Below are 144,179 nucleotides of genomic sequence, written 5' to 3'. Positions count from 1 at the left end.
ACCATTTGTTAATTTCCTTCAAGAAGTCAACATTGATTCGGTTATCTTCTCCTCTAATTCTCTTAATCCTTTAAAAAAACATTATATATAAATTCATTAATACTTTTTTTAAACTATAATAAATACATATAATATCAATTGAAAATACTTGGTTGTAAATTCTTGTGTAATTTCGTCTACCGGCTCCACATATTGTTTCACCATTTTTGGTTGCATCATAATAGGATTCACTTTTGTGCGAAAGTCGTACCAATCTTCACCTTGACTAATAATTTATTAAATTATTTATTTATATAAACATATTTTATATAACTATACCTTGTAAGTAGACCTCTTGCGTTTTTAAATAAATTTTGTTGGTACGTATAACGAAAATGCGTTAAACTAGGTAATATATCTCTTTCCGGCATTACACCTTCAATTTTGTATACCTATTAAATATTAATATAAACACAATAGAGAATCATACATAAATGATTTAATATAAATATACCATTTCAATATCTTCCGGATTATACAATTGAATGGCAGGATCTTGACCAAGTATTTTCTCTACTCTGACTATATCTCCGTATCTCTCATTCATGCTTTGAAAGAAGTTTATAATGTTGTCTTGAATTCCATTAAATTCACCTTTAAAATAAATAAATTATTATTTAGTTGAAATTTATGAGCATGTAAATATATGCAAAATTGTTTCTCACCAATATAGGGTAAGAATCTCCAAGTATTTCCAATCAACGGGAGTGCTTTGGGTCCGGGTATTTGGTTATATGGCTTAGCTTTATCCCATGATACCCTATCCAACTGAACTCTTGATTCATTTTTTGCATTAGCTGCAGGACAAGTACCATTTTCAGATATTGTATGTTGTTGGACAACTGAAGTTGTCTTCAAATATCTATTAAATTATAAATTGAATATACAATATTAAATTAAAATGACCAACACATTTATAAATTACAACAAAGCAGCGCTCTGGCATTCATTTTATCATAATGAATAAAAGTTTAACGTAGTGGTGCGTGTATGTAGCTCCAGCAAGGACTAGAAAGTTCCTAGAATTTTTTTTATTATATCTTGACCAATTTATAAAATGTTATGAAAAATGTGGTGTAAATTTTCATGAAGGTTTAAAACTCTTCCATATTCGTTAATTGATATTTATTTATATATTATATTTACATTACTAAATGTTTGTACACTCTTTTATAATAATGATTGTGTTTAAATAAACTTATCCCAGTGTTGCAATTTGGAACTTGTCGAAAAACTCGTATAAAACCAATAAAAATGTTAAAAAAAGAAAATATTTCGTTGTGTCATACAACATTATGATTTATTGAAATTTTCATAAATTTTAAGAAAAGAAATGCGGATAAATACGATTTTAGTTTTATATCTGACCTTTTATATAACATTGCTTTATCTTTTTGATGTATTATCAAGTCAAGATATAACAATCTTAAAACTGTTTTATTTCTTGCTAATATTTGTTTGAACAAAATGTATCGATATAATAAAATTCAGAACTAAATTAATAAATTTTAATAATTATTCCTGTCTTTTTACTCACGCCATGGTTACAAGTATTTATATATATATATATATATATATATATATATATATATATATATATATATATATATATATATATATATATATATATATATTTATATAAAAGTCACACAAACTACTTTAAAATATCATTGGAATATAAACATACCTGAGACTTGTTTTCAATATCACATGATGATGTGATGTTGGGATAATTGGTCTCTTGTATAACAGCCTCGACATTTTTTATACGACTGATGAAGACCAATTCAACGAATCAAATTATCTCATCATGACTTTGCACTATGGTGCGATAATGTGTATATCTCACTGTCAACGATTAACTAAATTATACATTATTATTACACCTGATAATCGATTGCACATATGCCACGGCTATTCGGTGCTGCAAGTATCTAAACACTAAACAAATCTAGAAAACATGTTCATCTATTAATGGAATAATTCGGAGTTTGAGCTATCAAGGTCATCATATATGTATATACACATACATATGTATATAAATGCGTCAGATACGTTTATAGTTTTTTTCTGATGTACAACTCGAAAACGAACCATTATCGTGTATCGAAATTTCCCACATAACCAAAACAAATATAATTAATCAATGAGTAATGATAAGTAGAACCGTTCAAAGGTTCAATACTCAGTTTATAAAACAAATCTAATTTACCATGATGAATTTGATGTTTACAACAATTATCACTATTTCCTCGTTGATAACGATTTTTTATCCCTGAAGGTGTTTATATACAAAAGAGAGTGTTGTCACCATATAAAATACTTATTTTAATATCACAAATATAAGAAACGTCATGTTTATCTACTTGTTTGCGTTTTTAACCTTAAAAATAGTTTATTATAATTTAATATCTTTATATTCTTCTAAATCATACTTTTAAAAAAATTACCAAATTAAAGAAATTCAACTCCAGTTTATAAATATTATCGTAGTATTTTAAATATTTTATCGCTACGCAGCCACTTATTTTACAAAAATAACCAAATCGAATGTTTTGTTATAATTTAAAAATAGAATCCGTTAAATCTATAAATTATAAAATAAAATGTAGCAAAAACGTAATATTTAGAAATATTACTTATGCGACGGGATGGTGACGGGTGGCAATTAGACGCAGATTGAGCCGCTGCAGTAATGTTTTAAAAAAGATTTATGAAGTTTACATGGTTATTTGTAAATATACGGGACCCGAACTCGAGACGCTCGCGAACGGGGCGAGGGTTGCCAGGCGAGAGAATAACCGTCACGTCAGTGCTACTTAAATGCCGCCAAGTTTTGGCCATAACAAATCTAGGCTCCCACGTTACTTTTTCCACTTTCTATGAATGTAAAATTTAAGTATTATATAAATGTAAAATTTTCATTTATATTTTTTTTCGGCGGTAGTCCTTCTCAATCAATATACAATTCGAACTGTATAAATATTAAAATACCAGCTATTAATTTACCATGCATTAAAAAATGCTCCAACTTAAGATTTCGAACTTTAAAAAAAAAAAAAAAATTTAAAGCCGATTCTTTCAATGTAATTTTTAATGACTTTTTCCTGCATTTTGGGCGGTATCTCGGCTATAACTTGGCGGATTTTGGGTGCTCCAACGAGTAGACACGACTCTTAAGGCTCGGCCACACAGAAATCGGTCTGACGCTGCGGGAAGCGATATCTAACCGATGCGGTCAGGCGGTCTGGTTGAGTGATGCGATGTTGCATCAGCTTTCGCGGGTTACCGAACTCTGCCAGATTGTTGCGGTGACAAGCGATCCGGTAGTACAAAGTTACAGATTTTTCTAATGACCGCCTAAAAATGAGTGACGAAACTGAATTATTCATACGAATAAACTTCTTTCTTGATGTGATCCAGTTCGATACATAATTGATGGTATTCACCCAATTGTTTTCTTTTCTTATTGATTTCATGCACCCAACGTCGTCTTTTTTTCTTTCTGTATTGCAAAGCTAGCAAGAGAAGGAGTTGTTCTTTATCTGAACTCATACTCAATAGCAATATGAAACACAAATTATTTTGAAAATGCGCTACTATTTCTCTCAGACGCAGCAAGCCTAAGACTGGAACGCTCACACAAGGTATCGCGTCCTATATGACGTCCCCATATCGCTGATCGCCGCGACAGACCGCTTTCTGTGTGTGCGAGCCTTTAGCGTAACCTAATAAAAAATCAAACGGCGTTAAATTACATAATCTTGGTCGACAGTTGACGTCACCGAATCGTGAAATAATGCGACCTGCAAACTTTTCACGCAAAACATCCATCGTTGCACCCGATGTGTGGCAAGTTACGCCTTCTTGTCGAAACCACGTATCTTTCGCGTCAATATCTTCGATTTTGCGCGCCTATAGCCTTCGGTGCGCCTATAGCGTTCACCGTTAACGGTTATAGTCGACCTCTATCGTTTTCAAAAAATTAAAACACAATGACGCCGCCTGACCACAATGCGCACCAAACAGTCACTTTTTGTAAATGTAATGGTCTCTCATGAATCACATGAAGATTTTCCTTGCCACCTATGTGACAAGTTTGCTTATTAACATACCCAGAAAGGTGGAAATGTGGCTCATACACAGGCCTTACCTTATCTTCAATGTTTCAAGTCTGTTCATTTTTTTACTGTGTTGTGATTTGTTCGCTCAGTAAAACGAAGAAATTGATCATAATCTTACCGTATGTGTAAGTGTACACAGTTCGTACAGAACTGTTATTTCTGTAGAATAATTGAACAATTTTAACTCATTCGGCGGTGGTTAAACGATTCATTTCGTAAATGTGTTGTTGCAAATTAACATTTGACACTTTAAACACGCGCTTTTATTGACATCTGTCTGATTTAAATAATAAATTATCAGATACAATAATAATTTAAAATACCAATATAAAAGTTAATAATTGAAAATTATACCCTTTGGAATTTAATAACCGCATAACACAGTATCTTAGAGATCTGAAAGTGCCTGTTGTAATTGGATATAGTCTCGCAGTTTCTTTAATACACACTCCCAAACGTGGGACTAAATTTATAGTTTGTCATTTACTTTTGTGAGATAAAACTAACGATATTTCTTTTCATATTTTATATTGACTGATTTTGAAAATATCAACTAATGTTGTTAATATTTAAAATAATCCTTTTGTTATTCACTGTTTATTAGATGACTTTTTGAGTTAATATAATGTTACCGCATCAAGACTAACGAGTAACATGTTTTAAGTCTTTACAATAGCTAATTTAGAAACAACTTTTAACAGCTTTAGCAAATAACTCGAATCATTATTAAAAATAAAATATTATGAAGTCCTATATTAGTTTGTAGAGAAAATAATTTATTCCCTTATTCCTAAAAAAACATTAAATAAACAATAATTCATAATTAAACAATACTTACTTATTATCGATTATACATGTTGTATTACTACTTTTTATTGCATCCTTATAGTATTTACTTTGATATTAAAATTAATCTTTACCATAACCACGCTACGAGCCTCCCCAGGGAACTCACCAATAAGAGCTACATGTGGAAATAACGCCAATTTCTCCGTCTCTCTTCTACTTATATTTCACCATACATATTGAATTGTACCTCGGAGAACGATCGTTTTTCGTCTCTTTTTTAACGTATAACGTAAAATAATAACGATGAATATCTGCAACCACTAACTTGTGTCTCATTGCCATTATTATCACATATTCTCAAAAATACTATTGAATTCAAATCTACATTTATTACATACGCATACCTTATATTTAATATTTTTGATGAGATTACAAAACATATTAGTGAACACTTGAAATGACTAACAAAAGCTTATTTACACAACAAATTTTATTTCAATAAAATATGGAAAAAGCTAATATAATATATTAATTATTTTACTTCATATTTCTAGCTTTAACAATTAATAAATAAAAAATAATTGATAATTTCAGTACTGGATCACAACAAAACCAAGAACCCCAAGGTCCGTATAGAGTAGCAATGCTCGGAGCCTCCGGCGTTGGAAAGACTGCCCTAACGTGCCAATTTACTACTAGTGAATATATATGTGCTTATGATGCTTCACTAGGTGAGTGTACTGCTTATTTGCTTATAATGATCAACATTTTATTGGCTACAATAAATATTTTATATATTTCAGATGAAGAGTATGGGCAAAAGAATGTATCGGTGCTATTAAACGGACAAGAGACTGAATTAGAAATTATAGATCATCCTGCGTCGGAAATGTCGGTTAGTATAGCATATAAACATTATCACTGTGCTAAGCGCAAAACGATAATATATTTTTGATGCGTCAATATTTTCTACTATTATTTATTTTATTGTTTATAGGTTGAAAGTTTTTGCGCAACGTACAACGCAGATGTGTTCGTTGTAGTGTATTCGGTCGAAGATAGGCAATCTTTAAAATTAGCTGAAGACATCCTTTTGTATTTGTGGAAGGGTGAATATATGGCGACAAGGGGTGTAATTCTAGTTGCTAATAAAGCAGATTTAGAACGCAAAAGAGAAGTACCAATGGTCGGTGAGTATTTTATACTATTTGCGAGCATTCAATATAGAGTTTGCTCTAATACTCATATTTGCTATATTTCAAGTTGGTAGAAGGCTTGCTAATAGCTATGAATGCAAGTTCATTGAAGCTTCCAGTGGAATAGCACACAATGTAGACGAATTATTAGTAGGAATTTTGGCACAAGTTCAATTGAATCCACAACGGAGCTCTTCACGACGTAAAGGCAAACGAAGTGTTGGAAGTGGTGCTCGTATGAACACCGCACCTAGATTAATAGCACGCATATTGGGATTGAGACGTAGAGCAAAATCGTGTGAGAACCTCTTTATAATATAAGTAAATATTTATATTAAAATAGTTCAGCAGTAGAGTGGCCATCATACCAATGTATACAAGATGTTGAATAAAAAAAATATATGATATACTAAACTAATACATATTATGATTTATAATATATGTGTATCGAGAGTGCAATGTTCATGATTTTTTATTATTATTGTAAATAAAACTGAACATGAAATGAATACTTACTCAATTTTAATAAGGGTTTTATTTCATTTATACATCTTTTGTGGATAAAAAAGGACCAATATTAAAAAAAAATATGATAGCAGGGGCAAATATTTTACTTTTAAACCATATTATCTGATGCATTGAATAAATTTATGTAATATACAGTTATAATAATATATTTTTTTTAATATACACACCTATTTAAAAAAATGATATATGTATATACACATACTATAATACATATATATAATCGATTATAACATTTTTGCTAAATTTAAAAATATTGAACAAGCAATATTATTACTATACTTAGATCAATTGACCATTTCTATGTAAAATATATAATGTATAAATTTATATGAATATTTTATATGTGTTCATAGTATAGACGTATTATATTATATAAAAATATGTATCAAAAAAATGTTTTGGGTCCATGTTTATTTCTTTCGATTATGTGTAAATACAAATATTTATTAATTCTATTAACGCAAATTTTATAATATTCATATAAAACAGATTTTGTAAATATTATATGTATGTTATTTAAGCCTGTATGAAAATTATACTGTAAATGAATAAATGTATTATATTGTCGGTATTAGAAAATTGAACATATTATAATTTTATACTAACTTTTAAACTATGTAAAATATACTACATGAAATATGGAACAGTATAGTTTTATTTATACATACATTTAAAAACTCAAACAAAATAAAGACATGAATTTTGAAGTGGCAATAGTCACTTAGGTGTATTGAAAAAAAAACGACTGTGATGCTCAAGAATACAAATTATTTCATTCTAAAAAAAAGTTCAAATTTCCTTCAAAATAGTAAAAACGAATATTTTACGAATATTCGATTAATTATTCGAATATGTATTATATAAATAAAAATTAGACGAATAATTATAATAATCGAATATTCGATTGAGAACCCTACGCCTATCTCTATTTATTTTATGGCCAAAATTCACAGCTCACTTAGATTTGCCTAGGTCGTCTCAAAGTTCGAGCTAACTCCTGATTGCTCGAAGTCACAACTGGGCTCGGTCAAGAATCTGTCGATTGAAGGGAAAATTCTTATTGGCTGCATTTAATAGTGTCGGTCTCAGAGTATGTGCTTGAACTTGGTAGTTGATTTTTGGTAAGCTTCATTGGTGGCGAGCTCAAGGTCTAAACTAAAACTTAGTTTGAAGTCAGAAGTGAGAAAATAAATGTATGCGCTGCGGTTGAATTCCGACTTATATATGATCGTCTTGGTAGGGGGGAAATAGTTATCCCCATCCGTCACCTTTCTTATTTTTAATGCTCCATCGCAGCATAATTTGGATTTTCAATAGAAACATTATGACAATAAGCAACTGTCTGCGCTGCAGCATTGTACAAACTTTAATTTTTATTTGTAATATGCAACACGCGTTATAAAATTCCACCGATCCAAGGCTGAGCAACAGCTGATATTTTCATCATCTCAACCTAGTCCTTGAACTTTGTCATAAATTACGATTAACGACTATTGGACCCATAAGCGTATCACATATTCACATATTATAAATAGTATACATTCGTACACATAATTGTACTAAGTACCTATAGATACCTCTACAAAAAATTCTTTCACATCATAACAACTTCTTCATCATAACACATGTTTACCTAGATACGGTGCGGTTTGATGTAGAGCAGCGTGTAAAATTACCGAAACCGCTTGAATTTTTAGGTATGATTTACTCAGCCGCAAGTGCTCGTTTGTGTTATTTTCGTCGTTTTGTTCTATAATTGTGTTCCGTCTATTCTGTATATGACTATTACAAATCTTGTTATGGCCAAACAGCAGGTTACTGCGGCTGTCACCGGGGTTCGCGAACGTCGTCTCCCCGTCGTCGGCCAAAACAAAATGTTTATTGGATTGTCATATCAAAAAAGCAGGTGAATAATTTCAAACAGTTAAATTATTTTGAATATATACCAAATAGATGGTAATTATAAATATATTAATCCTTAACAACACCATGTCAACAGCTAAGAAAGCAAAATTATACAACGAAGAATGGCTTTGCCGGTGTGGGCAAAGCCCAGCATGTGGTCTCAACACCCACAAGCATCAGTTCGGTGACGAGTTCCAGCTCGGCGGCCAGCGGAAGGGATCGTCAAGACACGTAATACTTTCATAATCGTAAACAATGTAACAATAATTATAAATATATATTTTCAATATTATCACACTACATTACAAAGAAGATATTATGTGTTATAAAATGAAAACATAATCAAAATTTGAACAATTTCAAAGTTATTTTGCAGTTTACTATTGCATCTAAAATCGAATACTCCTTTTACTGTTAACAAAGTAGAACAAATTTAATACATAATTCAAATAAAAGTATAGAATATAGTATATTAATTTTGCTTTTAATATATTATAGAATAAATAGTATTTGTGCTAATACCTAGAATCTTAAAAATATAAAAATTTGTTTACAAGAAAAATATTTCGATCATATATCGCATTAACCTTATTGTATTTGTTTAATTATTGCTCTGATTTTTTTCGATATTGTTGAATATGAATCTAAAAGGTCCTCTTAGATAATTTATACTAGTAGTAGTTCTTCTAGGCGGTGGTCCTTCCCAAGTTAAGTTGAATTCTCTAGTAAAGTTTATCACTGCAATTTCCAACTCAAGCTCGGCAAATCTTCTTCCTATGCAAGATCGAGATCCAAAACCAAAATGCATCGCAGCAAACGGATGAACCTTCTTGTACGATAATTCCGAATCAGTATCGTCTCTCAGCCAACGTTCAGGGATGAATTCCTGCGGTTTTGGAAAAAATTTTTCTTGAACACCGAGAAACATATGTGGCAACCAAATATTAATCTGAAATAATAATTTAAAAAACATGGATATCATTTTAGCATATGTTAATGTATAAAACATACGCCTTTTGGAACTCGATATCCAGATAAGACAATATCTTTAGTGAGAATTCTAGCCGTGCCCGGCGTAACTGGATATAATCTGGCAGCTTCTCTGATACACGCTTTTAAATATGGCATTGAATTTAGAATCTGAGCAGTTAACTTTGAGCTATCGTGAGGTAAAACTGAAGATATTTCTTGTCGTAGTTTAGCTTGTTTAGATTGATTGACTGATAAGTAATATAAAATATTAACCAAAGCTGTTGAAGTCTGAAATAATGTTTTTGTTATTGATTGTTTATTCAGAAAATACTTAAGCACTATATTACCGTATCGACACCCGCTGATAACATATCTAAGGCCATAACAGTAGCAACTTTAGAATCGATCTTTAATAATTTTTTCAAAACACTCGGCTCGCTATTGGAAGTATCGTGAGATTTTTCCTTACTCTCGATAAGTTTCTTAGCTTCTTCAACGAGTGTTTGTCCCATTCTTTAAGCAATGTAATGAAATTAACACAAATTAGAAATCAAAGTAAAATACACAACCATTATATATTATATTATATTTACACTGTCTGATCATTATAGATTTTCATGGCTCGTTTGTACAACGGCGTCGAAAAATATTTCCATAAATTGGGCCTAAAATCAATTTCTCCTCCAACTCTGAATATATCTTCTGCAATACATATTAATTTGTACGATACAGAATCTGGTGCTAAATTATCTGATAAACAATTCAATTTAGTATTCAGTGCTATAAACGCTATGCTCTCCAAAGACCATTTGTTAATTTCCTTCAAGAAGTCAACATTGATTCGGTTATCTTCTCCTCTAATTCTCTTAATCCTTTAAAAAACATTATATATAAATATACATTAATACCTTATTTAAACTATATTAAATACATATAATATCAATTGAAAATACTTGGTTATAAATTCTTGTGTAATTTCGTCTACCGGCTCCGCATATTGTTTCACCATTTTCGGTTGCATCATAATAGGATTCACTTTTGTGCGAAAGTGGTACCAATCTTCACCTTGACTAATAATTTATTAAATTATTTATTTATATAAACATATTTTATATAACTATACCTTGTAAGTAGACCTCTTGCGTTTTTAAATAAATTTTGTTGGTACGTATAACGAAAATGCGTTAAACTAGGTAATAAATCTCTTTCCGGCATTATACTTTCAACTTTGTATACCTATTAAACATAAATATAAACACAATAGAGAATTATACATAAATGATTTAATATAAATATACCATTTCAATATCTTCCGGATTATACAAATAAATGGCACGACCATGACCAAGTATTTTCTCAACTTTGACTACATCTCCGTATCTCTCATTTATGCTTTGAAAGTAGTTTATAACATTGTCTTGAACTCCATAAAATTCACCTTAAAAATAAATCACTTATTATTTAGTTGAAATTTGTGAGCATGTAAATATATGCAAGAGTGTTTCTCACCAATATAAGGTAAGAATCTCCAAGTATTTCCAATCAGCGGGAGTGCTTTGGGTCCGGGTATTTGGTTATATGGCTTAGCTTTATCCCATGATACCCCATCCAACTGAACTCTCGATCCATTTTTTGTATTAGACGCAGGACACGTACCATTTTCAGATATTGTATGTTGTTGGACAACTGAAGTTGTCTTTAAATATCTATTTAATTATAAATTTAATAATGTACCACTACAATGAAATTTATAATTTTAGTATTTCAAACAATATATTATACGAGAATGAGTAAAATTAAAGACTTAAAAACATTCATAACATTGCTCCATTGTCCTGTAATTTGCCAACAATAAGACTTATAGTATGAAAAGTGACCAACAGGTGGCAGTACGATTTAAGCATGTAACACAGTAGCATAGCAGTAGCTTAAAATGACCACCACACTTATAAAATACAACAAAACAGCACTCTGGCATTTATTTTATCATCGATCAATTAATTAACTCATTTATTTATGTGACCAACTAATTTACAATGAGAATGACTAAATGAGCATTAGTAAAGCGCAATAACATAAAAGTAAGTAAATAAAAAATCAAATTCAAAAAATTTAATCATTTTTTTATTTTATGTATATGTTTTAACCTATCTGGCTTTTTTTTTTTATTATTATTATTTATTAACGTAATTCCGCATGAGTATAAAATTACTCATTTTGCGGTTACACTTTAATACAATTTTAAGTTATAAATGAAAAATGGAAATGTATACATTAAAAAGTATAATAAACACATTTAACCACTCATCAAAATAATAAGCATAACAAATTATAACAATAAACATACACATACATACATATATACTATTTAACAACTTAATTACATTTGTTTAAAGTTCTATGAATTTTTAAAAAAAATATTTTTAATTTCTTTAAAGTTATTTCTAGTTGATATTGGTAGATTATTATGTTTTAAAAGCTACATATTTTAAAGAAATTGTTCCAAACTTTACTGAAAATAGTTGAGGGATGTGTAGATCATATGCAGATCTAATTTCATAATTATGTTCTTTTGTAAATTTAAATTTAGTATTTATAATTGATTTTCCCTCTAAGATTTTTTTTGCTTCATTATTAATTCATATTTTGGAAGAATAGTTATAGGTAAAAATTTTGTTTTCATATACATGTCTTTTGTGTGAGCATCAAAAGGCAAATTCAATATTTTTTTTATAGCACTATTTTGAATCACCTGAAGTGATTTTATTTTTAATTTACTTGTAAAACCCCAGGCGCAAGCATATATGTTAGATCATAGTTTCTTAACCAGTGGTCTGCAGACCACTGGTGGTCCGCGAAGACTTTTTGAATAAAATTAATTTCACTGATTTTACAATTGATTTTGTAATAAAATTAATTTCACATCTGTTTTGTATTCGCTTTTATTTGCATATGGCTATTTAGAAATCGTCTTATCACAGGTAGTCCTATTTTTATTATTTCGATAAACAATCGAATTTTATACTGTATTTTATGGATTTTTAAATTATATTTCTTGTTACTGACTGTTTTAATATACTTATATATGGTTATATCACCATACTGTGTTACAAAATTCATTGTTTTGAACAAAAATCAATTATATAAATATTTATTATTTTAATCCAATGTTGATGGTCCGCAAAACATTTTTTGATTTTTTTGGTGGTCCGTGGATGTAAAAAGGTTAAGAAACTATGTGTTAGATGACCATGAATATGTGAATAATATATGCTTAATCTAGTTTTATATGATAAAATATTTTGAAACCTGTATAAATTTTTTGACATTGGTTATATTTTTTTTATTATATAATCAATATGGTTATAAAAATTTAAACTTTTATCTAAAAGCAGACCTAAGAATTTTGTATTATCACTTTTTGTAATTTGAGAGTTATTTACGCTAATAGAAATATTAAAATCATCATTAAATATTATATAGTTTGCTTTTTTTTCATTAATTGTTAATTTGTTTAATCTCATCCATTCATTAATATGGATCAAATCATTCTGCATGTTGTTTTGCATGTTATATGTTTTAGAGTTATATATTAACACTGTATCGTCAGCATACAGTTAAATCCTTCCTGCAAGTTTACATAGGGTTAAATCATTTATGTACAGATTAAGGCCCTCCGCACACGGAGCAACTGTTTTGCAACTCGAGTTGCAAACCAGTTGCGCATGCAACTATTTGGTGACCACGCCTGTGTACGGGAGTGTGAAACCGATTTCAAATCAGTCAGCAACTGGTTGCATGCGATCTTTTTTCCTAGTCACAAAACAGTTGCGTTGCATGGTTGCACGTGTCTTCACAAAAAGTTCAAGAAATGAGTGAAACGGCCAAGTCGTAGATTGTCGATTGTCGAATGCTATAAACTTTTTGTCTGTTTGATTCAGTTGTTCTGCTGTTACAAACACATTTGACTTGATATTTCTCTGTATATAGGGATGACACCAATATTCCCTGCTCTAATGCTCTAATAGCCAATTAGGTCTTCTTCATCTGAACTACTACTTGACATTTTGCGAAAAACAGCTTTGTGACTACAAACTTATAGAGAACTTTGCTCAAAATAATCCAGAATCAGTTGCGCTCGTGTGCGGTGTGAGGTTTTAATTTGCTTGCAAACTAGTTGTGTGTGTGACTAGTATGCAACAAATTTGCAACTCGATTTGCAAAACAGTTGCTCCGTGTGCGGAGGGCCTAAATAGTAATGGTCCCAAAATAGAACCCTGTGGAATTCCACACTTGACCACCTCATATTCACTTTGTATACCATTTATTACAACTACTTGTTGTCTATGCGAAAAAAATATTACCTGATAGTAACCGCTCTAACTCGGGGCTTCGGGCATAAACGCCAAATAAAAGCAAGACTTTTGTTGTTTCTAAAATATTTCAAAATTTTCGATTTACGATTTTCGAATATTTATCGAGTAATTTTCAAAATACTAGATTATCGAGTACTTGAAAAATAGACGAGTATACTCGATTACTCGAATTGGAGACCCTAGTTACAATGACAGTCTCTTAACAGTCTAACGTTTGTGGTCAGTGTCAAGGACAAGCATGCTTCAATGCTTCGTCAAAATCAGATGGTTTTGATGGAGAAAGTGAACTTGTTCCTGTGATCCTTGATTCAAATGTGACGAAGAACGAGGATGACGATAATGATCCGGAAATTTAATTTGGGCGACCAGGAGAAGATGACGACGACAAAAAAGAGGAATCTTGATACGCATGCCGACTGGTGATGATATATAGGTGGACCGAGTAGCTTCTGATACCATTCACTAGGAGGTTATTCAAACAATTACATCCGGTCAATTGGGCGGACAAATAGGCGATTCAAAAAGGGCGACGGACAAATAGGCGATGGTCTTTTGGGCGATACAATAATAATGCAATACAAATAAATTTGCAATAAAAATCTTATTTTTACCGTTTTATTTAGTAACATGACCCTATTATTAAATAAAAAATTAACATGATTTACTACATATTAAAATATATACATACATACACACGAAAATATTACTAATATATTTTAGAAAAGACTTAAAAGAAAAAAAGCATTATAGGGTCTGAACAAAACATAAAATATATATTTTTACTAAATCATAAAATATTTGCTTGATTTTTTTATTCAAGAACTTGTGAGAATTACCCGATATCATACTACATATTTTGGCTTAAACCGGTAATTTTAACATCGCCACTGATAAATGTTTATCGTTGATTTTGCCCTTTATGCGATATTCTTTTTATGTTTTGAGCCTTGGAAATTACTGTGAGAATAAACTCGTAATTTCCAAAAATTGCATATTTTACAGCTATCGATTTTAAACTATATAAAGGTAGTTCCAATAGCCCAGATCTAGCGCACGGTGTACTTTTGAAACCTGGTTCTAAGGAAACATTAATTATTCCTGTAGAATATTTCAATTATGAATTCAGTCCATCACAATTTTAACGTTTTCTTTTAGTTGATTCTGGATCAGATCTAGTCGACCCAATGAGAATCTTGATTTTCGATCGTGAAAGCCATGCAATTTGGAGCCAAAGCATGAAAGAATTATTTGAACTAGCTGTCGGTACCTCACTATCGTGAGGTACCGATAGCTAGCGAGTGTGCGAATACCGGACTCTCAACTTTTTGGGTTTTAAATATAATTTTTGCTTCGTTCTGATTTTTTTAAATATTTTTTAAAATTTAATGGTTCAAATTGGTCATTACTATTTAAGATTTTCAATGATAGACAAAATAGTTCAATCTATAAAAACTACTTAACATTTTCAATGCATTTGAAAATAGGTTTACAACTTGACTAAATATTTCCAGAAGAAAACATTTTACATTATTTATTAGATTTACAATGTTAGATTTTATCGTTATATTGAAACTTAGATATTTAATGATAAATCTAAATATTGTATATCATTTATGAATAGGTTTAAAACTTGGCTAGATAATAATAAAAAAAAAATGTACTATGAAATTTCAATACAGCGAAGCTCACGAAACCAATGAATAAATTTTGGTGTACTGAAAATTCGTTATATTGAATGTAAGGAAGATGATATATTTTTATTTTATTTTCAATTACTATATTACTACAGCATCAAAATAACCTCTTATAAGGTTGACAGATCGTTTTTGTCCTTGTTTAAGGAAAATGTATGAAACACAATAAAATTTGTGAAAAAAATGTTTTATAAAAAAAGTTTGAGGGTCAACGAAACACATGTAATGTCGCTTTTGAACACATCTGGCACACCCCAAGTCAATGATGAACTGAATTCTTAGAAATATTTTGTCAAGTTATAACATCATTCTTAAATTCGGAGCAAAATATTTTGTTATACTGAGATTAGTGTTCATTACAATGAAAACATTTTGTATGAAAATTTTTCGGGGACAAATTAAACATTCGTTACACTGGGAATTTCGTTATTTCGGTATTCGTTACAAAGAGATTTAACTGTATTAATTTTTTAAATAGAATTGTAACTTAACTAAATATTAATAAAACAAAAAAATACCAAAATGTTTCAACATAAAAAATAATAATAAAACGTAACATTTTGTAATATTTAAAAGTAGGTTTACAGTTTAAATAAATAATAATAATAATAAATAGCATTGGTTACATATCCGCTCAAAAATATTACTGATAATTAAAAATTATTTTTACACCTTACTGACGCTACAACACAATCGATCACCTATAGTTGGTGCAATGTGAGCGATTATAAGTCATTGATTGTGTTTTAGCGTATTTTAGGTGTTTGAGGTCCCATTTGCGCTTTCCCATAAAGCATACATTAGGGCGCCTTGTGACATCACATCTCGCGTCTCTTTCTAGCATTCACTCGTCTCTTTCTGGCGCCTTGCTGCCGCTCGCGCCGACATTCACTATAGAACCAAACAACCTAACCTTTTTTTAATGATATTGTATTGATTTGTTCTCATTTCGGTATATTTTGTAACTGTCCAGAATCATCCAATCTATGACTAACCGATCCCGCGATCGCAGCGGCGTATGAAGCGACGCCTGTGAGTATTTGTGGAACTGATTTTGACGCCGGCGTAAAACGTCATCGTGCCGTCACTATGGCGCTCTAACGCGAGTGTTTTGGGAATTCGCGACCCGTTTTAACGGTGCATATAACACAATTTTATCATAAATTAAAATTTTAGTAATAAGAGCGTTTTTTAGTTACACCATAAGTTACTTTATAATTAAAAAAAGTTGTTTATATGTTTTATGTGTAAATATAAAAGCCAATTAGAAAGATATAATAAACTGAAAATATCAAGCACCTAATATGTTACTTTAGACCAAAAATGCGTTTTAAAAATATTAATAATTTTGAGACCTTTGTCTATCTTTAATAAAAAATACTTTGACTTATTTTGATTTATATATTTTTTAAAGTAAATGTTTTTTCTGCGCAGTATTATATATTTTAATAATTAATAAATGCAAAAAGTTTTCACATTATTTAAAATTAATAATAAACTAAACATATTTAAAATCCATAATAAATAAAGAATATTTAAAATCCATAATAAAATAAAAAATATTTTTAAAGTTGAAAAAAATATTTTGAATAAATCTTGAAATTTTATTCTGAAACTTTATAATTTAAAAAATATTAAAATTAGTGATATACAATTTTGTGTAGTTTCCTTTCAAAGGTGTCAGTAAGAGAGATTTTTGCAACACTATGTGTTTAGTAGTTGGTTGTTATCGAATAGTACTTATTTTTAAACTTTGCCCCTTTTTGTTGAAAATATTTTTTCAAAGGAAATTTTAAAAATTCTCTAAAAACTATTACTTTAAATTGGCAACGTTCGCCAAAATTTAAGTGCAATCACATATTTATAATTATTGTAAAATGTCGTTTATTAGATAACATCCAAGAAACTACACATTTATAAGCTGTCCGACAGCGCCGATTTGATCGACATGTTTAAAACATAACTGGTTAATTTAAAATTCTTAAAATCAAACGTATATATGTATTAAATCGAAAAGCAATGATAATGTTTATGTAATATAAAAGTAAAACTCACTTTTCGGCCTCGGAGCCCGGCGACGGGATTTCAAAATTTGAAGATTTCATTACAAAGATTGTTTTATGATTGTTTATCTAATTTAATCAATGTATTCTTCTTATCCTCAACACATTATGTTTATATTTAATTTTCATAGTTATAACACACCTAGTTAATTTGCAATCCGATTATTTATAAAAGCAAAAACTCACTTTTAGGCCTCGGAGCCCGTCGCCGGGAATTCAAAATTTGAAAATTTCATTACGAAGATTATTTTATGATTGTTTATCTAGTTTAATCAATGTATTCTTCTAATCCTCAACACATTATGTATATATTTCATTTTTATTCAGTCAAATGACGAATTAATGAAAATTATTGTCGCGTAGCAAAATTTTATTATTAAATAATAATTATTTAAAAGTGTAAATCACGGTACTATCTATTTGAATTTGAATGCTTATTTTTCATTGGTCGACGCTATTTGAATATTTGAATGCTTATTTTTGATTGGTCGAAACAACAGAACGCATTACCGGCGGCTCGAAAATCAATCAGAACAAATTCAATTTTAATTTTTATTATTATTTATTATTATAATTAAATATATTTCCTTTGTTTACGTGTATTGTTACACACTGTTAATACAAAGCGATACGATTTACAGAGTAGATAATTGAACGGAGAATGTTTCGTTGAAAGTTATGCGCGTCCGGATACGAATGGCACATTTTTAAATTAAGGCGTGACTTTATAATTGTATATACCACTGTTTCATCGCAAATTCTATAAATTAAATCACTGAAATCGTTTACTAGGAACTCAAAATGATTTTTAAAACATATATTGCCGACTTTTACTTTTCCGTTTCTTTAAAAAACGAAGGTTTTAACGAGCGCATCATATCATGCGCTTGGCTTTAGTCAGTAGATTTACTTGCGCGTGATATCATGCGCTTGGCGTTGAAAGGATTATGAAATTGCAATACATCAAGCTTTGCGTACGGTATTTCCACAATCTAACATAAATGGTTGTTTTTTTAATTTGGTACAAAATCTTCGAAAGCATTTAGATTCATGTAATCTTTTTCACAGGTACTATTATGATTCGTTTTAAATCCAAAAATGGTTACATCACTTGCTTTCTGTCGCCCAAATAACCATCGCCCATTTGACCGTCACCCAATTGACTGGAATCGCCCATTTGTCCGTCGCGCACCGAATTTTATTCTCTACAAGTTTTGTAAAACATCTAATGACGTCTAACGTATAGAGAGCGAGATATTTGCAAAAAACTATTTTTGTGACCTTTGATATATTGACTAACGGACACTCGATCTTATAAGACTTTTCAGCCCGTTTTAAGAACGTCAAAACAAAGGTCTGTGCAAATTTTCTACTTTCTATCTTTCATTCTAAGGATAACTCCTTATTTGACTGGACTAAATAGCAGTTATTATATACTCACACAAACTACTATAAAATATCATTGGAATACAAACATACCTGAAACATGTTTTCAATATCACATGATGATGTACTGTTGGGATAATTGGTCCCTTGTATAACACTCTCGACATGTTTTATACAACTGATGAGGAATAATCCAACGGATCAGATTATCTCGGCAAGACTTTGGACTTTGGTGTGATAATGCAGTGCTTCCCAAATTGGGGGCCGCGGCCCAATGGGTAGCCGTAGAATTTCTCGCGGGGGCCACAAAAATATTTCGTAGAAAGTACAAATATTAATTTATGAATATTTTTCCACGTTACATATTTATACTGTTAAATAATAACACATTATATTAAAACATATTTATATACACAGAGAAGATGATGTAAGCGCATGCGCAGGAATATTGCTTATTATAAATATGTGTATTATAATTTTAATAAGTACTGCCAAATAAACCCTTTAACTAGAAAAAAATTTTTTAGCGGCCGATAATTAATTCTTTTAGATTTAGTGACATGAAAGTAATTTGGAAGCACTGTGATAATGTGTAATGCGTCAGCTATTAACTAAATTATAAATTATTATTATATCTGACAATCGATTGACATAGCGTAGCGTAAAAAAAAAATTGTATATGTCACAAATTTGCTGTTTTTTATTAAGAAAAAGTATTTGACTAGAATTTTATCAAACTCGGTATCGTTTTTTTTAAATATGTGTATATTTAGTGATTCTAAACAAATTTTTATTTTATTTTATTAGTACGCGATCCACAATTTGACGTTTACTGATTTTACCACGGTAACCATATGATTAAAAAAATACAATCATTACAAAACTGTATTTTAAATTTGACGTTAACATTTCTTTAATTGTTGGCCCGAGGAAGAGGAATTCCGTGTTGAACGGCCGTGCGTAGCGTAATAAAAAAAATTTAGCCGCGTAGCGTAAAAAAAATTGTATATGTCACAAATTTGCTGTTTTATATTAAGAAAAATTATTTGACTAGCATTTTATCATACTCGGTATCGTTTTTTTTAAATATGTGTATATTTGGTGATTCTGAACAAATTTTTATTTTATTTTATTAGTACGCGATCCAAAATCTGACGTTTACTGATTTTACCACGGTATCCATATTATTAAAAAATTACAATCATTACAAAACTGTATTTTAAATTTGACGTTAACACGTTACCTATTTAAAGAGTTATAATCGTTTAAAAGGTTTAGGTCCTAACTTTCGCGACTAAGCCCCGTCCCATTTTTAAGAATAATGCATTTTTAAGGTATGCAATGTGTTAAAAACCGCAAAAATCCGCAGTAAATTTTACATGCATCATAAAGAGAAAGACCTAATCTATATATTGTATATAAAATCTCAATTCAGCAAATTGATTTTTCATACTTTTCCTTAAACAATAATAGAAATTATTCATTGGTTGCACGCTTGAACGTTTCCTGTTTATTATTTATTAGTGACAGTGAAGCCTCGATTCAACATAAAATGTCTTATTTACTAACATTGATCTATTCCGGTGCATTCCAATCATCCACCATCTCCTTTTTCTCCATTTGGCTTTATTTTTTTGTGTTTAAAACACGCACGTAGTTATAATACGCGAGAGCACATAGCGAGAGCACGTCCATGTCGGGAAACGCGCACGCGTATGAAATTCCCGGCTGTGCGAACGCTATTCGAAACGGCGACCTTGACCGACTTCGGTCGAACTTCCACTAGGACAACTTTCGGAGAGTGAAGTGGAGGCATATGATTAAAAATGTGTGCTATAATTCACAATATAATGATCTTAAAACTACTTTTCCGCATTCATGCACTTAGAAACCGGTAGCAGTTTATTTAGATGTGTCACATGCTTAAATTAATTATAAATTTGTTGGAATCCAAACAAATATTTATGGATAGTTTGGGTAATAGTGTAGCGCATGTAGGTTCTGAAGGCTATTTAATAAAACGACCTTTTTCGGAGAGCTGGCGGGGACGGTGCATGCTAATCTTTGGCCATGGCGAGAGAGAGAGAGAGAGAGAGAGTGAATGTTACCAGTTCTTTAAAACACCCGCTTCTTAACTTGGGCGGTGGTGTGACAACACTGGGAACTGTCGGAACGCCGCCACAATACCAGTGGCGTACGGTGGGTGTTAATATTGGGTGTGCTATAAAAAAAAAAAAAAACGTACATTTTTTCATTTTTATTAGCCGAGGTTTTGGCATGCCTAAACTGCCTTACAGCTTTTTCCCATATATAAATAAATAAATAAACATCAAACCTAATCTAAAATATTATTATATAAAAATATCAAATTTCCAATAAACATAAACTTATAATTATTTATATATAAAATCTAATCTTCTATCTTTAATCATAAATTTTTCTATCACGCTGTCATAAAAAGTGCTCTTCTTTTTAATATCCATAAGGATCCCTTTTTCTATTGAAATCAAGCTAAAACCACATAGCCTTTCTTGACCTTGGGTACTTCAATAACAATTATTAATTCGTTTCAGAGCAGAAAATGAACGTTCTGCTGAAGCAGTACTGCTTGGAAGAGTTAATATTAGTTTGCCTATTTTATCTATTTCCTGAAAACCTGACTCAAGATTATTTGTGTTCATAAATTGTACAAGCTCATAAACAGATTTCTCTGCAAATTTAGGTAAATGATAAAGAACAGCAAGCTCATTTTTTAAACTTATATAATCAAATAATGCTCCATAGAATTGTTGCAGTTTGGTAAGTAATTCATTTGGAAATTTTTCTTTATATTGCTCATATTTTTCTTTCTCCAGAAGGTGAAAATATTCCAATTTGGACATTGAAGAAAAACGGTTTTCAATTTGCTTACATATATTATCAACTATTGTATTAAATAGTTGGCTAAACGCGTGCTTTTCTTCAACAAGCAAATCATAACTCAGTCTTGGATAATTTTCTTCCGTTACATAAGAATTCCATAATGTTTCATAATTATTTTCCTGTTCATGTCTGAGTTGTTGCAAAATTTCGGTAACTTTCTTACAGCAATATAATATGTCAAAAGATTTGGATTGTAAAATGTTGTATAACACATCAGTTTTTACAAAAAGGTTTGAAAATATGTGGAGAAGTTTTCTTGTTTCAAAATCTTCCAAAAAGCTAAGAAAACTTCGTGCTTTTATTACAGTGTCGGGGTCCCATAGTTCATAACATTTCACGACGTCTCGAAAAAAGTCCGTAAATTCATTTCTGTATTTTTGCACTGTGTTACTTAACCGTGATGTATAATTCCATCTTGTAGGTGTAACAGAAGGAAGTCTTCTAGCTACAAACTCTTGTAAAGCATTTATTCGTTTGGAAAATTTCGAAAAGAATGCAGACAATCCATTTAAAGTTTGAAAGAATGATTTGCACACTTTTATATTGGAAAGACCTTGTTGTAATGTTAAATTCAACATATGAGCATAGCAGTGTGTAAAAATGGCCAATGAATAAACTTCGAGTACTTTGGCTTGCAAACCATTAATATGCCCACTCATTACACTCGCCCCATCATAAGTCTGTCCAACTAATTTTTCTTGAATTTGAAATTCTTCAATTATATTTACAACGTGGCAAAATAAGCCATCGGCTATTTTATTAGAGCTAACGTCTGTAAAGCCTATAAACCGCTCGTAAACTTTACCTTCATAAAAAAAACGCAAAACTGTTGAGAGCTGTGAGTTCGTCATTATATCTGAAGTTTCGTCAAGAATAATAGCGACAAAATTTGCTGAATTTACTTCTTCCTTAATATGATCTTTAATAACATCACCAATCGCTACAATTATGTCATTCTGTATGGATGGGGAAGTACCACGAAACACCGTTGCAGTATTTAAATGAGTATCCAAAACAGAAACGTATTCTCGAAGTGCATTTAAAAATTCAAGGTAATTTCCTTTGTTTAGTGAATTACAGGATTCATCGTGGCCTCGAAAAAGTTGTTCTTGTTTTCCTAGATATACTACTGCGTCAATCATTCCTTTTAATATTTCTCTATTTTTATGAACTTGTTCATTATGTTGACTTATATTAGCTTTACGTTGAGCGTCAATCATGACTTCAATTCGTTGTTTTCCAAACATTTTGAGAGAAAAAAATGATTGAACGTGTGACTGCGCTCTTTTGTGTTTTTTCAGTGCCGTTATCAGATGACTAAGGTCAGCAAATCCACTTTTACTCCACACGCTTCTTTCTTTGGAAAACAATATACATGGCCAACAGAACAATCTAGATCGAAGTTCGCAGCCTGTTAACCACTCAGTTCGTTCATATGATGAAAATGAAAAATGTCTTGTATATTCACATTTATTGTCTTTATGCTTCATAAATAAATTAGGAAGAGGTGGACGTGGTTTGGCAATTTTGATTATCTTCAATTTAATTTCATAACTTCTTTTTGAAAATGGATTATTCAGAATATCTTCAACAGTATTCTTCATCATTATTGGGGTAAATAAAAGAATATAATCTAGAATAGAAAATTAAATATTGATCATATGTAAATAAGATAATAAACTATTTTACGCCAAAATATAAAAAATGAGTTACCTGTTATTGTGATATAATGTAATAAAAAAGCAGCGACGGACGCAAGAGTTTTTGAAGTTGGCGCACCAAATTCGAGACCAATTTTACTACTGAGCGCTGCCAGCCGACAGATCGACTTCAGCCGTTAAATCTCGGAACAATTTACTTTAGTCGGCGGCCGCGCGCAAGGTCGGCGCGTTATATGTGTTGTTCCAAAACGATCGCTCGCGCGAAAACGTTCAGAGCGAATGACAAATACCAATGCATACTATACACTGCATATTAAAATTTTATAATTTTGCATACTACTGTATGCAAAATGATGTCGCTTTACGCCCTAAATTTTCTAAATTTCTAAATTTATATTTTAGATGGTTTTGCGGGTGTGCGCCGCACACCTAGCACACCCTGAATATACGCCCCTGCACAATACTAGTATTAAATGGAATTTACATCAATTACAAAAGGAAGAAAACTTGCACTTTGCCAACAAATTATCGCGAAAACACATTCACTTTTACAACCAAAAGATGAAGGTGAAATTAGCTAGTCAACTTCTTAGTAATAGTGTAGTGCAGCAGCTGTAATTATTGTATAGGAACGGTAACCTTCATAGGTACGTGCAATAAATCTCCAATTTTTTCCATCTCGCTTCCTACTTATATTTCACCATACATATTATATTGTACCTCGGAGAATAATCGTTTTTCGTCTCTTTTTTAACGTGTAACGTAAACTAATAACAATAAATATCTGCAACTATTAACTTGTGACTCATTGTCATTATTATCGCATATTCTCAAAAATACTATTGAATTCAAATCTGCATTTATTACATAAGCATACTTTATATTTAATATTTTTGATGACCCTCTTCACTTGGATGTAAAATGTAAATATTTGTCTATTTATTACAAAACATATTAGTGAACGTTTGAAATGAGTAACAAAAGCTTATTTATACAACAAATTTTATTTCAATAAAATATGGAAAAAGCTAATATATTATATTAATTATTTTACTTCATATTTATAGTTTTAACAATTATTTAATAACAATAATTGATAATTTCAGTACTGGATCACAACAGAACCAAGAACCCCAAGGTCCGTATAGAGTAGCAATGATCAGAGCCTCTGGCGTTGGATAGACTGCCCTTACGTGCCAATTTACTATTAGTGAATATATATATGTGCTTATGACGCTTCACTAGGTGAGTGTATTGCTTATTTGCCTATAATGATCATCATTTTATTGGACACAATAAATATTTTATGTAAATGTATCGGTGCTATTAAACGGACAAGAGACTGAATCAGAAATTATAGATCATCCTGCGTTGGAAATGTCAGTTAATATAGCATATAAACATTATCACTGTGCTAAGCGCAAAACTATAATATATTTTCGATGTGTCAATATTTTCTATTATTATTTATTACATTGTTTATAGGTTGAAAGTTCTTGCACAACATACAACGCAAATGTGTTCGTTGTAGTGTATTCGGTTGAAGATAGGCAATCTTTAAAATTAGCTGAATACATCCTATCGTATTTGTGGAAGGGTGAATATATGGCGACAAGGGGTGTAATTCTAATTGCTAATAAAGCAGATTTGGAACGCAAAAGAGAAGCACCATTGGTCGCTGAGTATTTTATACAATTTGCGAGCATTCAATATAGAGTTTGCTCTAATACTCATATTTGCTATATTTCAAGTTGGTAGAAGGCTTGCTAATAGCTATGAGTGCAAGTTTATTGAAGCTTCCAGTGGAATAGCACACAATGTTGACAAATTATTAGTAGGAATTTTGGCACAAGTTCAATTGAATCCACAACAGAGCTCTTCAGGACGTAAAGGCAAACGAAGTGTCGGAAGCGGTGCTCATATGAACACTGCACCTAGATAAATAGCACGCATATTGGGATTGAGACGTAGAGCAAAATCGTATGAGAAGCTCTTTATAATATGAATAAATGTTTATATTAAAATAGTCCAGCAGTAGAGTAACCATCTTATCAATGTATACAAGATGTTGAATAAAAAAAATATATGATATACTAAACCAATATTATGATTTATAATATATGTTTATCAAGAGTGCAATGTTCATGATTTTTTATTATTATTGTAAAATATTTTTCTTTAAAACAATATTATCTGATGCAATAAATAAATTTATGTAATATACAGTTTATATAATTTTTTTTAAATATACACACCTATTTAAAAATTTAATAAATGTATACACACATATAATATCGATTATAACATTTTTGCTAAATTTAAAAATATATATTGAACAAGCAATATTATTACTATACTTAAATCAATCAACCATTTCTGTGTAAAATATACAATGTATAAATTTATATGAATATTTTATGTGTTCATAGTAAAGGCATATTATATTATATAAAAATACGTATCAAAAAACTGTTTTGGGTCCATGTTTATTTCCTTCGATTATGTATATATAAATATATTTATTAGTTCTATTAAAGCAAATTTTATAATATTCCTATAAAACAGATTTTGTAAATATATGTTATTTAAGCCATGAATGAATAAATATGCCTGTAAATAAATAAATAAATGTATTATATTGTCAGTATTAGAAAATTTAACATATTTTAATTTTATAGTAACTTCTAAACTATGTAAAATATGCTAAATATACTAAAATATGGAACAGTATAGTTTTATTCATATATACATTTAAAAACTCATATTCAAAGTACAACTTCTTTAAACAACAGATAACCTAGTTTGTAGATTAGTAACCTACAAACAATTCACATGCGCGAAAATATGTGTGGACATCAGGAGTGCTTTCACTAAAAGCTTTATAAATAAATACCATAAAATTTTTCAAATACTTTATTGTTAAATTAAAACAAATATATATCATACACACAATTTTAAAAATCATACTGTTTTTTCAACATCCTTAAATATGAATCTGTAAGGTCCTATTAGATTATTGACACTAGAAGTAATTCTCTTCGGCGGCGGTCCTTCCCAAGCTAAGTTGAACATTTTAACGAAGCGTATCACCCCAGTACACATTTCGAGCTGTGCAAATCTTTTACCTATACAACCTCGCATTCCGTAACCAAAAGGCATCGTGCAAAATGGATGAACTTTCTTGTACGATAATTCTGAATTGAACTCTTCTCTTAACCAACGTTCTGGTATATACTCATCCGGCCTCCGAAAATGTTTCTCTTGGACACTTATATACATATGCGGAAACATAAGTACAACCTTTAATAAAAATAAATATTCGTTAAATATAATTGCAATATCCATGCTATAATTAAAACTAGTAAATTCAAAATACCCCTTTTGGAATTTGATACCCGCCTAGCACAATATCATTAGTTAGAGTTCTAATTGTGCCCGCAGTAACTGGATATAATCTCGCAGCTTCCATAATACACGCTTTCAGATAAGGCATTGAACTTAGTATTTCAGCTGTCAACTTTGAGTTTTCGTTAGGTAAAACTATTGATATCTCTTTCCGTAGTTTATCTTGTTTAGATTGATTAACCGACAAATAATATAAAATATTAAGCAATGATGTTGCCGTCTATAACAATCCTTTTGTTATTCATTGTTTATTCTATGAGTATTTGATAAAATATTATGTTACCGTATCAACACCCCCTATTAACATTTCTATGGTCATTACAAGAGCAAACTCATAATCAACTTTCATTAGCTTGTCCAAAACACTTGATTCCTGATTGGAAGCGGCTTTCATAATATTAATATGTTTTTTAGCTTCTTCTATAAAGTTTTGCCCCATTCTGAAAAGCAATATTATCAAACTATAAATTAGTTATCAAAGTAAAGAACATCAGTATTATTTTTACATTGTGTGATCTGTATAAAGTTGCATGGCTTGTTTGTATAATGTCGTCGGAAAATATTTCCAAAGATTAGGCTGACAATCAATTTTTCCTACAACAGCAAAAAAATCTTCGGATATCGTCAACGTCTTAAATGGTACTGAATCTGGTAACAAATCGTCAGATAAGCAATTCAATTTAATATTCATCGCTATGAGAGCTGTATTGTCCAAAGCCCATTTGTGTAATTCAGTCAAAAAATTAACCTTGATTCTTTTATCGTCTCCTCTAATTCTCTTAATCCTTAAATAAAAATAGAAATAAGCAAAAACACTTTTTAACTGTAGTAAACCAATTGTTGATACTTAGTTGTTAGCTTTCGCGAATTTTCATCGACTGGTTCCACATATTGTTTCACCATTTTAGGTTGCATCATAATAGGATTTGCTTTTATGCGAAAGTCGTACCAATCTTTACCTTGACTGATAATTTTTCACATTAAATATTAACTTATTTATACAAATATAACATATTAGGTTATTATATTATACCTTGTAATCAGACCACTTGCCTTATTGTATATATTTTGTAGAAAATTTTTACGGAAATATGTAAGGCTCGGAAAAAATTCACGATAAGGTATACCGTCAAGTTTGTACACCTATCAAAAGTTATATAATAATATTGAATCATATAATATAAGGATTTTGTATAAACCTTTTCTATATCCCTTGGATTAAAAAGATAGACGTAAGGTTCTCGGCTTGCAATTTTATCTAATCTCACTAAATCCCCGTATGTCTCGTTCATGATTTTCAAGAAATTCAAGATATTTTCATTCCCCCGATGAAATTTACCTTTAAAGTAAATATACAATGATTTATTTACTTTATGAGCATATAAAATGAGTTTTTCTCACCGATATAAGGTAAAAATCTCCAATTATTTCCAATCAACGGGAGTGGATTTGGTCCTGGCATTTGTTTAAATGGTTTAGCTTTATTCCATGATTCTCTATCCACATAAGGTTTTGTTTCATTTTGCTTAGGGCCTACAGGGCATTTAGCATTTTCAGTTATTGTACGATATTGGACAATTGAAGTAGTCTTTGTATATCTATCAAAATATGATCTGATTATTTCATTGCATTAAACTATTAAATTCATATTTAGATTTATTATACAAGCATACCTTAAATTTACTATTTTTGATGAACCCTCCACTTGATATGATATAATCGGCCATATTTTTTGTCTAAAACCAAACCAGAGATTTCATTAATCTACAGTAAATAACTATATAAATTTATATCGGGTCCACCCATAACCGTTGCGGCGAAATTAATGGACTTGCTAAAAGCGTTGTTTGCGTCCTATTGTCTTCATAATAACGTTTTTCTTTTTTTTGTCATCCATAAACAGTCAAAGCAATTCAAAAAATACATGAACAAACCCAAAAAGGTCGGTGCCAAATACAATGGATATTTATAATTTAGACTTTCCTACAATTCTCAGGTGTATACCAGAACACTTATAGTCCACGTGACACAGTATTGCGGTGTAAAAAGCCGTATGTATTTTTATAAGCAATAAAATCGTGCCTCGTCGTCACAATGGAAACGCTCGGTTATGTAGCATTCATATTTAGTTTTTTCATAACAATATTACTACTTACTTTAAGAGAGCACAAAAAACAATTATTACTTCTCAGAAATCAAAAATCCACATCAAAAGCAATAAAATCTTGTCAGCGCCGTTGCAGCGCGACTGCGATGGCACGATTTTATTGCTGATGCCCCCACTAGCCGGCCCACCCTCCCTTCAAATGTCATCCCTGTCTTTACTATGTAAGTTTATAATTTATTCACCGATAACGACTCACATTTTATTGGCAATAATGAGTCCTCTATGCATTTCAGATGAATCGGATGATCAAATAAATGTATCTGTGCTGTTAGACAGATAATAGACCGAATCACTAAGCGTCAGAATTAACACTTAGTATAACATACAAATGATTTGCTTATAGTAAAAGTCGTGCTAATAAAAAAATCTTATCATTTAGCATAAGCATAACCCACAATGTCTTCACGATTTGTAGTGGTTTTCTACCATTATTTACCAGGCTATTTACAAAATGTTTATATTTATAACTAAACATAATTCCAAAATATTTGGACACCCCTGTTACAAATTTTATATATGTACCTCATAAAGATATTAATATATTTTATACACAAAAGCAGTCATGACAAATCTTATCACTAAGATGTAATCTATAAATTATTTATATATGTTTGCATATTGAAAAGTAAACAAAATATTTGTATAAATCTAAAACTTCAATACAATGTCATCATACGTATTATATTGCTTGAGAATAATCTACACGTATATTCAGTCTGAGTGTAAACATGCCGATTCCTATTACCGACTGCAACCACAGGAATCAGCGTTTTGTTGTTATATTTTTGTCTTCGGAAGGAACCAAACCATCCAGAATCTATAAAAGATTATTGGCACAATTCGGAGTGTATTAGTAAAAGTGAAGTGAATAAGTGGGCAACAAGAAAGATTGAAAATGGCAGAATAATTGGGATCGACGAAGAATGTTCGGACTACTCAATAACTTCAACAGTAAACGATGTTGAAAATTGGTGCTCTAATTAAAGAGAACATAAAACAAAATATCTGCCACTGCTGGAAAATTAAAAACAAGTTAGACATTCATAATTTAAGTTTTGTGGCAGAAAGTCAATTTACTTATTCTGGAGATGTACTGTGCAGATGCCTTTATATGTATGTACGTTCTATATTATATGACAAAAATTTAAATTATTGATAATTTTACAATACCCCAATAACATATTATGTATGCTCGGCTCCATTGCAGTTTCACGATTATCTACTGAAAAATTATACATATTTAATGACTACAAAACTGACTATGTATATAAGGAAGCTGAACTCTAAAAAATGTATTAAATTGTTTCATTAAACATCATACATATTTAATTCAATATACATCATACATATTTAAATCACCAATAACCTATATTATGTCCTTATTCCATCTCAATCAATATGTTATAATTTTAGGAAAATATTTAAAAAATCTGATATGCCAAGTAGTTTTTTATTTAGCTCCAAGCCGCTGGCTCTGGGTCTCAAAAAGATGGCTCATTCAACGTACTAATAGGCGGTGAGTATTTTATACTATTTGAGAGTATTCAATATAGAGTTTGTTCTAATACTCATATTTACTATATTTAAAGTTAATAGAAGGCTTGCTAATAGCTATGAATACAAGTTTATTGAAGCTTCCCGTGAGTTGGCACAAGTTCAATTGAATCCGCAACGGAGTTCTTCACAACATAAAGGCAAACAAAGTGTCAGAAACGGTGCTCGTATGAATACCACACCTAGATTAATAGCATGCATATTGCGATTGAGACGTAGAGCAAAATCGTGTGAGAACCTTTTTTTAATATAACAAATTGCTTATATTAAAATAGTCCAAGAGCAGAGTCGCCATTTTATCAATGAATACAAAATGTTAAATAAAAACAAAATATATGCTATAATAATGATATGATTTATAATATATGTTTATCAAGAGTGCATTGTTCATGATTTTTTAATATTATTATAAATAAAACTGAACATGAAATAAATACTTACACAATTTTGGTTCGAGTTTTTGCCAAATTTAAAAAAATATATTGCACTAGCAATATTATTACTATACATACTTAGATCAATCGACCATTTATTTGTAAAATATATAATGTATAAATCTAATCTTTCGATTATGTGTACAATGTATATATATGTATTAGTTCTATTAACATAAATTTTATAATATTCCTATAAAACATACTTTGTAAATGTTATGTAAGCGTGTATGAATATTATACTGTAAATAAATAAAACTATTATATAATCGGTATTACAAAATTTAGCATATTATAATTTTATACTAACTTCTAAGCTACGAAAAATATAGTACATGAAATATGAAACAGTATAGTTTTATTTATACATACATTTAAAAACTCATTTAAAGTTCAACTTCTTAAAATAACAAAAAACATACTTTTGTGAACAGCTTGTAGATTAGTAACCAACAACCAATTCACGTGCGAGTGTTTTACTGAAAAAACAAGTTAGGCGTACTTTTACTAAAAGTTGACCTAAAATATCGTATAGTATCGTACGTTTTATAAATAAATACCGCAATGTTTTCAAATCCTTTAATGTTAAATTAAAATAAATATGTATCATACACACAATTTTTAAAATCATACTATTTTTTCAATATCCTTAAATATGAATCTGTAAGGTCCTATTAAATTATTGATACTAGTAGTAATTCTCTTCGGCGGAGGTCCTTCCCAAGCTAAGTTGAACGTTTTAACGAAGTGTATCACCGCAGTAAACATTTCGAGCTGTGCAAATCTTTTACCTATACAACCTCGCATTCCGTAACCAAAAGGCATTGTGCAAAATGGATGAACTTTCTTGTACGATAATTCTGAATTGAACTCTTCTCTTAACCAACGTTCTGGTATATACTCATCCGGCCTCCGAAAATGTTTCTCTTGGACACTTATATACATATGCGGAAACATAAGTACAACCTTTAATAAAAATAAATATACGTTAAATATAATTGCAATATCCATGCTGTAATTAAAACTAGTAAATTGAAAATACCCCTTTTGGAATTTGATACCCGCCTAGCACAATATCATTAGTTAGAGTTCTAATTGTGCCTGCAGTAACTGGATATAATCTCGCAGCTTCCATAATACATGCTTTCAGATAAGGCATTGAACTTAGTATTTCAGCTGTCAACTTTGAGTTTTCGTTAGGTAAAACTATTGATATCTCTTTCCGTAGTTTATCTTGTTTAGATTGATTAACCGACAAATAATATAAAATATTAAGCAATGCTGTTGATGTCTAAAACAATCTTTTTGTTATTCATTGTTTATTTAATGAGTTTTTGAAAAAATATTATGTTACCGTATCAACACCACCTATTAACAAATCTTGGCTTAATACAAGAGCAAATTTAGAATCAACCTCCAATAGCTTCTCAAAAACACTTGATATCCGATTGGAAGTGGCTTTCATAGTCTTAATTTGCTTTTTAGCATCTTCTATAAAACTTTGTCCCATTCTGAAAATCAATATAAAACTATAAATTAGTTATCAAATTAAAGAACAACAGTTTTATTTTCACATTGTTTGCTCCGTATAATGTTGCATGGCTTGTTTGTATAATGTCGTTGGAAAATATCTCCAAAAATTGGGCTTACAATCAATTTTTCCTACAATAGTAAAAAAATCTTCGAACATTTTCAACATCTTAAACGATATTGAATCTGGTAACAAATCGTCAGATAAGCAATTCAATTTGACATTCATCGCTATGAAAGCTATATTGTCCAATGACCATTTGTGTAATTCAGTCAAAAAGTCAACCTTAATTCTCATATCTTCTCCTCTAATTCTCTTAATCCTTAAATAAAAAAGGAAATAAACAAAAAAACGTTTTAACCGTAGTAAACCAATTGTTCATACTTAGTTGCTAGCTTCCGCGAATTTTCGTCAACTGGCTCCACATATTGATTCACAATTTTAGGTTGCATCATAATGGGATTTGCTTTTGTGCGAAAGTCTTGCCAATCTTTGCCTTGACTGATAAATTTTCACATTTAATATTAACTTATTTACATATTTACACCATATTAGCTTATTAATTCATACCTTGTAACCAGATCGCCTGCATTATTATATATATTTTGTAGAAAATTTCTACGGAAATATGTAAGGCTCGGAAAAAATTCACGATAAGGTATACCATCAAGTTTGTACACCTATCAAAAATGATATAAAAGTATATAATAATATTGAATCGTATAATATAATGATTTTGTATAAACCTTTTCTATATCTTTTGGATTAAACAGAAAGACGTTAGGTTCTCGGCTTGCAAGTTCGTCTAATCTCACTATATCTCCGTATGTCTCGTTCATGATTTTCATGAAATTTAAGATATTTTCATTCCCTCCATGAAGTTCACCTTTAAAATAAGTATACAATGATTTATACACTATACGAGCATATAGAGTGAGTTTTTCTAACCGATATAAGGTAAAAATCTCCAATTATTTCCAATCAACGGGAGTGGATTTGGTCCTGGCATTTGTTTGTATGGTTTAGCCCTATTCCATGATTCTCTATCCACATAAAGCTTTGTTTCATTTTGCTTAGGGGCTACAGGGCATTTAGCATTTTCAGTTATTGTCCGATGTTGGACAATTGGAGTAGTCTTTGTATATCTATCAAAATATTATCTTTTTATTCCATTGTATTAAACTATTAAATTCATATTTAGATTTATTACACAGCATACCTTAAATTTATTATTTTTGATGACCCCTCCACTTGATGTGATATAATTGGCCATATTTTCAATCTACAAAGCAAGCCAGGGACTTAATTAATCTACAATAAATAATTTATACAACAAATTTATATCGGGACCAGCCATAACCGTTGCAGCGAAATTAATAGTCTTGCTAAAAACGTGGTTTGTGTCCCATGGTCTTCCTAAGAACGTATTTATTTTTCTCGTCATCCATTATCAAATGCCCTTACCTGCCCCCCCCCCCCCTCTTAATGACGTCCCTGTCTTTACTATGTAAGTTTATAATTTATTCACTGATAACGACTCACATTTTATTACCAATAATGAATCCTTTATGCATTTCAGATGAATCGTATGGTCAAATAAATGTATCGGTGCTGTTAGACAGATAATAGACCGAATCACTAAGCATCAGAAGTAACACTTAGTATAACATACAAATGATTTGCTTATAGTGAAAGTCGTGCTAATAAAAAATCTTATCATTAAGCATAACCCATAATGTCTTCACGATTTGTAGTGGTTTTCTACCATTATTTACCAGACTATTTACAAAAGGTTTATATTTACAACTAAACATAATTTCAAACTATTTGCATACCCCTGTTTCAAATTTTATATATGTACATTATAAAGATAATAATATAATCTAAACACAAAAGAAGTCATAACAAATCTAATCACTAAATGATAGATGTAATCTATAAATTATTTATAAATGCTTGCATATTGAAAAGTAAATAAAATATATGTATAAATCTAAAACTTCTATATAATGCCATCATACATATTAAATATATTGCTAGAGAAATCTACACGTATATTCAATATGATTTTAAACATGTCGATTCCTACTTCCGACTGCAACCACAGGAATCAGTGTTTTGTTGTCATATTTTGTCTTCAGAAGGAACAAAACCATCCAGAATCTATAAAAGATTATTGGCACAATTCGGAGAGAAGTATATTAGTAAATGTAAAGTGTTTAAGTGGGCAGAAGGTAAGATTGTAAATGCCAGAATACTTGGGATCGACGAAGAATGTTCAGACTGCTCAATAACTTCAACAGCAAATGATGTTGAAAATTAGTGCTCTAATTGTAGAAAACATAAAACAAAATATCTGCTACTGTCGGAAAATTATAAACAGGTTAGACATTCATAATTTAAGTTATGTACAGAAAGTAAATTTACTTATTCTGGAGATTTACTGTGCAGATGCCTTAATATGTACGTAGTATATTATATGACAAAAAATTTAGTTATTGATAATTTTACAATTCTCCAACAACACTTTAAGTATGCTCGGCTTTATTGCAGTTCCACGTTTCCACGATTATCTGTTGAACAATTATATATATTTAATGACTCCAAAACTGACTAATTTATATTAGTTTTCATTTTTTTCAATAAACATACATATATATTTAACTTAATATTTTTATAGGACTTGATCACAAATAACCCATATAATTTCCATATTTTATCTCAGTCAATATGTTTTAATTTTCCGTAAATATTTAAAGATACTGATATGCCAAATAGTTTTTTTATTTAGCTCTAAACCGCTGGTTCTGGGTCTCAAAAAAATGGCCTATCAAATGGACTGGGCAAATATTGTCGTCTCATATAAAAAGATAATTAGGTAGAAGACAATGTACTATGCAAATTTCATCGTCACGCTTAGGTATTCAGAGGACTCATAAAATGGTTTGAGTACAACGCTTACTGACACCAGGACTCACCCTATCAGCCAATGACACGGTTCAACAAGCTGCTACTTTAACAGCAGTAAGCTGTTAAGGAATTCGCAATTTACGATGACTACAAGAGAGGACTGAAAAATCCGACCCTCGCTCCGTACCACTGTTTGTATATAGAAAATCTATTAAATATCTGTGAACTCACAGCCCTGTTTAAATTAATATGTTACACGTGAAAAAACTTTTTACTAGTGATACCCAGCATGGAACAAGGAATTTTACAGAACATTCATGTAATTTTATACTAACTTCTACGTGAAATATAAAACAAAATTAGTAAATAGTATACTTTTATTAATAAAATAATAATCTCATATACAACATACATTCACAAATAAACGTTGGATATAGTATAAAAATCATATGTACAAAGAAATATTCAATTAACGTCCTTGAACACAAATGAGTAAGAGCCCTTTACATAGTCAAGACTGGTGTGTATATATGTAGGTGGAGGACCGTGCCAAGAAATATTAAAATTTTTGATAAAGTGTATGGTTGCTATCTCCAATTCAAGTTCAGCAAATCGCCTTCCAATGCAAGATCGTGAGCCAAAGCCAAATTGCATTACGCAGAATGGATTAACATTTTTATACCATATCTCTGTATCTTTTTGGTCTCTTAACCATCGTTCAGGAATGAATTCCAAAGTTCTGGGGAAATATTTTTCAGTGACACATAAAGACATATGTGGAAATAGTGCTAAAGTCTGAAAAAAATAACAAAATTGTATTAATATATTAGATAGATAAAATCTTCAAATTCAATATTACCCCTTTGGGAACTTGATATCCAGATAATACAGTATCTTTAGATAAAACTCTAAAGGTTCCGGGTGTAACTGGATACAATCTTCCAGCCTCTTTAATGCAAGCTTTTAAGTAAGGCATTGAGTTTAACATTTCTGCAGTTAGCTTAGAATCTTTATTAGGTAGAATCGAAGATATCTCATCTCTTAATGTTTCTTGTTTCGACGAATTGATTGATAGTTGATACAGAACTTGTATTAAAGCAGTCGATGTCTATAATATATATTTTATTTGTATTGGTTATACATACTTTACTTATTATAATTTATAGTAGGTTTATAACTAACAGTATCTACTCCAGCAAGTAGCATATCTAAACACATTACTACAGCAACTTTAGGGTCTATTTTCAATAGTTTTTCTAAAACGCTTGGTTCATGTGATGGATCTCTTTCTTCTTTATTTTCACTTTCAATGCGTTCTTTGGCTTCTTTTATAAGATCTTCACCCAAACTATAATTGTTAACCATTATTTTAAAGTCAGACTATGAATTACAGCAAGAATACTAACCTCACTTGCTCATTATATAATCTCATGGCTTTTTTAAACGCCGGAGTAGGAAAGTATTTCCATAAACTCGGTTTAAAATCGATCTGCCCAGAAATTATAAAGATTTCTTCAACTAAATTCATCAACTTATAAGGCACAGAGTCATTCGGTAAGTCATCACTGAGGCAATTCAGTTTAGAATTGACGGCTATGAATGTGATACTCTCCAAAGACCATTTGTTCACTTCTTTATACATATCAGCATTGATCGTCCCATCACTTTTCCTCATTCGTTTAATTCTGTATTAAAATAAATATTAATATTAATTCATCATTATCAAATAATTATTGTATAAAATAATACTTAGCGATAAATTCACGTGAAATTTCATCTACCGGCTCCGCATATTGTTTCACCATTTTTGGCTGCATCATAATGGGATTAACCTTAGTGCGAATATCGGACCACTCCTTTCCTTGACTAACAAAAAATATACTATAAAATTAAACAAAATTGGTGTTACATCATTTATATACCTCGTAAGAAGTCCACGGGCATCTTGAAATAAATCTTGTCGGTAAGTTTTGCGAAAGTACGATAAACTTGGTAATATATCTCTTTCAGGTGATATGCTTTCAAGTTTGTATACCTATTTAATATTATTATAATTATTAAATTTTAATGTGATTATAATTTGATTAAAATGCATACCAATTCAATATCTTCTGGATTAAAAAGATAAACTGAACGCGGTTGATTAATAATCCCTTCCATTCTGACAATCTCTCCATAGGTTTGGTTCTGTTTTCTGAAGAAATTAACTATCCGATGTTCAAGTCCATAAAATTCTCCTAATAATAACATTTTTTTTCAATATATTACACAATATTATTAATTATTATTCTTAAATTAACTTACCAATGAATGGTAGAAATCTCCATGTGTTACCAAATATCGGTATTGGATTTGGTCCAGGTATTTGTTTAAAAGGTTTTGCTTTATCCCATGATACTGTGTCTATTTGAGCCTTTGGTTCATCTTGTTTTACAGCGGCATGACTTGCAGTTGATTTTAATCTATGAAAGTATAAATATTTAAGCATCTGTACAAAAATATATATATTTTTTATCTGAAAAAAATATGAATTCTATTATATTGAGTCCGTTTTACGTTAATAATATAGTTATTATACAAAAATATCAAATTAATTCCAAATGTAAAATATAATACAAATTACAGTTATTCATTTTATAATTGAGCGGTAATGGTACTATGTATATGTTTTTATTTCTAGTTTTGCTTACTTTGCCAGACGTCAGGCACATAGTGATTTGTCCCGCGTCCTGCATAAACATTTAAATGTCCCGTAGGTAAAAAATAACAGATTTTACTTGTAAAATAATAAATAAAAAGGACAAATTGCTACAGAAAGTAATTAATGGTCATTTCAGAAATTGTTGTTCAAATGCCATCTCAGAAACTTTTTTTCATGGATGACAAATAAAGACAAAAGAAGGACAATCTTACTCAAAGAAGGAAAGTCTAAAAATACTTTTTACTTTCGAGAGACGTCCGATGCAGGGCCGGCTTTGAGCATACGTAATAAATGCACTCGCCTAGGGCCCCGTGCTTGACAACACCAAAAGGATGACAACTATTAAAAGCTTTGAAAACTTACAACCTCACTTATCTTTCTACTGGTCAATTTACATATTGGCCCTCTGATAGAAGAAGTCCGAGCCTTATCGACTTCTGCGTTATAAAAGGAATCTCAGAAAATTATTTCAAAGTGTAATATTCATTAGACCTATCATCAGATCATTCTCCGATCGTAATTACCTTGTGTACAAAAGTAATAAATAAGACGAAAACACCGCCCTTTTATAATAAGAGAAGAAATTAGGCACCATTTATTGAATCATTAAACGACCTGATATCATTAGATACATATATCATTAAAAACAGAAGAAGATATAGAGCTTGCAATTAAACACCTTGTCGAAAACATACATAAAGCAGCACTGCAAGTAACTCCGGAACTCAGTGATCATACATACATAAAAAATATCTGATTAATCGAAAAAAAAATTTATAAACAATAGCAGATCACAAGAGCTCCAAGGACAAACAAAAACTAAATCAAGCTATCAAATAAATCAAAATAACTCTTAGAGAATTAACAAATTCTTCCATAGAAAAATACTTGGATGATTTATCTACGACGGAATCAACAGAATACTCATATGGGGACCCCGAGACGACCGTCCGTGACGCAGCATAAAGTGAAAGTGATTGTCCCGCTGAGCCGCGCGCCCGAACTAAGCGGCGTCGTACAATAACACCGCATCCCCGCCACCGCGAGCAACGCGCGGAGTGGGGATGCTGTTGCACACCCGACCGGGATTATAAGGAGGTACCAAATGGCTCACTTTACACATTAATACCCACTCATACCCACTCATAGGAAGACGTAGCGTCCTCAACCTAAAAAACAAACTATTGCTTTACAAAGCCATCATCAGACCCACTTTAACATACGCCTCCCCTATATGGGGTACAGCAGCCCTAACTCACATCAAAAAGATGCAAGTATGCCAAAACAAGATTTTACGCACAAGTGTAAAAGCGCCATGGTTCGTAAGGAACGAACAAATACATAACGACACAAACACGCCATACCTCTTTGACCACATTCTCAAACTAGCTCAACAGTTCTACAGGCACATCCCTAAGATAGACAACAATTCCATTAAACACCTAGCGGACCTAGATCCAAACACCATCCCCCACAAACACAAACGCCCACAAGGTATCCTAACCCGCCAACTACCAACCACCTCCCCTCCCATTACCGCAAACCCAGCCCAACCCATATCTAAACAACAGATAAAACACAGATAATATATACATTATCTTTTCAGACAGACAAAGGTGTAAAAGGATCAACATCCACGGTACACCAAAAACGACATGATCAAGGATCAAGGATCACTTAACACATTCTACTCAGGACTTCTGACACTGCAACACTCACTGGACTACACGGATTCTACACCTCGCCTCCTGTCTGAGCAACCATCTCCAGGACACGCGCTCGAGGTTTAATATCGACGACTGTCGAAGGATCCCAGTCAACACGTGTCAAGAACGTACCGGACGATTTCATAAGGGCCACTTTGTACAGTTCGCTGTACAAACGTCCTATCACAGATCGTTAACCGGACTGCCGATAACAACAAAACAGAAGCGTAACCCCACGACCGCTTCATTGGTGACCCCGATGCGATGGATTCTCCAGCCAATACCAGTGTTTCAACCAACCCGCAACCAACGATGACCATCACACATGCTTGCGTAGAGCTTCATGTGGACGCGGCTGGGAACTTCCTAGCCGGCCGGAACCTCCGAGTGCCACATACACAGCTCCGCCCACTGTCTGGAGACACTACTCCAGCAACGACAACGCCCGTCTAAGTTTCGACTATAAACTTAGCAACGGATTGCAGCACCGACTGATCGTTTCAGTTTCAACCACAAACTAAACGACGACCCGCTGCAATGCAACTCCACTGCGAAGAGCTTCATGTGGACGCGGCTGGGAACTACCTAGCCGACCGGAACCTCCGAGTGCCACATACACAGCTCCGCACACTGTCTGGAGACACATCTCCAGCAACGACAACGCCCGTCTAAGTTTCGACTATAAACTTAGCAACGGATTGCAGCACCGACTGATCGTTTCAGTTTCAACCACAAACTAAACGACGACCCGCTGCAATGCAACTCCACTGCGAAGAGCTTCCTGTGGACGCGGCTGGGAGCTTCCTAGCCGGCCGGGACCTCCGAGTGCCACATACATAGCTCCGCACACTATTTGGAGACACATCTCCAACAGCAACACCAATTCTTTGTCTAAGTTTCGACTGTAAACTTAATCAGACACGATTTGGCTAAACAGTGAAATTCCCGAAACGTTTGGGATACTGTTCACATTTTCGGCAACAACTTCAACCAACGACAGACGAGTCTACACAAAAATACAGACAACGGACAGCAGTATCTTGAAATATATATTTTAATTGTAGTAATAATATTATTCTTAATATTTTAAGGTAGAAGTATGCACATTGGAGGACCAGGTCATGCGCAAGTGACAAACGGACCCCGAACCCCTACTTTTCCGTTAGCTGAGAGATTCGCAAACGCCACTTTGTACAGTTCGCTGTACATACGTCCACACAATCATCAACCAACTGGTTCTGCTTCCATCTGCACTGACCCACGCTGCGCACGAGACCACATCAGTCTGAACGAGCCTTAGCTTCTCCTCTTGGTTAAATTTCGCAACCGTAAATTGCTAAGAGGGGGAGTACTATGGGGACCCCGAAACGACCGTCCGTGACGCAGCATAAAGTGAAAGTGATTGTCCCGCTGAGCCGCGCGCCCGAACTAAGCGGCGTCGTACAATAACACCGCATCCCCGCCACCGCGAGCAACGCGCGGAGTGGGGATGCTGTTGCACACCCGACCGGGATTATAAGGAGGTACCAAATGGCTCACTTAACGACGAGTGTGCGTGTGTGCGTTTGTGTGTGTGTGTGAGCGCAGGGCTGGCTGAGATGGCCGACCCAAGTGCCACCGTGCGCGCAGGCAAAAGGTCCTCGCGCCCCCCAGTTGCCGACCCCGCCGAAGGAACGTCATGCGACCGATCTCGCTCTCGCTCTCGTTCGCGCATGCGCGATCGCGTGACAGATGAGCTAAAAGCTCAAATCGAGGAGATGAGGGTGCGCATGGAGAGAGATGCGAGGAACATCGCGCTACTTACGAAGACTGTGAGGGAACTGGATTCGCAAAACCGGAAGCTGCGGGACCTCGTAGGCCTACAGAACGATCATTCCGCTAAGAAGCCGGAGCAGCCGACTGCATCAGCCCCGACAACGGCAAAATCTCAGGTTCTTCCGACACCGGCTCTTCCGTCACCGACTCTTCTGACACAGACTGAGCCCACGACTCAGGTGCAGACTGACTCGTCCAGCCTCTCTTCTAGTGAGGAGATGGAAACGGACGAGTTCACGAAAGTAAGCAAGAGGACGAGGAGGAAGAAGTCGCGCCGAACAGCAGACTCCGAGTCCGCAACTTCGGAGCCAGCACCTGAAACCCAACCACAGACGAGTTCCCCTCCGAAGACGGGAAAAGTGCCGCCCGTCTTCGTCAAAAACGGGGCCGGCTACGTAAAACTGTTGGCTGACTTACGACGCATGGCCATCCCAGTTTCGTCAGCCAAACAGACTCGAGACGGGATCAAAATCCAGGTGGGCACCGCGGATCACTACAGAGCTGTGACCAGGCTGCTCACAGATAGGAAGCTGGAGTACCACACTTTCCAGCTCCAGGAAGAAAAGCTCCTCAAAGTGGTAATCAGAGGGATACCCACAGGAGTAGACACCGACGACGTCTTGGCTGCGCTCAGTGCACAATATCCGGTGAAATCGGTGCACCGAATGAAGTCGCGCGGAAAAGACATCCCGCTGATGCTCGTGCAAGCCGACAGAAATGAACAGGGAAAGGCCCTGTTCCAGATCCGAAGCGTGCTCGAACTCAACGTGCGAGCTGAGGAGCTAAGGAGGCTGCCCGGCCGCCTCTCTCAGTGCCACCGATGCCAGGGATTCGGACACGGAGCCAGCTTCTGTGCCGTAGCCCCCGCGTGCGTCAAATGTGCAGGCCCTCACCTCACGAGGGAATGCAAAAAAAAGAGGGAACAGCCACCGAAGTGCGTCAACTGCGGGGGGGAACATCCGGCGAACTACAGGAGTTGCGCCAAGTCTCCCAACGCCGTCACATACGCCAAAGCAGCGACCGGAGCCCAGGTATCAGCAGGCAAACTAACATGGTCTCCGAAGCCCACTCCTACCCCTTCTCCCCCCCTCCCCACTACGTCTGTTTCAGATGCCGGAAAGACGAGAGAATCAAGGCCGATGGTGGACCTAAAAGCCCTCTCCCCGACGCTCGAGGCCACACTACCGATGCTCGCCGAGGCCCTGCCCCTGCTGGCCCAGCTGATGTCGATCTTTGGCAGAAAATAAATGGATCTGACAGGCAACGAACAGTTCAGACTAGTGTACTGGAATGCAAACGGTCTCCAAAACAAACGACATGATCTAGAGCTGTTCGCGAGGCACCACTGCCTCGACGCAGTCCTAGTCAACGAGACTCACCTCAGGGCTGGCTACAGAGCGAACATCCCCGGCTACGTACTGCACAGAGACGACAGGACCGACAGAAAGGGCGGTGGGACCGCCGTCTACATCAAAAACGGACTGAAGCACTACAAAGAGCCCACGCAGAAGCTGCAGCACGCCGAGGCCACCATCCTAGTCGTGGAGCTGACCAACAGAGAACGAATCCGAGTAGCATCTTTCTACAACCCACCGAATAGAAGACTACTCAGCACTGATCTTAACTCTCTTCTAGGTTCGCCAATTCCGACCATCATCGCCGGGGATTTCAACTCGAAACACCCTCGATGGAACTCGCTGCGCACGAACGCCAACGGACTTGAGCTACTCGCCTACATCCAAAGACAGCCACACACGCTGCACGTGGACGCTCCGGACACGTCGACGTTCTACCACCTCATTCGACCGAACTACGAGGATGTCTTGGACATCGCCCTATTCAAGAACTACTACGGAGGCTACGCGTTCACTAACCTGTACGAGCTGTCCTCTGACCACAATCCAGTCATGATGGTGCTGAACCTCTCCAGCGCGCCCCTAGCGGCCCCGCAAAGGTTCCGCACGGACTGGGTAAAATTCAAGTCGACAGCAGAAACAATCGTTTCCTGCCCGGCAGGACTCGCCAGTCCCGAAGACCTGGACTCGGCGGCCGACAGATTCACCAGCGAGATTCTCGAGGCGGTCGCTTTGAACTCGACACCAGTCGTCACGAAGGAGGAGCCTCCGGTCCCCCTCGCTATCAGGCAACTGATACGAGAGAGAAATCGCTCGAAAAGACACTGGACGAGACTCGGAAACCCGTCCGACAAAAGAGAGACGAATCGACTAGATCGCGAAGTCAAGTCGCGGCTCGCTGAGCTCAGAAACGAGAGATGGGCGAACAGAATCGCAACTCTCTCCACACAAGACAACTCCATCTGGAAGCTGGCTAAATCTCTCCGAGTCAAACGCGACTCAGTCCCGCCCATCAAAAGGCCAGATGGCTCCCTTGCCGTCTCGCCCGAAGATAAGGCGGAGACGTTCGCCGATGGCCTGAGGGAACAATTTACGCCCACAGACAAACACGTCGACGCTGACATGGTAGCCAGACTGAGTAACGAGACCCGAGACGCACTGCAAGTTCCAACAGAGAGCGAGTTGGAGCCCACCAACGAATGCGAGATCCGAGCCTGCATAGCACGCACCAAGATAGGCAAAGCACCAGGCCCGGACAAGGTAACGGCGAGGGCGCTAAAATCCCTTCCGGATAGCGGCATCCTCGCCCTCACTTCACTGATAAATGCCACACTAAAACTTAGATATTTTCCACAGAAATGGAAGGAGGCACAAGTGATCCTGATACGGAAGCCCAAGACTGGAGGCACCAAAACGTCAGACTATAGGCCGATCAGTCTTCTCTCGATCGTGGGGAAGGTCTGCGAACGAGTCATCGAATCCAGACTACGCGAATGCGCGGAGGAAAAATCGATCATCCCAGCAGTGCAGCACGGATTCCGCCCCAAACACTCGTCAGTACACCAACTGATGAGAGTCGTCGAGAAGATCAACCGAGGATTCTCGCTGAAATTGTCGACGGGGGCGATTTTCCTCGACGTCGCTAAGGCTTTTGACAAAGTCTGGCACGTCGGGCTACTGCACAAACTGCTGAAGAGCAACGTCCCGCTACCGTTATGCCAACTAATGCATTCCTATCTACAAAACAGACACTTCAGGGTGCGCTCGGAGGGAGAGCTGTCTACGATGCAACCGATCGCAGCCGGCGTGCCACAGGGCTCGATACTGGGACCACTTCTCTTCACGTGTTACACCGCGGACATCCCCATCCCGGAGGACCGCAGGGCGCAAATAGCGCTCTACGCCGACGACACGGCAATATCGTTCACCTCGGCCAGTCCGAAACTAATCACGACCAAACTGCAGCAGCTGTGTGAAACTCTCGAAACTTGGTTCGGGAAATGGAGAATTTCGATCAACCCGAATAAAAGTGCGGCGGTGTTCTTCACCAGGAGGCCCGGCAGGAAAAACAGATCAGTCGGCTCCGTTAAGATGTTCGGAGAGGGGATCCCGTGGGTCAGCGAAACTCGCTACCTCGGACTCATCCTCGACGAGAGACTAACATGGAAGCCGCACATCAATCATATGCGAACCAAGGCCATAGGAGGCATGGCGGCGCTCCGTCCTATCACGGGCAGACGTAGCAAACTCAGCCTTAAAAACAAGGTTCTACTATACAAAACAATGATCCGACCCATCATGACGTACGCGGCCCCAGTGTGGGGATACGCCCGCCCGACACTCATAGACAAACTGCAGGTCGTGCAGAACAGAATATTGCGAGAAGCAGTAGACGCCCCGTGGTTCGTCAGGAACGTCGACATCCGGAAGGATACCGACACCAGACTGATCATGGAGTTCATCAAGGAAATCTCAACGAGATTTCACAAGACACTGCCCTCCGTGCCCAACGACACCATAAAGAGCCTGTCCAGCGCAGATGACCCGTACGGAAACCCGCACCCCAGAGATGTGCTGAAATACGAGCCGCCATAAAACAGATGAGTAGTAATCCAACTTAGTCACACATGACATCTACTACAGACAATTACATCTTATTTCCAGATAGACGACATAAACCGACAACAACAAACAGACAATCACATCCAGAGTGAGAACGAAGCGCACCGCGCAGCTTCTCAAAACACAATTACTTAGACTTAGACTCACTTAACACATTCTACTCAGGACTTCTGACACTGCAACACTCACTGGACTACACGGATTCTACACCTCGCCTCCTGTCTGAGCAACCATCTCCAGGACACGCGCTCGAGGTTTAATATCGACGACTGTCGAAGGATCCCAGTCAACACGTGTCAAGAACGTACCGGACGATTTCATAAGGGCCACTTTGTACAGTTCGCTGTACAAACGTCCTATCACAGATCGTTAACCGGACTGCCGATAACAACAAAACAGAAGCGTAACCCCACGACCGCTTCACTCACTTTGGAAAGCGATAAGTAAAACAAAGCAACCTCAAATACATTACACACCAATCTTAAATAGAGAGGGCTATTCATAGAGTAAAGAATATAACATTCTTTACTCTATGGATATATCTGTTGAAATTGCATGTATTCTTTTTGTGACAATCTCACGTTTGTTACAAAATCACTTTCAAAATATTCATCGACATTGACATCATCTTCACATTCGTCTAAAAGTCTTTCTGTATCTTGTCTGGATGACATATCCCACTATTTTATCACAATTTATACCGCAAAAAAATCACCAAATACGTATAATATAATATACAGAAAATAACAAAGTGTATAGTAATACTTCCTACATTAAATAAAAGGTATAAGATGATGGAATTAGAAAAATAAAAATAAAAAATCAGCTTTGCAAACAACGAAACACGGCAAAAGTTTGGGAGACACTGATTTGCCAGCACGTGGCTTTCTCCAGACAATGATTCGTTCTGAGTTAGATTGTTAGATTGCTCGTCTGAGATTGGTGTGGTAGCTAGTTCTATAATTTTTAAAATACAATATAAAAATAAAATTCGCAAAGAGGTTTTTGTCAACTTTTCATCTATAAATAAATGTAATAATATTGTAAATTTAAACATAGATTATCTTGATTTTGTATACTTGATTTCGTAATTAAAGAAATAACTAAGGTTAGGTATTTAATATTGTATAATTGGATATTTATGTTTTTGAAAACATGTATACGAATTATAAAGATAAAGACCTTGTAAAATTAAAATTTATTCGTTCTGAGAAGGAGATGGTATACCAAAGCATATAGCTTTCTCGTTCTAACTTAATATGGAAACCGACCTTCGACACATTTTTTGTAGATGTGTCGAAGGCGAATGAACCCAAATGTTATCCTCTATATTTATACCTGCCCTTTTTGGAATTGCAAAACTGACGGTCAACTCACAAATAATAGATATTTTACCTCAAATTTATATTTTAAACCGTTATACGATTTCGAAATTGACTCAAAACAAATTTTACTTATGTATAATCCTTAATTACAGGATTACATAAGATATGGGTCTATTAATGGTAGTAATTAAAAAGTTACAGTGAAAAACAAATTCTTGGAGTATTTTTTGGCCCCCTTTTCGCCCAGTTAAGAACGTCAAAACAAAGGTCTGCAAAATTTCAACTTTCTATCTTTCATTCTAAGGTTAACTACTTATTTGACTGGACTAAATAGCAGTTATCATATATACAAATATAAAACTCACACATACTAGTATAAAATATCATTGGAATACAAACATACCCGAAACTTGATTTCAATATCACATGATGCTGTACTGATAGGATAATTGGTCTCTTGTATAACACTCTCGACATGTTTTATATGACTGATGAGGACTAATCCAACGGATCAAATTATCTCGGCAAGACTGGACTTTGGTGTGATAATACAGTGCTTCCCAAACTGGGGGCCGTAGGATTTCTCGCGGGGGCCGCGAAAATATTCAGTAGAAAGTATGAATATTTTTCCACATTAGATATTTAGGAAATGTATATATTTAAGTCTGTTAAATAATAACACATTATATTAAAATATATTTATATACACAGAGATGATGTAAGCGCATGCGCAGGAATATTGCTTATTATAAATATGTGTATTATAATTTTAATAAGTACTGCCAAATAAACCCTTTAACTAGAAAAAAAATTTTTAGCGGCCGATAATTAATTCTTTTAGATTTAGTGACATGAAAGTAATTTGGAAGCACTGTGATAATGTGTAATGCGTCAGCGATTAACTAAATTATAAATTATTATTATATCTGACAATCGATTGCACATAGCGTAGCGTAAAAAAAAAATTGTATATGTCACAAATTTGCTGTTTTTTATTAAGAAAAAGTATTTGACTAGAATTTTATCAAACTCGGTATCGTTTTTTTTAAATATGTGTATATTTAGTGATTCTAAACAAATTTTTATTTTATTTTATTAGTACGCGATCCACAATTTGACGTTTACTGATTTTACCACGGTAACCATATGATTAAAAAAATACAATCATTACAAAACTGTATTTTAAATTTGACGTTAACATTTCTTTAATTGTTGGCCCGAGGAAGAGGAATTCCGTGTTGAACGGCCGTGCGTAGCGTAATAAAAAAAATTTAGCCGCGTAGCGTAAAAAAAAATTGTATATGTCACAAATTTGCTGTTTTATATTAAGAAAAATTATTTGACTAGCATTTTATCATACTCGGTATCGTTTTTTTTTTAAATATGTGTATATTTGGTGATTCTGAACAAATTTTTATTTTATTTTATTAGTACGCGATCCACAATCTGACGTTTACTGATTTTACCACGGTATCCATATTATTAAAAAATTACAATCATTACAAAACTGTATTTTAAATTTTACGTTAACACGTTACCTATTTAAAGAGTTATAATCGTTTAAAAGGTTTAGGTCCTAACTTTCGCGACTAAGCCCCGTCCCATTTTTAAGAATAATGCATTTTTAAGGTATGCAATGTGTTAAAAACCGCAAAAATCCGCAGTAAATTTTACATGCATCATAAAGAGAAAGACCTAAGCTATATATTGTATATAAAATCTCAATTCAGCAAATTGTCAATTCAGCAAATTGATTTTTCATACTTTTCCTTAAACAATAATAGAAATTATTCATTGGTTGCACACTTGAACGTTTCCTGTTTATTATTTATTAGTGACAGTGAAGCCTCGATTCAACATAAAATGTCTTATTTACTAACATTGATCTATTCCGGTGCATTCCAATCATCCACCATCTCCTTTTTCTCCATTTGGCTTTATTTTTTTTGTGTTTAAAACACGCACGTAGTTATAATACGCGAGAGCACGTCCATGTCGGGAAACGCGCACGCGTATGAAATTCCCGGCTGTGCGAACGCTATTCGAAACGGCGACCTTGACCGACTTCGGTCGAACTTCCACTAGGACAACTTTCGGAGAGTGAAGTGGAGGCATATGATTAAAAATGTGTGCTATAATTCACAATATAATGATCTTAAAACTACTTTTCCGCATTCATGCACTTAGAAACCGGTAGCAGTTTATTTAGATGTGTCACATGCTTAAATTAATTATAAATTTGTTGGAATCCAAACAAATATTTATGGATAGTTTGGGTAATAGTGTAGCGCATGTAGGTTCTGAAGGCTATTTAATAAAACGACCTTTTTCGGAGAGCTGGCGGGGACGGTGCATGCTAATCTTTGGCCATGGCGAGAGAGAGAGAGAGAGAGAGTGAATGTTACCAGTTCTTTAAAACACCCGCTTCTTAACTTGGGCGGTGGTGTGACAACACTGGGAACTGTCGGAACGCCGCCACAATACTAGTATTAAATGGAATTTACATCAATTACAAAAGGAAGAAAACTTTCACTTTGCCAACAAATTATCGCGAAAACACATTCACTTTTACAACCAAAAGATGAAGGTGAAATTAGCTAGTCAACTTCTTAGTAATAGTGTAGTGCAGCAGCTGTAATTATTGTATAGGAACGGTAACCTTCATAGGTACGTGCAATAAATCTCCAATTTTTTCCATCTCGCTTCCTACTTATATTTCACCATACATATTATATTGTACCTCGGAGAATAATCGTTTTTCGTCTCATTTTTAACGTGTAACGTAAACTAATAACAATAAATATCTGCAACTATTAACTTGTGACTCATTGTCATTATTATCGCATATTCTCAAAAATACTATTGAATTCAAATCTGCATTTATTACATAAGCATACTTTATATTTAATATTTTTGATGACCCTCTTCACTTGGATGCAAAATGTAAATATTTGTCTATTTATTACAAAACATATTAGTGAACGTTTGAAATGAGTAACAAAAGCTTATTTATACAACAAATTTTATTTCAATAAAATATGGAAAAAGCTAATATATTATATTAATTATTTTACTTCATATTTATAGTTTTAACAATTATTTAATAACATAATTGATAATTTCAGTACTGGATCACAACAGAACCAAGAACCCCAAGGTCCGTATAGAGTAGCAATGATCAGAGCCTCTGGCGCTGGATAGACTGCCCTTACGTGCCAATTTACTATTAGTGAATATATATATGTGCTTATGACGCTTCACTAGGTGAGTGTATTGCTTATTTGCCTATAATGATCATCATTTTATTGGATACAATAAATATTTTATGTAAATGTATCGGTGCTATTAAACGGACAAGAGACTGAATCAGAAATTATAGATCATCCTGCGTTGGAAATGTCAGTTAATATAGCATATAAACATTATCACTGTGCTAAGCGCAAAACTATAATATATTTTCGATGTGTCAATATTTTCTATTATTATTTATTACATTGTTTATAGGTTGAAAGTTCTTGCACAACATACAACGCAGATGTGTTCGTTGTAGTGTATTCGGTTGAAGATAGGCAATCTTTAAAATTAGCTGAAGACATCCTTTCGTATTTGTGGAAGGGTGAATATATGGCGACAAGGGGTGTAATTCTAATTGCTAATAAAGCAGATTTAGAACGCAAAAGAGAAGCACCATTGGTCGCTGAGTATTTTATACAATTTGCGAGCATTCAATATAGAGTTTGCTCTAATACTCATATTTGCTATATTTCAAGTTGGTAGAAGGCTTGCTAATAGCTATCAGTGCAAGTTTATTGAAGCTTCCAGTGGAATAGCACACAATGTTGACAAATTATTAGTAGGAATTTTGGCACAAGTTCAATTGAATCCACAACAGAGCTCTTCATGACGTAAAGGCAAACGAAGTGTCGGAAGCGGTGCTCATATGAACACTGCACCTAGATAAATAGCACGCATATTGGGATTGAGACGTAGAGCAAAATCGTATGAGAAGCTCTTTATAATATGAATAAATGTTTATATTAAAATAGTCCAGCAGTAGAGTAACCATCTTATCAATGTATACAAGATGTTGAATAAAAAAAATATATGATATACTAAACCAATATTATGATTTATAATATATGTTTATCAAGAGTGCAATGTTCATGATTTTTTATTATTATTGTAAAATATTTTTCTTTAAAACAATATTATCTGATGCATTAAATAAATTTATGTAATATACAGTTTATATAATTTTTTTTAAATATACACACCTATTTAAAAATTTAATATATGTATACACACATATAATATCGATTATAACATTTTTGCTAAATTTAAAAGTATATATTGAACAAGCAATATTATTACTATACTTAAATCAATCAACCATTTCTGTGTAAAATATACAATGTATAAATTTATATGAATATTTTATGTGTTCATAGTATAGGCATATTATATTATATAAAAATACGTATCAAAAAACTGTTTTGGGTCCATGTTTATTTCCTTCGATTATGTATATATAAATATATTTATTAGTTCTATTAAAGCAAATTTTATAATATTCCTATAAAACAGATTTTGTAAATATATGTTATTTAAGCCATGAATGAATAAATATGCCTGTAAATAAATAAATGTATTATATTGTCAGTATTAGAAAATTTAACATATTTTAATTTTATAGTAACTTCTAAACTATGTAAAATGTGCTAAATATACTAAAATATGGAGCAGTATAGTTTTATTTATATATACATTTAAAAACTCATATTCAAAGTACAACTTCTTTTAACAACAGATAACCTAGTTTGTAGATTAGTAACCTACAAACAATTCACATGCGCGAAAATATGTTTGGACATCAGGAGTGCTTTCACTAAAAGCTTTATAAATAAATACCATAAAATTTTTCAAATACTTTATTGTTAAATTAAAACAAATATATATCATACACACAATTTTAAAAATCATACTGTTTTTTCAACATCCTTAAATATGAATCTGTAAGGTCCTATTAGATTATTGACACTAGAAGTAATTCTCTTCGGCGGCGGTCCTTCCCAAGCTAAGTTGAACATTTTAACGAAGCGTATCACCCCAGTACACATTTCGAGCTGTGCAAATCTTTTACCTATACAACCTCGCATTCCGTAACCAAAAGGCATCGTGCAAAATGGATGAACTTTCTTGTACGATAATTCTGAATTGAACTCTTCTCTTAACCAACGTTCTGGTATATACTCATCCGGCCTCCTAAAACGTTTCTCTTGGACACTTATATACATATGCGGAAACATAAGTACAACCTTTAATAAAAATAAATATTCGTTAAATATAATTGCAATATCCATGCTATAATTAAAACTAGTAAATTCAAAATACCCCTTTTGGAATTTGATACCCGCCTAGCACAATATCATTAGTTAGAGTTCTAATTGTGCCTGCAGTTACTGGATATAATCTCGCAGCTTCCATAATACACGCTTTCAAATAAGGCATTGAACTTAGTATTTCGGCTGTCAACTTTGAGCTTTCGTTAGGTAAAACTATTGATATCTCTTTCCGTAGTTTATCTTGCTTAGATTGGTTAACCGACAAATAATATAAAATATTAAGCAATGATGTTGCCGTCTATAACAATCATTTTGTTATTCATTGTTTATTCTATGAGTATTTGAGAAAATATTATGTTACCGTATCAACACCCCCTATTAACATTTCTATGGTCATTACAAGAGCAAACTCATAATCAACTTTCATTAGCTTCTCCAAAACACTTGATTCCTGATTGGAAGCGGCTTTCATAATATTAATATGTTTTTTAGCTTCTTCTATAAAGTTTTGCCCCATTCTGAAAGCAATATTATCAAACTATAAATTAGTTATCAAAGTAAAGAACATCAGCATTATTTTTACATTGTGTGATCTGTATAAAGTTGCATGGCTTGTTTGTACAATGTCGTCGGAAAATATTTCCAAAAATTAGGCTGACAATCAATTTTTCCTACAACAGCAAAAAAATCTTCGGATATCGTCAACGTCTTAAATGGTACTGAATCTGGTAACAAATCGTCAGATAAGCAATTTAATTTAATATTCATCGCTATGAGAGCTGTATTGTCCAAAGCCCATTTGTGTAATTCAGTCAAAAAATTAACCTTGATTCTTCTATCGTCTCCTCTAATTCTCTTAATCCTTAAATAAAAATGGAAATAAGCAAAAACACTTTGTAACTGTAGTAAACCAATTGTTAATACTTAGTTGTTAGCTTTCGCGAATTTTCATCGACTGGTTCCACATATTGTTTCACCATTTTAGGTTGCATCATAATAGGATTTGCTTTTATGCGAAAGTCGTACCAATCTTTACCTTGACTGATAATTTTTCACATTAAATATTAACTTATTTATACAAATATAACATATTAGGTTATTAATTTATACCTTGTAATCAGACCACTTGCCTTATTGTATATATTTTGTAGAAAATTTTTACGGAAATATGTAAGGCTCGGAAAAAATTCACGATAAGGTATACCATCAAGTTTGTACACCTATCAAAAGTTATATAATAATATTGAATCATATAATATAATGATTTTGTATAAACCTTTTCTATATCTCTTGGATTAAAAAGATAGACGTAAGGTTCTCGGCTTGCAATTTTATCTAATCTCACTAAATCTCCGTATGTCTCGTTCATGATTTTCAAGAAATTTAAGATATTTTCATTCCCTCGATGAAATTTACCTTTAAAGTAAGTATTCAATGATTTATTCACTTTATGAGCATATAAAATGAGTTTTTCTCACCGATATAAGGTAAAAATCTCCAATTATTTCCAATCAACGGGAGTGGATTTGGTCCTGGCATTTGTTTAAATGGTTTAGCTTTATTCCATGATTCTCTATCCACATAAGGTTTTGTTTCATTTTGCTTAGGGCCTACAGGGCATTTAGCATTTTCAGTTATTGTACGATATTGGACAATTGAAGTAGTCTTTGTATATCTATCAAAATATGATCTGATTATTTCATTGCATTAAACTATTAAATTCATATTTAGATTTATTATACAAGCATACCTTAAATTTACTATTTTTGATGAACCCTCCACTTGATATGATATAATCGGCCATATTTTTTGTCTAAAACCAAACCAGAGATTTCATTAATCTACAGTAAATAACTATATAAATTTATATCGGGTCCACCGGTAACCGTTGCGGCGAAATTAATGGACTTGCTAAAAGCGTTGTTTGCGTCCTATTGTCTTCATAATAACGTTTTTCTTTTTTGTCATCCATAAACAGTCAAAGCAATTCAAAAAATACATGAACAAACCCAAAAAGGTCGGTGCCAAATACAATGGATATTTATAATTTAGACTTTCCTACAATTCTCAGGTGTATACCAGAACACTGATGTACATTATCATATTATTTACTACGTCTTTTAGACAATCAACCGAACTTTCACAAAGCGCTGCAAAGACCAAAACGACGCTTAAAAGTCCGAAGAAAACAGCTACTTTCGATCCGGTCCATCTAGACAGTCACTGAATCCTAAGAGTTCAATCTGATCATCGAGTCGACTTATAGTCCACGTGACACAGTATTGCGGTGTAAAAAGCCGTATGTATTTTTATAAGCAATAAAATCGTGCCTCGTCGTCACAATGGAAACGCTCAGTTATGTAGCATTCATATTTAGTTTTTTCATAACAATATTACTACTTACTTTAAGAGAGCACAAAAAACAATTATTACTTCTCAGAAATCAAAAATCCACGTCAAAAGCAATAAAATCTTGTCAGCGCTGTTGCAGCGTGACTGCGACGGCACGATTTTATTGCTGATGCCTCCACCAGCCCGCCCCCCTCCCTTCAAATGACATCCCTGTCTTTACTATGTAAGTTTATAATTTATTCACCGATAACGACTCACATTTTATTAGCAATAATGAGTCCTCTATGCATTTCAGATGAATCGGATGATCAAATAAATGTATCAGTGCTGTTAGACAGATAATAGACCGAATCACTAAGCGTCAGAATTAACACTTAGTATAACATACAAATGATTTGCTTATAGTAAAAGTCGTGCTAATAAAAAAATCTTATCATTTAGCATAAGCATAACCCACAATGTCTTCACGATTTGTAGTGGTTTTCTACCATTATTTACCAGACTATTTACAAGATGTTTATATTTATAATTAAACATAATTCCAAAATATTTGGATACCCCTGTTTCAAATTTTATATATGTACCTCATAAAGATATTATTATATTTTATACACAAAAGCAGTCATGACAAATCTTATCACTAAATGATAGATGTAATCTATAAATTATTTATATATGTTTGCATATTGAAAAGTAAACAAAATATTTATATAAATCTAAAACTTCAATACAATGTCATTATATGTATTATATTGCTTGAGAAATATACACGTATATTCAGTCTGAGTGTAAACATGCCGATTCCTATTACCGACTGCAACCACAGGAATCAGCGTTTTGTTGTCATATTTTTGTCTTCGGAAGGAACCAAACCCTCCAGAATCTATAAAAGATTACTGGCACAATTCGGAGAGAAGTGTATTAGTAAAAGTGAAGTGAATAAGTGGGCAACAAGAAAGATTGAAAATGGCAGAATAATTGGGATCGACGAAGAATGTTCGGACTACTCAATAACTTCAACAGTAAACGATGTTGAAAATTGGTGCTCTAATTAAAGAGAACATAAAACAAAATATCTGCCACTGCTGGAAAATTAAAAACAAGTTAGACATTCATAATTTAAGTTTTGTGGCAGAAAGTCAATTTACTCATTCTGGAGAAGTACTGTGCAGATGCCTTTATATGTATGTACGTTCTATATTATATGACAAAAATTTAAATTATTGATAATTTTACAATACCCCAATAACATATTATGTATGCTCGGCTCCATTGCAGTTTCACGATTATCTACTGAAAAATTATACATATTTAATGACTACAAAACTGACTATGTATATAAGGAAGCTGAACTCTAAAAAATGTATTAAATTGTTTCATTAAACATCATACATATTTAGTTCAATATACATCATACATATTTAAATCACCAATAACCTATATTATGTCCTTATTCCATCTCAATCAATATGTTATAATTTTAGGAAAATATTTTAAAAATCTGATATGCCAAGTAGTTTTTTATTTAGCTCCAAGCCGCTGGCTCTGGGTTTCAAAAAGATGGCTCATCCAACGTACTAATGGGCGGTGAGTATTTTATACTATTTGAGAGTATTCAATATAGAGTTTGTTCTAATACTTATATTTACTATATTTAAAGTTAATAGAAGGCTTGCTAATAGCTATGAATGCAAGTTTATTGAAGCTTCCCGTGAGTTGGCACAAGTTCAATTGAATCCGCAACGGAGTTCTTCACAACAAAAGGCAAACAAAGTGTCAGAAACGGTGCTCGTATGAATACCACACCTAGATTAATAGCATGCATATTGCGATTGAGACGTAGAGCTAAATCGTGTGAGAACCTTTTTTTAATATAACAAAATGCTTATATTAAAATAGTCCAAGAGCAGAGTGGCCATTTTATCAATGAATACAAAATGTTAAATAAAAACAAAATATATGCTATAATAATGATATGATTTATAATATATGTTTATCAAGAGTGCATTGTTCATGATTTTTTAATATTATTATAAATAAAACTGAACATGAAATAAATACTTACACAATTTTAATTCGAGTTTTTGCCAAATATAAAAAAATATATTGCACTAGCAATATTATTACTATACATACTTAGATCAATCGACCATTTATTTGTAAAATATATAATGTATAAAACTAATCTTTCGATTATGTGTACAATGTATATATATGTATTAGTTCTATTAACATAAATTTTATAATATTCCTATAAAACATACTTTGTAAATATTATACGTATGTTATGTAAGCGTGTATGAATATTATACTGTAAATAAATAAAACTATTATATAATCGGTATTACAAAATTTAGCATATTATAATTTTATACTAACTTCTAAGCTACGAAAAATATAGTACATGAAATATGAAACAGTATAGTTTTATTTATACATACATTTAAAAACTCATTTAAAGTTCAACTTCTTAAAATAACAAAAAACATACTTTTGTGAACAGCTTGTAGATTAGTAACCAACAACCAATTCACGTGCGAGTGTTTTACTGAAAAAACAAGTTAGGCGTACTTTTACTAAAAGTTGACCTAAAATATCGTATAGTATCGTACGTTTTATAAATAAATACCGCAATGTTTTCAAATCCTTTAATGTTAAATTAAAATAAATATGTATCATACACACAATTTTTAAAATCATACTATTTTTTCAATATCCTTAAATATGAATCTGTAAGGTCCTATTAAATTATTGATACTAGTAGTAATTCTCTTCGGCGGAGGTCCTTCCCAAGCTAAGTTGAACGTTTTAACGAAGTGTATCACCGCAGTAAACATTTCGAGCTGTGCAAATCTTTTACCTATACAACCTCGCATTCCGTAACCAAAAGGCATTGTGCAAAATGGATGAACTTTCTTGTACGATAATTCTGAATTGAACTCTTCTCTTAACCAACGTTCTGGTATATACTCATCCGGCCTCCGAAAATGTTTCTCTTGGACACTTATATACATATGCGGAAACATAAGTACAACCTTTAATAAAAATAAATATACGTTAAATATAATTGCAATATCCATGCTGTAATTAAAACTAGTAAATTGAAAATACCCCTTTTGGAATTTGATACCCGCCTAGCACAATATCATTAGTTAGAGTTCTAATTGTGCCTGCAGTAACTGGATATAATCTCGCAGCTTCCATAATACATGCTTTCAGATAAGGCATTGAACTTAGTATTTCAGCTGTCAACTTTGAGTTTTCGTTAGGTAAAACTATTGATATCTCTTTCCGTAGTTTATCTTGTTTAGATTGATTAACCGACAAATAATATAAAATATTAAGCAATGCTGTTGATGTCTAAAACAATCTTTTTGTTATTCATTGTTTATTTAATGAGTTTTTGAAAAAATATTATGTTACCGTATCAACACCACCTATTAACAAATCTTGGCTTAATACAAGAGCAAATTTAGAATCAACCTCCAATAGCTTCTCAAAAACACTTGATATCCGATTGGAAGTGGCTTTCATAGTCTTAATTTGCTTTTTAGCATCTTCTATAAAACTTTGTCCCATTCTGAAAATCAATATAAAACTATAAATTAGTTATCAAATTAAAGAACAACAGTTTTATTTTCACATTGTTTGCTCCGTATAATGTTGCATGGCTTGTTTGTATAATGTCGTTGGAAAATATCTCCAAAAATTGGGCTTACAATCAATTTTTCCTACAATAGTAAAAAAATCTTCGAACATTTTCAACATCTTAAACGATATTGAATCTGGTAACAAATCGTCAGATAAGCAATTCAATTTGACATTCATCGCTATGAAAGCTATATTGTCCAATGACCATTTGTGTAATTCAGTCAAAAAGTCAACCTTAATTCTCATATCTTCTCCTCTAATTCTCTTAATCCTTAAATAAAAAAGGAAATAAACAAAAAAACGTTTTAACCGTAGTAAACCAATTGTTCATACTTAGTTGCTAGCTTCCGCGAATTTTCGTCAACTGGCTCCACATATTGATTCACAATTTTAGGTTGCATCATAATAGGATTTGCTTTTGTGCGAAAGTCTTGCCAATCTTTGCCTTGACTGATAAATTTTCACATTTAATATTAACTTATTTACATATTTACACCATATTAGCTTATTTATTCATACCTTGTAACCAGATCGCCTGCATTATTATATATATTTTGTAGAAAATTTCTACGGAAATATGTAAGGCTCGGAAAAAATTCACGATAAGGTATACCATCAAGTTTGTACACCTATCAAAAATGATATAAAAGTATATAATAATATTGAATCGTATAATATAATGATTTTGTATAAACCTTTTCTATATCTTTTGGATTAAACAGAAAGACGTTAGGTTCTCGGCTTGCAAGTTTGTCTAATCTCACTATATCTCCGTATGTCTCGTTCATGATTTTCATGAAACTTAAGATATTTTCATTCCCTCGATGAAGTTCACCTTTAAAATAAGTATACAATGATTTATACACTTTACGAGCATATAGAGTGAGTTTTTCTTACCGATATAAGGTAAAAATCTCCAATTATTTCCAATCAACGGGAGTGGATTTGGTCCTGGCATTTGTTTGTATGGTTTAGCCCTATTCCATGATTCTCTATCCACATAAAGCTTTGTTTCATTTTGCTTAGGGGCTACAGGGCATTTAGCATTTTCAGTTATTGTCCGATGTTGGACAATTGGAGTAGTCTTTGTATATCTATCAAAATATTATCTTTTTATTCCATTGTATTAAACTATTAAATTCATATTTAGATTTATTATACAAGCATACCTTAAATTTATTATTTTTGATGACCCCTCCACTTGATGTGATATAATTGGCCATATTTTCAATCTACAAAGCAAGCCAGGGACTTAATTAATCTACAATAAATAATTTATACAACAAATTTATATCGGGACCAGCCATAATCGTTGCAGCGAAATTAATAGTCTTGCTAAAAACGTGGTTTGTGTCCCATGGTCTTCCTAAGAACGTATTTATTTTTCTCGTCATCCATTATCAAATGCCCTTACCTGCCCCCCCCCCTCTTAATGATGTCCGTGTCTTTACTATGTAAGTTTATAATTTATTCACCGATAACGACTCACATTTTATTACCAATAATGAATCCTTTATGCATTTCAGATGAATCGTATGGTCAAATAAATGTATCGGTGCTGTTAGACAGATAATAGACCGAATCACTAAGTATCAGAAGTAACACTTAGTATAACATACAAATGATTTGCTTATAGTGAATGTCGTGCTAATAAAAAATCTTATCATTAAGCATAACCCATAATGTCTTCACGATTTGTAGTGGTTTTCTACCATTATTTATCAGACTATTTACAAAAGGTTTATATTTACAACTAAACATAATTTCAAACTATTTGCATACCCCTGTTTCAAATTTTATATATGTACATTATAAAGATAATAATATAATCTAAACACAAAAGAAGTCATAACAAATCTTATCACTAAATGATAGATGTAATCTATAAATTATTTATAAATGCTTGCATATTGAAAAGTAAATAAAATATATGTATAAATCTAAAACTTCTATATAATGCCATCATACATATTAAATATATTGCTAGAGAAATCTACACGTATATTCAATATGATTTTAAACATGCCGATTCCTACTTCCGACTGCAACCACAGGAATCAGTGTTTTGTTGTCATATTTTGTCTTCAGAAGGAACCAAACCATCCAGAATCTATAAAAGATTATTGGCACAATTCGGAGAGAAGTATATTAGTAAATGTAAAGTGTTTAAGTGGGCAGAAGGTAAGATTGTAAATGCCAGAATACTTGGGATCGACGAAGAATGTTCAGACTGCTCAATAACTTCAACAGCAAATGATGTTGAAAATTAGTGCTCTAATTGTAGAAAACATAAAACAAAATATCTGCTACTGTCGGAAAATTATAAACAGGTTAGACATTCATAATTTAAGTTATGTACAGAAAGTAAATTTACTTATTCTGGAGATTTACTGTGCAGATGCCTTAATATGTACGTAGTATATTATATGACAAAAAATTTAGTTATTGATAATTTTACATTTCTCCAACAACACATTAAGTATGCTCGGCTTTATTGCAGTTCCACGTTTCCACGATTATCTGCTGAACAATTATATATATTTAATGACTCCAAAACTGACTAATTTATATAAGTTTTCATTTTTTGGAGTTCTGCTTCCTTATGGAAGCTGAACTCCAAAAAATGTATTAATTTGCTTCAATAAACATACATATATATTTAACTCAATATTTTATAAGACTTGATCACAAATAACCCATATAATTTCCTTATTTTATCTCAATCAATATGTTTTAATTTTCCGTAAATATTTAAAGATACTGATATGCCAAATAGTTTTTTATTTAGCTCTAAACCGCTGGTTCTGGGTCTCAAAAAAATGGCCTATCAAATGGACTGGGCAAATATTGTCGTCTCATATAAAAAGATAATTAGGTAGAAGACAATGTACTATGCAAATTTCATCGTCACGCTTAGGTATTCAGAGGACTCATAAAATGGTTTGAGTACAACGCTTACTGACACCAGGACTCACCCTATCAGCCAATGACACGGTTCAACAAGCTGCCACTTTAACAGCAGTAAGCTGTTAAGGAATTCGCAATTTACGATGACTACAAGAGAGGACTGAGAAATCCGACCCTCGCTCCGTACCACTGTTTGTATATAGAAAATCTATTAAATATCTGTGAACTCACAGCCCTGTTTAAATTAATATGTTACACGTGAAAAAACTTTTTACTAGTGATACCCAGCATGGAACAAGGAATTTTACAGAACATTCATGTAATTTTATACTAACTTCTACGTGAAATATAAAACAAAATTAGTAAATAGTATACTTTTATTAATAAAATAATAATCTCATATACAACATACATTCACAAATAAACGTTGGATATAGTATAAAAATCATATGTACAAAGAAATATTCAATTAACGTCCTTGAACACAAATGAGTAAGGGCCCTTTACATAGTTAAGACTGGTGTGTATATATGTAGGTGGAGGACCGTGCCAAGAAATATTAAAATTTTTGATAAAGTGTATGGTTGCTATCTCCAATTCAAGTTCAGCAAATCGCCTTCCAATGCAAGATCGTGAGCCAAAGCCAAATTGCATTACGCAGAATGGATTAACATTTTTATACCATATCTCTGTATCTTTTTGGTCTCTTAACCATCGTTCAGGAATGAATTCCAAAGTTCTGGGGAAATATTTTTCAGTGACACATAAAGACATATGTGGAAATAGTGCTAAAGTCTGAAAAAAATAACAAAATTGTATTAATATATTAGATAGATAAAATCTTCAAATTCAATATTACCCCTTTGGGAACTTGATATCCAGATAATACAGTATCTTTAGATAAAACTCTAAAGGTTCCGGGTGTAACTGGATACAATCTTCCAGCCTCTTTAATGCAAGCTTTTAAGTAAGGCATTGAGTTTAACATTTCTGCAGTTAGCTTAGAATCTTTATTAGGTAGAATCGAAGATATCTCATCTCTTAATGTTTCTTGTTTCGACGGATTGATTGATAGTTGATACAGAACTTGTATTAAAGCAGTCGATGTCTATAATATATATTTTATTTGTATTGGTTATACATACTTTACTTATTATAATTTATAGTAGGTTTATAACTAACAGTATCTACTCCAGCAAGTAGCATATCTAAACACATTACTACAGCAACTTTAGGGTCTATTTTCAATAGTTTTTCTAAAACGCTTGGTTCATGTGATGGATCTCTTTCTTCTTTATTTTCACTTTCAATGCGTTCTTTGGCTTCTTTTATAAGATCTTCACCCAAACTATAATTGTTAACCATTATTTTAAAGTCAGACTATGAATTACAGAAAGAATACTAACCTCACTTGCTCATTATATAATCCCATGGCTTTTTTAAACGCCGGAGTAGGAAAGTATTTCCATAAACTCGGTTTAAAATCGATCTGCTCAGAAATTATAAAGATTTCTTCAACCAAATTCATCAATTTATAAGGCACAGAGTCATTCGGTAAGTCATCACTGAGGCAATTCAGTTTAGAATTGACGGCTATGAATGTGATACTCTCCAAAGACCATTTGTTCACTTCTTTATACATATCAGCATTGATCATCCCATCACTTTTCCTCATTCGTTTAATTCTGTATTAAAATAAATATTAATATTGATTCATCATTATTAAATGATTATTGTATAAAATAATACTTAGCGATAAATTCACGTGAAATTTCATCTACCGGCTCCGCATATTGTTTCACCATTTTTGGCTGCATCATAATGGGATTAACCTTAGTGCGAAAATCAGACCACTCCTCTCCTTGACTAACAAAAAATAAACTATAAAATGAAACAAAATTGCTGTTACATCATTTATATACCTCGTAAGAAGTCCACGGGCATCTTGAAATAAATCTTGTCGGTAAGTTTTGCGAAAGTACGATAAACTTGGTAATATATCTCTTTCAGGTGATATGCTTTCAATTTTGTATACCTATTTAATATTATTATAATTATTAAATTTTAATGTGATTATAATTTGATTAAAATGCATACCAATTCAATATCTTCTGGATTAAAAAGATAAACTGAAAGCGGTTGATTAATAATCCCTTCCATTCTGACAATCTCTCCATAGGTTTGGTTCTGTTTTCTGAAGAAATTAACTATCCGATGTTCAAGTCCATAAAATTCTCCTAATAATAACATTTTTTTTCAATATATTACACAATATTATTAATTATTATTCTTAAATTAACTTACCAATGAATGGTAGAAATCTCCATGTGTTACCAAATATCGGTATTGGATTTGGTCCAGGTATTTGTTTAAAAGGTTTTGCTTTATCCCATGATACTGTATCTTTTTGAGCCTTTGGTTCATCTTGTTTTACAGCAGCATGACTTGCAGTTGATTTTAATCTATGAAAGTATAAATATTTAAACATCTGTAAAAAAATATATATATTTTTTATCTGAAAAAAATATGAGTTCTATTATATTGAGTCCGTTTCTTGTTAATAATATAGTTATTATACAAAAATAGCAAATAATTCCAAATGTAAAATACAAATTACGGTTATTCATTTTATAATTGAGTGGTAATGGTACTCTAGTTTTGCTTACTTTGCCAGACGTCACGCACAATAGTGATTTGTCCCGCGTCCCACATGAACATTTAAATGTCCCGCAGGTAAAAAATAACAGATTTTGCTTGTAAAATAATAAAATAATGCCATAAAAAGATTTTTTTTGTTCGAGGAGGATAAAGAAGAACAAATTGCTACGGAAACTAATTAAGGGGCATTTCGGAAATTTTTGTTCAAAGACCATCTCAGAAACTTTTTTTCATGGATGACAAAGAAAGAAAATCTTACTCAAAGAAGGAAAGTTTAAAAATACTACGGAGCTGGAATCTCGCTTGATGGTATATGTTTAATTTATTCTTTCGAGAGACGTCCGATGCAGGGCCGGCTTTGAGCACACATAATAAATGCACTCGCCTAGGGCCCCGTGCTCGAAGTAAAAATTTAATAAAAACAAGCGTTAATATTATTTTATCACAAAATAACAATTCATATAGCAATATTTCACTCTCCTAAAAATCAATATGAAATCAAAATTGTGCGAATTCTGGAGTCGGTTCTCCCGTCTCAGTTTTTGTATATTTTTGTAAAATTTATATACCTAGACAGAAAACTGACCTCGCTTTCCACCAAAACTTCATCGTCAATTTTTCAGGGCCCTTGGAACCCTTTGTTTAAAAAAGAACAAAGGCCAGAACAACTTGAATGTGTCGTTTCTACGAATCATTCGTTAACGTTTGTCCTTGTCGCAATAAATCAAGAAAATACGCAAAAAACTATGGCTCATTAGGACGCGCATGTCAGATATTATGTTTTTCTGACACTCTTCGGAAATAATAGGCTTTCAAATTTCTACATACGTTGATTGTTAGCAGTAGTTCGAAAACTTTTTATGTCGAGCCCCTTTTTAAATTTAACAACAAATTTACTGAGGAATAAATTTATTAATATTCAATAATGTAAAGATTTCTTAGTCGATATATCATATATAGTTATAAAATATATTACTTTGATATTGGAAATTACAAGTGATTTTTTTGCAGTCGGTGTTGTCTAGTTACTTTTCATGCTGTGTATACAATTACATAATTTAATTGTAATTTTAAAATTATTTAAAAATTTATTTGGAATTACTGAACTATACTAGTGTATTTTATGTATTATTGGATTAACTTTGTATGTGTTACATAACTTTCTTTAGAGGGGGATCGCGCTTTTTTCTTGTGCAGGGTCTCACACTCACCAGAGCTGACCCTGGTTCGATGTGTGCGAGGTTTCTTTTTTTATGCGACTTTGACATGGAAGGCCTTCTTACCGGTGCTCGAAGAACCATTAAATGATACCCTAGACCAGAGGTCGGCAAAGTGCGGCTCCGGAGCCGCATGCGGCTCTTTGGCCCCTTAAGTGCGGCTCTGGCACAAATATCCACGGGCATTCGCACCAGATTTAAAAAAACAAGGAAATATGGAGCTCTAAATTCGAACGTTTTTGTGTTGATTTGGAAAATTATAATAAAGGTTTGCTAAATTAATAAATAGATTTGGCTCTCAATTTTTTTTAATCGTTGTAATGTACATATTTGGCTCTTTGGCTAATAAGTTTGCCGACCACTGCCCTAGACTGATTTGCTAGATGTATTTTATTCTACATATATTAAGCTCAACACCAAGTCCGCGCAGTTCGCGAGCCAGCAATGCAAGAAAGTCTGAATGGGTAATCCTGCTCGGTGATTGAGGCAAATATTTCTTGGCCATAACAACCTTTGTAATGGCCATTACCCAATATATATATTAGAACAGTATGTATTTATAAACCATCGGGAAGAACGCAAACTTTTCATAGAGAGTAAAAGTTAAACATTTGTTCCTTTGAGCTGGATTTATTTCCAGTATCGAACGCACCAACTTCTCCACGAAGGGAGAATTTAAACAACCATAGACTTCATTTGCATTTGATGAGCCTGGGAATGAGTACAATGATTTCAATATCATAAATTCTTGCGCATACTAATTTTCCGAGAGTTTCCGATGGCTTAGCGCAAATCGCGTGACACGTGTGTATACATTATGTACATATATCCCAATAAATGAACAATACAAGTCACGAGCAAGAGAGTCGCTCCATGTAATCAGCTCGTCACCAGAAAAGAAAAGGCTTTGAAAGACTGCACTTCTCAACTATGAATAATCATTTATTTCTAGATGGATAACGTGCATGAAAATAATTTACTTTTGCTGGTGAAGAAGTTGGGTAAAATATTTCAGCTAAGTAAAATACGAACTAGATAAATATAATAGTGAATACATCCAAGCCACTTGCATAAAAAAGAAGATCGCCCAAAATCGTGTTATATGAACGTTTGTTTATAGTAAATCAATTAGAGCAAACAAGGGATCGATTTAGTATCATTCGTTTGAACGAAGCGATAAATCGATAGTATACTCGATAACGAAAACAGTACTATACTTGTTCTCTTTGTCACAAAGAGATGATGCGTCACGTGTTATATCACTGGGTTGATCGAAGCGACAAATCGATGGTGTACTTGTTACCTCTTGGAATGTGTCATAAGGAAATGCGCCACGGGTGTAATGTATATAAATATGGGAATCAAATAAAGAGATAGCACTTGATCTTGATCTCAGAGAGAGAGAGAGTGACGGTCAGAGCCAATACAAAAGCGTACTCATTTAAACAAATCGTTGGTCCAGCCGATTCCTCCTCCCGGATCCTTAACAATAGAACTTGCAATTAAACACCCAGGGCCGGCCCTAGGTTATTTAGCGCCCCAGGCAAAAACTAAATTTGCGCCCCCCCCCCCACCCTAATAATACTTTAATAACCCATTACCTGAGCGCAAAAATATAATTCAAATTAAAGTAATTTAATATTACATATATTTGACACCATACTCTTTTTTGCGATTGTGGATATTTAAGAATTTGTAGTTTTATTTTCGTCGCGATTTTTTACGCGTGAAATAATCTAAAGAGTACACAGTAGTGTATACAAAAAATATCAGATTATATTCTTTAACAATATTGTTTGATAATTTTAAGTGAATATTGCGCCTTTATTTGGTATCACGGCGCCCCCCAAGATCTAGCGCCCCAGGCGATCGCCTGTACTGCCTGCCCCTTGGGCCGGCCCTGTAAACACCTTATCGAAAACATACATAAAGCAGAACTGCGAGCAACTCTAGAACTCAGTAATCATACATACAAGAAAAATGTCCGATCAATCGAAAAAAAAACTTCCGAAGCAATAACAGAACACAAGAGCTCCAAGGGCAAACAAAAACTAAATCGAGCCATCAAATAAATCAAAATAACGCTTAGAGAATTTACAAATTCTTCCATAGAAAAATACTTGGACGATTTATCTGCGACGGAATCAACAGAATACTCATTTTGGAAAGCGATAAGTAAAACAAAGCAACCTCAAATACATAACACACCAATCTAAAATAGTGAGGGCTATTGGTTAAGAAGTGATAAAGAAAAATCTACCCGATTCTTATAAGTATCAGACGGAGTTTTTCATGTGCACAGATTTAATAAATATTTTACTTATAAATCTACAAATATGTACCTTTTAATAGATGATGAACTCAGTCCCACGCGTCGTTGTGATGTGTATATGACCCTCAACATTATTTTGGCTCATTAAATAAAACAGTGTTGTCTGAATAAATTACGATAGTGTTAAAAGTACGCATGATATAAAAATAGCTACATGTTTCTCAAAAATAATACTATTACTGTAAGAGAGCAACTGTATACATTCGCTTCGTCCAACTTTTAGGCGGTGAATCAATAACACAAAACGGGTCAAAACTATTTTGCGGCTATGTCGTAATTTATAGAGTGGATGGGAAACATTTTTTGGCTCTAGCGAGGTCAGTCATAACTGTGTGTAATCCAAGTTTTTTTATCGCACTAGTTATACAATATTATAAGCGATAAGTCAACAAAAATATATAAATATATATATTTTTATCAGATTATTACGTTACATATTAGAGATAATAAAAATAATGTCACATCAATACATTTCATTATATTATATACAAAAAATAAAATTTTCTTTGTGTATGGTTTTTTTTTATAACTGTCAATATAGTTTATATAAAGTAGACTGTGTGAGCCTAGATTTGTTATGGCCAAAACTTGGCAGCACTTGAGTAGCACTGGCGTGACGGTTATTCTTGCCACTGGCAATCTTCGTGTCGTGCGTGCGCCCCGTACTTTGTAAACATGTAAACAATCTTAATACTTCAATAAAATATTACTGCAGCGGCTCAATCTGTGTCTAATTGCCACCCGTCACCATCCCGTCGCTAAAAGACTAAACATCACTTTAACGTAAAAAATATTTTTTTTGTAGTTATATATTATTTTATTTTTCTCTTAGAATAAAATTAAGCTTAGAAATATATATTACTATACACATGTGATATTTTCATAAAATAAGTTATCCTTGTATAACACATACAGCAGCGTGTACAGCATATCGTTGATGAAGAACCAAGAACATCTACATCAGTGAACGTTACACTAACCAATTTGTACGCACATACATTCGCGCGTGCTAGAGACCAGTCACAAGAATAAAGTCGTATACTACGTCGCATGAAAATGCGATTGTGTGTTGTTTTTGTTTCTACCTGCACTGCAATAACTGTTATTGCCGAGAAACTGCAGCGTATCGACATATAGCTTAGAGGAAATCGTAAACAGGTATGATATATTATTTTTAAAAAATCAATTAAAAACATCCCAAAAATTATTAAAATATTTTTGTTATATAGTAACAAATTACATTTATATAATAGATATAAATTTACATATATAGAAAATATATTTACAGAAAATTTACATTGAAAATGTACATATTTTAAAATATAATTAATTACATTTAAAAAATAAATATTCAAAATAAAATCTCGGTTAAGTTGAAAGTCAGTTTTCTTTGGTTTCGTTCCAATAATACTATCACTTTCTAATGCTGTAGAAGAAGATTGGCAGCTCATTTTCAATATTTAAAAAGTCACTACGAAAAGTTGTGAGTACCGAATTCAAAAACAGTTTGATGTTAACTGATACGTCAAAAAATCGTACTGCAATAATTTTGTTAATGCCTTATCTACGTATGCGAAAGAGAAGCTATACATGCGCGTAAGAATATTCGTTGTTTCGCTTGTTCTTATTGAAGCGGCAATGCTTATTTCAAGGATTTTAATCTCTATCACTTGCGGCTATAAAATAAATATTTCGATCTATTTCGCACAAAATAAATTATATGTAATATCACAGTAACTGGTTGTCAACTTCTACAATACGATTGCCTGAGTAAAGCGTATGTGTGTTTTGGATAAAAAGTGGATAGCGTGATCTTCACTGATCTACATTTTGTGTTTTCTGGTGTAAAAAATACACCTGGGATGTTGTGGCAGGATAATGGGAAGCCTAATCGCCCAAATAAGTATATAATAATTTTGTGGGGATATTTTAAAGAGAGGTGTTTTTTAATAACCCTCGATTTCTTCCTGAGCTAAATAGCAATATTTATAGTGAAATCCGAGTGATAGAGTTAAGATTTTGGCATGTAATTGTATAGAGTTTCATTAAAAACTCACATTCATCAAAATTAAAATAGGGCATTTCAAAGTTATATTTTATTATATGGTTAAAATCGACATAGAAGACTTTGTGCGAGACAATATTCCTAGTCTTTCAGACCAACACAATTGAAGTTAGGCTCCAGCACCAACGACTACTGTCTCCGCTGACACCCTCGCCGCCGTCTCCGCCGACCCGCCGCTGCCACTACCATGCTCTTCTTCGCCGACCACGCTATCCACCGGACTTCTCTCGAGGACATCTAATCAGTCGCCTAGAACGCACGAGCCCCGCCAGCACCAACGACTCGACCTCCAAACTGGTGATCCCGACGTGATTTGAACACGCAACCTTCTGCTCATGACGGTCATAATTTTAATAAGTCGCCCGTCAGCCAAAAATCACCAAACAAAAACAATCGTCGAAGTTTTGACCATAAACTTCACGACGACCTGCAGTACCGACTCAACGACGATTCGCTGCATCGCAACTCAGCTGCGCAGAGCTTCCTGTAGAAGCGGCCCAGGAATTAGGAACTAGCTCCTCGGCCGACCGGACATCCGGGTGCTACACAGCTCCGCAGTCACGTGGAGACACTTCTCCATCGCCACAACAACACAACCGCGTAGAATCACATACAAAAACAAATCGCAATTTCATCCAAATTACTCCAAGGGGAGTACTGTGGCGACAGGTAACATTAAGTTGTTACAATTCCCGTACGATCCTCAAAACGTATAAATAGACGGACAGAAACTCCAAGAGACAGTTCGCCCGATTACATTGCATCGACTCGACTACTGTCTCCGCTGACGCCCTCGCCGCCCCGCCGACCCACCGCTGCCACTACCATGCCCTTCTTCGCCGACCACGCTATCCACCGGACTTCTCTCGAGGACATCTAATCAGCCGCCTAGAACACACGAGCTCCAGCACCAACGACTTGACCCCCAAAATAGGAAAAGGGAGGCATCTCGCTACCGCTCGCGCCGACTTTCACTGTAGAACAAAACAACCTAACCTGTTTTTTAATGATATTGTATTGATTTGTTCTCATTTCGGTATATCTTGTAATTGTCAAGCATCATCCGATCTATGACTAACTGTTCAAAAAGCTAAGACGCATATGTGAGTATCACAAATGGAATGAGATAATAAAACAGGTTAACTTCAAGTTTCCTGCATAAAATATGTGACTATGGCAGCAAGTTACTTTATTATGACCATGTGTTATTTTTATTCTGACTGTATACTATTTTTATTTTGACCGTTTATTATTTTTATTCTAACCGTTTATAATTTTTATTCTGGCCATTTAATATCTATTCTGACCATTTTGCTAATAAAATTCTGACCGAAAATTGATTTTTATTCTGACCAAAATTTGATTTAATTTCTGACCATTTAATTACAAGTCATTTTTCTGGCAAAATAACATCATGTTTAAGATTAACTGGTACGTGTACAAACCCACCCATAATTTTTTTATCGATTAAAATTTTTAATGATATTTAAACTGCTTATCGTTAGCAATTTAGATTTTCATGGAAAATACACGAGAATATCTTTTGCCAGGTAGTTTTGAAGTAAACAATTATTTATATAATACGTAAGTGATTTGGAGAAAGTAGAGTTGACACAATAATAATAAGATAAGGAGATTTCATGTTATGTGTATATATTAAAAAAAATTAAATAGTTTACATGATTCCTTTTTCATGTATGTGTTGAAATTTTGCAAAATAAATGTTTTAAGTTAATAACTATTGTATTTTGTTTATTCATTGAATATAAAAATAATAAATTCCGCGATAATATCCCGCGCGCTAACGTCGGCGCGCTAATGTCGGCGCGGTAAAGTCGCCGCACCGTTTAACGCACTTGTATGTTATATGAATTTCACAAAAAAAAAATCTGCAACCACAGCGACCAAAAACATTTGTGTCGTGTATGAATAAGTTTAACTGGATCGTCAATTTAAAAAATGCTTCAAAATATTTTAATCTGTAAATTTTTCTGTGGAGGACGTGGGACACCATAAATCATCGTTGACGACCGCATAGCTAAAGAAATTGAAGTCAATACAGAAAACCTCCAAAACCATCCTTAATATTCTCTAGATAAAGTACCAAATAATTATCATTTATTTTAGTCTTTACAAGATAATTTAGATGGTAAAAAATTAAATGTGGGATTAAAAACTTGCCTGATCGACGGAAGAAGTTGTATCTGTCGATGAAGATAAGTTTGTAAAATAATGTTGTAAAATAAATTTATAATTGTAAAAATACTTTTTATTAAAGAAAACGTCCTTTCTTTTGGGTATCCCTAATATTTACAAATACAAAAATAAAAATATCTGAGAGGAGTTTAAATATAAAAGTATTTGTATGAATTAAAAATAATTACGTTTAAAGCATACTTATATATAAATTTATGATATAGTATATACGTAAATAATTATTATTTGGCAATATAACTATAAATATTTTAGTCTTAACATCCGTTAAATCGGTCATACACGCGCGGCCAAAATGGCAGCCGGCGGGACGCGCGCTTGATCCGCCGGCCTCCGCCCCACGCTCTATCGCGAAGACTTCACACTAAATACGTAAGTGACCCATAATAACCTTAACATTTACGATTTGGAAGACATGTCTCAGGCGCTATACCATATTTTTTCAAGTACGTTTCATCGACGCAATTGTACATAACCTCAAAGCTGTCGACGTATTGTTTGGCGTCGTCGCGTCTTTGTAAATATCTCAATTTTAAATACTTAGGATTCATATCGAATATGTTTGCTCTCATATGTGTAATGGTTATGCGCTATCTAAAATATTTTTTATGCTGAATATTGAAATTTTAAGTCTAATCGACTTGTCTATTTCGGGGATAGGCTAGTTGACCAACTAAGGCATCGAAAATGCTTAGCTTCGTTATTCGAAGTGCGTGTCACTAATACTTGATCGGAGATGGCTTAATTGTCTGGAATACCAGCGAAGTGAAGTACTCCTTGTTATTTCTTAAATTTATCAAATATCTACATGAATATTTGTATCATAGTGCTTTTTGTTAGTGCATCGTATAAAGAACTTTTTAAAGTTGTCGAGGGGTGGAGCCTGCAATCTGTTGATAATTTATAATATTTATTCCTTCTTTTGTAATAAGCATACTACATGACTTGATACAATAATATAAATAATAATAGTTAATTAAAGGTATACTAATTAGAACTAGAAGTATATAATATGATAATAATATAATTTATTAAACGAAACACAAAAGGTGATACAACTTCAGTTTTAGAATTTTTTTATTTCATTTATTATGGAAAATAATATTAATTAACACAAATTTGTGCATTTTGTCATTTCAACTTCATACTGTGGCTCTCAATATTTTTTATAAAAAAAAATTACGTTATAATTTGATTATGTATTATAATTTAATAAGAAAAAATGATTGTTTTTTTACGAAAACCTAATACAAATTGCCCTATAAGCGGTTAAACTGACGTATTGGGGATATCTTTTTTTTTTAAATCTTTGAAGACTGAACGCATGATACGCGGTTTTCTGGCCTAAAAACTTTTTCAGAATCACTCTGATCATTGATATCTTCTCCATCTTCGCTAGAAGGGCGTGAAAGATGATCTTTTAAAGCTTATTCTAACAATGTTTCTTCTCTTTCATCCTTTTTTTAACGATCACAGTAAGAATCACAAAACAAAATAATTACCATTTTAAAGTAGGTAAAAAATCTCTCAATGTGGATTATGTATTATCACAAAATGGTTAAAAATACCAATAATGTAATATTAATATTAAAAGCAAAGTCAAACAAATTTGTATTGTAGTAAAAAAACAAAGTCTACAAATGCTTTCTAGTAGTGGCCAGAAAATAACTAAAATATTCAAAGCTTGTATGTTTAGGAATAATTTTTTTGTGTTTCTTTAGTAATTTCTTTTTCATTTTTCTGTTTGTGCCAGTTAGAATGTTCCATTTTCTAGCAAATATTTTGCTAGAGGAATGCTGATAAAAATATTGTCAACGAAAATATGAAAATCCTTATTTTGGTAATTTCTTATTTTCAATAACCATACAACCGAGTCCAGCTTTTTTTATTTTAGCTTAATCAGTGTTACGTTTTGCTCTTCTATAACAAAAGAAACCCAAACAATTATGAACTGTGGCATCGCACAACATCCAAAATTTCACACCCCATTTATTTTTATTCAGAAGATATTGCTCGAGGATTGCATGACAATTTGTCCCTACCAAGGGCTTTTAAATACTCAGTAATGTAGCCGAAAAACTGTTGGCATGTATTACTAGTGATGTGTCCCAGTGGGAATAAGTTTCTATTATTGATGTGGTGAAAAACTTGAAGAATCAGTTGGAACCTACCTTTTGAAAACATCTTTTTAACCAAGGGATATATCTTGAATTTTTATCCAATAACTGGTCTGGGTTATTCCAATTTCCACCAAGGCCGACACAAATGCCTTCATTTTGATCATATTAACTGATTTCCAATCCTTTGCTCTTTATTTAGTCCTTAGGTTTGCATTTGAATTTAGAAATTGAGTGATATACCTATTTGTTTCGGTGACTATTATCGACCAAAAAGAAACAGTAAAAAATATATCAAAGTATTCAATAAGCCTGGCATTGGGGTGGGGAGTGTGTTTTGGTCCAGGTAATTCCATAAAATTTTGAGTAGATCGATGAGTTTCGTCATTATATCATGGCCAGTTTGAATTTCAACGAATCCAATTACAGGTGTCTTATTGTTTTCATTATTAGTATTTTCACAAGTACTGTTCATCTCATCATTTGAGGTTTCGCTCAAAACACAAGGAGGCCCATTACAATGGATAAAAATGTCGCTTTCACTGCCATTAGATTTTGCATGATTATTATCATGTAAACTATCACACTCCATAAAGCCGTCGTCGAAAGTCAGACATAACATAGGTTAAAAAATATATAATATACAAGTACTTTACAAATTCTAACAATAATAGTAAAAAAATGCATTTAGATAGTAGTTTGGTCTTTATTATGAAGAAATGTACAAATATCAACTGTAAACATTTTGTTTTTTTGAAGGCAATGTCTTCAACAGTTTAGATGCTAAACAACGATATATAGTTGTTCGTCATTATATACAATAAATACTAACAAAGATCACTGTTGATGTCATGATGCTCATAAAAGTAAATTAATCTGTGAACTTGTTACCTTGTTAATGGACAATGGCATGATAGTCTTTGAATGAATTTACTTATAATTATGTATATAGAAGAACCGATGAATATGTGAAAATTAAGAATTTTTAAAAACACGCATCCAAAGGGTTAAGTGTCCTCTGTCTTTGCAGATATTCCTCCAATCATTAACCCCTTAAGTGGATATGTCGTATATATCCGTGATGACAAAAGTACTTGCAAAGTGGGTATGACGGATATATCCGCATTTTGAAAATTCTAGCAAAACTCAATGGAAACGACAGATATGTCTAATAATCTAAATACTGGTGTGAAGACTGCAGCAGATCACCACTTTGCGCAGCTCCGTGTCTTAAAATATATCACACCAAAAAAGAATTTTTTGGTGTGTATATATCCGCTAGCGGCAAAAAGTTTGTGTCACTGCAGATCACACTCAACAGTGAAGCATAACGTTGAAGGGGTTAACGCATATTAATCATTACTGGGGTTTTAGTTTATTTTTTCTAGTCTAATAGTAACAATTCAAATATCACTCATAACAACTTGTCTACTTCATAGTGCAATGTGATTTGTTTGTTTTTATTGTATTATCACATTTTTATTACTCATGTTCAATGGTAAAATATCTTCAAGTACATCTAAGTAACGTAGCCATAAAATGATACATATATCTTTCTTGTTTATATAGGCTAACATGTCTCTACCGCCCTATATGTTGGGTGGTAACGCATGGGCAGCCATGATGGCCCAGCAACAGCTGGTCGTGGCTGCCCAGCAACAGCACCAGCGAGCAGCTCAGCAGCAGGCTGCCGCTGTACACGCAGCTCATCAACAAGCTCTTCACATACCTCCTCCTCTTCCAAAACCAGACATCATGACTGAAGAAAAACTGCAAGAGAAAGGTAATAATCACATAAATATTTATTATAAATAATCATTCAATACTTACTTATTCTTGTACATTTAAGCCCAAAAATGGCAGCAGCTTCAGACGAAAAGGTTCGCCGAAAAACGCAAGTTTGGTTTTGTAGACGCCCAAAAAGAAGACATGCCGCCAGAGCATATACGTAAAATCATTCGAGATCACGGTGATATGACTAGTAGAAAATATAGACACGACAAACGAGTCTATCTCGGAGCTCTCAAATACATGCCTCATGCTGTCATGAAACTATTAGAGAACATGCCAATGCCATGGGAGCAAATTAGAGATGTTAAAGTCTTATATCACATAACTGGCGCTATTACGTTTGTTAATGAAATTCCTTGGGTTATAGAGCCAGTTTATATAGCACAATGGGGAACAATGTGGATCATGATGAGGCGTGAGAAGAGGGATCGTAGACATTTCAAACGGATGAGGTTTCCTCCATTTGACGATGAAGAACCGCCTCTAGATTACGCCGACAACGTTTTAGACGTAGAACCGTTGGAAGCCATTCAGATTGAATTGGACTCTGACGAAGACGCCAGTGTAGCGCAATGGTTTTACGATCACAAACCTTTGATTGGCACTAAATTTGTCAACGGTTCCACTTACAGGAGGTGGAACCTTTCGCTACCTCAGATGGCGACATTGTACCGGCTCGCCAATCAGTTGCTAACAGATTTGGTGGATGATAATTATTTCTATTTGTTCGACTCGAAGAGTTTCTTCACGGCGAAAGCTCTCAATATGGCTATTCCGGGCGGACCAAAATTTGAACCACTCGTGAAGGACAATAGCGTTGGAGATGAAGACTGGAACGAGTTCAACGATATCAACAAAATTATTATTAGACAGCCAATTAGAACTGAATATAGAATCGCATTCCCGTTTCTCTACAATAATCTTCCGCATTTCGTACAATTGCCATGGTAAGTCGATTAATACTTATTTTATAATAAGATAAGTTTTGTATCTTTTAACTCTCATGATGATCTTTTATTTTTGCTGAATTTTCATCTGTCAGTACATAAAATCTGTCTTAAGTCCGCGAGAACTGATCAACAAAAAAATAAGATACGTTTGTTATTCTGCAATATGTTTATTTATTTAAAATATACCCCCTTCTAAGTTAATACAGCGCTGAAGACAATCATAGAGAATTCCGAAACATCTTTTATAGAAAGTTTCCAGAAGGCTTTGGTTGTACCCTTTTGGGCGTCATCAATGGTGTCAAAACGTTTTCCCTTCAATACCAACTTAATTTTTGGGAATAGCCAGAAGTCACAGGGAGCCAAATCAGACTGAGCACTACTTTATTGCTCAATAATTCGCTTTGTGCGTTGGTGCATTATCATGCAACAACGACCAGCTGCCTTTGGCTCAGTATTCTAGTCGAGCTAGAAGAGTTAGTGCCAATTTTTTTTTAAAAGTTGGATCATTATATATGATATCCTTCAGCATGAACAATGTATCGCAAAGATCTATTGTACAACTGAAGGATTACTCTTGGTTAAAATAAAATATTCAGCGTTCATGACATCTTTAGGTGCCCAATACATCCTTGCGATTTTCTCGATGACATCTATAGGTGTCATCCACGGTCAAAAGATTAATCCTCACAACGTTATAGACCTAAAATAGGGCACAAAATATTAAGTATATGATAATTGATTTGTCACATCAACTTCAAAAAAATGTTGGTGGTGAATGTCAGAACCTAGACTTATAAAACGCATGCCACAACTAAGATGGCGGTACTAGAACTGGAGATATGACTAATATAACTAGTCCTCGCGGATTTGCGATAAATTGTATTGTGGTCGTGTTGAATGACAGTCCTTATGATTTATTTAGTCACGGTGAAGTCGAGGCAAATTGACAAAAGAAGCTGATTGCATCAAATGTTTTGAAAATAAACACATTCTCGCCTTTAAATATGTCAGTCAAGATGATTGTATTTTCTCTGTATGATTTCAATGTACGACCAATCACGTTCCATTGACAATTTTTTTATCTCGGCAGTACAATAGGCCCACTAAAATGATCAGTTTATATGGTTAAAATTAACTTGAATTCAGGGATAACTAATGAAATAAAATACTGGAAATTTTATCATCAAATCATTTAAAATGGCTTCAGATAATATATTAGGCATTTTAAGCATGACAACATGCCTTTAGACTTCTAAAGATTAATAATTATACTCGCAAGGGATTTTTGCAGGTTGACTCAATCTAATCTTAAATCTTTAATAATACTAAATCTAAATTTATTATTTTCCATCTGTAATTTAAACTGAATTAGATATTAAAAAAATAATTGCTTCTAATAAATCAGCGTTTATGGAAGTTCTTAAATCAGATTTAATTAATTTGGAAAATAAATGTTCTTCAAGGACTCCACATGTTAATGAAAATTGTAAAACGGAGTCTTGAATCGGTCGATTTTTTATGACTGACTCCATAGCCCTGATTAAACATTTAAATGAGAAATTGTATTTAGTGATACTTGCTAATTCAATAAGTAAATTATGTAAGAGTCCTTTCCAAATCATGATGCTTTAAATTGTATTCAAATTATGACTCAACTCTTCCACATTATGCCAATCTTGTATACAGTCCATATGCAAGATGATACACATGTGGATATAATAATGTGTATGACACTGTGCATTGATATTATTCATCCGATTAAGACATAAGGGTGGACGCTTAAAGTTGCATATATTCTATTTACTAGTCATTTAAAAATATATTAATCGCAAGATTATATTCTAGGTATCACACACCCAACGTAGTCTTCATCAAAACAGAAGATCCTGACTTACCGGCGTTCTATTTTGATCCCCTAATCAATCCGATATCACACCGGCATGCCGTTAAATCGTTAGAGCCGATCATGGACGAAGACGCCGATTTTGTTCTTCCAGAACATGTTGCACCTTTCCTTCAAGAAACTGCTTTATATACAGACAACACGGCGAATGGAATCTCACTTTTATGGGCACCGAGGCCATTCAACATGAGATCAGGTATTCATCGAAAATTTTAAACTATCATATGAATTGATTTTTAATATATTGTATGCTTTTAGGAAGGTGCAGACGAGCGATTGATGTTCCGTTAGTGAAAACTTGGTACAAAGAGCATTGTCCTCCGGGTCAACCCGTGAAAGTCAGAGTTTCGTATCAGAAGCTACTGAAATATTTCGTACTTAACGCATTGAAGCACAGACCGCCTAAACCTCAAAAGAAGCGGTAATTTAGACTTTCGATAGTCATAAGTCTTTTATGATTAATTAATTTTTTTTTTTAGATATTTGTTCCGCTCTTTCAAATCGACCAAGTTCTTCCAAACTACGACTCTTGATTGGGTCGAAGCTGGTTTGCAAGTGTGCCGTCAAGGATATAACATGTTAAATCTATTGATCCATCGTAAAAACTTGAATTATTTGCATTTAGATTATAATTTCAACTTGAAACCTGTCAAGACATTGACCACTAAAGAGAGAAAGAAATCGCGTTTCGGAAATGGTAATATATGTTTACAATTAACATCAATTTGGATTATTTAAACTAATTTATCGTCTAATTTTAGCTTTCCATCTTTGCCGTGAGATTCTCCGATTGACTAAACTCATAATAGACTCTCATGTTCAATATCGACTGAACAACGTCGATTCATTCCAACTGTCTGACGGTTTACAATACATATTTGCACACGTCGGACAATTGACAGGAATGTATCGTTATAAGTATAAGTTGATGAGACAGATTCGAATGTGTAAAGATTTGAAACATCTTATCTATTATAGATTCAATACGGTTAGTATATATTATTAATATGGTTAAAGTTTATAATAAAATTGTATCATATAATCTGATTATGTTTTAGGGACCGGTTTCGAAAGGACCTGGTTGTGGTTTTTGGGCTCCCGGTTGGAGAGTTTGGCTTTTCTTCATGAGAGGCATCACTCCATTGCTGGAGCGTTGGTTAGGCAATTTGCTCTCGAGGCAGTTTGAAGGAAGGCATTCTAAAGGCGTCGCTAAGACTGTCACTAAACAGAGAGTCGAGTCTCACTTTGATCTGGAATTGAGAGCTTCTGTTATGCACGACATAGTCGATATGATGCCCGAAGGTATCAAGCAGAATAAGGCAAGGACTATATTGCAACATTTGTCTGAAGCTTGGCGGTGCTGGAAAGCTAACATTCCTTGGAAAGTGCCAGGTTTACCTACTCCGATAGAGAACATGATATTGAGATACGTTAAGATGAAGGCTGATTGGTGGACGAATACGGCTCATTACAATCGAGAAAGAATCCGAAGAGGTGCCACTGTCGATAAGACTGTCTGTAAGAAGAATCTTGGTCGCCTCACTAGATTGTATTTGAAAGCCGAGCAGGAGAGGCAGCATAACTATCTTAAAGATGGTCCTTATATATCGCCCGAAGAAGCCGTTGCCATATACACGACGACAGTACATTGGTTGGAGTCACGTCGGTTTGCTCCGATTCCGTTCCCTCCTCTATCTTATAAACACGACACAAAACTGTTGATTCTCGCTTTGGAAAGATTGAAAGAGGCATACAGCGTCAAATCTAGACTTAATCAGAGCCAACGTGAAGAATTAGGACTCATAGAACAAGCTTATGATAATCCACACGAAGCTTTGTCTAGGATCAAAAGACATTTATTGACACAGAGAGCTTTTAAAGAGGTATTTTAACAAATTCAATAGTCTATTTCATGGTTTCCTAAACTATGTTCCGCGGAACACTGGTGTTCTGCGAATCCAAAATATGTGTTCCATGGAGCCTAAATAGATATTTCACAAAAATTTGGAGTAAATTAAAAGAATGAACATATTCTACTTCATAATGAAGGTGAAGATTTTAGTACCTAGAAGTTGGGTACAGCAAAATAAGCTAAGTGTTCTGCCAAAATTTTCGGATTTGCGAAGTGTTCCGTCGCTCAAAAAGTTTGGGAAACCCTGGTCTATTTGATCAGTTTTGTTAATTGATTGTTGTTTTTCAGACTGGAATAGAATTCATGGATTTGTATTCTCATCTTGTACCTGTGTACGATGTTGAGCCATTAGAAAAGATTACTGATGCTTATTTGGATCAATACTTATGGTACGAGGCCGATAAACGCAGATTGTTCCCACCGTGGGTCAAGCCTGCCGATACTGAGCCTCCACCACTGCTCGTATACAAATGGTGTCAAGGTTTGTTTTATTATAATAACAATATGATAAGAACGAAGGATCTAGTGGGTTTCTAGTGTGTGCGTTGTGGCAAAGGAGATGTGCTTTATACTATCCCCTTGTTACAAACCTCACGCTGGCGATTTACGCAGTTCGCCAAATTTTATGTGTAATAAAGTACAGTCGACCCCCTATAGCATGGAGATTGGGACTTTGTTTTAAAGATTATGTATTATTTTAAATGCACTAAAATTTGAATGTTGGATTTAGTGTCATATCATATATCTAAATATATTTTATGATTCATTAATACTTTTTTAGAATTGTAATAGTGTTATATAATTAAATAATTTTATTATAAAAAAATTAGAATGGTTTAAACCCCCTGAAAAGTGTACACATAATGTATTAATAAAATGTGTACATTGATTTGCTTGATCATAATTTTTTCTATAGCTATACAAAAATATTTGTTTTCTTACTGTATTGTGATGAATATCCCTGAAATGTTATAGCGCGGCGGCATTTCGCCTGTCACAGAATACGTCTAGTGAAGTCAAGGGACAAACAGCCACAAAAAGTACGCTATAGGGGGACTGCCGCATACGCTATAGGAAACTTCGCTATTGGGGGGCTTACTGTATTCGACTTTAAGCCTGAATAAAATTATCTTGACTCAGAAAATTATATTGTTTGAAACATCTGTCTTGATTTCTTTTGTATCCTGAGTTTGGGACATCTTTAGAGTAGAATTATTAAACTATGTTTCATAAAACTATATATTGTCAGATGTGAATCGATTAATTTAATGATGATGATGTATTGAATTATTCCAGGTATAAATAATTTACAAGAAGTGTGGGAAGTGGGCGAAGGTGAATGCAATGTGTTGCTTGAGTCCCGTTTTGAAAAGTTGTACGAAAAGATCGATTTGACACTGCTGAATAGGTTGCTTCGTTTGATAGTTGATCACAACATTGCCGATTACATGACGGCGAAGAACAATGTTGTCATAAATTATAAGGTAATTATTTAGGACTCAGCAGAAATGTAGAGTAAATTTTTTGATATTTAATCGAAAAATATTATTTTTTATTGTAGGATATGAACCACACCAACAGTTACGGAATAATACGTGGTCTTCAATTTGCGTCCTTCATCGTACAATACTATGGTCTCGTATTAGATCTCTTAGTGTTGGGTCTCCAAAGAGCGAGCGAAATGGCTGGTCCTCCTCAATTACCGAACGATTTTCTAACATTCCAAGATGCTCCAACTGAAACTGTCCATCCCATACGATTGTTCTGCAGATACGTTGATAAAGTACACATATTCTTCAGGTGTGTTTCATAATCATAACTTCCATATATAATAAAGCTTATAACGTAATGTTAATATTGCTTATTCATTAGGTTCACTGCCGAAGAAGCCAGAGATTTAATCCAAAGATACTTGACAGAGCATCCAGATCCAAATAATGAAAACATCGTCGGATACAACAACAAGAAGTGTTGGCCTCGTGATGCTAGAATGCGCCTCATGAAACATGACGTTAATCTGTTAGTATAGTTTTTAATTATAATTTTGTTATTATTTTTGTTCATGATGAAATGCGTAGGGGTCCTGAAACCAGTGAACTCATGTGTGCTGGGAGGTGTACTTGACCTTCAGTTGTAGTCTAAGGGACACTTCTGTTGGCTTTTACGCTTCGATCGAACCGCTTCCTGATTATATTATATACAATCTTAATATTAGAATCTCCATTACTATCAACGGTTTAATAGGTTTAATTTGTTATAGTGGCCGTGCCGTCTTCTGGGATATCAAGAACAGACTTCCAAGGTCTACGACTACCGTACAATGGGAGAGCAGTTTTGTGTCTGTCTATTCCAAAGATAATCCTAATCTTTTGTTCAATATGGGTGGATTTGAATGCAGAATACTTCCAAAGGTGAGTTTGTTTTAATATTGTTATAATATATTCAATACTAATGATTTTAAAAATAGTGCCGGACTACCCACGAAGAGTTCACGCATCGTGATGGAGTATGGAACTTGCAGAATGAAGTGACCAAAGAACGTACGGCTCAGTGTTTCTTGCGTGTGGACGACGAAAGTCTGAACAGGTTCCATAACAGAGTACGTCAGATTTTGATGGCTTCCGGCTCGACTACGTTCACTAAGATCGTCAACAAGTGGAACACGGCGCTCATCGGTCTCATGACTTACTTCCGAGAGGCTGTGGTCAACACGCAAGAGTTGTTAGATTTACTAGTCAAATGCGAGAACAAGATACAGACCCGTATCAAGATCGGTCTCAACTCTAAAATGCCTTCTCGTTTCCCACCCGTCGTCTTTTACACACCAAAGGAGTTGGGCGGTTTGGGAATGTTGTCCATGGGCCACGTGCTCATTCCTCAAGTATGTTTCATTTCAATCTTACTATATCTAGTTAAATATTCATTAAGTTTTGCTTATTTGTATAATTTAATTACAGTCCGATTTGAGATGGTCGAAACAAACCGATGTCGGAATCACTCATTTCCGTTCCGGTATGTCTCACGATGAAGATCAACTCATTCCGAATTTGTATCGTTATATACAACCGTGGGAAGCAGAGTTTACAGATTCGCAAAGAGTGTGGGCCGAATATGCTTTGAAAAGACAAGAGGCTAACACACAAAATAGGTAATTCAATATTTGTGTCACAGAATTTTATAGTAGTCTGACATAACGTTGTCTTATATAGAATGGCCAATTTAAGATTAATAGCGTTATTGTTTAGCCTCGTCTCCAGGCCACTTCCAGGTAACCATTTTTGGGCGACCATCTGATAATGACAAAGGATACATACAATAGCAATGAATTGTTTTTAGGCATGTTCTTACGTTGGGGTAATTGATGGCTTTCAGAAGTTACATGGTTATATAAAGCAAAATTCTTGGGTGTTCATACGTATTGATTTCTCGTGTTTTGTTTGGCCAGACCTCTGTTCTAGTTTTTTTAGATAGCCATTTTAGGAACATCCCACAATATTGTATTTAAAAACAATAAAAAAATGAACAATCATTTAAACGATCAGCATAATATTGAGGTTCTGGTCAGCTCTAAAATGTTTTCTGCCGGTAAATAATCAGTAGAACTGACTAGTGACAAGCTGTAAAATTTATTTTATTCTGCTAATAATCTATTTCTACAGCAACAAGTGTATGAAACTTCTTTGCTGCTGTCAGTTATTGAAAAATAATATAATAATGATTAACTTACGTCTGTTGCGGTCTGCCTTTACATTTGTTGACAGTTGCGAAACGTCCATTTTTTGTTCAAACCAAAACCTAACCTAAATGAATTAACCAAACTCCAAAAAGTAGATCGATCATTGCCACTTTTTTTTTAATAAAATCGCACTTCCGTGAAATATATACAAAATAATTGTTTCAAAAAACGAATTGTTTGTGCATTACTGTTGGATGGATTAGGTGCGAGTGAGTATTCGTCGGAACAGTGAACACCCCATGAATCCTTTTCTGAAAAAATCTGAAGATTTACCTTGCATAAACGCACAAACGATTCATTTTATGGAACAAGTATTTATTTAAATGCACATATCTTATAAAATAATTCCCTGTTAAATCGCACTGATTTAGTTTGCTAACCACATATTGAGTCTGATATTTTTTCATTGCCAACAAAAACATAGTATGATGTCCAAATGATTTAATAGCTGTTTTTTTCTTGTTACCTAACATTTAAATGGTGAATCATTTCATTACTTCTTAATTATGATACTCTATAATATTTATTGCATTTTTTTTCTTTATAGACGTTTGACTTTAGAAGATTTAGAAGATTCGTGGGATAGAGGTATTCCCAGGATCAACACACTTTTCCAGAAAGATCGTCATACACTTGCTTACGATAAAGGATGGAGAATTCGTACCGAATTCAAACAATACCAAGTAATATCATTTAATATTTATAATATATGTAGTAAATTATACCATTTTCAATTAAAAGCAATACAATATCTACATTTTAGTATTAATTAGTCGTTTTTTATAGGTATTGAAACAAAATCCTTTCTGGTGGACTCATCAGAGACACGACGGTAAGCTTTGGAACTTGAACAATTATCGTACGGATATGATTCAAGCACTTGGAGGTGTGGAAGGTATTTTGGAACATACACTATTCAAAGGAACTTATTTCCCAACATGGGAAGGTCTTTTCTGGTATGTTTGTATATTATTGTTTGAGTAATTAGTGTTTTTTATTATTTAAATACTTATTGCGAGAATTGTTTATAGGGAGAAGGCTTCAGGATTCGAAGAGTCTATGAAATACAAAAAGCTCACCAATGCTCAACGTTCCGGTTTGAATCAAATCCCAAACAGAAGGTTCACACTTTGGTGGTCGCCGACAATCAACAGAGCCAACGTATACGTTGGTTTCCAGGTAAAAAATTAGATCAATGGCTATAATATGTATAACTTTTAGCTTCAGTTTGTGATATTTAATTTGAAATTTAGGTACAATTGGATCTAACTGGAATATTCATGCACGGAAAGATTCCGACGTTGAAGATCTCGCTCATTCAAATATTCAGAGCTCACTTGTGGCAAAAAGTTCACGAGTCCATCGTCATGGATTTATGTCAGGTGTTTGATCAAGAACTCGACGCTTTGGAGATCGAAACTGTGCAAAAAGAAACTATACATCCTCGTAAATCATACAAGATGAATTCATCTTGTGCGGATATATTGCTCTTCTCGGCTTACAAATGGAACGTTTCAAGACCGTCGCTTTTAGCTGATACCAAGTAATTTTTATTGAGTAATTTTAATAGTGATCTGATTGTTAACGTATTGATTGATTGTAGAGACACGATGGACAATACGACAACTCAGAAATACTGGATGGACATTCAACTCAGATGGGGCGATTACGACTCTCACGATATTGAGAGATACGCTCGTGCCAAGTTCTTGGATTACACTACAGATAACATGTCTATATATCCATCTCCGACTGGTTTATTGATTGCCATTGATTTGGCTTATAACTTGCATAGTGCATACGGAAATTGGTTCCCTGGATGTAAACCGCTCATCCAGCAGGCGATGGCAAAGATCTTAAAGGCTAATCCAGCGTTATATGTATTGAGGGAGCGTATCCGTAAAGCTCTGCAATTATACAGCAGTGAACCGACCGAGCCTTATTTGTCTAGTCAGAATTACGGAGAGCTATTCTCCAATCAAATCATTTGGTTTGTTGACGATACAAATGTATATCGAGTGACCATTCATAAGACTTTCGAGGGTAACTTGACCACAAAGCCTATAAACGGTGCCATCTTTATTTTCAATCCTCGTACTGGTCAGTTGTTCTTGAAGATTATTCACACTTCGGTATGGGCTGGTCAAAAACGTCTCGGACAGGTTTGTTTTTATTAAATGTTTGTAACAAATATACTATTTTATGTTTATCATTAAACTGATCATTCAAATTTTAGTTGGCTAAATGGAAAACAGCTGAAGAAGTAGCGGCTTTGATTAGATCATTGCCAGTTGAAGAACAACCTAAACAGATTATTGTAACGAGAAAGGGAATGTTAGATCCACTTGAGGTATGTATGATATGTTAGATTTTTTTAAATGAAAATATGAGGATCTTATTTATTTGTATTGATTATTTTAGGTGCACTTGTTGGACTTCCCGAATATTGTAATCAAAGGTTCAGAACTTCAACTGCCGTTCCAAGCATGCTTGAAGGTTGAGAAGTTCGGTGATTTAATATTGAAAGCCACTGAACCTCAGATGGTTCTCTTCAATCTGTATGACGATTGGTTAAAAACTATTTCATCTTACACTGTAAGCATTTTTTTTATTTAGTTATTAAATGCTAGTATGTTACATGATGAAAAATCATGTTATTATCAAATTTATGTTTAAAGGCCTTCTCACGTCTGATCCTCATTCTTCGAGCGCTTCACGTCAACACAGAAAGAACTAAAGTACTGTTAAAGCCAGATAAGACTACCATTACTGAGCAGCATCATATTTGGCCGACATTGACCGATGAAGAGTGGATCAAGGTTGAAGTGCAGTTGAAGGATCTCATCTTGGCAGATTACGGCAAAAAGAATAAGTCAGTTGTATTTTATTTATTGTATTCAAGGTTTGTTATGGTTGTTTTGTAATTACTTTGTATTCTTTCAGTGTGAATGTGGCATCTTTGACACAATCTGAAATCCGTGATATCATTCTCGGTATGGAGATATCTGCTCCGTCTGCTCAACGACAACAAATCGCCGAAATTGAGAAACAGAGCAAGGAACAGAGTCAATTGACGGCTACGACGACTCGCACTGTAAATAAACACGGAGACGAAATTATCACTAGTACTACTAGTAATTATGAGTCACAGACATTCAGGTTGGTTTTATTTTTTGGGATTTTTACGAAATTATGTAGTGGAATGATAAGACTGATTTATGCTTGTGACATTGCGACATAAAATTTACCTGAAAAAAGCATTTTTCTCAAATCTATTCCTGTCCTTATTTATTGTAATGGCGGAAATAAGGCAAATTGAATATTTTCGTATTCATCACATGTTCAATGATGCGATTCATTGCACGGTCTTAGTGGATCTTTATTTCTCAGCAGCATAATAAGATTAACATTGAGGGTTACTGGGTATTTTGGTCATGAATTTACTGGAATGCTTCTTCATCCATTATTTTATTAGTTGAGTAAAATTAACGTGCTGGCATAGTCATTTGTATAGGTTTATAAACAGTAATTCCAGAAATATGAAGCATGAGACTAAACTATTTATTGTTTTATTTTAGTTCCAAAACTGAATGGCGAGTCAGAGCCATTTCTGCGACAAATTTGCACTTGCGTACAAATCACATATACGTTAGCTCGGACGATATCAAAGAAACTGGCTACACATACATTTTACCGAAAAATCTTCTCAGAAAATTCGTTACGATATCAGATCTTAGAGCTCAGGTAAATATACATATATAATATTTATTTTTTTCATTTTTCCTTTATAACAAATTTTTATATTATTTTAGATTGCTTGCTACCTTTATGGACGCAGTCCCGCCGATAACCCTCAAGTGTGGGAAGTTAGAGCTGCTGTACTACCACCACAATGGGGTACTCATCAAGCTGTGCACTTACCTCGTTCTTTGCCTGTACATCCACATCTCGGCGATTTGGAGCCATTGGGATGGATGCATACACAACCGAACGAACTGCCTCAGCTGTCTCCGCAAGACATAACCACACACGCCAAGGTCATGTCTGATAATCCAGCATGGGACGGAGAAAAGACTATCATAATCACATGCTCGTTCACTCCTGGTTCTTGCTCTTTAACTGCTTACAAGCTGACACCTTCAGGATTCGAATGGGGCAGCCGGAACACAGACAAAGGAAACAATCCTAAAGGATACTTGCCGAGTCATTATGAGAAAGTTCAAATGTTGCTGTCGGACCGGTTCTTAGGATACTTTATGGTGCCTTCGCAGGGCAGTTGGAATTATAACTTTATGGGAGTGCGACACGATCCGAGCATGAAGTATTCGGTGCAGCTCGGTAATCCGAGAGAGTTTTATCATGAAGTACACAGGCCTGCGCATTTCATGAACTTTGCGTCGATGGAAGAAGGAGGAACTCAACCGGCCGACAGAGAAGATATGTTTGCTTAAATTTGATTTATTATTACTTTTTTACTTTATACAAATATGTGATTTTCTTAGAGTAATGTGACGCATTTCTTGTATTGAAGGATGAATGAGAATCACTTTTAGAACAAGTGGTGTGTAAGATATTTTTATGTAAATAAATTATATTATTTTTCAAATATACTTGTATGTTTTTAACGTTATATTAAAAATTTTTTTTTTATATATATTAGAAGGCGGTTCTTCAGGAAGAGTAGATAAATATAAACTTATTTAATATATTAATTAATAGATTCAAGCTTTGCAACTACAGTATGACAGTAAACTTCTAATAGACAAAAATACTTCTGATTTTATTGGAATGCTTAATAAGTCATTAGGGATTTTGAAGTCTCTGGTGTTTTTAATTTCCAAGGATCAAGACTCATGGAAAAAAATATGTTAAGAATTACCTTGGAAAAACATAGGTATATATCAGGCACGTGCAGGTGAGATACTTTCCCTTTCACTCGCTTACATGTTAAGTGACGAGAGTGAGTGAGAGATAAAGGCATGCGGTCTACATGCCCTTATCTGAAAAGTATCGTTGATAAATACTTCCGAATATTTTTTTACCGTTTACACAGTGCCAGCAAAACAAAAATATTTGTTCTGCTGGCGCTGCCAGTATATGATTTCAACTTTTCCATTCTTAGTAATATATACATTTACATACTAATTATTATTTATTTACATGCGATGTATAAATTTTACAGTGAAGTTCAAATACATTTTCACCAGTAGATATATATTCCAACTATCGAAAATATAATTTAACTAATAAGCGCTAATATGCTGCTCTAAAATGTCTATGAAACTCAATTTGACAGTTGCAAAACATCCATTTGCTGTTCAAACCCAACTTGCCGAATGAAAGTTTTAAGACTTATTAGGTTAAGTCCAAAATATAAACTAAGCCAACTCAGGGGAAACTAAGCGGAAGAAGCACAGACAGGCGTCGCATTTTGCATATTACTTCATAGTTCATTTGCACTTCGATATTACAATGTTTTAAAAATATGATCGATATTACTACGGACTTCTGATATGAGAGTATTGGTGAAAGTATTTCCAAACCGAATTTTAGTCAATAGGAGGGCGCCAAAACAATTGTCACTTCTCAGAAGTCAAAAATTCACGTCAAAAGCAATAAAATTGTGTCAGCGCCGTTGCAGTGGAAATGCTCGATAACGAATGTTCCCATTGCGACGGCGTCTGCACTCGATTATAAAACTCGATTACACCATCTATTTAAGGACTCAAAGCACGCCAATTTGATTCCATTGCTCAATACTGACATCTATACACCCATACCTCGCTTTACGGCCTAGATACGTTCCACGAAACTTGGCCGCTAAGCGAAAAGCCGTATAATGAATCAATTATTCTAATACAAATTCAATGGGATCGGTTCCAAATTTGTTAAATATGTAACATGGTTTATCATTTAAAATGCATTTTATCTTTTTATTTCATTTAAATCAAAAATACATACATAACAAGTACATACATTTGTACATAAAATAATAACAGGCTCCAAAAACCAACAATAATCCATAAACAAAAATTAAACAACTTCATGTTACATAAAATATGTGTATGAATACATACATCATTTTTTTTTAAATGGCTTTAATCTGAAGACGATGAAGAAATGGTAACCTGCAGATCACTGTCGTTCTCATTTTTCGCTGGTAAGGATGGGCCTGGCTTAAAAAAATTGTCTAACGTTTGTCTTGCCTTCTTGTCTATTTCGTTCTTCAGTGATTTATAACAGCTAATGGCTGAGTTAATTCCTCGAGAAACTTTAGCGCTACGTTCGACGTCAGGATCGTTTTCAAGGAAGATGTTTATTCCTTGTTCGAAATAGGAAAAAGCTTTTGACAATTTTTTTGATGTTAGCTGTTTAAATACAACAGGCTCTGTCTCTTCATCAAATGCCGGTTCTGTTTGCAACTGAATGAGTTCCTTATATGAAAGGGGTTCCCTATCAGCTTCAAGTAGATCAAGCACATCACGTTCGTTCAAACCTTCAAAGCCGAGATCATGTGCTAGATCCAAAATGTTTTGCCTAATTTCAGGAAGGCAATTAACTTCTGCATCAGTACTTTTTACACATTCTGGCCATATTTTTTTCCAAACATGGTTCATTGTTGTTAATTTTAATTCCTTCCATGATTCACTGATGCTGTCAACAGCATCCTTGATGTTATAGTTTTTCCAAAATATTTTAATTGAAGATTTACCATCGGTTTCCCTCATAAGTTGTCGGAAAGTTCGGCGTAGGTAATATGCCTTAAAAGTGGCTATTGCACCCTGATCCATTGGTTGGATCAGAGCTGTTGTATTTTTCGGAAGGTACTCAATCATGACATCTTCAGATAGTTCGGATAAATTAGTAGGATGCCCTGGTGCATTATCCAAAATTAGCAAAGCCTTGTTGCTTAAGTTATTGTCTCGCAAATATTTTTTCACTTCTGTGCAAAAGTGATTTTTGAACCAATCCTCTAAAGTAGCTTTAGTCGTCCAAGCTTTCTTGTTGGATCTCCATATGACGGGTAATTGATTTTTATTTAGTCCTTTAAGAGGCCTTGGATTTTCGGACAAATATTAATATATTAAAAGTAGTTTTAGCTTAAAATCACCCGCAGCATTTGCACCAAGTAGCAAAGTTTATCGTTCTTTAGGCACCTTATAACCAGGCGCAGATTTTTCGGTTTTTGAAATGTACGTGCAATCAGGCATTCTCTTCCAATAAAGCCCTGTTTCGTCTACGTTAAGCACTTGTTCAGGTTTATGACCACCTCTTTCAATAATTCCCTTTAAAATGTTGGGATATTCTTTAGATGCGGCCTCGTCGGCGCTAGCTGCTTCACCTTATATTTTAAAATTATGCAAATTAAATCTATTTTTAAATTTTTTAAAAAATCGACATCGAAAAAAAGTTTTTTTGCCATTATAGCAAAACATTTTAGGCCGTAAATCGAAAACGTGCCTTAATTGAAGAGGGCCGTTATAGCGAAAGGCCGTATAAAGAGCGGCCGTATATCGAGGTATGGGTGTATTTAACTACACATTTTGAGTGAATTATGTATATTTTTAAAATAAACTTATCGGAGTTTCTGGCGTCTAATTGCCTTTAAAAATAGCAACAATTTCAATTCCACAAAAGATGTCTTTTAGATGGGTGTCGTAATGTTCTTTGATTACGCTTTTGAAATCATTCAACGATGGTTTCTTTCAAGGGTTGAACCATTTAGCGTATTTGTTTAAAATATCAATATGTAGGAACCTATACAGAGGATATGTAGATACAAAATCATATCACTTATAGCTCCGATTGCAATCGAACCTTATTGATGTTTTTTGGAATTTTGGTTAAAAGAAAATATTAAAATTTATATGATTTTTATTATTATTTTTAAAATACACATATCAACTAAGAATATAAAATTAAACAAAATCACAAAATAAAATTTAGCACATATATATTAATTGTCATATTTATAAGTATTCCTCAATTAATTTGTTGTTTTATCTATGTACCATGTTTCAAGTCACTATAGATTTACCTCTAGCATAATGCATATTGAGATACATATTCGTAAAAAAATGCAAATCTCAGCTGTATTAGTGTTGATTTTACACACCATACTTATATAAACCCTATGGTAACATGTAACTTTTATGCATGCGAAAGGTATTGTGATCGGCACATGAGAAAACAGATATATTTTTTCTTTTAATAGTAGAAATTACATTTCTATATTTCGATACAAAATAGAAGCTACAATTGAATAGCGTCGATAATTTTTAGTACATTCAAAATATGTTTCATTTAATTTAGTAAAGATACACAAGCTCTAAACACGTTTTAAAAGTATTTAATATAATAATCGAATAAGGCAGACTTAGTAAAATTTATAAGTATCAAAAATTGATTAAGCACACTACTATATTATTAAAGCTTTTACAATAACAACTGCGATGAAAATCATTTGGACAACGATCAACATTTATATATAATATATTTTTTTCAATACCCGTATATTTATATTTTTTTAAATTTACATTCACACTAGGTTGTAAGTTTTTCAGTGATATATAAAGAGAACTTGAGAAAATTAAAAAAGAGATTTATATAAAATGGTATACATGCATATACAATAGATATATTTCAAGACTCTCAAAACAAGAATATGTTAAATTAGATATAATATACAATAGAGTTAGTTTTGTATGATCTTTCAAATTAAGTCATGTATCGCAATCATGGCTATAAGATGTAAAAGTAGCAAATTTTATATACAATATAACATATTCTTAACATAAATGTGTTTTGAAGTTTTACTTTATAGGTTCATGAGAAGAAGAAATATTGTTGTTTCATGAATATGTGTAAGAATAAGATAAGGCATCAATCTATCAGCATTTAATCATATTTTGACGTATTTTAAAAACATGCTTTATACTTGATATTATGTCATGTATGTTCTTCATTAAAATGATATCAAATTAAGAACCTGTTCAAATGCCTTAATCATTGAAAAAAATAAAGTACAGTTGATGTTTTGAAATTAACTTTAGTTTTTTAGTCAAAAATCAAGCAAATTAAATACTAAACATATCCATATGCTTAAAAGTAAAACAGTGTTTGTTTGTTATAACATTTTTTTGATTTGGGATCTTAAAATATGTATACATACATCATTCTCAAACAAACTTAAATACAGGCACTTTAAACTATTTGTTTTTAATATTTTAAACATTTTTTTATAAAAAAATAATAAGTAGAGTTTGCTTTCAATTTAAAACTTTAGAAATGACATTGTATATTTTTAAGATATTGTTTTTATTCGAACACTGAATTGATAGTATAAAGATATAGTTAAAAAAAGACTGTTACCAGAGATCTTATGTAATCAAATATTAATATTTATGTTTTCAGCTAAAGGAAGTTTTATGGATCTTTACTTAAATTTTGCTTGTCAATATAACAGTAAAAGTATTTTTGATGTTGAATATGAAAAAAAATCTTTTGCTTTTCATATATTTTTAAATTATAAATTGGTATGTTTTTAAAGTCACTATTACATGTAATGGCACCGTTATCAGTATATTCACCTTAATTATAGTCCCTCTCAGACGCACATCATTGATGATGAATATACAGGAACTTGTTTTAATGGCAATATAGATATGGCTAACAATGAAAATCGTCATAAAATAGGGTAATGATGAACTTTACTACGTGTTTCATAGAAATTACTAAGTATAAATTTAAATATAAAATATTTTTCTCAATCTTTCTTCTTGCTCAAATTTCACTGTTTAAATTCTATGTATTTTATAATATGTGAGTATACCCTGTATGTGTGTTTAATCATCTGTTACTATAGTTCGCTTTTTAAAATAGTGATTAACATTAAACATTAGATCATTATGTCATAAAAATATATATGTTTTTAATAGGTAGCATATTTATAGCAAATGCAAACATGACTAATGAACGATGTCTTTCACGTCAGATTGTCTTAAAATACATATTACATAAAGCTAAGATAATATATAAACATTGTGCATAATATAAATTTACATGACTGGTAATTATAAACTATAACTTAAAAACATAACGTAATTTTTAGAGAGCTATAAGGATCTTTGGCAGTCAGCTTTGTGTACATATAAAAGCGTAAGTTGTGATATACTACGTACGAAAATATTTTTTTATAGTATATTAAATGCAATTTGCTTTAATTACAAAGCAGATTAAATGCAACTAAAAAATATCTTCGCGTTTCTTTGCATCTTCTTCGTGGATAGGTCATTAATTTCTTGAAGAATGCTTCTATTTCCTTCACTTGAACTCTGACATCCTGATGCTCTGATCCGTAGTGGACAGGAAAGCCTTTTCCGTTTGGTTTTCTGAATTTCCAGTCGTCGAGGCAGTGTTAACCGATCGGAACCGAGACGAAGTCCTGGATTTCGAAACTGTTGATCCGTATCGCAGGAAGTTGTATCTGTGAATCGTTTGTAAAATGAATCAATAAAGTGTCATTGTGAAATTCACAATGATAACATTCACGTTTTCACTATTGTTGTGTTATTAATGACATTCAATAGGAGATTGTCGTTATCTGTCGACTCATGCTTGTTCGCGTATTATGAATCAAATACAGCGAACATTAAAAAGTTTTCATATTAAAATTCTATAATAAAAAAGTACTTATTTTAAATTTATTATCATTAACTTAAAGAACACACTTCTATTAAGTAATAGGTACTTCTTTATTACTATTTTTAAAATGTCAACTTTTTAATTGATCACTGTAAACACATTACATTATTTATAAACCTAGGTATTAAAAATGGGTGCAAATAGATAAATACATGAACAATTTTTATAAAAGAATATGAACTCGATGCATATAAAGCTATTATTTTTAAGCTAATAAAATAATTAAATTTAATATGATATCATAGATTTAATCACAACATGATTACTAAAAATCACCACATTATTATACTTGCGCAAGCAAAGAGCTCTTAATATTATTGAAAACTTGAGATTAGTTTTAGTGATAGAATACAATTTGTTAATAATATCTATAATTTACATTTCACAATAATAGATAAACTCAAAATATTTTTTCAATAACTCAAATAAACGTTGATTGTAAAACTAATTTCAACCTTATGATGTAATAATATAAAACCCTATATTATATTGAATAATAAAATTTGATATTAAATTTTTTGCTTTTTCTAAATTTAATTGATTTTAATCACCATTTCAATATTTGTAAGTATTAAAAAATCATGCTATAATATTATTATATAAATGAAATAAGTCATTATATACCATATTTAGTGAAATAAAACCGTGAGAATGTAGAAGGTCAAAAACATGCAAGTTTAATTTAACTCAATTACGTATTATTTCATTCTGCAAAACTGTAGTAAAAACACACAAAACCAAGTTCACCGCAGTCGTCGACATACTTATATGTTTTTTAAATGTCTAAATCGCAGTTGCAGATGTTTTTCTAGTATCGATAGACGAAATTCTTAAATTGCTGGAATCTTTGGCGTTATTTTTCATAATGGCCCTAAAGTCATCGGTTTGATTTGAAGAACTTTATAAAAAAATAAAAAAAATCAGCTTCTTAAAAATATCAGTAATAGCATGCATCATTGATCTTTAAAATCTAACATGCAGATGAAACGTAAGAGTTCGCTAAATAGTTTGAAGAGCGACAGCTTTCTAAGAATAATCTGAAAATCCTAGATGTGATAATATTAAATAACTCTATAAGTGATGAAAAATATAGAAAACTACTGTATATTAGAATTGCTTTACATTATTTATAATTTTCTGTTCGGCGATTTTCTGCGTCTTTGTACTTCGACAGGTACTTTTTCTGTAAAACGATAGTCACTGGAAACGGTGTATCATATATACCCTTATAAACGATTTATTTACTTATGTAGTAATTTATGCAAATTAAATTATTTTTATGCAAATTACCGTTTCACAATCAGATTCTTGACTTTCTTCTTCCACACGAATATGATGAAGATGAACAAGCCTTGGAGAGCGTTGCAGAGATCAGGTAATATCCAGATGTATACACTAGAGTCGTTTATTGCAAAGCTTATCCATTCTGCCACCCAACTGACTCCCATTATTAGAAATAGTTTTACATATAGCCACAGTCTGTAAAAAAAAATATAATATTAAAATTAATATTAAAATAAACATGTGTAATAAAAAAAATATTTATTATATGTGTCGGGATAACCCATAATCGTTGCTCTTTAGATACTGGCAGTCTACGAATCTAAAGAGCAACGATTATGGATTAAAATTTCATAGTAAATAAAATATAATGATACATTTATAGCAATTATAGCTCTACTAATACATACGTATGTATGTAGTAATATATTATTTGATTTTTATAATAAAATGCAACAATATCTTAGAAGTTCATATATATTTAGAATTAAATTTAACTTGATTTTTCAACGGATTCGATATTAGTAATATAATGTTGCCGTTATAATTTTCACAGTAATATTTGACTCAGTCATTTTTTAAATTAAAAATAATAATGTAAGAATTAAATAAAAATTGGCTTTTCAATAGATAACATAACTACTACGTACACTTAAGAACTGGCAAACACGAATTGACTTTGAGGAATCTTTTTTGATATGTGCCGCATATTGACATATACATAAATATATCTAGGTTATATAAATATAATATTCATTATAAAATCAAAATAAAACCATCCTAACATAAAATAAATTGTAGCAGTCATGTTTCATACCGGCGATAAATAACGGAATTCTAAAGACACAGTGAGCAAGCAAGATAGGGGATGACTCATAAGACTGTTTGCCGTGCTTTTTATTAAGGAGCGTTAGGATACGGTTTATTGCACTATTCTCGAAGAATTATAGTTTTGGGTTCCGGAATGCGTAGCGATTGCATTCTCTTCTGATGCTGGTTAGAGCCAGGACGTCTGCACCTATTCAACTTGATTATGGCTATTATTACCCAGTTCCTAAAAACGCTTACATTGCATATCAATATATTTAATGTCGGCTATCTAATATTAGTTATTTTTCACAACATATAGATATCAAGACGAGTAATTCTCGATAATTTATTGTTCTAAAAAGCTTAGAAAAATCACTATTTCATCTCATTTTCTGATATTCATACATTTTGTAACGTTAATGTGAACATAATGTTTTCTAGACCACTTTATTTTGTTATAGAGATAAACCTTGAGAATTAAGATCCCACACGAATACAACTATTTCAACTACATCTGAAAGATATTAAATAGTAATTATTATCTTATATACAATTGTTCTAATCATAATTATCATCAAAAAACTGAGATAAGGTTTTCTTTATTTTTAATATGGATGTGTACCATTGTACATTTTTTAATGAATTACCTTTGTTTTTCCTTTTCGTAATTTGAATGCCTTCCACTCTCGCTGTTCCTCAACACTGCTGTCTCTTGATTGATAGACAATATTTTGTAGGTCGTAAAACTAAACAGTATCATGTTGATCGTCACTAAAATAATGATGGGTGTGTAGAAGTACAGAAGTATCTCAGTGTACGCTGAAAACATAAAGTTAGCCATTAATTATGTAAATAAAATCTACTCATTCATTATAATTTTAATTTACATGAGAGCCAGCAAGATTTCATTCCAAAACTCGGACGGATCAAATTTGGTGAAATGTGATTGTTGAATTGCATGAATGCTAAAAATCCTGTCAAAAGTAACGGCATACCCCATGCATAGATTCCATAAAACATGAACCTGCGCTGTTCCGCAGAGCGTCTGCTCCTCGCCGCTTTCATAACCCTGAAACAATTTAAAAAACATATTTTGCCAAGTGATTTTTAAATACATAATCCAAACATTATTTACTATTATAAAAATATATGTCCCGCAAAAAAACTAAGAAGCGATATGATTTTATTAAGAATTAAAAATAGATATGTGTGTAATTGGATAATTTATTAAATTGAAAAATATAGTTAATACTCAAAAACTTGTTGGTAGACCTATTATGCTTCTGAATAATATAAATATCTAAAAATATACAATTTAACGCGATTGCTTGTAAATATAATTATAATCAAATCCGACTATTTTAATATCAAGTCAACGATCTTTTAAAATAGTAAGAAAGTTTATAAAATTATCAGTGGAAAATTTATTCCCACAAGGAAATATTTAACAAAATTTACTAAAACATGTATTGCTATTACGACAAAGATTTTTAATAAAATAAAATAATCTATTTTAAGTATTTTTGTTGTTGTTAAAAAGCTATATTTATCTTTTAAATATAAGATCTTATAATCTGAGAATATTTTTCAATGCTTCTCTGAAATAATTTTATCTGCATGATTTATCTGATCTTTACCTTTTGCTCTTTAATTATGTTTTATTATTACAATATTTTTTTATCAACAACAAAAAATATTTTTTGTTGTTGATAAAAAAAGATAAATATTTTTTCTTTCATAATTTTAATATAAATATATAAATGCGTCGATTCATTCATAAATACATTAGAATTATGACCAAGAATAAAAAAAATAAAAGCATGCAACACCATAAACTTATATCCATATATTATCAAATTTAATTCTTTAATTAAATAATATATCTGCGTATATCTAACAAAATATATATCTAACAAAAAGACACGCCGATTAATATTAAATAGAAATAAAGGTAAATATTTTATTGATTGGGAAATGCGAGAGAAATTAAAATCTGCTTATATATTTATTTTTTGATAGTTTTTAGACAAAAAGCATTTTAAGAAACTGTGGTGATTTTACTCTTGAAACTCGCGTTAATGACTGTGAACAAAAATTATCAATCATCAATTGCGAGAAACAAGACAATAGGATGGGACCACATAAAAGCCCTCGTTACGACTAGAAAAAAGGGTTTCACATTAATAACACGCCAGGATTCTCCGGTGCATTGAATGAATATTTCTTTGTAACGAAACGGTCAGGGAAACAATCTAAGAAGCGAATGCAGCGATTGGCTGGATGATCTCTGCATGATTGTGATTTGTCAGCAAGTTTTGCAGCCCTGAATACTTAAAGCTGGTCTCCAATGAAGAGAGAGCAAACACTAAAGACACTCGCATTTGGCCCGCATGACAGACGCGAAGATACGGCCTGAGACTCCGAACACGATCAACGAGACACTGTCACTGCCACCTAAAAGACGTCTGAGGATCTTCCACGGACATCATCCCTCAGCCAGCTTCTCCACCACCACCCGGAGAAAACGATACTCGCAATATATGTAATATAACTTAATGAATTATGACCAGTTTCCACCTGCGATTTACTGGCTGCGAAGTCACACCCCTTAAAGTGGTGATACCGACGTGATTTAAGCACTTTAAAGTGGAAACAATTTTTTTACGTTTGAGGAAAAGCTTGCATATGTAAGAGTTTAAAACTATCTATCGGAATAATAGTCATATTCGAAAAGTATACATTCTCTGTTTTTAAAACGAAGTTTTTAATTGTGATTGAGACAAGGATACAAACTTTTATGCACTGAATCTCATTGATTTGTGGCGTCCATGGACCATCGGCAGATACAAAGCTTATTGAAACTGAACGTAAGAAACGCGTTAAAAGCGCCACAAACCAAATGTCATTAGTCTTTATGACAAAACGATAAGTTGGTAGGACATTGTGACTATAGAGGGATTATCTAAATGAATTGCCTTATTGAACGTTCGACGCTTATGCGCACGCATATTAAATTATTAAATTGACATCAATTGAATGTGAAACGATAAGTGCTAAGTTGCCAAATTTCTAACTTTTTAGATTCAAACGACCACGCAAATATTTCATCAAGAAAATAGCCAGATATAATAAGCAAATCCAGTTACACTCCCAAATATACATATTTGGCCGTATCAAAGAAAACTCCTCCAGGCAGACGATACATTTTAAGGGCATATATAGCGCACATACTACTGTTTTCATTCGGAATTTGATTTCGTCAACACACAATCACCAAGCGGAGCTACGCCGACCACCGAGACACAGAAGACCGAGTAAGCAGCTGCTTCTCCCTTCACGTCAAATATCTGGAATCCAAAGTTTAACCCGATCTTCTGACTTTACGTATTTAAAACAACAATTATACAATCTTTTCGAGAATAAACATTGTTGTATAATAATAATAATTTATTACAAATTAACTTTGCATTATACACAAATAAACACACTGACACCCAGGACAGGACAGACTAACTGATTTTAACTTTTTCTTTAAGTAGGTTTAATTCTGAATTCGTATTACTTTTACTATGATTTGTAAGATGTAAGATAAATTTATTTGTAAGATAAATAATTTCTAACAAAATGTATATGGTCAAATGTTGAAAGATACGTTATAACTGCTTAAAAATGGCGCGAAGTAAGGCACGAAGGTTTTATTTTATATATTATATGTACATATACATATATATTGACATATTTAATTTTATGTATATGAAACTTCCCGGAAAAAGGTTTCATTAGACGTATAAAAAATGATGGTATCACAAGTTCCAGCCAAACGGATACATTTTATACACATTAATCATATCTTGCTGGTTAACTTTTTCCAAAAAAATGCGATGATAATAAATTGATGCACTCAGGCTTAGTAGGAAAAAGTAGAAAACTCTCGGATTGCTACGGAAAAAGGTAAATGTTCCTTCTGGGGATTTGCGAAAAGCTTCGTGAAAAACGGCAGAGAATTATTTACTGCTATACCAAAGTATCCATTATGATCATTATCTGCGGATACCAATGTTTGAATTCGGTTGAATCTTTTTCACATGTGTGATTGCGTATCTCAGATTTTCAATAGAAAAATACTATGCATATATTTAAAGCAGCATAAAAGTTTTGTAGCTTTGATACAGATATAATTATTGTCATGAAACGCTACGTTAGTCTGCAAGGTACTGTGGCGGAGTTCTACCAGATACAATAAATTCATAATTAGATAAAAGCTTAATAATTAATTTAATGGATATTTTGATAAATTCTTTTCTAGATTGTTGTATATTAGACATTACGCATTGATTCTCCGTAGAACGCATTAGTCAAAGATTTGCATAAAACGAAATCTGTTCTATTCGAGTTTTTCACTGCTGTAGTAAAATTATGTATATTAAGAACTTTAATTCTCAACATTGAATAAAGAAGAAGTTGCAGATAAAAATAATGAATTTTACATTTTAATAATAATTTACAAACAACGTCTAATAAAACTAAGAGGAGTACATCTAAGAAAGTCTTCACAGTATATTTTATAATACAAGTATCATAAAAACAGTTGATAAGAAACATGGACCTGTGAAAATTGTATTTGTGATAATGAATTGTTAATAATTGTTAGTATTTTTTATATAAATAGTGCATATTTTATATGTTATAAAAAATAGACAAAGGTAAAAGTTTATCCGTAATTACGCTATTAGCACTTTTATCTCACCAGTGTATAATTAAAATGGGGTATATACTATTAAATATAAACAGTAATTTATAAATGCATTATAATTAATGCATTATCTATATTATAGGTGTTTTTGATACAATGTATTGGGATATCTTATCTTATCTTTAATATCAAATAAAGTGCTGAACAAATTGAGATTAAATGTGTTGATTTTATTATTACTTCCTCTGTTTCAATAACATAGTTCATGACATTTGAAATCCCCAGAGCTTAACCAAAACCTTGTCTAACTTTATAATTGAACCCTGGACACCAAATTGACAAGTTAATTAGAATATGCTTATAAGATAAACGATTCAGATTTTCGATTTTAACGTCGAAAAAAATAATTGGTTAACAAATTTCCATTAAAAAAGTAATAAAATTTATCGCGACCTCTTTAGGTTAACTGAAACATTATTTAACGTTAGTTATAAATTTATTTTATGACCCATTAAATTCAATTTCCAGGTACGGTCGGTGCGCTGAACAAAACAGCAAGACAACTATTTAATTAATTATGAACGAATGCTTATGTAGTAAATGTGTTAGAGGTGAAGCTTTTGAAAAAGCTCCCACATGCATAAGCTTCGTTCCAAGGCCTCGAAAATCAATGTCGGAAAGCGGCGACAAAAATGGTATATTTTCACGCAAGAAACGATAACATTTTAACTATTACTTGTACACGACATGAAATGTTAAGTTAAGATTTTAATAAATATATTTGTTAGGGATATAATTAAAACCTTATTTTTATACAATTTATTATAAGCATATATTTTTAATTTTAAAAATTAATTGTTTATTCGCCCAATATGATATAATACGTATGATAATTTATATATTTAGTATTTATTTAAATATATTGTTTTCAATAGTGATTACTATTTAAGGGTTGATAGCTTAGAAAAATAATTTAATGACGTGGTGTTTTGAATGCGCGTGACATGAATAATATTATATACTAAACACGTAATTTAGGGTTGTATTGAATTTTGTTCACACAAAGGTTATACATATATATAATATATACGTAGATGTGTATTTTAAATATATTTATTTTTGGTACCGGTCTACGATGGAAAGTTTTTTCATGAATAATTTAACGTCTGAATTTTCCGAGGCAAGCTAAACACTTATATTTAATTTATACCGTTTTGGTGTTAATAATTGCTAAATTTAAATTTTATTATACCACTTATCCTTTTCTTGTGTACTTGATTTGACTATAATTTTTATTTTATTCTACAAATATATATATGTATAAACTGTATTTAATATCTCATTGACGCACTCCCGGTTCTGAATTTTCATTTGCATCAATTTCTTATAAAAAATATGTTCGCTATAAAGCTAGCAGTGAAGTAATGGCTTAAATATTAAGGCACTCTAATAAATGTGTTGTATGGGGTCCAACCAGCTGTACCATTATATCTGAGGTGATTCAATCGACCATTTCATTTATTATGAAAAGGTAATTAGCAACTCGTTTTGACAAAAGGTTACTAGCAATAATTGAATACGCAATACCACAACTGCGTAATTTGCGTATACCGAACGTAAATCACGCAGAATAAATCGACTTTATTGTTTGTGTGTAAATATAAATACTGCAGATATAAAATTCCATTACAGACAATATCAGTGAAAAATCACTTACTATTAGAAAAATTATCAAATTATGATTTAGATGTTCAGAATAATATATTAGGAGGCAGCAATGAATTCAATACTGATCTTTAAAAGCACATCTTTAGTGGCTAGATATCTGCTTTTTTTTTAAATATTCAGAATTATGATTTGAAAAATAATGCTTCAAATATAACACTTAAACATCTCAATGAAACAAGATAAAACGTCTTAAGTATAGGTCATTAACATTATGCATCGGAAAAAATATCTTATTTAAAATTTATAAGTTTATAATAATTATTTGGTATGATTTGCTTTGAAAAATAAGCTAAGCTGGATGTGTTTTTAAAAATCTTAAAAATATTAAGGTTTTAAAAATTCTGTTGTATACGTTTGTTTTGTCATATCCTTTCAATTTGATATTTTATCCGAATACCTTTGTATTTTTGTCTGTTCTCTTATTCGAATTTTGCAATACGAAATTGCTAGGGGGTGCGAACTGTGAGGAGTCAATTTATTTAGCTGCAGCATTATGTTCTGCTGGTGTGGCAAGTAAATGCCCACTCGCTAATATTTTTACTTGATCTGTAATGCCTAAACTATAACTCATGCCCAGAATTATTCAAAATATTATTCTGAGATCGAAAATTTAAAATAACAACCATGCATCATCATCAACCATGCTTTACTATTAGGGGATAGTACGCTAAAAATAATTTGAGATATAATTAATTCAATTTTTTTTAAAGAGTTATTGTGTGAGAAGCATCCAAGAACATACTTCCCTTATAAAGGTGTAGTAGAAGTCATTTAAAAGGTTCTTAGTTTTGATTGTCATATTATCTTTTGCTAAAGCTATCATCTATAAATTAATTTTATTTATACTATTACCCTTTGTCTAGATAAAAACACATAAAAATTATCTTCAATTAATTAAAAGTAATTGACATACCCTAGATAAAATACTTCCACAAAACTATAAAAATATTAATTTTTATTAGTCGATTGCGTAAGCGAATAGGTATGTGTATATGTATATATATATATATTTCAATTTGTGTGTGCAAACGATCCAATTGCGTAGTGGGAGTGTCGTAAAAACTCCTATGGTTTATCGGACACTTTGTGTATGTGTATTAATTAAGCAAGGGTTGGTTCAGTATTTTATCCTATTAGATTACACAAGCCATATGTGTACATGTTTGACCACATTTCGTGCCTAATTCAAAGGTTAATTTGGGCATTTCACTGGTGTAATATTTTCCCCTAGACCTGTTGGACCTCGTTGGACAATGTTGATATAAGTTATTCATGTAATTAAATTGCAATTTAATGCTAATGCTGGTATTACGTTGATTAAATTAAAAAAAGCTTTTACTCTTTGATCCAAATCTGATTTTGTTGAGGACAAATAATTATGGTAAAACTTTGCATGTGCCAACAAGGATTAATTACGAGGAAAAATGTAATTTTCATGAAGAAATTCTTATTGGTTGTGCAGACAAGTGTTTAAATTATACTCTTATTATATACATTTTATATATTATGAGACAATTCAATTCTAAAAAAATATATAATGTATTAAATATTATAAAATTATAAAAATTGAAACGAGATTCAAAGCCAGGTCTTTTAGGCACTAGTCACTGACGTGCTGGTTATAAAAATACAATATAAAAAATAGCGTAAAAATAATAATATCCCTTCTCTTAATTAATTATATTTTTATATAAATTTATACTACACGTTTTAATAATAAAATTGGATGATTTAAACTAATCAAGAAATTTACCTGAAGAGAGAGAAATTATAATACCAGCTTTATAATTAATTATATTTGGAAAAGAAAGGATCAAGCTTTCTGAAAATAAAGCAAACTTAACTATGCGACGGTATCGTATTTACTTTTGGATGATTAATTTTATTATAAATTATTTCAACAATACGTAACTTGACCATCCAATTAGTGTTGTATGTCACATTAGTGTTAATGACCAAAAATTTTAAAATGTATATTTAGCTTTCAACGTAACATATCGCAAGTCACTTATGGTGTCACGTTATCCCTCGCATTATAAAAACATTACACGCTTATTGGCACATTTCCGGAGAAATTGATACACATCATTTAAAATTATGTTTAGTAACATCATCGCAGAAAAATAAGCGATAAATAATATTATCACGCCATTACCGTTTGCATGTCGAAAATATATATGTGACAGATATACCAGCGAAACATTAAACGATATACATGGAACATATGATGGAAATATTAAGTCATATTCAGATACCCAATTTTAGATTGAGCATTGAATAGGACAAAGCCAAATGCCGCAATGCGACGCGTCTGATTGACTTAAAACGGGACTGGATAAATTTAGATTTAATCAAGATGGCTTATTTGCGCGAATTTGGAAATTCGGAGTGTAACTTGCAAAGTGTGCTGTAGCACTTGCAATTTGCATCCTAAAGATAGATTTAATTAGTGCCAGAGAGCGAGTGAAATCGTTTTACGAGGGGAGGTAAAAAAGTTTGTGGATTAAAGTTAAATAAATTTATAAATTAGTATAAACTAAAACAATTAGGAATATCATATATCTTAAATTTCAGATAAAAAAAAGATAGACATCAGTCTCTTATATTCGATTGATAATAAAATATTATTACAGCTTATAATCATTAAATGACACTAGGCACGACCTAGATTTGTTTAAATTTAATTATTCACTCATCAGATTAGGAAAACCTAAGAAACCCTTATCTATGATGATCGATAAAAAAAATAATTATATAATAATCACTAATTTCAATTTCCCTGTTACAATAAACATTTATAAAGCTGAGGGTACATATGGATTTGCACAAAGATCTTTCGGGTATTAGTCATTGAGTTATACCGCTGGTGTATCTTGCTGGTATATATGATATGTACAGAAAGCTATGGGTCATATAAATTTTGTCTATAGTTTATGATAACGTATAGAAGCATAAGATATAACTGCGAAAAAATGCATGTGAAACAAAATGATAAAACAACCTGATGATATTAAGAATGAAATATTTTGACAAAGGATAAACAGCATATACATATTGCCCTGTCGAAATATTGTTTTAACAAAAATAGATCATGAATATTATTAAATAATTCATATATATATATAAAGATGTACTTTTATGGATATTTGTTAGAGTACATATGTACAACGACAGAAGGTTATTTAGCTAGAATAGGAAATATCTAATTGTCTAATATACTCTAAATCAGTTTACACAGCTCGGAAGACTATGACTACGCTTAAAAAAAACTTGGTAAGTAAAAAATGTTTTTATCAAAGTATATGATGTTAAAAAACTTTATTGCAAAACTTTTCACAAAATCTGCAAACTTTTTGACCTTACATTAAACGTTATTTACACGTTTTTTTCTTCTTTGCCCATAAACAAGGATTTCACGTTTTATTACAAAGCAGATGTAAAATTTTTATGTTACGATTCAGTGTTTAATTAATAAATATCTACGTGATATAAAGATTAAACGTGAATTTAGTGTAGGTTTCGCTTCGGTTACGGATTATACGCTTACAATTGATTAAAAAAGGAATGCGTGTTTTTTAAATATTGTAACGTGAATTCTAGAACGTGATTGAATTATAATTTAAAACAAACTACTTTTAAAAGCGTCATTGCGATTTTTTTATATTTCACGTATAATTATAAATAGCAAGTTATAAATTACGTGTAGTGAGTATTCCAAAATGAATTTATAAATGATTAAGTATCTTTATATTCACATTAAATAATATATCATTATCTAATTATCATTTTGTATAATTAATAAAATCTATCGGCTAATAGTGTATTGCATTAAAACGGTTTCGCTATTATCCTTGACTCAGTAGTCAGGAATAGGAATTGCAATAGTACCGGAATTTTTAATACTGGTATTACTGAGAGAAAAATAGTCAATACCGGTATTATTAGTATTGACATTATTTTAATTATAATAAAAAATATAAAAATATAAATAAAAAATAATCCGAGTACTGCTTGAATTATCCACCACGTTTATTACTAAAAATCAAAGCATTCGCATACACCGGAAATAATTGTTAAAGAAGTTGAAAGTTAAAGTAACATTAGTTAAATTTGAGTTAAAATTTTTTTGTAAATAGTATAGAATAAAAACATAGCTCTTTCAGTCCCAGAAAATTTAGTCTTATATGCTTTTTTATATACATTATTTTATCCAAATGATATAAGGTAATAAAAATCAATAATATTTAGTTATTACAACAATAAAAAAAATGTTTTTCAAATTTATTTACTTTAGAAAATAAAAGATAAATTAAATTTGAAATTAAAAAACATTAGTGAACACATTTTAATTATTATTTTTTTTAATTAAATGGTCTAGTACAACCTAACTTTAGTTGATAACAAAAAAATAATATCGCATTATTTTGTAATGAATAAGTATTTTTTTAAACATATATTTCACGCAAATTTTTCAAATATGTTTTTTATTTATATATAAGTATTAAAACTTACTTATTACTAATATTTAACGCCTGTGCCAAATGAAGCATATTTTATAGACTATATGGGTAAAAATATCTTAAGAATTTTGTGTATGCAATACCGGCTTTTGTTTTCACTTCGCCAGCCATCCCTATCATAAAAAAGGAGAAGAGAGGTGGCGCGGTCATTTATCTGTTACATACTGCTAGGTACTGTCAGACTTGCCTGAGATAAAGCAAATGTCGCGCATATCATACAAAAATATCGTACATATTAAATGTAATTTAAAAAATTTGCGCCGAAATAAACTTCTCATTGAGAATATATTGTAGATATTATTCAAGGAATTAAAAATTTTAACGTTTAGCAAGCTCCACTGATATTTAAAATGTTACTTTTGTATTATCTTCAATATAATGACTTTGATAGTTGATTTTTATAATTATATTATCACCATATACTAGCTGATAATAATATCAAATATGTTAATGTTATTTAGATTTTATCTAAACAAGGATAACTAATTGTTTTTGGAAACTTGAGTGTGTATAGTACAAGGGTCAATTATCACCGTTACGTATTGTATTTTGCGTGTTAAATATATCTGTATTTAAACTATAATTAACAGCTACTTTTTAATTGCATCCAAAATAATACATAAAGTATAAGAGTTTTTTATTTTTGTTTAAATTGTTTTGACTGTAAAGGGAGGAATTTTTACGCAACGTTATTTTATCCACAGATTCCCCAATGTAATAACTCACACACTGCCACTGATATATGTACATACATATATATTATACATAAGCATTTTCAAAAACTGTTTCAAAGTGAGTATTTTTATATTTGATATAAATCAACGTAAAGCAAATCTATGCGACTACATTATGAATAGTAACAAAATTTATGGTATCAACACATTGATTTTATCTGATTTGCTCGTAGTATACATAATTATACATTCAAGAGCACTATCGAAAATGTCGCAACATAATTTATCACCCTCCGCGATAAATACGATTAGAGCTTTTTCGCCGAGCTTTGTCATTTGGGAGCGCTTTCACTCACAATAGCGCGATTCAATTGCCAATTTCGATGGTAAACCCACGTTTTTCGATATCAATAATTCGATTGCGTTCACGTCCGATGAGCAGGGGTTGCAAACCGCGTCGCACGTGCAATAACCGACCTGTCTCGGACACTTGAAGTGATAAATCGACCCTATTTTCACTCGTATGTTGTAAATTTCGAACCCGATATAAATTTTAGGGGCTATAAATTTTGATTTTATGATTCTATCCGTCAAAAATAATATAAATTATTATTTTTTTGCGAAAACCACAATGTACCTGGGTAGTAGATGCTCAAGTGCGATACGTGTGCGAATACTTTTATGTTTGTTTTGTGTTTTCTTCTTTTATGTCCAGCGCGGCGTTATGTTCGCATTTTCTTTTACGGTCGCCCACACTCGCTTAATATTTTTTCATAAATTTATAATAATATATAATTATTATATAAAAGTTCTTGTATAATAAAAATATCGATAACCATATTAAAAATAATACTTCTTATTTATTATACATACATAATATGGGTCATTCCATAAGTACCACTTAAAGGAACATAAGCTTTAAGGATAATTTTTTATCAGTCCTTTTCTCTTAATAGATTTTAGAATAAACATGCTGGGCAATACTTTTTTGCTTAAGAGATTTTAGAGAATTTTAATATAGTAAAAATAGGTAAGCAAGTATTCACCCAATTTTTCTGTTCTTTTAGAACAAGATCCATAATGCGTTTTTTTAACCTTCACAATAATTTTAATAATAAGTTTAGTAACAAGTAATAAACAAGTGTTTGCATACAATAGTAATCCCGCTATCATTGGCACATGGATAAATGAGCTTTACTTATGGGTAATCAGATTAAAGTTTATTTATAAACAAGCTTTTGTGTGTTTTATTTTCAGAAAAAATAATATTAGAACAACCAGGAAGTAATCAACTTTGTCTGTTTTTGAAAGCTCTTGAAAGGTTATATACATTCATCATAGCTTAGATATTTTTTTCAATCTATCTTTAATATTTGTTTGTTTTAATGATTTATATAAATGAAATAAATTGTAATAGAGATAATTTAATATAAAAATAAACACGATAGATATTAACTGACTTGATATTTGTAGAATTGTATTGTTTAAGCAGTTTTATATTTTCATTGAGCATTTTTAATTTTATTAGGAAAATAAAACATAAACATTTTGTTATGTGAATAAAACAAGATCATACTGTTGGTTAATAAATTTAGGCTTTGAGCAAATCAAAATTAATTACTTTAATGGTATTTTACAAAACACAGAAGAGGACATTAATAAATAAGTTTACTATTTGTAAGATAAGAAAAGAGTTTAACCTTGATAAAAAACACTCAATTCTTGTCTCTGGATTTTAGATAAAAATTCCTTATTTATTAATTTTTCCTATTTGAGGAAAGTAATCTTTAATCGTAGACCATGAAAACCAAGTTTTGACAATACTCCATCGATCCTTTACCAAGACTCCAGTTTTAATTTGCCATAAAAGGGTTGTCACATATAAGTGTGACTCTCAATTCTGATAATTGCAAGATAAATTTAACCATGGGAAACAATTATTAAATCAAGTTAATTCATAACACAAAGTAAATCGGCTAAAAATCAATAGAATTCTTGCCTACAAATGTGTTGGCAATTTTGTTTTAATGATATATATTTTAATGATTTCACTAGTGGCGTAGGGGTGGAAGGAGTGGGCCGCCCCGGGCGGCATTTGCTTGGGGGCGGCATATTCGCGATGGGATCGTCTAGTGTGATTCTTAACCCTGAATGCACTTAAACATAATAACATAAAAGCTTAATAATAACCAATTTATTATTTTAAAAAATGCTGATTTTATGACCCTGCAAAAAATGTATGGGAGCGGCAATTTTAAGGATCGCCCCGGGCGGCATTTATTCTAGCTACGCCACTGCTTCACTGTGACATAAATGGCAAGAGATCCAAGTTACTACACGATTCGTGATTATAATTCTGATTTCTACCAACGTACGTGGTGAGGGCACGGCGGACTCACATGACCGTTTATATAATGCAGTAACAAATCACATTTGATTTCACTATGCCATGATGGTCGAACCATTACTTCGACCACAGACTTTGGCTTTAAGAAAAACAAGTACCGACAAAAATAAAGACCTATTAACGAATCATTGAATGTTTCAATTTAAAAACTTTGCTTCCGAAATACATGACAGTGATATCGAGACAATAACTGTGTAATAAAGTTATATAGTTAATGGCGCAATATTTCCTCAATAGTAAGACATGTAAGGCAAGAAAACAACTTATGAGTATATTTTTAAGTATGTACTGCCATTAATTAAAAAAATATATATTTAGTAAATTCTAGCAAACAAAATTTTAAAAACATTTTTCAAAAACAGTTATTTCACTTCAACTGAATTGATAAAATCGATATATATTTTAAAAGAAAATTGGTAATACAATAACTAGAAATTTTAGAATATATTTTATAAACCTTGGTTTATTTGTACTATGATAATTCACTTATATTTATAGATTTTAAGAACTCAAACTAATATTTTCTTACATAATACTATTTTATGAAATTAAATCGTGTTTACTAAGAATTTGGCAGAAGAACGTAATGTGAAATTTTCCTATCGTTTCGAGTGTTAAATTTCTTCGTTTTTAGTGAGATATATATAAGTAGTATATAATATGAATACGTACATATGTATATACATTATATTATTTTAGCAAAAGTGTTAACATATTATAATAATGCATATTCAATTAAAATATAAATTCTTTGAAGCATTTGTGTTTTGAATCTTGTTATTTTAATGAGAAACCGTATTATAAAAAGCACATTGTGAGCTTTCATACTTTTTTATGTATTATTAGAGTTTTTAAGATATATTTTTAAAACGGAAGTCTTCGGTATTTATTCAATGAATTATTAAAATATATTTCAATAATTAGTTACGTATTAGAATTCTTAAAAATATAGCACAATAATACATTTCAAACATTAAATGTGAAATGATATTGTTTTTGAAAGAATGAAATACATACCATTCTTCAACTAAGTTGAAATTGTATTGTTGATATAATTAATATTTATATATTATAAATATATCCGGTGCAAGTGTTATATTTAACGTTTATACAAAGCATTTCGATGGGAAACAGTTGGATAAGATCCAAATAGTATAAACAAAATCGATAGCCAACAATAATGAAAAGCTAGACGCTCAGTTGAACTTGTAAATATGCATATCTGAAGTGTAAACAAACTAGTAAAGGAGATTTTAATGTTTTTATTGAAAATGAAAGTTATGTTTCTTAAAATTTATTTATTATAACTGCATGTGATAACATTAATATATTTATATTGGTACATGTAGAGAATAAAGTGTTTGCTACAATTGTATGCAGCATAGCAATTAGATTTTAATTCGATTCTTATCGAAACCAGTGCATAACTTGTTGCACTTTTTACAACCGCATTGCCAGCTTATTGCTTTTTGCGATTTTATACCTAACCGTTTATAGGTATAGCCAATTCAATCGATTGCTCTGACGTAGAAAGGCACATTTGTGCTTAATTGATTTGCAGTTATCGCTTTTCTACAAATCAAACGGATTATTTTAATGAAAATTGTCCGCTAGAGGGAAAATTCGTATTTAACGAGTGTTTATTGCATAGGCAAGATCGTTTGTCTAATAATATATTGACTTCTATACGTACTTATTGAACGTTAACTAATGGAATAGAACATAAATCATGTTTTATTCATCGCTGTCAAGGCAGCACTTAATTCGATATACAAAGACATACAACGTCAGATCAGATAATTAATATAAATATATAATGAAGATCTTTCTTATATTTAAAATATAAGATTTTATAAAGTGGCTCAGAAAATATTATTGTAAATTAATAATCATTTTCTCCGTATTGTTATTATTGTCATTAATTTCTAGCGTTATAAATTCATCACTAAATAAATCATAGCTCAACCGTATTATATTTTTAATATTATCAAGGAAATTAAATTAAATAATGTTATTGTGATTTAATGGCTAATTTTTATATAATAATAAAAAATATGTAATGTAATATGTGGATATACATTGAAATATATGTTTGTGTTATAATTATAATGAAATATGAACCCAAAAATGAAATTAACGAAGCGTGTTTTAAATGCCTATATATGTTTGTATATTTTCCAAATTGATCTAAATAAAAATTTAATTTAAATCTAATATTAGAAAAGCCAGAAATTTTACACATAGCTCTCTACTAGATAATGCATACAAAGTTTTTCACGTGCACTAAGTTTTGCATCTGTGTAATGAAGATAAAACATTCCGTCTATTTATATATTTAAGCAGCAATATATAATTCATATACGTTAACGGATTTAATATTTACGTTATATGTGAGAAAAATGTATAAAAATTGAATTATTTGAGGTGGGAAATAAATATTTATATATTATCTGGACGAGAAAGATTAAAACATAAACAACAAAGTACATTCTAAATAAAAATCTTTAAGACCTGTCTAAAAAAATATTTGCGATTCGTGTTTAAAATTGCGCGATGATTTTAAATCTTTAAGAGATCTACTTTTTTAACGACAATTTATACACATTTGTAATATAAAATTTACATATTTTTAAAACACATAAGATTTATGAAAACACCAGTTTTAAATTACTGATGTTGTCAAATCCATAAATATTGTATATTTTTATCTGCCAAAATTAATTAAAAATTAATTAAATCTGGATTAATTATTATTTTGTAATACAAATATATATGCTTAATATTTTAAGTAGCAACTACTTAAATTAGATACTATTGAATTTAAAAAAGTTAAGTTGAATTAATTACTATATGTATCCATTCAAAAATCAATTTCGGAAGTAGGAAACCGCACATTTTTAAGTCAATCAAACCACTCTGACGATAACAAAATATGTGACGTCTAGAATCAACATAATATATCTAAATATAATAATTTTTATGCATATAGTTTGATTTATGTCATATTTTTATTTTTAGAAAAAAAAGTCAACAACTCACATTTAAAATTATTTGAGCCCATAATTATTATGCTTGCATTACATTCACTGGAAGTTGTCTGAACTAAAGTTCAACTGAAGTCGCCCGAGGTAGCCGATTTCCGAGTAGCGGCCACATATGCCGTCCGGACGGCGGCCGTGAATGACGTTCGCGCGGCGGCTGCTGTCACGTACAGCTGGCATATTTGCGCGCGATCGAAAAATGTGCCAAATAATCGCAATTTTTAAGCTGTAATATTATTAAAATTACGCTACTGATAATTATAAAAGTTTGTGTGGCCATTCACCAATACAATATCAGTGAAAACTTTTCAGTCGTAAATATTCAATTTACGCAAAATCTTTGTCTGTTTTTGCAAAATGCCAATTTGTCGCCAACGATTCTAAATAAGAATTCGTTATGGTGTGACATTTATATAAACCGATCTAAGAAAATACATAAGGATATTCGAAACGATTTTTTTTAACAAAATCAAGTACCACTAATTATTTTTTAATTATTTAATTTTATATGAAAAAAAATATATTAACGATATCTGTTAGATGAATATACTATCAAAAATATAATTAATCCCTTTTGGTGCCCTAAAATATTCATAGATGTCAGTAAGAGTCTGTTGAAGTCACCGATAAGCATGTGGTATTACTAAATTGACCTACGCGCATACTGAAATTGAACCGAGTTACTCGTTCTATCTCTCTTTGCGAAAAACCATATCATTATCTCTCTTACTGTCGTTACTTAACACGCGAGAGAGCGAAAGGGGAAGTATCTCACCGCTCGCGTTCGAAAGAGCAGCTAAGACTTCGGTCCGTTTGCCGACAATGTTCGGAAGCGCTCGAAGCTGGCCAAACCGACTGAATTACCCCCACTTTACCTCCCGTTCTCGGTAACCTCGGACAACTTCCGAGAGATTTTAGAGCGGGCAGAACCGAACTCGACTGAAGTAACCCCGAAGTAACCCACTATATTCTCCGTCCTTGGCCAATATTGACCAACTTCCAGAGAGTGTAGTGCAGGCATTAAAGTGATATCGAAAAAATTGTAAAAAATTTGATGCGTTATACGCAGCGTATGTTAGGGTATGCAAAAAATGTTTGAATCTTTTTGAATATGAAGAAAGAAAATCTAATTTTTAACAATTTTGGGAACTGAAAAATTTTCCAAAGCAAAATTTATTTTTATAATGTACAGTCCATAAAAAACTGATGAGAAAAACGAGTTTTGAATATTTTTAAAAAAACTAAATTAAAAGTTGCTGTTTTTAAGAATTTTTTAGATACTATTTTCAATATTTCTGGTGGACGGTTATCTCGGGCTTTTAATACCGAAACAGGTAGAATAGATGTTTGCAGGAAAATGCCCGGATTATCTCGGAAAACCGGTGAGGATAAAATTACTTTTATAAAAGAACACATTTTAAGTTTCCCAGCAAATGAAAGCCACTATATGATTTAGATATTAAAAAAAGTATGGCCTTTATGTAGAGAAATGTAAGAAAAATAATGAATCGTACGGCAATAAGCGGATTTACAGATATGTATTTAATACCGAATTCAACTTAAGCTTTCATTCTCCTCGTAAATATGATTTACTAAAATTAAAAATTGATGCATTCAGCAATGAAAAAGAGACATTTGATCTTACACGAATACAAGATTTACATTTTAAAAACGCCGAAACGAAACAGATGATCAGCAAAAAGTAAAAGAAAATCCTGAATAATATTTTGGATAATATGATTTAGAAAAAGCGCTTCCGTATCCAAACTTTCCGTTTCGGCGAAATATGTATGTATACAATTTAGATTGCCATTTTTTTATAATAATATGGTTAAAATGTATGTATGGGATGTAAATTTAACTTCAAGAGATTCACAAGAAATCGCCTCGTGTATTTTAAATTTAAAGCATTGTGAAAATGTGACTACCCAAAAACACGTAATAGTTTACAGCGATGCTAGTTCAGGCCAACATCGTAACATCAAAATGCCACTAACATAGTTGAAAATAGTTCAATTTTCTAATGATTGTAGATCACAAAATTTTAATATCATGACATTCATTTTTGCCAAATGATTTTGACTAAAAAAACGAATTACTTCTAAATCGAATATTTAAAAAATCTTAAAACCCGAAATCCTACTTCTTGAGAATAAAAAAAATATGTTATAATCAAATACTTGAAGCATTATTAAAAATGTAAATTAACACGGATTAATAAAAAATTCTTTTAAATGTAAAAAAAACGTATTTATTGTGTTAAGTCAATTTTAATACGTTTGTATATGGCTGTCGCCATTCAGCTCATTAATACGCTGTCTTTCATTATTTTTCATTTTATTATCATTATTTTTAATAGCCACATTTTTGTTACGATTCAGCAAAACAAATTGGTTCGTTCTTCGCAATTCCAAAATAATGCTTATCTTTGGAATTCTCTTAAACCAGCGTAAAATTCCAAAATGCACATAGCGAACTAAAACATTACGTTGCACTTTATTATACTAGTGAGGTGAGCAATTTGAATTTACGATACGGTAGCACTTTAACGACACCTAGGCACGCCACTTGGTTTATTTCTACTTAAATTTTCTCATAATGTAGATATTATAAATAGTGTATGTGTATATCGATCTTTTTTTAGAAATATATTATACTTGTATAAACTTTTTTAGTGTACTATACACCGGCTTTATACACATATTTTTAATTTCCGGCATCGTGTAGCGTTTTCTAGGAAATATTTTATTTGCTCTTGAAGAAGTGTACGTAATCAAATTTTGTGTTGAAACGTAGTAAGATTAACATGCAAATATATAGTATAATGTAGCAAAAATAGTGATCAGAAGATCTTTAATGAGTGTAATATTTTATTTAAAATTAAATAAATATGTAAAATTTATACAGTGTATAAATTACGTGCTTTCAAAGCATTTCCTAGACAAGATAATGGATAATTACAATAAATTATCAATGTAACGAGTTAGAAACATACGAGAGCTCAATCTGAATATGATTCAGTAATGTGAGTAATAGGGAACCTTCGCACAAGTTTATTATATGCTTTTGAAAATTGTTTTATTATCAAAAAAAAAAGCTGAGGGGAGTCGAATTTACATTTCTAAGGTCTCAAATTCACTTATGTATGTGAGTCATTTTGTTTCGTGTCGACCTTGCGAGTCGACAATGAATATACAAGGTTTATATAAATTTTATAAATATAACTAAGAAATTTCCCCACATAATCACCACAAATGGATAAAAATAGAAATATTCGATAGGGGTTATTTTTAATTAAGGGAAATAACTGTTACAAAGAGCTTACTACGTGAATAATTCATTCATATTATCAATCTTATTGCACTGAAGTAAAACATACTTCAAGAAATGTTATACTTGTTAAATAAATTGTATAGTTATACAAATTTATGTATAAATAAATCAGCAATATTGATCTGTTGTATAAGTCAGTAATTAATACTTGAAAGATTTGGGTTCAAATTCTATATGAATTCAATTAATTTTTAATCACACCTGAAAGATTGGAATTGGTGATTATTATATAACTATGATTTCGAATGATTATCACACTCTTTAGATTATAGATTCATTAAAGAATGGCTTATTTTAAAACCATAGAGATCATATGTTGCACATGGCTCGAAAGAAATATTTTTGCTTACTTCGAGTTCTATTAATAAATATTAATGAATGCAAAATTACATTTTTGCATTGTTTGTTAACTGAATACAAAGCCTAAATCAAATTCATAAAAAAACAATAGATGCTTACGTAGTTTATTTCATTGGGCGGAGAAGTTATTTTATGACTTTTGATTGATTCAAAATGCAATTTATTAATTACTAATGAAAAAGATTTGACAATTATCGAAGAGTTACTGAATTAAATTGGAGCAAGACAAATATTTAGCTTAAAGAAAAATTATATATTTTTACTTGCTGCTACAGCTTTTGATGATGAATGCCACTGAAGTAAAATTAAAAAATTAAGCAACATACTACCAAATAAATATATACAATAACTAGAATAGTGTATTTGTAACAGTTTATTTAGAATTAAACAAGAAAAAAAATATTCTTAATTAGAAAATAAATAGGAACTGGAGAACCACAAGGAAATGTTATAGGGCCGATATTCTATCTGTTATACGCATGTGATTTGCCACAAATAGATAATGTCACAATTTTAACATTCGCGGATAAAACAAAAACCCTAGCAGTATTAAAAAAGTATACTACTGAAAAACTTCAATAAGCCGCTGAAACAAAAATGAAAATAAAGTTGAATGAATTAAAATAAGTAATAAATTACAATTTTTTATAAATGGAAACACCAATCCATATGAAAATACAGTAAAATATTTTGTTAAGATCCTGGACACCAAGCTGCACTGAAAGACACATATTAAAAATAAAAATTATGAACTTGAAATACAATCAAGAAAGGTAAAATATAGGATTATGGGAAGAAACTTTAAACTAGCAATAAACAACAAAATTAAGATATATGTACAATCAAACGCTGAAACCAGTTTGAGACTATGGCATACAACTTTATGGTTGTGCCAAACTTTAAAATGATTGAAATATTCCAAAATAAATGCTACAAATATTCCGTAGTATACGTTTTGCTGTAAAACCAAAAATGAGGTTCTGACAGCACGTCAACATCAAGGCATCAATCTTCTTAATATAGACAATTTGAAAAACTAGTTAAGAGGTCAATACTGGAATTATGTAAAAATAACACATTGAATAAATTGTAAGTCATAAGACCAATTTTAGTGTATAAAAATATATATACATCTAAAACAAATAGATCACATATATAAAACATTACTAATGAAACCAATAAGAATTCAAAGAATGAAACCTGGCGCTTTATGTTGATTTGTCATATTATTTTGCTTTACTGGAACTCTTAGTATTTTTTATGTATTATTTGTAATACGTATATATATATAATAGTGATAAATTATTGAAAAACATCACTGATTAAATAATATCTAATAAAATTGCATCGAGCTATCAAGATGAACTGGTGTCTATGACAACAATTTTGATAACCACATGAAGTGCAATTCATTATAAATTACACATAACACGCATGAATCACTTTTTTCAGACCCTTTGTCTTTTGAGATTATCATTGATATAAATTTTTATGATAAAATACACTGTAAAATATTTTTTTTATATTTTCCTCCTACAAATTCATTTATAGCAAGGTTCATTTATATCAAAATAATGTAATGATCTAAAATAATGTAAAAATCTAACCTTTTTTGCTATCTTTCAACTTCATTGCACAGTGGTCCGGGGGATGCTATTTGTGTATTTTTTTCAAGATTCTATGTAACTTTACTGTAGTATAATTGAATAGAAAAACAATATATTATAAAAAAAACAAAACAAAACAAGTAAATTTTTAAATTACTTTCAAACTGATTTTCTGACTCATAATAATCATTTCTTTGTATAATAGAACTCCTTAGTTTCATTCAAACTACTCATAGGGGTATTACATTTCAACCCTTTTATAAAGCAGGATACATCAATAAAAATATATTTTGAAACACTTCATTGATTAGTCAAAAAGTCAGTTTTATTTTTTTTTAAATATTTTGTTACTGCATATATTTTTAGGTTCACACAAACTACAATCGAATAAGTTTAATTCAAAATTGTATTCATAAAAAATAGAGTTAGTGAATCATTTATGAAGAATAAGGAGTTTCTCAATTATTCGATACAAGTTGAAAATAAATCCGAAAGTTATTATATAAATTTTAATTGTAGTAAGTTTGATCTATCCTTTTCTTATCGACTAAGAAGTGATTTATTTATTGTTGAAGAAACACTTGAGGCAATGGTTATATTTTTTATATCGGATAACATAGATATCAGTTTAGTATATATGTTAAATTTTCATGTGAAAAAAAAAATATTTTGCGTTATCGTAAAAACAATTTTAATGATTAGATTTACGGAAGTTTTTAGATACTAGCAAAAATGTTCTGTAATCACTAAACTAACACCCTATTCTAGCGAATTATTGGTTATTATATGTATTTTAATTTTAATGCGAATCGAAATGTTCACAGATAATAATTTATTATCTGTAAAGATAGCTATAATAAATATTAAAAATATATTTTTAGCCGAATATGAAATAATAAATTACGAAACTTCTTTATTTTTTATACTTCAATAATGTTTTTGACTACTACAGAGATTATTTTCTTATTAAATAAAAAGGTGGTATTAAAACCTTTTTCTATAGAGACAAATCATTTTATAATTACAAGAGTATTTTAAATATTTAGCATTGCAGGAAGTTGCAAAATGATTTTATTTACATAATCTAAAAGTTGCAGAAGTTTTCCAAAAAAGGATTTATTTAAATATATTTTTAATTAATTTAGTTTAGTTTAGTGAAAACATTTTTTTTCAGACACGTAAAACACTTTGAATTTAATATGTATATAACATATTTTATACACGACAAATAATTTGTATGCTTTATATTCATATAAAGTAAAATATGTATAGTAGTTTTAAAGTTATTAAAATTTCTACAGAATTAACTTAAGATCTCAATTTTTACGCAATTGCTCGAGAAAACTCCAACGTATTTTAGCGTCGTGTATTTTTATTATGGCATAGTCTTAATGGCAACATTAAATAGCTAACTTTTTATCATTGTTTTAAACCCCTGTTTATTTATCTGAATCCTTGAATTAATATGTATTGACCCAAAAATATTACTACTGGATTTTTACCCATGATATATCACAAAACCACTTCAAATAAATAATTTTATTAGATTCGTTGGCGGTTTAGTCGAAATACAACGTAGGCTTAGATAGTTAGTGTTATCAAATAGCAACACTTGGTTTTAGATATTTTTGATAGTGATATTTGCCACGAAATGAAACGAAACGTTGGCCAAGAAATATGTATGTATATCATAAAATTACACACGATTAGCATGTTTTGAGTTTTTTGCATATTAATTTTTACAGTGTGTATGCTGCCTTTTTTACGTTTATTACGCGAGTGTCATATGGGTACAAGACCCGTTTCGTGATTTATATCTGCATCATATGTGAATATGCCGCTTTTGCCCGCCCACGCAATTTCAACATTTTCAACCCCTAACAGCCGGAACATCTCGGCCTTCTGCTTGTGGCATTACCAACGGACTGGATCGATAAGAGAGGGTTGCCAAAGACAAAACCTCGCTTTTGGATTTTACTGTCTGAAAGACAAAGAGTTTTGGTACAACAAAGTGTTCGTGAGATAATCACCCATCTGTGCCATGAGACTATTCAAACATTCGCCTTATCAACTATTGGAATTTTGGCATTTGTTGATACATTAGAGTAATTAAAAAATATTATAAGCACATTAAAAACACGCATAAAAATATTTACATATAATACCATAATCGACCTATTTTTTTCCTTTGCATATAATTGTTATACATGTTTATTGTCCTATTATACTGATCAATTAAGTGATTTAGGCAAAGACCCTGACAAACACATTTAAAAACGGCAAGTTATTTTAATAAGTTTTACCTTTTTATGACAATAAACAGTAGATCAATGTACTAATAATTAATTTTAAAAAAGAGCTTCTCCAAGTCTCAATATCACGAATGAAGTAGCAAAAGCACTCATATATAATATATTGGCAAATGAAAAGTATTCTACAAAGAACATCGTTTATACACATATTTTGAAATATGTGAGTGATAACATTCCTTACGAAAGATTTGCATATTATTGCTATTATTCATTATTTAAAATTATCGTGTGATTATCGAATGCAAACAATGCAATATTTTTTGAGTAATAAATTTGTATGTTTATTAATCATTACTTTGATAAAAATATATTTGTTTGACTTTATTTATCTAATTTCTAAATATATTGTAATATTTAGACATGTATGTATAACAACATAGACTAAACAAACTTTCGAGAAGAATGCATCGTTTATTATAAATACATATTACAATTAGCACGTGTTATTGCAGGGATTATCAACCCTGTGCCCGCGGCCTCCATGGCGCTCGTGTAATACTATAATTTTTATATAACGTTTATTTTGTATGTATGTATGAGGCAACCATGACATGTTAAACATTTTACAGAATCTAAACAATATTTTTTATATTTTAAAATGATTTTTAATACTTGTAACAAAAAGTATTTAGTAAATGAGATTTTGCAGAAAATTGTGTATTATAATAAATCGGCAAAAAATGCGAAAAAAAAATTAAAAATTAAATAATATATAACAATAAAATATGTAGTTGTTCACCATATTAATAATAATAATATACAGGATGGGTGCGGTTACGATAGTTCTACTGATTAAAACTCTTCTTTATTGTGTAATAAAACTAAAATAATATTACATTTAATAAAATAACTATTGACATGTATATAAATTGTTTATGCTTAGAATTGTCAAGAATAAGTACAATTTTATTATTATCGTTTTTTACTTAACGATAGTTATCTTTTTTGTTGAGGAAACGATAAGATATTCTTATCAATGGTGGATTTAACAAGAATTGAGTTCTTACTAGGTTATCATAGAGGCGCTGTTAATAGCCCGATTTAATAAATTAATAATGCAGGCATTCTTAAGAAAAAATAAATATCAAAATATTTACTTGTTAAAATAAAAAAGGGACAGATTAAAAAAAAATAGTATTTGGAAAAAATGTTAATATTTAGCTCCATATTGTTGGGACTGTATAAGTCATCGTTCATTATTTAATTATTTTAAACATAATTGTTCTAACAGTAAACCATTAGTTAATGTCACACGAAAAAACAACAATGTTATTCATTATTATTAAAATATAACCAACTCTGTTACCTTGCAGTTGATAACTACGCTGTTAAATGCTTCATGCAGCTAAATCTTGTCATCTCTACTTGAATTTACAAAAAACATCTACAAAGAAAAATATTTCATTAATCCTATTTCGAACCAAAAATTGCAATATTGAGTATATGAAATATAAGAAATGACAATTCAACGACAACAGTCGAAGAACAACACAAACGAAAAATTCATATACTTTATTTAACATTAAAACATTAACTATTTTCATATAAATATCTCAAGTTCATTATTTTCGCGCTGTGACTATATAATCCAAAACCCGGATTCCAGACAAATTACGATTACTATAAATCTTAGGATAAGTAAATGTAATTTTAAATCAAAAACAATCAAGCTATTCTCTAATTAAATCTTAAATGTTTGATACACATGCACTTGTCACATGCGGGATCGTCAGATACTCACAGATAATAAATAATTATTAAATAGTGTAAAACTCAACTATAAGTTTAAATATTATATTTTATTTCTATCGTGTCTGGAAGACCAGAATTAGTAATTATTATTCAATTATAATTCCAATCCATTATCACAGATTAGGTTTACCTACATTTTTCTAATAACATGTATGAATAAATAAAATCTAGCAAGTACATATTATATATTAAAAATTTTCTATCTCTAAAAGATACAAAATTCAATACCAGTAATCGCAGAAGTACACAGCTGGACAATATTTACTTGAAAATATGAGTAATTTATGGTAACTTCGACAATTACAGTGTCTTTTATATTATTTTTAGTTGGTCATAAATTAAATAAAAACGATAAATTTTCTAAAAATAGCACAATTAGGCTATATATATAGGCTGCAGCAGTACATCAGATTAATAATGACTACTTGCGTTTTTGTAATACACAATTGTGTTTAAAAATTAGTCAGTTTTTGGTGTTTTTAGATATTAAAAAAATAAAATGCACTAAAAATAAATATTTTAGCTAATCAAATATATCTGGTATTTACATATTCGAAATATACAAGCCTCTAGTCATAAGTAAAACGTAAAAATTCATTATCAAATTCTGAATGTATTTTATTAAATTGTGCATCGAGCGCTTTATTTTGCGGTAGGATATGGTTATGCGGTTTCCTTTTGAGATATTAATGTGTCACACATTAACATGATTAATTTATCCAAAGTTTCATGTAATTTGATCGCTTGATTATAATATTGCAAAACTTTATTCATTGTACAATAAAAAACACAAGCAAAACACACAAAGCGTAGCAATATTTTATCTGCGGTTTTTTTAAGATGAATGAGCAACATAAGTTTAAAGTCTCGGCCTCGCAACACTAACAACGTTAAAGTGAGATAAAAAAGGAATTCATAGGCCATTAGACAAAGGGTAATTTAATTCTTGCTGGAAATTCATGCGAAAGGAATTTCTATCCTAATATAATATGAAGCGTTGGTACACAAATGTGTATATTGAAGCTATTGTATATTATATCGAACGAGGCATTGTATATAATTTATATTCTCATTACGTTACGAAACACAATTGGTTTTCTTTGAATCGTGAGAAACTTGAATGTTTGCTATTCAAAAGTTTAAGCTTTCGCGGATTATAATGCTGTAAATACAGTAATTCCTCGACAAAGTTTGCGTTACTTAACCTATAAAATCTTATTATGTATATGTGTTTATTGGGCAATTAGTTAATATATTAAATAAATAAATATATATTTGTTATAAGTAGACTTAATTAATATATCCATAAAACGTAACTACGTGATTATATAAAAAAAATTAAAATAATACGTAGTATTATTACAATACACAAAAAAATATAAATAAAAATATAAATCATAGGAATAATCTGATGGCGAACACAATCGAGAAAATCACATAATATGGCATTTTCCGACACTAAAGGGGAGATAGTTGATGAGAATTCATCTCCATAGTGAATCTAAATTATAGCAGATGCATTTAAACAATTTTCAATCATTTGGACTCTCTCGAATATCGAATTATCTATGATCGCTCAGATCGTGTACAAATTGTCTACGATCGCTCAAATAACCGAGTTAAATCATCCGAGCAATCGAGGTCCAACAATTTTTTTAATAATAACTCATAACAAACGTAGTCGAAGGCCTTCCTAAAATACGTATATACGACGTTGATATTATAATAGATATTCATTTTCTTTTAGTTGTTTACTATTTAGGTTATAAACACTGCTATATACAAGACTTAGATATTGTATAAACATATTAAATATTACAATACTATTTAAAATAAACGCGGTCACAATCCTATTTGTATAATATTAAATTGTATATTGCCCACGATTATGAACATAATTTATGACGTATTTATTGAAATATTATTAGTTACGTCATATTTAGATTAAAATAAACATATATTATGCGGCAAAGGAATTATGAAAGATATAATTTTATTGTAATAGTTGCCATAAATCATTATAAAGTAACACGTGGCTTTTTTATTATTGTACTTTTATATTTCGTATATTTGTATAAATATAGTACCTAACATAAAATTTATATAATGCACTTAACAGAGGCCGGAATATGATAATAAACGGCATGAAACGTGTGGAATATAACTGTCTGAATATATGAGAAATTTGGTATTAATATCACATTATTCTTGTGTTATTTTACTATTAAATTATTTGATATATGAGTAATAAAATAAGGTATTTGCTTGATAATAATAATTATGGATCTGATTAAAAAAGTTTTCTGAATGACATCGTTGAAAAGTTAAATAAAATTCATCAAAGAAACTTTCTTAGTACGATCTCTATAGGGACTTCTAAAATGGAATGAAATGGACTATAAAAGCGAAAGTAATACAAGACTGTCGTGTATATATATATACATTTATATTTTGACCGTTTTAGACATTACTACAATATATTAAGATACTTTTAAAAACACTTACCTAAATGTCCAGAATATATCAAAAGACATAACGTTCAACCAGAAGAAACTAATCATGAAACACGTGTACATAATAAATCCTGAAAAAATATTTCGTAATAAAATATACTAATAATATACATATATATATATTAATATAGTTGAATATGCTTATGAAGATTTTTTTGTATTGAAATACATATGTCTGCCATATACGTTTCATAGTCAGACTTTACGTAAGATAAGTTTTAGTTCAATGCTTCATATGCTATTCCATTGGGATGCTTTTAAGTTTATAGTCTTACCTATCGCCAGACAAGTTTTGTCGGGAAGTCCATTACCTAGGAAATGCATCATTTGTATTAATATTAAAAATATATACGCCAGTAAAAGTGCAGAAACGTAGCCCATCAAAGCTTTTCCGTGAAGATTCTGAAGCTCGGGAACAAATCCGTAAACCAACAACGTGACAAACAGGAATGGAACTGAAATTCCCATACCTGCGAATAAATAGCACAAAATGTTATTTTTATAATAAATAATAGCAATCGTATACATATATACATATTTTACTCTTACCCAATGCGTTGATTATGTATATTATTTTATTTTCATCTTCGTCAATCACCTCTTGTTCACCGAAACACATCATGGGTAAAATGAAAAAATCATCTCCTTCTTTTATAAAATCTAAGCAATATTCCATTTGATCAAACATTTTTATGCCTTGATTGGGAAGGTATATCGATCCATTCTAAAATCGTAAGAGAAACATTTATTATTTGCTTTGAAGTTACAAAATATATATTAGAAACCGACCGAGACTGTCTATTTGTATATGCAACTGAACCAAATATTGCGTTTACTCAATATGTATAAACAACCCAGAAACAGATCCATAATTAAAATAAACTTTGTATAATGATTCTTAAATTAAAGCCTAAATCTAAACTTATTATTCAGTCTTATATTGTACACTTATAGTAACTACTAATAATAATACTAATAGTAACTTAATATTATACAGTTTTATAATGTACACTAAAAATAAAAAAAATGCATTTTCTCCGAGTAAGTTTTATCATCTTTCTGCATAGATTTGTTCAACCGCTCACTGTCTGTGGTATGGAATGTCAATAGGCATTTGGGGAATCTGTGCTTTACAGTTTGGGCTCTTATTCTTCTACAGATAACGTCTCTACAATTGTAGTTGTGTTGTGATTGAAGAGCGATAGTTGATGTTGATGCAAAGTCATCGCTAAGATATAAAATCGCTGCTTCTGTCATAAATGACATTTTCAATATTTGATGACGAGTTGTAAAAATTATTTAGCCAGATATTATTAACATTTATTATCGAGCGGCGGTGTTGAATAATGAGTCCATGTTGAATCCAAAGTCCCTGAATAAGTACTCGTCAATCTCTTAAAATGCGTGAGTCTCTCTAGTCTCTGATCGATATTAATCGGATTATAACGCTAGTCTGATCCGTTAAAGGATAACATAAAATAATTCGTTACCTTAGAGAATAAACAAACAGTAAGTTGTTTTGGTTACTGATTTCTATCGTGTCTGATGGATCAGAATTAGCGATTATTATATAAATATAGCATTATATACACAAACGTTCTAGTTCAATATACATACTATTTAATTTTAAATTATGGGTAAGCTTTTATAACACGTTTGTATCATGGTTCTTACATGGTTATACATTAATATATTTGCTTTTAAATTAACATAAAAATTATCTTAATTAATCGTATAATCGACTCAACTTTTGATAGCATCACGTATTGCTCGGTTTGTGCCACACAGACCATAGCAGTGAAGTCAGCAATGCGTCACTTATTGGTCTACAATTGACAACTAGTATAATTAAATCTATATCTAATTCAATATATTTTAATAACTTTCTAAACCAAAACAAATTTATATTATTTTAATAGTTTATTAAAAAAAGGTTTATATATTTAACGTTCAGTTCTATTTATTTAGCTTTCCAATCGTTCGACTATTGACTTTTTGCTATCCTAGTAGAATACCAATTGTGTTATTCAATTAGACCTCCCCTCCATTGTATTGGACACCAAATGCTAAAATAGGTCAATGGTATTTTTATTTATAAGGTAATGCATTTTATTATTATTTATTACAAATAAATATATACGCTATCAATTTATTTGTGTTTAGTCTAATAATTTGATAATGCATTGCAGAAAAATATAAGAAGAAATACATCATAGCTGTACTAACTACACCAAAATACAGTATCGTAAATATTTTATTTTATTTTGCTTTTCCAGTTCGTGTTATTTTTATCTTGTGTGAAATAGTATTGTGCATGAAAATAAATTTCAGATAAATAATATATAATGTGGTCGATATAGTAATCCATTAAGTTCTGCTTTCATCCTTGTATCAAAATTACACTGCCGTGTCTGCCAGATACACTTGTCGATTGAAGCTATATCGTAAATAATTTACAAATAAATTAGAACATATTTGTGTATGTAATATGTTGGAGTTGCAATACCAGTAATAATGGTATGGAAAAAAATTAAGCTTTGGTACTACCGGTAGTACAAAATGATATACCGGTAGTAGTGAAAATATCCGTACTTCTTATATCTTGAAATTTATATCATTTTCCGTATTTTTGTAAGATATGCCCGACATAAAAGGAACGCATTGGCTTCATCTCAGGCAAGTCTAATGCTACCTAGCAGTTCCAAGTTAGTCTGTTATGTAACAGAGAAATGACCGCACCGCAGCTACATGCCGCCCCCTATTTAATAATAAGGATGGCTGGCGAACTTAAAACTAAAGCAGGTATTCCATACACTAAATTCTTTCTATTATTTAAAACATATTTTTACGCAAATAGTTTAAGGGATATGCTTCACTAAACACAGGTGTTAAATATTAGCAATTAGTAAGTATCAAAAAATTTACGTGAAATGTATGTTTTCTTAAAAAAACATTTTTTAATATAAAATAATGCAATGTAATTTGTTACCAACTAAATATGGGTTGTAATAGATATAATTAAAATAAGAATTAATAATTAAAATGTTTTGATGTTTTTTTTTACATCAAACTTTGATGTAAAAATTATAAAAATATAATATTTTTTTATTGTTGTAACAACTAAATATGATAGCTTTTTATTACATTACATCATTAAGAGTGCACTAAAAGAGTTTTAAATTTCAAAACTCAAAACATAATTTATTTAAAAAATGCAAATTAATGATTTAAAAAAAAATCGCATATGCTAGTCCAAATTTTCTACAACTAAAATTGTTATGCAGTATTTCGTATTTTTTCTATAGTATTTACCTAAACATTTATAACTGAAATATAATTAATTTTACTTTTAACATGAGTAGAAATAAATTTTTCGAAAATAAACATAATTGAGATGTTCTAAAATTAATATTAAATGTGCAATAATTAAAAGAAAATAATATAAATAAATCAACCCACAATTACATAAATTTCACAATCATCAATCAGCTAAATCTGTTTTTTTAAATATGTCGCATTTGGAACAGATTTACAAACTCCTTTATCATAAAGTTCTTACAGAAAATCATAACTGACAAAACATATACGCTCTGGCACCTGCTATAAAAATTTAGGAGGCATGCAAAAATGGTCGAGCAAAAACGATGAAAAAAGATTTTGCTTCCGTATTTTCGAAAATATTTTTTTGTATTCAATGAAAGCGTTTTTGTCAAATAATTTGTAATTAAAATATTGAATGCATCGAAACAATAATTGCCGTGATAGTCGAATGCTTTGATTTTGCATATTAAAATAATAATAATAATATCAATACCGGTAATACCGGTATTATTGCAATCAAAAATAAATTATATTTATTTTACAGAAAATATTTCAAATGATAGTTTAAAAATGTATGTATTGATACTTTAATTAATTACATCATTAATTCCTATGGCAAATATATAATATTATGAATCGCATAAATTATATAGTATTTTAAATAACGTATAACACTAGAAATTATTTTTTGTATATAGGTATTGATTTTTTATATATATTCAAATTATTTCAATCGAATTGATATTATGGTTAATCGCGATCTGATATTGACTCCCTCCAATTAACCAAAACATATTATAATATTTGTGTAATAGAATATCGCGAAATTAACAGTAAATTGGCAATTAAATCTTTTAAGGGAAAACTAATCAAATTACTAAGCAACCCATAATTAAAAATAAAATACTTTTACATGTATTTATTTTGTATTTGAACTGTACAAGAATGTTTACAGCAAAGTTTGACTTGATTTATTGCATTCCAAATGGCAACTTACACTAATTACTGAATCTTGTTTACCCCTAAGAAGTTTGCCAAAAGTCTTATACTAATTAGTTGAATAAAATCAAAATATACTAACCTCTAATAAGTAGTACTCGTCGATAAAATCCCCAGGGCTCAGTGTAAATCTATCCTTTGAGCAAGGGTTTCCGTAAATATACGCAAAGTGGCTTTTTGCTTCTATATTCGTCTTATTAAACTGAGTCGTGAAAATTGGCGGACTGAATGGATTCACCTCTTGGTCTTGGCTTTCGACGCAAGACGAATCGGAGAACTTCTGCCCTTGTGGACAACACTTTCTCATACACTGCTTGTACAAGCACGGGCAGCCTCTCAACTGCATCCCTCTATATTCGTCGCTGTGTCTAAAAGTATGCTCTCTGCGGTACAAAATACCGTCCAAAAAAATGGAACCATTGGAGTATTTTTTACTGTTCGTCAGATCGACACTCATGTGAAAGTTACACGGGGGTTCACTTTTCACTTGCAATAAACCGAAGTTCAAGTATCCGAAGATCAGAATCGCCAGCGATTTGATCTTGGACATTTTGCGCGGTCTCAATAACATTTTTTTAACATTTGAAACGCGCAAAAAAAATGTCACAAGTTTTGTCACTATCGGAAGTTGTGTCAAAATAAGGCGCAACAACACGACCGAGCGATCATAGAGAAGAACTCAATTTGTTGATTGCAATGTTATTCCCGCCACTTAGGGACTCGCGTGCGCATGCTCGACATGTCAGCAGTGCTCAAACAGTGGCTCGCTTTCTTATCATTATCGAAATACAAGAGGTACCGTGGCCTAATAATCTGATCGAATTTTTATCTACCCCTTCTACTAATTATTAATATTTTTAATCTTTTTTTGTATTTGTTTATTTAGTATGCATCAAGTTGTCACATAAGTCTTTGCGTTTTTTAAGGTGCGGGTTAAATGAGTTAAAAAATAAAACGTATAATACTTTTACGAATTATATATTCTCCATCTTTTTCTACAATTGTTCTCCACATGCTAATTAATTGATTTTATATCTGATTCGAAAAATTATGTATTTTTGAAAGAAATAAATTCTTTAATGTCATTTTTTTATATCCATTTTTGTAAACTTTTTTTTCACCCAAAAACTGTTTTAGGGATCTAAATAGATGATAGACGTTTTGAGCAACATCTAAAGAATACGGTGGGTGAAAAAGGAGTTCCTAAGAAAATCCATTGATTTTTTCTAACGTCTTCTTGGATATATGATGACGATTCTATTCATTTAAAGTCGAACTGAATGCTTTATATCTAGGTGTTTGCTGTGATATATTATTAAATATTATTAATTGATACATGCTTGCAAGTTTTGGCAAAAAATCAGAGGATTTAAGAGTCGGAACATTTTCTTTGAAGATAATAATTAAAAACGTAGTAACTATTGTCGTCTTCATTTTTTTGGGACATATAATTAACAATCAGGTCAAATTTCGATTGAAGTTTCCGACATGAAATAACAATTATCCGTCTGTATATTTATGCATATTTCGTGTTTTATGTTTGAAACACGAAATGTTCATTATTGTTATAATAAGCAAACGATCACTCTTATATTCAGGTACTTCTAAAAATACGCTGATCTTTTATTGTGTTGTCTACGAGTACTAATAAAAATCAATAGGACGACTGTGTACAAAAACCTTTTTGTCCCATTTATTTCTCCACTTTCATTTTTTTATTACATTGTCGGAAAAAATATTTTTGAAAATACAGGCTCTAAGTCTTTCTTATTTTGGAACAGTAAGTATAGGAAAACATCGTTTTTGGCAAAATATCGTTTTTAATCGACCGCTTCTAGATGCATCCTAAATTTTTAAACCAGGGGCCAAATCACCACTCTGCGGTTTATTTCAATAAAATATATTCCTACTTAACTCATTATTTTTTGTCAGTTACGATTATCCAAAGGAACCCTATAATTAAAGAGTGCATAGAAAATAATAAACTTGTTTCTATTTTTAAAATGTATGAATTAATGATTGTGATATTTATGTAATTGAAATGTGATTAATTTATATATTATTATTTTAATTATTGCACATTTATTATTTATTTTAGAATATTGCAATAATATTTCTTTTCGAAATAAATTATTTATTTATTTTTCATATACTTAGTTATTCCTACTCATGTGAAAAGCAACATATTTTAAATTTAAGTTATAAATGTTTATGTAAATATTATAGAATAAAACATATGTAAATCCTGCATGATATTATTGTATTTTGATATCCTACGCTGATCTGTTTTCAAGTAATGTGTTTAGTGGAGCATATTCTGTGGACTATTTGGGTAAAAATATGTCTGAATGTAGATAAATATGTACAAAAATTGGAAAAAATTTCGTGTATACAATACCTGCTTTTGTTTTCATTTCGCCAGCCATCCCTATCAGGCAGGCCGCAACGTTTCTCTGTTACATAACATAATTAATTGATACTATACCGTTAGACTTGCCTGAAATTAAGTAAATGTATTCCTTTGATGTTGCCACGTCGCGCATACCGTACAAGAATATCAAACCTAGTAAATTCAATCTTTAAAATTTGCGCTATAATAACAGAAAGTGGGATCTTTCGCATAGGTAGGGTGAGCTAATATTTCGGCTTTCTTGAGCGAAAAGGGATAATATTTGATATTTTGATACCCTACACTGATAAAACTACATGGGTTAGTCTCCTACAATGAGCATCATTTTATTCTCTTTATCTACTTTTAAGTAATATGGGTCTAGGGGTTGTTTCGATTTTTCCATAACTTATGGAAAGTGTGCTTTCTTTTTAGCAATGAAATGGTTTCAGGAGAAAACCTTCTAGTATGTGTCACGTCAAGCACTCGAGGGCGCTATCGAGTCAAGTGCTGATCGAACTCACAGTAGAGTATCTCATAGAAGGCTGTTAGGGAAGATTTAATATCAACGCACTCACTCACTCGATTACAGTCCATACCTAAAAGTAAATTATTCAATAAATCAAAATCTACACAATTTCCAAACGACCATCCGCATATATTCCGTTCGCTCACGCATTCCACCTCATTCGTAAATATGCTATTTTTATTTACATTTAACTTTATCATTAGCGCCGGGTGATGATTATTTTCCGGCACTAATGTGAATTCGCTCCTAATTACTATGCAATTATTTACATTTGTGTAAATTAAATCTAACTTGTCAGCAAAATTATTATTGACACAATTTATTTGTTTTAAATTTGAAATATTATTTATTAAACTTATGTCAATTTTGGCGCCAACGTTCGTAGACAAATTAAAATCGCCCAAAATGATTTTTCGCAAAACATATTCAGACTCAAAGATGTTCTCCGTCAGCATTGAAATGGTTAAATCTCCACGTATCACGTACTTAATCTGTGCGGACAGCCAAAAGTACAACTCCGCCTCTGCTGCATTGCTCTCTTCTGAGCACGGTGTATCGATCTTCGAAGAGTTTAGCGTTCAGCACAGAATCCGTCAGTCATGATTCCGTGAGAGCACTGACGTCATGTTCTTGGGCACAAATAGCGGACAGGAAGTCAACGGTCTTGAAGTTCAGTCCCCTTACATTCTGATAATAAATTAAAAGGGGGTCCACCACCTTCCTAGGACGGTTTAATACCATTTCGAAACCTCCACTCTTTAAATGCACATTCAGATGGCCATAACTATGGGTGCAGAAACTCTTTAAGTTTATATATGTATTATATATATTAAAATAAGGGGGGTGCTAATTCGTTCATTTGGATTCCCTAGCTACGTCTCTGTCGCTCATTGCCGCTCGTTCGCACCTAACCTGTTTTAATTTTAAGACATATTTATGTAGCAAAATGTTGTTGGTCACTTTTTGTAGCCGTTAGGGCCAAACCAGCAATATGACATAGCGGAGAATTCATAACCATTGATTTCTGAGCGTGGTGACGCTATTCTTAACAAGTATCTTTTAAACTATTTAAATTATTACAAAAATTATGATTTAAAAATGCGTTGATTATTATTTAAAATATATATTATAAATATAAAAAAATAGTATATGGTTGAATTTTTTATATATTATGGCCAAAATTTTCAATCCGCCATTTTTGATTTCATTTGATGTCATACTTTTTGCTGTCAATATGAACGTCTTTCATGGAGCGCAAAAGAGAGGTAAATCGAGGGGAGCTTACCACAATTTTCGACCCACTGGTAAGTACTTTACCGTTAAATGTATTAAAAGGAAAAATATTAAATAGACGCCATTTTTTTTCAAGAGTCCTCTCATATATCGCAAACGATCAATAGAGACATTACAAAATCTTTCAACTACCCGTTTATTGTTCCTCAAGTGTCAGAGAATGCCTCCACATCAAGCGGAGTGACTCACATGAGACCCCCGTTAATACCTCCATTAAGAAAGCGGTAAAAACAGATGCCTAATTGCAGAGATAATCAATTTTTAATGCAAATTTCTATTCCACCATTACAGACATTCACCCATATCTGCAAATCCATTAGACGAGTCCGTATCCAGCAATAAAAATTCGTACTCCAACCGAAATAAAAAAGTGCTATTTTCATTCAACAAGAGCGACGTTACTCCTAAAAGCGTTAATGCGTTTAATCGATTTGGTATTTAATGCCTAACTTATTTCTCTATCATGTTTTATTAATATTGTGTTATAAAGTTTATTCTTTAAATTTATTAGGAGCTCTTAACAGCCGTTCGCATACCACTCCATGTTCGGTGACTAGCAATACGACTGTTTGTGATTCACGCATTATTATTGGTAATGATTTTAAAGAAATAAATAAAATAAAGACTCAATAATATAGCAATGATTATTTCAGCAATAACCGAAGGAAGAGGCACGGCTAAATGTGAAGTAGGCATAGCCGTTATAGATTTAGCGAGACCACAATTGATGCTCTCCCAATTGAGCGACACTCATTCATACATACATTCCCTTACAAAGTTGCATTATTTCAATCCAGTCGAAGTATGCTATATCTTAACAGATTCACAATACTTGATTGATGTATCGTTCAAAAGCAATAGTGGTTATATTGACTTTTTATATATTATTTTGACCACCGTGCTTAATTTTCTCATTAATTACAAATTACTTAAGAAAAACATAATTTGAAAGTACCTTTGTTAGTGGACAAACTTAAATCTATTTATTTATCTTAGCATATTTACTTGCTTAAGTCTACGTATAGTTATAATATTATGATTAGGACCAATTTTTAATTTTTGCTTAGAAAAATACTCAATTACCGTCAAATTTGCTTTTGAACGACTCATATACAATACGACAGGAACATTTTTGGAATGGTTTAGTACAAAATAAACACTTTTATATTCAGCTTACTCTTATTTTAAATGAAATTTATATTTAGTTGTATTAAAAAAATTTGTATTCAAATAAAATCATTCCTCTTGAAACTATCTTGTCGAAGCATAAATTCCACGTTTTAATTATAATATCAGTTTATTATATTTCTGTTACAGATAATAGTCCCACATACATTCAACTGTGGTACAATACCAACTGAATTATATAGATTGATAAGAGATCAATTCCCAAGTATACAACTTGTATCGGTGCAGAGGAAATGTTTCTCAGATTCGGCTGGCTTACAGTATATGAAACAGCTTTCAGCTCCAGAATATGTTAATATTCAACTACAGATCATTCATAAGTAATTAATCATATAATATAATTGCATACTTAAAGCAAGGACCCTAAATTACAATCAATTGTGTATCAGAATTTCGTCAGTTTGGGAGGAAACAGTAGTGCTTTGATTTGTTGTTGTGGAAACGTCGCTCATACTATGTTATATTGTCATTCAAGATTGATTTTTTAGCCTAAAAAAGAATCAATATGATTTTTCTTGTGTTTGTAGATGCAAGTGGAGCTAAATAGATTCAGATATAAGATAAATATGATTTTTTTTCAAACTGACGTTCTGTCTCAATTGCACATTTTCAACAAAACTTATCTTTTCAAGAATTATGTGTAGTATTTATTTCTTATTTTCTTGTTTATTAATTGTCCTGTCTTAGTAATTCATATTTATTAAAAATATATCATATTTACAGGTTCTACGCACTGACGGCAGTAGCCGCGTTGTTAAAATACATAGAACTCATACATTGCATACACATTGCTCCCCATTCGTTAAAGATTGAATATCACAGCTCTCAAAATTCAACACTGATTGGTAAATTAGTCTTTCCTACACGATGCATTTTAAATATTAATTTGTATTATTGTTTTAGACGTTGATACGTCGATTAGGCTTGAACTGGTCGAATCAATAGTACAGATGCCTAACCGCCGGAGTTGTCTGCTCTCCATATTGAATTACACGCTCACTGCAGGGGGTCTTCGCAATCTGAGAGCCAATATCTTACAACCACCTTGTGATGAAAGGTTTATAAACAGCCGTCTGGATTGCATCGATGAACTGCTGCAAAATAACGAAGGACTCATGCCCGCTTTAAGAGTACACTCTAATCATATACTTGTTATTAAAAGGGTACTTAAACTTAAATTTATATTTTCAGAGAGCGATGAAATATTTTGTAGACGTAGATAAAGTTTTATGGCTTTGTATGCTTCCGCCGGTGCAAGACGGGAATAGAGCTGGAGAGACGCAGTTGAACCAGACGCTTCAGCTCAAAATGACGATGGATGCACTACCAAGTTTGTTGGAGGCATTGCAAATGGCAAAGGGAAGATGGTTTCATAAAATTAAAAGTGTTAGTAATCACAATACATTATTTATATGAAATGGGGTTGTTGATTGTGGTAAAATATAATTTAGTGCTACAAACCTAATATACTTAAAGTAAAAATGTGGATTTTTTTAGTTATAACATTCATTACTGTATATAATTTAATGTCATTTTCAATTTCCATCAGTAATATATATAGAAATGTTTTGGTCACATTAAAACTACTACACTTATATATGTACTATACTCCAAGATGCTTTTTTAAAGAGTAGGATACTAACATATAAATCTACTATTAATATCAATTCAACATTTTTTTACTATTTTTAATATTGGTATATCAATGAGGCAATTTAACAGAGAATTATTTGAAGAGATTTAACATTTTTATATATACTTTCTTCCATAAAACTAATTGTTTATGCATTACAATAATAAGGAGTGAGCATTACATAAATGCATGGATTGAGCAACATTTTATTTGTAGTGTGCATTAAAACATATAAACTGCGCTACTGCGCATTAGCGTTTCGTTTGCGTAGCGAATGACCGAAGTTAAGCAACATTGGGCCTGAGTATTTGTATAGGTGATCGCTTATAAAATTTCTAGAATAGTTTTGTATGTTTTGAAATAATGTTTAATTTGAGTTTTTAAGGTTCGGTAACCCTAAGGGGTGTGACATCCCAGCCAGTGAGGCACATGTGGACTAGTAATAATTTATTAGTTTATATTACATATATTGCGAGTTATTCATGGAGTGTTCACTTTCTGACCAGCAGTAAAATTAAAAATTTGTTTTAGTTAATAATTATACTATTTCATTAAATTACGGTAAATGTGAATTTTATTTTATATATTGCTCATTAAAATTATCTATTTTATCTATTTTATTATAATAAACTCAAATTAAACATTATTTCAAAACTTAGAAAACTATTCCAGAATTTTTTAGCGTTTATTAACACAAAAATATGTTTATTGTACAAACAATGATTTGTTAGCCGTTGATGGTCGCTCGTGCTTTCGTTCTGTACCAATTTCCAGATTCTTCGCTTTCAAAGGTGGATGAATCAATTGAAATCTTATTGCAATGCCTAATTAATGTTTACACACATATTATTTTCATAAGAATGGACAAGTATTTGAGAATTTATGTTTAATATTAATAGGATTTATCAAGTACCAAGTTCACGGAAATCTCAGAACGTATCAAAAAGGTCATACAAGACGATGCTCACATTGCTAAAGGTGCCGGTGCTCATTTTCAACGCTGCTTTGCCGTGAAACCCAATATTAACGGATTACTAGACGTTGTGAGAAGATCATATTCTGAATTAATTACCGACATTCAAGAGAAAGTCGAGCAACTTGGTACAACGTATGGTTTATCGCTGCGTCTCAACAGTAACACGTCCAAAGGTTTCCATATTGTGCTGCCGGTCGGAACTAAGAATAGAAACAATTTTAACGTCAGCGATTTGCCACCCGTATTTATTGAAGTAAGTAAAATTAAATTTTAATCCTTTGAATTATTAAAGTAATTTATTATAATTTTAATGGTAGGTGCAAAATCATGGTAGTACATTAACAATGACGACTGAGGAAATTGTGACTTTGGATCAACAAGCAAAAGAATCATTGATTGAAATACAAACCATGAGCAATATGTAATAAATTAGTATATAGTGATTTATAATGCAATTAATAATGTAAATTATGTATTTATACAGAATAATATGCAGTTTATTGAACGAGCTACGTTCTTATATGGGAATATTGTACGTATTATGTGAACACATTGCTGAATTAGATATGATATTATCTTTGGCACAGGTATGAATTGATCAATAGTTTAATAGTAGCAGTCAATAAATCAAAACAAGTCACAAGTTATTATAGAAAAATATTAATAAATTACTAATTATAGATCAGCAGCTCTGGAAACTATGTGCGTCCTAAATTCGATAAGTATTTACACTTGAAAGATTCCATACATCCCATTTTGGATTGTGTGATTCCTGTTACTCCAGTACCAAACGATGTGGTTAGTGTTTGTGTATTATATTACAAAGACAATAAATATTTCAATCTTGCACAAGAGATGTCGTTTGGTGTACCGAAATATTATTTAATATTGTAATTATTTTAGTTTGCTAGTCCGGAGTATAATTTTAATATAATAACCGGTCCGAATATGGGCGGTAAGAGTATTTACATCAAACAGGTTGCTTTATTGCAAATTATGGCACAAGTATCATTTAATTTAAATATAATATATAATATATTTATTGTATAACTGTCTAAAAATGTATACATACTTTTAGATTGGTTGTTTCGTTCCGGCAACGCGAGCTATATTCCGCATTGCTGATCACATATTTTCCAGAATTGGTTTCAATGATAGTATTGAATGCAATGCATCAACATATGTTTTAGAAGTTTGTATTATTTATCTTATAACATATCTATATTGTATATTAATTAATATATTGTATTATATAAGATGAAAGAAATGCAATACATATTGCAAACGTTGACTCCGACCAGTTTGATAATTATTGATGAGTTTTGCAGGTATTTGTATATATATAAAATATAATAATTTATTGATGTTCTATTAGTATATTATATTATTTTAGAGGCACAGCTAGTGAAGAAGGTACAAGTATGGCATGGGCAATATGTGAGCATTTGCTCGCAACCGAAGCTTTCACATTCTTCACGACACATTTTTTGTATCTCACTAAGCTTCAAGACGTCTACTTTAATGTTATCAAGTAAGTTTCTATTTATATTATGAACTTAAAAAGTGTATTGAATAATACTCATTGTATTCTAGTTCACACACTGAAACTACTAAATCTACAGAGGAAAATAGCAACGATATGCTGACGTACAAGTATAAAATCATTCCAGGCGTTACAAATATTGATAATTATGGTTTAGCCTTAGCTAGGAATACAAATTTGCCTAAAACTGTTATAAATTTAGCTGAAGACTTGGTTGAAATAATAACAAAGCATAAAAAGGTATTATTTTATATATATTATATATTATGTATGTGAGCTTCATTGAATTTTATTTTAATTTATAGCCAGTACCGGAAGAATCACGATTGAACGTCAATGATATGGAATTATATAAATTAGCAACTAAGCTAATTCATGAATCTCGGAGTAGAGAGTCTTCTCAAAATAACTTTGATAAAATCATTGACGATTTCAAGCGGGAAAATTCTCATTTATTGCATAAAATAACGTCAGAGTGTATCGAAGTAACTGATAATGAAAATTTTAATACTGCAACTAACAGCAGAAATAATGATATAATGTCGAATAATGTTTCATCATCGATTGTTAATGAAAACACAAAGAATTTTGAACTAGAAGCGTTTTCAAATAATAAATTTGCCGACTCCACGTCACGGCATACTAAAGCGACTGAAAGTGTATCCAGTAAAAGATCTATATCATCTATCAGCAAAATGTCGCATAATTCCAGTACGAGTTTTAACAGTAAGAATTATAATCCAATTGTGAATAGTATAAATGTCATATCGACGGCGAAGAGGAATACATCAAAAGATGATACGTTGCCGAGCATTTCAAAGAGTACATCCAGCTTAACGAATAACACATCAACAGACGAAGACAATTTCAGGAATATGTTTAAAATGTGCGATGACATTGATTACGATGTCATTTTTTGCGAACCTGATCTTCCATATTTGGACTCTTCAGATTGCTATGATTTAAGCGATCAATCTCAAGCGTCGTCAAAGATGTGCTAAAAAATCTTTATTTAGTTGTATTATGCAATTGATTCGTTTCATCAAAATGTATTTATTGAACCGAGTCAAACGCTTTATTTGTTCTAATAGCAGTGTTAATTTAAATAAATTATAACGCCAGTGGAAAACTTGCATCAGCGGTTTTAGTTTATGTTGAGCACATTATAAAAACATTTGTGTAAATATTTTCAATAGAAAAATCCACCATAGCAAGTGAATGAAATATTGAAATATTAAAATCACCCAATGATTGATGTTTGTTGCACATTAAACTTGTCAATAGGATTGTGACGTCAATATGGTAAATAATACTGTTTATTATTAAATCTGAACTATTTTTTTAAATATAGTAAAAAATCCATTTTTAATTTATTCATTCAAATTATATGGAGTTGATCAATTTTGGCATTTTTTGATATAACTTTATAATTTATAAAAAGGTTAATGTCGGTAATACATTGCTCAAAACATAAAACATATTTGTTATTGCCGTAATTTCTAAGTCACCTCCGAAGATCGAGTTGAACTCTTGGTTCCGTGACTAGATCTGACGTTAAGTGGAAAGTGGATTTCTTAGGTTCATATTAGTCGATATTCTGGGTTACTGTTTTGTATGAGTTCGGCTGAACTTTCACGTGTTCCTAGTTGGAGGCAAAGTGGTAAAAAGTTAAGTTCTGACTTGTGGATGTTCCTGAAGGAAATATTATAAGTTGATAGTAGAAGTGTAGTATGCATGTTCGCTTTTATATATTCTCTTTGAGTTATGGGAGGTCATTCGCTTTACCTATTCTCAATTATTTGGCCAATGCGATAATTCGGGGTGGAAATAGACTATTTGTTATTGTCCGGTAACTATATAATAATGTCTCTTCGTTGCGTATTTTGCTTCTCTGTACTTGTGAAAACGTAACATGTTTTATTCCCAGATGACTTATTTAGCACAACGACGCGATGTGGAAAAATAGAAAAAAAAAGATATGGTTCGCGAACTTTTTACTGTCAATATTTTCATTAATTATTAATTTATTATAAGTACCCGCATTTGAACAATTACTATTTATAATTTATTTAAAATTATATTGACTTAAATTTTTCTTTAAAACTAAAAATTAAAATAATTTTAATACAGTATACTTTTTGGATCTCTTTGTTTTTCTTTGTCTTATGTTTTTTTTTAAATATAAATCAAAGCATAATTATTCATAAATAGTTTATTAAAAACAAGTGGAAAATCGATTGTGTTGAATTTTGTACGTCAATGATCAAATAATTATAAAAACGATAACATGTTTGCGTGCATTAACATCAGTTTTTTTGTGTCTTCATTTCAATAATACATATATTTGTTTCTTATCGATTAGCCTAGTTTCATCACTGAATTTAAAAACTTGTTAATAAAGACTTTACGTCAAACGATCTAATCAATGTTTTTACGAAAATAATTATAAAATATTTTTATGTTCTTTTTTCTAAAGACAGATTAATCTGTTTTGGTCGTTGATAGTTTGACGTAATTAAAGCAATAGGTACCAAAAATCTTTTATCGTTACGCAATTCCAAAATGTGTCCGGTTTGTGATTACCACGAGCTTGTCGCGTGGACTAAACATGCTTGAAAATAAATATATTGTAGGCACTATTTTCGCAGATATTCACAATTTTTTAGTTAAAATTTGCACAGTTGGTCTGTTTGTTTTCTATGCATATTTGCTGAGAAAAGAATGAGTTATTGGAACGATGACAACTTAGATGCGATATGAACCATTTGCCATTTGTTTGAGAGACGATTTAGTGAAAAAGTATTACCTTTGGTTCGAGATAAAAGCAAACATGAAATATGATTGAATACATTCGATAATTAATTGTAGCATGTTTTTAAATACTGTCTATATCGATCGTAATCGAAATAACAGGTAGATAATAGCTGTAGATATGACTATTTGTCTTTGATCTAGAAAATGCTTAAATATTAAAATTTCTCACACTTTTTTGCAATTTTGAAGTGTTGATATTAAAGATTACATATAACGGTACAATCAAGACAATGAAATTCTGAAGGTAATGATTATATAATACAAAGTTCAGAAAGTATTCTTAAAGAAATTTAATTTTGTTTACCCTCATGATAACTTAATATTGTCCCTTTATTTTTCAATATTATATATTTAGCAACTTTGGGTTTTTGATTCCATTGTAAAATAAATACGCAATTGGAATTTTCTTGACTTTGTTTATAAAGTTCATTGATTGTTAAACACGTATCAAAACGAATGAGTTTATTAGTGCTTTAAATTTACGACACTCTTTATCCTCTTTTTAACGGCATTGTCATAATTAGATACAGTTTCTTCTTTTGCTCATAAGAAATGAATCACTGAACAAACCTCGCACTTATCAGGATTAGGAATTGATACGGCCATTTCAAGCAATGCTGCGATTGAGGTCAGCCGAGTAAAAAATGCTTAAATTTTTATATTCTTAATAATATTTAAAGAATATAATTTAGAAATCGGCGAATGATCACGCTTTTAAGTACCACGACAGATGGAATTTTAAATCAACTTCGCACTACGAACCGTTTTCAATATCTTCTGCTGAGGGTTTAGGAACGAAATTTGGACGCTTGAATGACTCATCATAATTGCCATTGCTGCATCATCCCTTAACTCTCTGGCTTAGGGCTATTGGAATTTCATTATTTTTTTTCATTTGTGTGACACGTGTCGACAGCCACAAATCCATTTCCACTGCCAAAACATATACATAATTTTTAATAATAATCATGAATGTTTAGTAAGATAATCGATGGACATTTTACATCTTTAAAAGCTGTTTTAATTTCCAGCCTTTTAGTCTAAATTGACATCGCAGTCGAAGTATTGAAAAAACGTAAAACTTACGCAAGTATCCTTTTGTGTATATCAAGTGTGAGGACGCACCTTTAAGTTTATGTTTGCTAAGTTGTATGTATTTACCTGATAATGAATGCGGCAGTAAACATTTTAATAATCGTTGTAAAACTATGACTAAATATCACGCCACAGGGTTTCCTTGTTGCTAACTGGATTGTTACTTGAACAGAATCATAGACTTATCTGTAGACTACCGGAATTTAAGGTCATGGTGTTTTTATTTAAAGTATTATTTATGTAATCACTGCCGATCGTGTTACAATTTCAAGGATAGACGCTTATCTTCTGTCTCTTTTTTTCTTGTTTAATATTGAATATAGCACTCTCATTGACC

The 144,179-nt window shown here is 31.7% G+C and overlaps 10 protein-coding genes and 4 long non-coding RNA genes across 15 annotated transcripts in view; 7 read left to right on the top strand and 7 right to left on the bottom strand.

Annotated features, from left to right (window-relative positions):
- Window positions 1–19,299, bottom strand: part of LOC148233797 (uncharacterized) — a 20,821-nt gene extending 1,522 nt beyond the window's left edge. Inside the window, exons 1-15 of the mRNA XM_088188963.1 lie at window positions 19,166–19,299; window positions 11,063–11,259; window positions 10,852–10,991; window positions 10,677–10,789; window positions 10,507–10,623; window positions 10,147–10,425; window positions 9,901–10,066; window positions 9,593–9,841; window positions 9,194–9,530; window positions 9,104–9,110; window positions 705–901; window positions 494–633; window positions 319–431; window positions 149–265; window positions 1–68 (exon numbers count right to left, since the gene is read on the bottom strand). The exon at window positions 1–68 is cut by the window's left edge and continues 211 nt beyond it. Coding sequence (XP_088045089.1) covers window positions 1–68; window positions 149–265; window positions 319–431; window positions 494–633; window positions 705–901; window positions 9,104–9,110; window positions 9,194–9,530; window positions 9,593–9,841; window positions 9,901–10,066; window positions 10,147–10,425; window positions 10,507–10,623; window positions 10,677–10,789; window positions 10,852–10,991; window positions 11,063–11,259; window positions 19,166–19,239 — 2,314 coding nt within the window. The 5' untranslated portion in view covers window positions 19,240–19,299. The remainder of the gene's footprint in view (window positions 69–148; window positions 266–318; window positions 432–493; window positions 634–704; window positions 902–9,103; window positions 9,111–9,193; window positions 9,531–9,592; window positions 9,842–9,900; window positions 10,067–10,146; window positions 10,426–10,506; window positions 10,624–10,676; window positions 10,790–10,851; window positions 10,992–11,062; window positions 11,260–19,165) is intronic.
- A 4,917-nt stretch (window positions 19,300–24,216) lies between these two features.
- On the top strand, window positions 24,217–25,597 carry LOC148233796 (uncharacterized). The gene is made up of 3 exons (XM_088188962.1): window positions 24,217–24,222; window positions 25,141–25,252; window positions 25,407–25,597. Exons 1-3 carry the CDS (start codon window positions 24,217–24,219, stop codon window positions 25,595–25,597), a joined length of 309 nt encoding a protein of 102 aa, XP_088045088.1.
- A 1,281-nt stretch (window positions 25,598–26,878) lies between these two features.
- On the bottom strand, window positions 26,879–28,787 carry LOC148233795 (cytochrome P450 CYP12A2-like). Its single transcript, XM_088188960.1, has 5 exons — window positions 28,734–28,787; window positions 28,431–28,678; window positions 27,567–27,908; window positions 27,344–27,530; window positions 26,879–27,280 (listed from the first exon to the last, which is right to left on the bottom strand). Exons 1-5 carry the CDS (start codon window positions 28,785–28,787, stop codon window positions 27,023–27,025), a joined length of 1,089 nt encoding a protein of 362 aa, XP_088045086.1. The 3' UTR covers window positions 26,879–27,022.
- Window positions 28,788–29,001: 214 nt separating this feature from the next.
- On the top strand, window positions 29,002–31,563 carry LOC148233794 (uncharacterized). Its single transcript, XR_015810201.1, has 3 exons — window positions 29,002–30,519; window positions 30,641–30,743; window positions 30,817–31,563. It is a non-coding gene; the product is annotated as an uncharacterized LOC148233794 (long non-coding RNA).
- Window positions 31,564–31,842: 279 nt separating this feature from the next.
- LOC148233793 (putative cytochrome P450 12b2, mitochondrial) lies at window positions 31,843–34,194 on the bottom strand. Its single transcript, XM_088188959.1, has 10 exons — window positions 34,140–34,194; window positions 33,695–33,826; window positions 33,493–33,632; window positions 33,411–33,426; window positions 33,317–33,332; window positions 33,131–33,247; window positions 32,904–33,068; window positions 32,570–32,726; window positions 32,258–32,506; window positions 31,843–32,181 (listed from the first exon to the last, which is right to left on the bottom strand). The coding sequence occupies exons 1-10, from the start codon at window positions 34,192–34,194 to the stop codon at window positions 31,843–31,845; spliced, it is 1,386 nt and encodes a 461-aa protein (XP_088045085.1).
- Window positions 34,195–36,018: 1,824 nt separating this feature from the next.
- Window positions 36,019–47,740, bottom strand: LOC148233791 (putative cytochrome P450 12a5, mitochondrial). The gene is made up of 9 exons (XM_088188532.1): window positions 47,584–47,740; window positions 37,961–38,118; window positions 37,754–37,893; window positions 37,579–37,691; window positions 37,406–37,522; window positions 37,063–37,341; window positions 36,839–37,004; window positions 36,516–36,764; window positions 36,019–36,451 (listed from the first exon to the last, which is right to left on the bottom strand). Exons 1-9 carry the CDS (start codon window positions 47,655–47,657, stop codon window positions 36,122–36,124), a joined length of 1,626 nt encoding a protein of 541 aa, XP_088044658.1. The 5' UTR covers window positions 47,658–47,740; the 3' UTR covers window positions 36,019–36,121.
- LOC148233792 (uncharacterized) lies at window positions 40,038–46,219 on the top strand. Its single transcript, XR_015810204.1, has 2 exons — window positions 40,038–41,596; window positions 45,997–46,219. It is a non-coding gene; the product is annotated as an uncharacterized LOC148233792 (long non-coding RNA).
- Window positions 47,741–49,622: 1,882 nt separating the features above from the next.
- LOC148233790 (uncharacterized) lies at window positions 49,623–51,917 on the top strand. Its single transcript, XR_015810202.1, has 3 exons — window positions 49,623–49,847; window positions 50,306–50,444; window positions 50,685–51,917. It is a non-coding gene; the product is annotated as an uncharacterized LOC148233790 (long non-coding RNA).
- Window positions 51,918–52,093: 176 nt separating this feature from the next.
- Window positions 52,094–59,753, bottom strand: LOC148233788 (putative cytochrome P450 12b2, mitochondrial). Its single transcript, XM_088188958.1, has 14 exons — window positions 59,695–59,753; window positions 59,423–59,619; window positions 59,221–59,360; window positions 59,045–59,154; window positions 58,859–58,975; window positions 58,518–58,796; window positions 58,298–58,454; window positions 57,986–58,234; window positions 57,577–57,909; window positions 53,447–53,574; window positions 53,106–53,384; window positions 52,884–53,040; window positions 52,572–52,820; window positions 52,094–52,495 (listed from the first exon to the last, which is right to left on the bottom strand). Exons 2-14 carry the CDS (start codon window positions 59,481–59,483, stop codon window positions 52,157–52,159), a joined length of 2,598 nt encoding a protein of 865 aa, XP_088045084.1. The 5' UTR covers window positions 59,484–59,619; window positions 59,695–59,753; the 3' UTR covers window positions 52,094–52,156.
- On the top strand, window positions 55,217–57,286 carry LOC148233789 (uncharacterized). Its single transcript, XR_015810203.1, has 2 exons — window positions 55,217–56,461; window positions 56,535–57,286. It is a non-coding gene; the product is annotated as an uncharacterized LOC148233789 (long non-coding RNA).
- Window positions 59,754–61,795: 2,042 nt separating the features above from the next.
- Window positions 61,796–67,960, bottom strand: LOC148233787 (putative cytochrome P450 12a5, mitochondrial). 2 transcript variants are annotated; one of them, XM_088188533.1, is made up of 10 exons: window positions 67,820–67,960; window positions 67,650–67,742; window positions 63,737–63,894; window positions 63,530–63,669; window positions 63,355–63,467; window positions 63,182–63,298; window positions 62,839–63,117; window positions 62,615–62,780; window positions 62,292–62,540; window positions 61,796–62,227 (listed from the first exon to the last, which is right to left on the bottom strand). In XM_088188533.1, exons 2-10 carry the CDS (start codon window positions 67,709–67,711, stop codon window positions 61,898–61,900), a joined length of 1,614 nt encoding a protein of 537 aa, XP_088044659.1. In that variant the 5' UTR covers window positions 67,712–67,742; window positions 67,820–67,960; the 3' UTR covers window positions 61,796–61,897. The 2 variants fall into 2 exon arrangements, with proteins under 2 accessions (XP_088044659.1, XP_088044660.1); XM_088188534.1 differs by having other exon boundaries at window positions 67,814–67,927.
- Window positions 67,961–72,196: 4,236 nt separating this feature from the next.
- Prp8 (pre-mRNA processing factor 8) lies at window positions 72,197–88,933 on the top strand. The gene is made up of 26 exons (XM_088188994.1): window positions 72,197–72,290; window positions 75,605–75,818; window positions 75,885–76,773; window positions 78,622–78,875; window positions 78,938–79,100; window positions 79,159–79,376; window positions 79,441–79,667; window positions 79,738–80,562; window positions 80,880–81,072; window positions 81,888–82,075; window positions 82,153–82,391; window positions 82,464–82,610; window positions 82,852–83,002; window positions 83,059–83,472; window positions 83,549–83,739; window positions 84,875–85,010; window positions 85,114–85,283; window positions 85,359–85,506; window positions 85,581–85,870; window positions 85,931–86,489; window positions 86,564–86,677; window positions 86,749–86,922; window positions 87,006–87,199; window positions 87,271–87,486; window positions 87,906–88,071; window positions 88,140–88,933. Exons 2-26 carry the CDS (start codon window positions 75,611–75,613, stop codon window positions 88,776–88,778), a joined length of 7,113 nt encoding a protein of 2,370 aa, XP_088045120.1. The 5' UTR covers window positions 72,197–72,290; window positions 75,605–75,610; the 3' UTR covers window positions 88,779–88,933.
- Window positions 88,934–92,184: 3,251 nt separating this feature from the next.
- On the bottom strand, window positions 92,185–131,078 carry LOC148233785 (G protein-coupled receptor Mth2-like). Its single transcript, XM_088188889.1, has 8 exons — window positions 130,465–131,078; window positions 126,612–126,786; window positions 126,338–126,532; window positions 126,055–126,133; window positions 98,010–98,191; window positions 97,770–97,941; window positions 96,322–96,510; window positions 92,185–94,813 (listed from the first exon to the last, which is right to left on the bottom strand). The coding sequence occupies exons 1-8, from the start codon at window positions 130,951–130,953 to the stop codon at window positions 94,651–94,653; spliced, it is 1,644 nt and encodes a 547-aa protein (XP_088045015.1). The 5' UTR covers window positions 130,954–131,078; the 3' UTR covers window positions 92,185–94,650.
- A 3,449-nt stretch (window positions 131,079–134,527) lies between these two features.
- Window positions 134,528–141,260, top strand: LOC148233784 (mutS protein homolog 4-like). Its single transcript, XM_088188957.1, has 19 exons — window positions 134,528–134,604; window positions 134,670–134,817; window positions 134,885–135,027; window positions 135,105–135,185; window positions 135,232–135,395; window positions 135,911–136,101; window positions 136,505–136,626; window positions 136,685–136,911; window positions 136,973–137,167; window positions 138,314–138,643; window positions 138,708–138,811; window positions 138,875–138,977; window positions 139,072–139,188; window positions 139,294–139,395; window positions 139,469–139,582; window positions 139,648–139,718; window positions 139,784–139,921; window positions 139,984–140,173; window positions 140,239–141,260. The coding sequence occupies exons 1-19, from the start codon at window positions 134,535–134,537 to the stop codon at window positions 140,932–140,934; spliced, it is 3,306 nt and encodes a 1,101-aa protein (XP_088045083.1). The 5' UTR covers window positions 134,528–134,534; the 3' UTR covers window positions 140,935–141,260.
- Window positions 141,261–144,179: the final 2,919 nt, after the last annotated feature.

The sequence above is a fragment of the Plectrocnemia conspersa genome, unplaced genomic scaffold, assembly GCF_051122295.1.
Source record: "Plectrocnemia conspersa isolate PC_06_02 unplaced genomic scaffold, ASM5112229v1 ptg000007l, whole genome shotgun sequence".
NCBI lineage: Eukaryota > Metazoa > Arthropoda > Insecta > Trichoptera > Polycentropodidae > Plectrocnemia > Plectrocnemia conspersa.
The sequence above is the reverse complement of the archived record's forward strand: the minus strand, read 5'-3'. Positions and strand labels throughout refer to the sequence as shown.

What these genes read in the sequence shown, in the direction of transcription:
- LOC148233796 (XM_088188962.1), top strand. An exon ending in CCTATCGTATTTGTGGAAGG is followed by an intron (nt 25,253 to 25,406) that starts GTGAATATATGG and finishes CTATATTTCAAG; the next exon opens with TTGGTAGAAGGCTTGCTAAT.
- LOC148233795 (XM_088188960.1), bottom strand. Translation starts at nt 28,787, where the DNA reads ATGGCCGATTATATCATATCAAGTGGAGGGTTCATCAAAAATAGTAAA. An exon ending in TCAAAAATAGTAAATTTAAG is followed by an intron (nt 28,679 to 28,733) that starts GTATGCTTGTAT and finishes TGCAATGAAATA; the next exon opens with ATCAGATCATATTTTGATAG. An exon ending in TAATAGGGGGTGTTGATACG is followed by an intron (nt 27,281 to 27,343) that starts GTAACATAATAT and finishes GGATTGTTATAG; the next exon opens with ACGGCAACATCATTGCTTAA.
- LOC148233793 (XM_088188959.1), bottom strand. Translation starts at nt 34,194, where the DNA reads ATGGATGACGAGAAAAATAAATACGTTCTTAGGAAGACCATGGGACAC. An exon ending in GAGATTTTTACCTTATATCG is followed by an intron (nt 33,633 to 33,694) that starts GTTAGAAAAACT and finishes CTTATTTTAAAG; the next exon opens with GTGAACTTCATGGAGGGAAT. An exon ending in GGTATCAAATTCCAAAAGGG is followed by an intron (nt 32,182 to 32,257) that starts GTATTTTCAATT and finishes TTTTTATTAAAG; the next exon opens with GTTGTACTTATGTTTCCGCA.
- LOC148233791 (XM_088188532.1), bottom strand. Translation starts at nt 47,657, where the DNA reads ATGTCGAGAGTGTTATACAAGAGACCAATTATCCTATCAGTACAGCAT. An exon ending in GCCCGTGGACTTCTTACGAG is followed by an intron (nt 37,523 to 37,578) that starts GTATATAAATGA and finishes ATTTTTTGTTAG; the next exon opens with TCAAGGAAAGGAGTGGTCCG. An exon ending in TTATATAATGAGCAAGTGAG is followed by an intron (nt 37,005 to 37,062) that starts GTTAGTATTCTT and finishes TAACAATTATAG; the next exon opens with TTTGGGTGAAGATCTTATAA.
- LOC148233788 (XM_088188958.1), bottom strand. Translation starts at nt 59,483, where the DNA reads ATGCCAGGACCAAATCCACTCCCGTTGATTGGAAATAATTGGAGATTT. An exon ending in ATCCAAAAGATATAGAAAAG is followed by an intron (nt 59,155 to 59,220) that starts GTTTATACAAAA and finishes CATTTTTGATAG; the next exon opens with GTGTACAAACTTGATGGTAT. An exon ending in GGTATCAAATTCCAAAAGGG is followed by an intron (nt 52,496 to 52,571) that starts GTATTTTGAATT and finishes TTTTTATTAAAG; the next exon opens with GTTGTACTTATGTTTCCGCA.
- LOC148233787 (XM_088188533.1), bottom strand. Translation starts at nt 67,711, where the DNA reads ATGTTGAGGGTCATATACACATCACAACGACGCGTGGGACTGAGTTCA. An exon ending in GAGATTTCTACCATTCATTG is followed by an intron (nt 63,670 to 63,736) that starts GTAAGTTAATTT and finishes TGTTATTATTAG; the next exon opens with GAGAATTTTATGGACTTGAA. An exon ending in ATCCAGAAGATATTGAATTG is followed by an intron (nt 63,468 to 63,529) that starts GTATGCATTTTA and finishes AATATTAAATAG; the next exon opens with GTATACAAAATTGAAAGCAT.
- Prp8 (XM_088188994.1), top strand. Translation starts at nt 75,611, where the DNA reads ATGTCTCTACCGCCCTATATGTTGGGTGGTAACGCATGGGCAGCCATG. An exon ending in GAGGCTAACACACAAAATAG is followed by an intron (nt 83,740 to 84,874) that starts GTAATTCAATAT and finishes TTTTCTTTATAG; the next exon opens with ACGTTTGACTTTAGAAGATT. An exon ending in TATCAGATCTTAGAGCTCAG is followed by an intron (nt 88,072 to 88,139) that starts GTAAATATACAT and finishes ATATTATTTTAG; the next exon opens with ATTGCTTGCTACCTTTATGG.
- LOC148233785 (XM_088188889.1), bottom strand. Translation starts at nt 130,953, where the DNA reads ATGTTATTGAGACCGCGCAAAATGTCCAAGATCAAATCGCTGGCGATT. An exon ending in ACGAGTACTACTTATTAGAG is followed by an intron (nt 126,787 to 130,464) that starts GTTAGTATATTT and finishes TTACGATTTTAG; the next exon opens with AATGGATCGATATACCTTCC. An exon ending in CAAAACTTGTCTGGCGATAG is followed by an intron (nt 126,134 to 126,337) that starts GTAAGACTATAA and finishes ATATTTTTTCAG; the next exon opens with GATTTATTATGTACACGTGT.
- LOC148233784 (XM_088188957.1), top strand. Translation starts at nt 134,535, where the DNA reads ATGAACGTCTTTCATGGAGCGCAAAAGAGAGGTAAATCGAGGGGAGCT. An exon ending in TATTGCAAATTATGGCACAA is followed by an intron (nt 139,396 to 139,468) that starts GTATCATTTAAT and finishes ACATACTTTTAG; the next exon opens with ATTGGTTGTTTCGTTCCGGC. An exon ending in CATCAACATATGTTTTAGAA is followed by an intron (nt 139,583 to 139,647) that starts GTTTGTATTATT and finishes GTATTATATAAG; the next exon opens with ATGAAAGAAATGCAATACAT.